This window comes from Sipha flava, unplaced genomic scaffold (genome assembly GCF_003268045.1).
Source record: "Sipha flava isolate LNK unplaced genomic scaffold, YSA_version1 43_pilon_pilon, whole genome shotgun sequence".
Classification (NCBI taxonomy): domain Eukaryota; kingdom Metazoa; phylum Arthropoda; class Insecta; order Hemiptera; family Aphididae; genus Sipha; species Sipha flava.
The window spans coordinates 2,579,721-2,723,899 of NW_020273171.1; the positions used below are offsets into that span (position 1 = coordinate 2,579,721).

The following is a 144,179-nucleotide window of genomic DNA, read 5'->3' on the forward strand; positions in this document are numbered from 1 at the left end:
TAACACACCATTTTTTATGGGAAATCCATTTTTATCGTCAGAAATTTATAAACTTGTAAATAATTAACCGTACTAGTTTTTATATTCGATTTTTATGAACCAACATTTTCAAGAAAACATTTTTCTCCGAAGTAAAATATTATAAATGTACATTTCTGTTTAAAAAGTGTAATACTTGGAAGAATAAAAATAAATAGATAATTTATATGTAAAAAAATGTTATGGCAGTACGCGGTACATGTAATACGGCTTGAGTTTTAATGAAAAATAATTAATTTTAAAAACGTATAAATTAACCGATAAAATGAACGCTTGACGTTAGGAAAAAAAAGTAAATAATCACTCCGTGAACGAACTGTTGCTTCCCCGCAGCCTCCCCTAAATGATATATTTGAATATTTTATTTTGCTTTATCTCCTATTATTTTTATCGTATGACATGTACGTTTACAATATTCTTCCATTACATATACATTACGTTTCGGCCCCCGTCGGTACGTTCTTCCAGTGAAGCAGCATTATGTAATATTTAGGTAGTTATCGAAGAAACGCGTCTGCGCCGCCGCGGCCACCATTGCCACCATCACAGTTGTTATAATACAAGCGCAATAACGCATACCTACCTAGACTTACCAGTGCATTATTCGTTTGAAATCAGATCGCATTGATCCTTTATAATCTTTATCGACTCAAATATAAATACGCAACTATTCCTTACTTTAGTTTATGAAAGTCCTTGAGCAGCAGGATTTAGTGGCTTACATAAATTTAGTTAATTCTGTTTTACTTAGAGCTTGTTTCTCACAATATTCTGTTGACTCGCATCCGCTGAAACAAAAAATGATTGGGTTTCGATACTTTTCGACCACGTTTTATTAAACTCAAATACATTCCTCGCTTCACTCAGAATCAAAAATATTAAGAAGAGTATATACGTGGTTAAATTATTAATTAAGCAGTTACTAACCGTAGCTGATCTAAAAATTTATCATGGCGGGAGAGGATGTTGTATCATACACCAAAGTTAGTCTTGTTCAATAGAGTAGTAACTAACAAAACTTTTTATCCTAACCGTTTTTGATCGACTCTTATAAATGTACATCAATGTTTGTACTTAAAAAAAAACTTAATTTTATAAACTTATAGAGCAAAAATAAATAAAAATAATTAGTATACACATGTAAAATGTAATCAATAATAAAATTATAACTTTAGAAGGTCAGCCGTATTTACATTTTACTCAATAGTAGTTAATAGTAGTTATACATGTCAATAAAAATATAATAAAAAATTAATTTTAAATTTAAAGCGTTAACCAGTCATTTGTACACATTTAATTCATTACACGATTGCTAAATTAAGAGCCGCGCTCATACTTTATTTTTTAAAGCATTACTAATTACTCGATTAACTTCAGAAATAGAATCTTACATAGGATTTTTTATATTTTTATCCTTTACTAAAATGTATGATTCACGTTTTATAGATTATTAAAAATGTATTAAATTAAAAACCACTATCCTGTTCCAAAAAAATAAAAATTAATTTATATAAAATTATATATGTATATATTATAATAATAATATTAAATTAATATTTATATTCATATAAGTTAATACAAATTCATTTAAAACATAATACGAGTATAAAAGTATATCTAGTCATCATGAAATTTATCATCTTTGATCTGTTAACTTTTTAAAATATTTGTATCGCTTTTATCATTATGGCAGGATATGCATTTGCACATGTTGTGCTCCTCATATATTGGGACGGTACATAATACGCTCTTAGTCTACGAAGTTATTTCATATAAACGATGATTAATGACACCTTTATCGTATTATTATTATATTTATTCTAGAACGAGAAGATTGCGGAGTATTTGATTTATGTGTAGGTAATTATTTTTAGGGGTAGGTTTAGAAGCGTTAAAATTAGGTTCAATTTCACGTAAATCGACAGGATCTTGACTAGGGTCAACATCGGTATCGTCGGAATCTTCTAAAAAATGTTCTTCTATCTTCTCTAATCACGAAATAACTTTATTAGTATTATTTATTATATTATTTATATAAATTTATTAACTTTATTATTTATTTACATAAAAAAAATGGGAAACACGAGTACCTACGTAATTGATTGCAACGGTGATAAAAATATCGTCTGGTTAGTAGGTAGAACCTACAATGTTAGCGTGAAACTCACTTAATCGGTATTCTCGATTTTTTCGAACAATAAATATTTGGGAATAAAAAATAGGGTTATAATTTATTTTTGTAAATATTTATAGACATTGCTATTTGAAGGTAGTCATAGTATTAAATTAATTCAATAATATTTATACGAACAACGCTCAAAATGTTATCGCGGCGCGTTCACACGTGTACCGCCGATGACGAGTTAAGTCTAGCCTTTTATTTTAACTATTTGCAAAATAGTATTTTCAAAATGATCAAAATTACTCTTGTTCAGGCGCAGTTTTTACATCATTATGAATATTTAGCAAAGCTAAAACTAAATTTCCTTTTTTTGAATCCGCCACTGATTGATACAAAATATAAGTACGTACTACGAATTCAAATATTTAATATTGACTATTCCAATGAAGTCTTCTAAGCTCTAATCACATTAAATCAAATGTTAAAATAATAAAAATTTGTAACTTATTGGACAGACATAGAAAGACAATTATTTTTTTTATCAAGACAATTCGTACGACTTGTACAGTTTTAAAATGTAATGTCATAAAAACTAAAATAATTGTATAACCTACGAAGTTAAATTATATTATTTTTTTGTTTCTTTATTGTATACATATCATAATATCGTACCTTATACTACCCACATATAACTTTATTATATTGTATAAAAAAGGATACTTATGCATTGCCTCATTGATATTTTAATATACTATCTTATGTACTGTATATATGTTTGAGTATTTTCGCAAACGGAGTTAGTTTTAAGATGTAATCATTATTTGTAAATACGTACTGTGAAAATGTGATTGTAATTCTTTACCACAAGCATATGTGGTATATATTTAAAATGTTATTTATATTTGTTTATATAATAGTTTTAATTCTACATTATTCGTGTTAATCATGTGCTCGACAAATAAGTAGAATGTATAACTTGTGTCCTTCAGTCCTTATATGATTAATTAAAATTAAATTAATGGATAAATAATATCTATTAACAATTACAAATATTGATAATGATTTGTGAAAAAACTCTTAATTGACGTTTCATTCGTACAACTATATTGTATATAGTAGTTACAATATATAATTTGGTAGTTTTATTATAAATATTACATACGGTTTGGTTTTTGGTACAATAACGCTTCACATGATTAGTTTTAAGTATTTAAATTTATTTAGATTAAAAAAACTCATTAAGATACTAGTTTTGAATTTGGTGTAGAATTAAATATTTGAATCATTCGAAAATGAAAGAAGTAAAATAAATGTTCTCTGAGGAACAGAAAGTTTTAATAAGTAATTCGTGTGACAAAATCGATAAAAGAGGAGGATAAACGTACAATTATGATGTTGCGTGATGCTCAAAAACATACTAGGCATTACGAAAATTAATAAAACAATACAATTAAACGTTATTTCTTATTGAACAAATTACAAAATCGATTAATGTCATAATAACGATTTCCATGGAAAAATACAAAACATACTAATTCCACAACAGACTTTATCAAAATATACTGTTGCTCATTTAGTGTGTAAAAACTAAAGCAGAGTAGAACAATTTTGTTTAAAATGCATCATCCCAAATTGGTCGATTTTAAATTTTAATATTTTGAAATAAAAAATATTTACCTTTTTTTAATTTGGTAAAAATATAATTTATATGAGTTTTTAATACTTAGATTAATTGGAAATTTAACGAATAGTGCTAAATATCACTTAGTGCACACATTTTTTGAATATATATTACTATCTAAATATATCTAATTATTATTTATGTTGAAAATTTAAATTCATAAAATATTAGAAATTTAACACATCTAATGCTTTAATTTTTCATGCTAATACTCATATATGTCATATTTTATATAAAAAACTTTTCAAAACGATTTAATTTACGATCCAGAAAAAACAATTCATATTATTTTAATAATGAGAAATTATCATTATACGAGATCGCTAATTTTTATACTTTTATTCAAGTATATTGTATCACGCGCATAACTGTTCATGTACCTACCAAACATTATGATATATGTATCTACCTCCGACAATAAAAGCTTAAGAATAGACCAACAAATAGGATTTTACATAGCCTAGTTTCGATAAGACTTCATTATTAATATCTATATAATATAAATAATACTCGATCGACGGCCGAATTTTGGACAACTCACAGGTGCTCGTGTACCAGCAGCGTATAAGAGAATACACCTATGGCATAGCCCTATTGTCTCTTACACGTCGTCAATTTCAACAATAAAAACATAGACAAAAAAAAAAAGATTTGGAAATGACCCGAATTCGTGCGAGTTTATAATTAACAAAACAATTATGTAGAGGAACTTGTGGTTAATTAGACTCCATAGGCTGCTCGTGCGTCCTCATTCTGATGATAATAGCAACGTTAACTTTTTATTTTTATTGAATACAAATATTTATTAAAAAAAAAATTTAATGTACTAAAAAAACAAATTTTTGATATTTTTCAATAGTTGCTATCTGACATTAAAATATTGGATACACAAATAAATATAATGGAAATTAAAACTAAATAAATAATGTAATTCTCAATAAGATCCACATGTAAGGCGCTGCATATGGTCTGCTTTGTACTTGGACTTACGTATGTATCCTAAATGCTGCAATTCATTTATAGCTCGTATAAATCGAGCTCTAGTACATTAAATGTTTAAGGAACATTTATATTTTATAAATAAATAATGAATTATCATCAATATTCATACATAGTTGAATATAAAACTTGCCTAATATTTTTCAAACCACTAAATATCAATAATATTAAAAACATTTCACCAAGAGAAAATAAATAATACTTAATGTTCATTAATTTTGAAATTATTTGAAGATTAATCTTTTTACATATAACTAGTTATTGGTTAAATAATAAAGAATATAAAAATAAAAATAAATATAAACAACAGATATTGCACAATTTGGAATCTTTTAAAAAAAAAAATATAGATCCTCTTACCTGCTGATCACTACACCTATATTACATAAACAATTGAGGCAAGTGAAACTTTAATTTGATATTATACAGAGAGCTGGTTTGGAAAATAATATTAATATTATTATTACCTAATTTTGAAATAATTCTGAAAATATATTTTAACACTAAAAATCTATTAGTGAACAATATTTAAAAGGATACTGTAGTGCTGGATCTACATCATTGTCATTGTCAAGTTCATTTTGATCAGAACCAACAACTGAAATAAATTTCTAAAATAAAAAAATAATTAGAAATTAACATTCATTCGGATCATTAGGACTAAATTGTATCTATATTAATGAGGCTGTAAATAAAAATAATAATTCAGTCGATTACATCTAACTCTTAATTAATTGTTAATAAAATTATAATAAATATCAAAAATATTAACTGCTAATCATACAGTATTGATATTGTTTATTAAATATATACTTTGATTATCACATATGAACATAATTATTATTAGAACTGAATAATATCCAAGCATTTTCATACTAAAACATTCATACCTTTCAAATATATTGGAATAATTATTCAGTATAACTTTAAAAAACTAATAGTAGTATGCATAAGATTTACTTACAATTTTACTACCTTAAACATATTTAAAATGTTAATTAAATTAAAAAAATGTAGTTAAAAACCAACGTATCAATTCAAATTTAACAACTAGATCTAGATGACTAATAGTCTTCAAAATGGGAATTTAGTTATATTATGTTATACAAGACACTGCACATATACATTTAAAATATTGCCTATACTGTACTCCTAACTGTATCAGTATAAAATTGTTTTTAAAGTAACCATTAATAATAAGTAACCATTTAATAATGAATATGTAAAAAATGTGTTGATAAATTATTAAATACATAAACAAAATATAATTATATTTTAATTAAAGGGAAATATGATACAAAAACTGTTGATTTGTTGAAGTTGAATGAATATTAGAAAATTGAATTTAAAACTATATAATGTGAGACATAAGATTACTATTTACCTGCAACCAATCATAAATATTAATTTGATCAAATCTGGACTCCAAGTGTAATTTGTACACAATACAAATATCTGGCATGGTTTTTAATATTTGTTCGGTATATTCTAATTCACAGCAGTCACACTATTGACATAATTTTTTTTCTTCAAATGTTTATACACAATTAACTAAATAATATAAACAAATTAAAATGTCTTACATCAATATAATGTTGAGGGTTGACAAATGCTGTATATTGAGCAGCTCTGTCCTCCCCAATTATTTTGCGTTTAATCGATGGTAAATCATCAAATATTAACAATTCATGTAAAGGCATGGTAGTGGGAGGTGTAAGAAACTGTCTTAATATAACATCAGTTAAATCATCTAAAGTTTTTGAACGTGCTTTTTCAAATTCAGTCATTGGTCGGATATCTTCGTGTTTGACATTGTCAATAAGTTTCTATTACAAAATTAAAATAGTATTAAAATAACATACATACACAATAACATACAAAAAATGATTACTTTTTTGAACTGTGATCTAGAGACAACTTTCAAATTCTCTAGGGGTTTTAAATCTACTTGAGTTTTTGCTTCTACAATAACATTACTTAATTGGGCTTCTTCAATACTTATTGCATAACTTTGAACTAATTTTAATGCATATTTTGCTCTTTTATTTTTTTTGGAATTTTTTAAAATATGACATATCTAAATACAATATAAAAATATAAATAATAATACTAAATACAATGGATAAAATATAACAAATAAAATATTACCTTATCAAATTTTGTAAGTAAATCACCTTTAGATAAAAATTTTAATAATTGCAAACATGTTTTAAATGATGGATCATCAATTATATGTTTCTTCATTCCAATGGAATACATTTCTCTGAGCTAAATAATTGTATTATTAATACTAAAGAAATAAAATAAAAATTATCAATAAATTTAAATACTTGAGTGCCTAATGGCGAATTTGGTAAGTCTGCCACTAAAATTTGCAAAATTCTTAAACCAATATTAAAATCTTCAATACAAGTTTTCAATTCTTTGATTAATTTTAAAAAAGTTTCCTAGAACATAATAATAATAATAATAATAATATTATAATAATTATTAAGAAAATATTTTTAAGTATACTTTTAAATTGTAGTCAAGTTTTAGTTTATAGTTAGTTGAGCGTAATTTAGTTAATTCTTTAAGAGTTTCTTCATCTAATGAATCAAATAAATCTCCTTGTGCTGATTCATGAGCAACACATATACAGTTGAGAGGTTTAAGATATAAATGCTCCATGAGACAAAACTGTAAACAATAATACTTTTAGTTTAAGATTAATAGCCTTATTAATACTAAAATAATTTTACCTTAAGACTTTCTACAAACTGTTTAATAGAAAAATTGTAGTATAAAAATACTTCAGTTACATATTCCAAAATACGACCACCCAAATAAAATGAACAATCTGGTTTTAAAAATACCTAGACATTCATAATCAATAATTATTGGTTCCTTAATAATAGGATTATCAAACTAAAATACAATATAAATTAATTTTACAAAGTATTTCTAAAATGTAATTATCTAATTGTAAATTTTTTTGAGTCAACATCAATTGTAAGTTTACAAAATACTACCATAGACTCAAAATTATATGAAAATTAAATATGAATTATTCTTTAAATTAATTATTTTTTAAATTTAATATTAGTTTATAAAAAATAAACTGTAAGTAAAAATACCAATTTTTAACAAAAATATTTATGAAAAATAAAGATTTATCAAAAATCTAAATTTTTAGTTTGAAGTATAAATAAAAATTTATTTTATTTATAATTTAATAAATAAACAAAAGTTATCTAAAATAATGTTATAATTTTCTCTATCTTAAAATAATTATAACAGAAAATTAATTTTGCCATCTTATAATACACTGATAAAAAATTAATTTATTTGTAAAATTACAAGTCAGTTTCAATTTCACTTACAGATTTTTTATTGATATATACTTTTTTTTTTAAAAAAAGAACAAGATATTAAGAAAACTTATTAAAATAATATAATTAGAAGAAAAACAATGTATATAAACTATATATTTTCCGATTATGACAATATTGTTTTAAATTATAAGTTTGAATTTAATATTTAGACATTAAACAGAATAAAATGTATTGATTATTTAAACTATACTACATAATTTAAATTTTAAATTAATTAACTACAATAATTTGAATTTAAAAACTAAATTATCAATTATACCTTGTCCATAATATTGTTTAAAAATACCACAGATGCTTCACTAACAAACATTTTTACTTTTAACTTAGTTACCACGTGATGAGGCAAAGCATTATGTAAATTTGAAATAGAAGTGGCGATACCGATAGCCAAAACAAATGGGATCATATCTATATAACAACTATAAGAATTGATTGTCAAAAATAAAATACAATATGATAAATAAGTTTTAAAATAACCTTAATAGTAAGATGAAATTTTGTAGGACAGTCTGTTGACACATTTCAAAATCTTTTACAAGAATTGCTACACGAGTACCAATTGGTTGGTCATTGTACCAATCAATTAGGGTTGATATTGAACATTCTGATCGTTTTATGAAAGACTTTTGGTTTAAACTTTCATCTATTTCTTCGTCAGACTATAACAAAAACATTTTTATTTTTAATATAGAATAACAATTAAATAATATCTTACATCAGAGTAATCATCTTTTGAATTTATCAATTGTGACACCATATTTACAACTGCACTTTTTACACTAGTAAAATGTTCAGAAAACAGTATTGCAACAGCTACAGGGGGCTTGGATTTTTCTAAACTAGAAGCTAATAATCCAAATAATGATTCATGATCAGGCAAATTTACTCCTGTTCCGTATAAAGACATTAGGTTAAATACATGAATATTATTTTTATATTTTTTGATCTTTCATAAACAGTAATCATTTAACCTGTAAGTAAACATGCTGTTGGAATATTTTTATGACTTGCAGTATTGTTTGTTGTAGTCATAAAATCTACAGACTCAGAAATAAATTTTGAATATATTGATTCATTTAAATCCTATAATATGATATTAATATTAGTAATAACTCATTTAAATTGAACCATTGATACTCAAGCTACTTACATCAAGTTTGGACTTAACATCAGTCCAAATATCAATAAACGTAGAATGCCATAATTCAGTTTTAAGCTCATTGCTTTTCAGTTGTTTTTTCCCTTTACTTTTTCTTTTTTTATTCTTTTCGGAGTTCTGTTTTTTAAAAACAAAACAACCCTAAATAATAAACATATATATTAAAAATATATCATTAATACATTTTCTAACACAACTATTATCTGATACATTTTATTTTTCTAAAAATAATATAAGCATGATTGTGTTCTAAATATTTAGAATAAAAATAGGTTATGACTTTAAATGGTCCAGAAACAGAAGTCCTTTTATTCATTGTTTACAGCTATTGGATGCTAGTGCACATAGCTTATCAATAAGATTTCTAAGCAATTGCCTATTTCATGAACAAGCTACAGAAAATGTAAACACAGTTGATGAATCCATTAGGCTAAATATGATATAAATATAGTTTATATCAGCGGTTCTCAACCTTTTTCAGTTAACGACCCCCTATAATGTCACCAAGATATCTAACGACCCTTTTGTAATGTAAGCATTGAACAATTTTAGAAACTGTTATTATTGTATTTATTTGTGTCTACATTTTACAAAAAAAGTTATATTATAAAAGCAAATTGGCGTTAAATAATAAAATAACTAAAATAAAAATTTTGTAAATTAGAATATTTTTTTAATTTGATGACTCTTTTGCTGTTGTTGATTTGAAATTTTTTTTTCATATGATGCGACCCTAAAAAAAATGTTGATGACCCTCGGTTGAGAATCGCTAGTTTATATAAGTTCCTTTAGCAATGGTAATTGATTTTCAAATAAATTTATCCTAATTTCACATGATTAAAAAAAACACAGAGGTGTTAAAAAAAAAGTTACCAAAAAGCTAACATTGGAAATTACTATTAGTCTATTATTTGGGTATATGTGCACGAGGTCATCGACAACAATAACCGGTGGACATGGATAGAAATGAGATATATATCAGTCGAGTGGCTGGACCTGTTGACTGTTCGTAATCAGGTTCAAAGGGTTAAATTGACGTGAGCTGAGTGCAATAACAATGTCTCAACGACCACTCGGCATACCTTTGACGCTGACACGGTGGAGTCCATAGTAACGGTTCGACGGATTTGTAGCGTGTAAATAAACACCTAGCAATTGCGCTACACGGTGTGGGAAGAATCGTTGAGGTATTATCAATTCCTGTACGCAGTAGATGACAAGTGTGCAAGTAGAACCAACGCCGTTGACTTTACGATCGCATTCCGCGTTCTCGCTTCGTATACTCTTCCCTCATAAGTAAACCGCGACTGACGAACACAGGCATCGGGTGTTACATCATGGATCGTTCGGCATTGGTAAAAATGCGCGGGAAGCCGTACGATAAGAATTCGCTACCATATACCTGGTAAACGGCTGGTAGATAACACGCGACGAAATCCAATGCCATTCCACCACAGACATTTTAGAATATTATGCATTTCATATCCGTTTTTATCTTCAATCATTAGTTTTTCAGCGTCCAATGTTTTACTGTTGACTCGCGCACGTCGATTACCGACCGATCAAAACATTCCCTCATGGGTGCCCTCGATTACTGTTGTTCTTGTCTACCCGACTTTCGTAAGTGCCGTCTGATTGAGCAGTGCATGCTCTGATTTGCTTTCAGGAGCCGTGTTCAAGTATTCTGGCATCTCGAACGCGCACGCCGTCATGTGGCACGAAGCTAGAAAACAGGAGAAAAAAATTCGCGGCCTCTTGGTCGATTATCAGAGACGAGCGCAGCGGCGGAAGGATTATTATGAAAAAATTGTGAGTACTTTTTGCACGGGTGTTCCTAACGAGATTTCATTTTTTCCCATGGGGTTTCAGAAAGCTGATCCCACGCAGTTCTTACAGCTCCATGGCAGACAATGTAAAATACACATCGATCCTGGCATCGCTATAGCTGCTAATAGCCCTGCGACCATGTGCGTTTTTATTACTATTTTTATTATTATTATTATTTTATCTTGATGCCCTATTCTGAATATGGTTCTCTAATGTTAGGATGCCGTGGCAAGGAAATGAAGAAATAATGATCGATCGATTTGACGCCCGAGCTCATTTAGATTTCATTAGAGAACCAAAGAATGATGACGAAGAAGATGAATTGTCGTATGAAGAACGTCAATTAAACTATGAACGTTATCGTATTCTTGTTCAAAATGAGTTTTTAGCAAGTATGTTGTAATCACCTGCTCTTATTTAGTTTTGATTGTTTATTTTATAATTTTCAGTTTCCGAAAATAAATTTTTACATCAGCTCTATTTGGAAGAAAAATTTGGTCCTGTAGGAAAATCGGATGCTGATGATGCTAAAAAAAAATCTACTGCTACTGCTGCTATTCCCTATAAATATAGTGATGAAGACACCATACAAACTGATGAGTCCAAGAAATATTTAGATATAAAACCTAAAACTGATGGTTCTGATGAATCTGATGAGGAGAGTGAGGTTGATTTTGGTAAATATTTATTGTTATTATATATTTGTATTTATTGATAAAATGTAATTCTTTATTCTGTATTATAGATTTATCTATAGATGTTAGTAAAATTGGTACTGACCAAGCAAATGAATTGAATTCAACTGCTCATGGTTTTGGCATGACAACTAATGACTTCTATAGCTTTCTTAATAATGATTTGGAAGAAGCTGAAAATATTCAATTAGCTCGTTTAGCTGAAGAAGAAAAGGCCATGTTTGCTGTAAGATATTTTATTCAAATTTACAACCATTATAATTAATTGCCATAAATTAGGGATACAATTTTCCTTTTTTAATAAAAAAAACATATTTGATAACTTTAAATCTTAAAATATAACATTTCATTATTATGCTTAAAATTTAATAAAATCAATTCATAGATTTTAGTATTTGTTATTTAATTAATACATGTACTATATATGATCTATTCTAGATAAATCAGTTATTTACCTACATTATAAGTGTAATACATAAAATATTTTTAGGGACGACGATCCAGAAGAGAGCGCCGAGCCTTTCGATTAAAAGCTTTAGAAGGCAAAGCTTTAAGCCCTCTTAGGTATAAAGTAATTTAAATGATTACATTTAATTTTGGATCATTGGGTCATGAATTTAAAATTTTTACTTTTAGTTATGCGACTAGAAAAAGTCCTAGTTATACTGATTTTGATCAATTATCATCAATGATGACATCTCGATCGCCAACTCCTGAAAACTCTGGCCAAGTGACCTACATTACTAGTTTTGGTGATGAAGAGCCAATACAAATTGATAAATCAAAAATTAGTTCAAAGTTAGTTCTTAATTTAGTGTTAAAAACAATAAGATTAACAGTCTTTTATTTAAAATATGTAGTCATTAGAATTATTGATTGTGTATAACATGTGATTCCAATTTTTTTTGTTATTATTTCAAGATTTTCATATATTTACTTTAAATAGTTAATATTATTATTGATATTAGCAATAATATATTTAAGATTGTTAACATTAATAATAAAAAATATATTTTAAAATATTTAAAGATTATAATATTTTTGATTTATCTCATCTTATTTAGTATTTTTTTTTCAAATTGAATTTATAGAAATTATAATTATCTTGTTTAAAATTTAATTATTATATTTTTAGATCAAAGTCTTCTTCAAAAAATCAAACAAGAAAAAGACGAAGTTCTCGGTCCAAAACTCCTCGTAAAAAATCTAGATCACCATCTAAAAATCATAGTCGTCGATATAGGTCTCGAAGTTTAAATAAATCATTGACTCCAATTAGGTATTTTTTTATACATATTTAAATGTAAATTTTATTAAGTTAAGAATATATCATTTTGTATTTCATTACATTTTTTTAATATATATATATATATAGAAACAGTGCACAGTTGCCAGTTACTCAAAAACCACCTCCTATTCAAAGGTAATAGTATAAATAGTACATTTATAATTTTATGCGTCTTTAATTACATTTTTATTATATTATTTTTTAGATATTATGGTCGTAGAGGAAATGACTCATCATCAGAATTAAGTATTTCCGATGACGATGATGGTCAAGATAAAAATACTAATAACATTAAACCTCCGTAAGCTATTTTAGTTTTTTCACTGTGTATTATTTTTTAATTTGAATTAAAAAATTTTAGATTACCAGATCTCAGCCTTGCTTCTTCCGGCAAAAAAGTCAGTAATTTGTTAATTTAGCGCAAGAGTACATATTAGCATGTCACAAATAATATAATTTCAAAATTCTAGGAGATTATAAATGTTAACTAAATATTTATAATATTTTTTTATTATTACCTGAAGTTATTAGTTTAGATGTAATTGTTGAAAAATGTGTTTGCAGCAGGGCTCAAGTGACAGCAAACCAACTCCACAAGAATTAATGAAACGAAAAATGAAAGTTTTGCTAAACAAACAATGTCAGTAGTATTAATAATCCACTCTTTTTTTCAGAAGAAGTTGTTTTAAAGTCAACCAATTGTTTTCAACAATACTTAAAGAATTATTATCATTTGATAGAAATAATATGTAAAGAATGTATAATTGTGTGGTTTTTAGATAAAGCTGATAAAAAAGCCCAAAGAGAAAGAGAATTGAAAATGGAAAGAGAGCAAATTGAACGAGAAGAAGAAATCAAAGAGTTATCTTTAAAAATGAGAAGAAAGTATGTTTAATATTTTAGTACAACTAATTATATTTATTATTCTTAATAATATTTGTTGATTTTAGGCGACGGCAGTTACGTCACCCTGAAAATAGTTCATTATCTCGATCTAAATCCCGATCAAAATCTAGTAGTTCTAATAGCTCAAGTACAAGTTCTAGTTATTCCAGGTATATTATTCAATTATGTTTAAAAATATGTGTTATACATTTTCACTTATATTAATTTGTAATCATTCTTTAGGTATAGAAGTAGTAGGCGTAGATCGAGATCGAGAAGTGGTGGGCGTAGACGATCAAAAAGTGGTGATTGGCGTAGACGATCGAAAAGTAATGATCGACGTCGTCGGTCTAGGAGTGATGATAGGAGATGGTCAAAAAGGAGCGAAGAACGAGAAAGATACAGAAGAGATGATAGGCGTGATTATGATCGTAGAGATGATTATCGTTCTCGTCGTAGCCCTGAAAGAAGAGATAGAAGGATAGACAGAAGAGATAGTTCACCTAGGAAAGAAATGAAACATAGGGAAAGTCCAATTAGAAAAGAAATTAAATCAAGGGAAAGTCCAGTTAGGAAGGAAACTAGACAAAGGGAAATTCCTGATCGTAGTAGATGTGAGAACTATAATTATCGTCCTGCTGCTAAAATAACTTATGAAGCAAGTCCAAAACGTTATTTGCCAAGTACTAAAGTACACTCCGATATAAAGTAAATATTATATTTACCATTATTTTAATGAAATGTATAAAAAAAAATGAAGATATGGATTAAAAATATTTGAATGTGATCAATTTTTAATAAATTCACTAAAGTAAATAATTTAAAATTAAACAAAATAATATTTATATAAAAATTAAAAATTGTATGTATATATTGTTTTTAATAAATTATGTTAGTTAATATTAAATTCATAATATTACATTTTTTAAATAATCAAATTAATAAAATGAGTTCTTATGAGAGCTATTTATAAATATTTAACAAATTTCTTAAGACTGTTAAAAGCATGAATTGATTAAAATATTTATACAAACATTTTTAATAGGAAAAATATTAAAACGTAACTAGTGGAAAAAATGTGTAATTTTTTATGATTATGATTAAAAATACTTCTGTTGGATTGAATTATAATTAGATTTTTTCCATACAAAAATCCATTACTAATTTAAACTTTTATGTGCATATTATCATATATGTACTCTTATTTGTTAAAATTATATTAAATATTAATTTATTGTTTTGTGTTCATAAATATAATTTAAATTTGTTTAAGGTTGTATAGATAATTTATATTTCTAATTAAAAAATAAAAACAATAAGTGTTACATTATATATAATCTAATAATTAATACTAGTTATATTTCATCTGCATGTAAACTTCTGCTATCCATTTTGAACTTGTTCAATTTTCTAATTAACAATAATTGTTTTTATTTATTTTTCAGACCACTTGTTGATTATGAATGAGTTCTAAAAGCTAATATTTAATAGCTCATTTATTAGAACTACAAATAAATCAAGTTATTTATATTATTCTACTTATAAGTTGATGTAATGTATTTTTTTAAGCAAGAACAACAACACTTGATATTATAAGTAACTTTTTATGTATTTAAACATTTAATATGTATTTAATTTTATAATATTACTTTTGGAATAAAACCTTTTCAGTTTAAACTTGGTTTTGCATTTGTTATTTTTTCAATTATGTTGATGTATAACTATGCATATAATAAAAAATAAGTTGAAGAATAAATTGTGTAATGCTTTTAGTATTTAATCTAACAACAGTTGATTATTTTTCAATTAAGATTAATAGACACAAAGTAATAAAAAATTATTGAAAAATAAGAGCATTATAACATTTAATATAACTAAATTGAAAACTAAAACATTTTCATAAATTCGATGGATATTTTTAGGAAAATTAATAAATTAAATAATTATTTTTAAAAATGATATAAATAATAATAGAAACATTTTAACAAAAAATTATATGAAATTTAGATGTAATTTGAATTAATATTAAATATGATAAGTTCTGAGGAATAAAGTGGTTAACCTTAAGTAATAGGTATTAGTGTAAAAAATAAATCAATTTATGAATATTATTTGTTATAAAATCACTGAAAAAATAACTAAATTATGCTTAAGAATCTACAAATTAATCTAAAGATTTCTAAATTTAAAATAAACATGTTATACTAAAACTTGTCAACTGTTATTTGGACATAAACTAAAACAATGGTCAGTTATTGAAGAATTAAGGAAACAAAAATGGTGATCACCAATGCGAATTCAAGCAATAAATTAAAATACTGTAAGTATATGAGTAAATATTTTTCTATTCACCCCAAATGTATAATAATAATACATTGATATACAATAATTTATGGTGTACTTAGAAACTAAAACAATGATAATAATTTAATTCATACAAAATATAACCCAAATCAAATAAAAATAAACCTTTATGGTAAACATGTCGAAATAGAAATATTGTAATTAGCATGTCATCCTCCTAACTGTGTCCAACTGTACGATGTTGGCTGATACATAATATGATCATTGTCTTGACCACCGTTGTAAATGGGTACACATTTCTTATGACTAACTTGAGGCTTAGCAAAATAACAAGCTGTGCATTGACATCTGGTCATCATTTCTCTTTGTCCTCCATACTGAGATAACCAATCATCCGTGGCCATATAATAGTTTTCATTGAAATTCGTTGAATTATCTATGTGAAAAAAAAAACAATAATGTTATTGTGCATAAAATAATTGATCGAGTTCTTGTTGCTTAGGAGTATTGAGTATTTCTTACCATATCCAAGTGGAGCCACCTGATAAACTTCTTGGTGTTCTCTTTTTTCATTTTCCTCGGTCTTGACTTTAGTGTCTTTGAACGCCTTGGCAAATGGATTATATTTGATTTTCAGTTTAGTCACCTGTAGAATGTTATTGTTACTTCATTTAATTTAAAAACCTAAAGACTATTAAATAGTACAGTATACTTATCATATACATGCATATACATTTTTTTATTTATTTATTTTTATTCAAAATATATTATACTATTGACATAGACATAAACCGTGAACAGAAGAGTTACAAATACTACTTGGATAAAAACAAAAAAATTAAAACTGATCAGCGATTTATAATTGGGTCACACTTATCTGACACTTGATAGATATATTAGACATTATAGGATTATTATTAACTTTATTGCAAAAACAATTCTGGAATTTTAGTTTACCTAGAAAAATATTTTCTCGAAAATATTAAAGAAATATGAACTACTGCTTCCTTCTTTAAAATACTTACAACTTACCTATGTAATATAAATTTGTTATCAATATGCATATAATACATATTTTACAAAATATTTTTAGAATATTTCCCAAGACTCAAAAAAGAAGAAAGAAAAATTGCAAATACCGAACTAATAGTTATTAAATTAGCGTCGAACTATTTGCAATAAATCGTTTTATATTCTGTAGATTCATAGTAGTTTTTTTTTAAAACTTATTACATTTTTTGGTTCGCTAAATCATATGTTCTTTCAAACGTGCAGTGCCGGATGATCGAGGAAATTTGATGCCCGGGACTAATAAAAATGCAGCATCCTTATAGAGGTGGAGGAAGTACGGAGTATGTTCATGATTTTTTTTTAATTTTTCATAAACTTAAGAGTGCCCTTATACTAACATTACCTGGAGCAAGCAAACCCATTTTCCCCCTCCCTTGATCCGGCACTGCAAACGTACGAAATTAGGAATAAATAAAATACTTCCGATTACATTAAAATATAAATTCATAACACAATGATTTTAATGATTTATATACGTTAAAGTTTGAAACAAACTGTGTTATTGTTTTTTTTTATTTTTTTATGAAAAATAAATAATATAATATACATTTTTAATAAGATATAATTCTTCGTAATATGAAAACAATATAAATATATATTAATATATTTTTTTTACTATGAAAAATATTCTTCATAATATATTATCATGATTAATTGATATATAAATAAATAAATAAAAGCTTAACCTGGAATATTGAAAGTATTATGTTTGTAAAGTACGACCGGGTTTGAATTAAAAATGCATCGTCAGGTATACGAGGTCAATAAAATCACGAATATTAACAAGTATTTAAAGGTTGATTAATTTGAAATTTTGTTAAATAAATGGGCAATTTCGTATGCTTACTCGTTACCGATAGTTTTTCTTTAGTACCTACCTAGGTAATAATATTTGTTGGGTTCGATAGAATCTAGCGAACCCAACAAAAAATCTATCAGCTAGATAATAAATATCGTTTAATTGTCGAATGTTACGTTTGGTATTTTATACAGTTTTCTAAGGCCCCCACATGAGTCTTTTCGGTGTGGCCCAGTATTCATATGTGCATGGAATTCAATTAAACACATAAACAATCGGTAGAGTAGTCAATTACCTCTTCGTTTTGATAAGCTGTGACTGCCATGAACCTGGTCTGTGGCATCGGGAAAATTTGAACGTCCTCCGGATCGCCGACTTTGACTATGTGAAGTTTCGTTTCGTATTGGTGCAACGAATTCAAGTGAGTCTGTGGAACACAGAATAGCATTATAAATAAAATAAATACGAGTTTTTCATTCGGACGATGAATTATGGCTATACACGTGACCAGATGCGTACACAAAATATATTTTGGCGAAGGTTTTTGATCGTAAATGTTCATACTTATATGATCTATATACCACTTTTACTCTATAAAAATATGTTCAATAATTTTACTGAATTTCAGGGTAGGTATAGACCCCTTAACCACTCGTCTACCCTTGTCTACGTGTCCGCATGTGACCGACTGTATAGCGGCGAAACATTCGAGAACGTGTAGGTCACAAGCTACGTCACAATAAGAGGAGTCCGCGGTGTGCATTACGTGACAATGTGACAATACCATCCGTTTTATCATGTCATATTTAAAATTTTAATGTATACTCACGACCGTTCGCACTCGCATGGTTAATATATTTTTAACAAATGCTGGAAAAAACTTGCATCATTAACGAAATCGTTGATAACATAAGTATCTCAATCGAAAAGTAAATTATTTATTATTTAGGTTTTCCTTGAACTTTTACACGTTTGACGGTTACATTTTTATTTTTATTTATATTTTCTTATATATGATTAATTTAATTAACAGTTAACAATTAACCCGCGCAAAACAATATCGGACTGCGTTCCGATCGTTTTCGTTTTCTCACCTGTCCAACGTTGTCCGGTCTGTTGGTGAGTTTGATTTTGGCGAACGATATCGGCTGTTCCATCCAGTGTTTGCCGAAGTTCGGCGACTCCGGGTGCTTGTAGAACGGATTTTTCGTGGCCGGGTCCGACGTGGTGGTCGGCGACCACTCGCTGTTTATGTACTTCCACCGTTGCCCGACCACTTGCACAAACTCCAGGAACACGGTGTACATGTCCCCCGGGCTCAATCCTGTCACTTGCGTCTTAATCACCGGAAACATTCTCCTGAAAAATCGTTTTCAGTACTCTTCTCGACACACATACATGCGTACAAGCACGGAATACATTTACCTACGCATTTTACATATTACATGTTTTAAACGTTTGCAACGTACAAATGCGTTAAGAAAATCGCGACTTACACACCATAGTACCTATCGGGTGCGTTTGAAAATGTACACATTTCGTACGATTTGAAAATCCCTCCAGGGACGGTGAAGGAAAGGAGGGAAACAGGGGGTTCGTTATTTACCTCGAATTTTTTTTTTTTAATTTTTAATTTCATGTTTATAATATCTCGCATGATTCAAATAGAAAAAAAAAATTATAAAATGTACAATGAGAATTAAGTACCTATAGACAGTTTTAATCGCCATAGATTGTAATCGATTTCTACCAAAACCAAATATCGTTCATCGACGATTATCGATTTTAAATGTAATACTGTAACACCTACATTAGAATAAGAGAGTACTGTGTGCATAGAGTATTTCGGAAGTAAAATCAACCCTTTTTCTATTCATCAATACACACCGTACCAGTAGCGTATACATAACTTTTGTAGGGGGGGGATCAGTTGCAAACAAATTATTATGCAAGGAAAATTCCTAAACCTAAGTATCTGTAATTTTAAATAATAAATAATAAAATATATATATATATATTGAATGTGTCAAAATAATAATTACAATAAATCCTTGCAATATTTTTTTGTTTCTTTATAATTTCCTTACATTAAGAATTCTATTTTATACAATTTTAAAAAGACCTATGGGAGGAAACTGACCCCCACCCCCACTTTTATACGCCCCTGCACCGTACACTAATCTAATCGTCATTGAAAAATACTACTGTTTCATCATATCTATTACATTATTATATCTATCATATTATTTATAGTTAGGTAAATTAAGTATTTTGTAGAAAATTATATTTTATATAAGTTTAAGACGCTCTTCTACTCTTAAACACAACCCTGGGTTTAATGCCCCGATCAAGAGTTGTTGTATCGATATACACATCGATAGAAATTACTTAATTATTATTCATTATATACCTACGTCAAAAAAAGTAAATAAATATTACATTATTATTATTATTTTTATTGCAATAACATCTATTCCCTTAAGATAACTTTTACTATTAAAATTTATTCTATCGTTAATTTATGAAATATTAACGTATCGAAATATAATTAATAATAAATAATCCGCGCACAATAATTGTACTTAATATCTAAGATTTCAGCAGGCTACGACAGTATTACTGTAATTATTACTTATAGGTATCTATCAGCTAATGCGTATAATTTAATAGAACTTAGAGTCGGGCAAGTGTTTGGCGTGCTTAATTATAATTACTAGTGAAACAATTACGGTTTTACAGGAAATACTGTTTAATTAGGCCATTTATCGATAGTTTCAAGTTTTTTCGTATCATTAAATATTCATCAAAATAATTTCAATAGTTATCGATGTTGTTTCACATTTTATAACGACATTTTATAATATAACTAAACGGCATAATGGCGGTTAAGATATTTATTATTATTCAAATACAGTGTTTAATTCATATTAAATTTTCTAATATCGACGTATTCGAATATTCAACAAGAATATTGAATTTTTCGAAACATATAATGCAAATTTTCGGGGGATAAAAGATAATTTTATAGTGGTAATTTATATAAAATAAATAAAGATCAAAATGCATAGTGGTTACACAGATAGTAGTCCATATTTTTTACAGCTTCAAATTGACCTAATTATATAGAACCATATGACTATCACCAGAGATGGAACTAGGAATTTTTACGCCCGGGTAAAATGTTAAAATTACGCCCTATCTATAGACTAATAAACAAATACTCAAATAAATTGTGTTCTTATAATCAATATACAATCGTACTTATTGAGTTTTAACCTAATATCAGTATTTAACGAAGTTAAAAATATCAAATTAGTTGTTAATAATTACGAAAATTACACCCTCTAAAATGTTACGCCCGGGGATAAATCCCCGACTTCCCCCCCTAGATCCGGCCCTGACTATCACAAAAGATCAATGGACCAATACAATTTATAAAAATGATTACAAAGGGTCATTTTTTCTAATATACCTGTATTAATATAGCTACTAACTAACCTTCCAGTTTTTGTGACGATCATTTCATTATTGATGGCTAAAAATTCGGACCAAAGTTGAGCATCCAATAATCTTGCTCGTACGGGCTGCCCTTTGACCCAAGTCAAGTTTTGTAATTCGGAAGTAGTCATTTCGCTTGTATTATTATTCGTTGGTTTTTTTTCCTTTGGATACAAACACAATTGGACTGAAAAAATTATTCAATACACGAAAACACAATTAACATGTAGCGCACATTTTTGTTTCTCACATTGGTGTTGTCTCGTTCACACCTGAGTGCCCAGTGACTGGGCAGGTAAAATTTTAGAAATTTTCGAACGGTCCCACCGAAAGAACTTACTTGGTGGTCAGTAGGTGGAGACTTCTCTTATTTTATTGCACCCATTACTACAGCTAATACCAACATTATACCAATTGTTTGTTGTAAACGCGTATGTTTTATTGTTGTGTGAAAAGAGATACCTAGGTATATAATCCCCGTCATCAATGGGCGCCGCTCGAAAATATATCCTTTGGGCTCTTGATCAATTTACACCTTATATACACGCTACATTGCTTAGAATCGTGATGTTTAAATTAACACGAACGTTATAATTTTTATATTACGGTTTAATAAAAACAATTTATTCTTTAATACATAACTGCAATTATACATGTACCTATATGCAAACAAATACATTACTCATACACACATACATACCTACATAAATATTAGGTACAACTTGTACCCATACCTACTTAATATACAAAATAAAATAAAATATAAGATTGCGAGATAATATTCATGTCTTCATGAAAAAAATTATGGCATTAAAACAAATCAGATTTTATAATAATATGATGATTTTAATCTTATTACGATTAAATTTATTATTTGTCTTATTTGTATTGTTTAATTCTTATAATTAAATTTAAATAGCGAATAAAATATACGTAAAACAATCGTTCATGGTATTAATATTAACTTTGTAGGACCTAACCAAATGTTAATCCTTCTTGGAAAATAGTCACAAATCTAAATTAATTCGTAGAAAGCCATAAGCTAAAACTGTTTAATACTTAAACAAACAAATAAATTTTTTTCTATTTCATATTATAACATCATTTTTGTTGTGTCACTTTAAGTAACGTAACACATACACATGGATCTTGTAACATCATTTACTTAGTATTGCAATTTTATTATGTTTGTCTTTGAATTCTATTATTGTTTCTGAACATATACAATAAAATGTTATAATATTATTCATAATGACCACATATACTGTATAGGTACTTTTTCAATATTTAGTTTAATAGGTACCTAAATACCAGTGTATTACTATTTGTCAGATTTTACATAATTCAAGAAAAAATATTTCTTTAAATATAATACTATAGAATATTGTAATATAACATGAATATTGTTAATATATTTTCTCAATATGAGATGTTGTCTGTTAATAATCTAAAGCAGTGGTGTCGATCCCTATATTGAGGTCAGGTCTTGGCATGCTATCTTTTGAAAAGTTAGCATGGGGCCGCTTCATATTGGGCTAAAGTCGGGCTGCCTTTTTGAAAGCTTCATTATAAAAAGGTTAAGCCTAACTTAACCTGCTCTTCTAACAAAATTTTTGTTCAACTACTATGTTAACTAAATGATTAACACACAGGTAGACATTGCTGATATCAATGATTATATACTATTCAAGAGTTTTATCAAATATTTAGATCTTAATTTATCGACGAAATTGCCAAATTACATGATGATTATGAAGAATATAAAAACGGTTCGAATTAAAATAATACAGAAGATGAAGAAGAATGGTAAGGTTTAAATAATTTTGGAAGTTTCAGAAATATTTTTGGACTAATTAATATTATGAATATTAAATCAGAATTTCAGCATTTATATATAATAATTAAAATAAGTTTAACATTGCCTAAATCTAATTTTACTGTTGAACGAAGTTTTTCTAAAATAAAAATCATAAAATCAAGACTGCGTTCCACTATGGATTAAAACAGATTAAAAAAATATAATGATTATTTCTTGCGAACAAGATATAAACATAGATGTGTCAAAGATAAATATAAAACGAAACCTGTATATTTCATCATTCAATTATTAAGTATAACTATTTATAACATTATTAAAAAATTATAATATAGATTATTTTATTTGTTTTAGGTAATAGTTATATTTGCGAGAAAGTCAACAGTAGTAACTAAGTTATTAACATTTTAATATTAAAATTTGTGTCCCATGATTCTTAGTTATAATTTTTTTTTATCTTGATATTTTGCTTTTTAATTTTTATTTAAATAATTTCAAAGTATTCACGTAGAATATATAAGTATATAAAAACGTTGATATTTTATAATTGTCAGAAGCAATAGCAAATAATTCATAAAATGCATCAGAAATTTCAGTGGAAGGTAAAAAAGCCAACCCAAAAAATTACTTTCACCAATATCAAATTTCTGTATCATTTTCGTTGTATTAATATAGTACAATAATACTAAACTTAAACAACTAAACTGGATAAAATGCATAGCACAATTAATGAAATATTGTTTTAAGTAATACAGTTCATTGTTACGCTTTTATTCCATTAAAAAAGGAACAAAAGTGCAAATTTGTTTAGCACTTTTGGGTCATTGAAAAAAAGGTCGATTTGCGCTTTCGGGTTTCACCGCTCTTGGCAGTTCTGGTTGTTAAGTATTACAAAAAATGTATAATTAAAATATTTTAATAAATATATAAATAAATACATTTTTCTAATTTTTCACATATTTTTTAATTTTTTTTTAAAAAAAATATATACGCAAATTGTTTGGGTTAAAATCATTTACGACCCCACCGGTACGTCAATGGGCTGAAATTTAGATATTATAACCTCTTTAAATATTTTTTCGTCCGACTACATTTTTAGGAATTCGACTCCACTGACCATAATATGGTATAACATAGTATGTTTATTGTAATTTGTAATTATAATAAATAATAGTTATTAAGTAACAGCTAATGAATTAATTCAATGTACTTAACATAAAGTATATTTATACAGAATTCATATGATGAAATTGAAGTGTGAAAAAATGTGAGTAAAGTTTTTTAAAAAAGTAAATACCTAGTTATTCGCATTTGAAATGTTTTAGCTCATAATATAATATTTTTAAAATATATTTTAGTCAATTTTCTACATTTATATTCTGTAATACATTTTGTTTCCATCAAATTATGATTTTTATGGGCTACGTATAATATATCATATAAATATCATTGCAGACGACTGACATTAATTTGGAAACATAAAATATATTTTTGTAGCTTATAGATTCTCAAGTAAATTAATTTAAAAATGTAAAACTGCTTATAAAGAATGCTTATAAAAAACTACTTAAGCATGTTAATTAACAAAGTATATTTATTTTACCATTTCACTTATTTGATGGTACAATTTACTATTTATTGGAGACTTATAATATAAAGACATACATGAAAAAAATTGTATATTAATTAATAAATATTAAAAATAATTAAAACAATATAATTCATATTATAATATACCTTAAACCTACATTCCCACCATAGGATTTTAAAGGGGTTTATTAGAAAACCAATATTTATGTTTATAATATATATATACGAATGGTAAGTGTTAGCGGTGTTCACAAGATATAAGATGTATATTATACAATGAACGGTCGTTGTAGTTATAGTGTATAGGAGTTACTATATCGACCTGACCTTTTAGTTACATTCATTGTAATTTTCAGATACGTGTGGTCCAATCGTTTATCCTTTTTTAGGATTATACACATAATAAACGTTCCGACTATGGCCTAAAACGTTATAAAATGATTAAACAAAAGATTTGTTCCTTTTGTCGGCAGGTACATCTATGTATACGAAATGATTCATATACTTCGGTACACGTGAACGTGATCATAAAACCATAAACAGCGTGAAGATACAACTAAAAACTGTACGGCTACTACCTACATGTAGACACAAAGCAAAGTATAAATAATATTCACTTCCTGTAATTTAAGGTTCGAAATATACGTTTATTCATTAAATCGTATAAGAACCACTATGGTGCCATAGGGAAAAAGCTAAGCTGACGAAGTATACGTTGCTGTGTTATTTTCAACCCCCAAATGATATTACCTTACCCACAGTGGTCAAAGTGGTAAAAATGTCGAGGGAGGACTATAATCATCAAAAATGGAAACGTTCTCTTACCAAAGTCTAAATCCTATTAAACTTTTTTAAGTAGTCCATAGGACAAGATCTCTATCATTTTTTTCCATTATCCAACTTGAAAAATAATATTTATTTTTATTAAAATATATTATAAAAAATAAAATATTTTAAATCCGGCGAACCACAAACATCCATCAATCGGCATGCACAAATAAACGATTTTCAAGTTTATACAATTCTTAAAAAATTAGAGTACCAGTCGTTGATCCAGTGGCGGATTTAGAGGCCTTTATAGGTCATAACCTAGGGCGGCTTTTTTTTAGAATTAAGAGTTATTAGGCAAATTTATTTCATTATATTATTTTTATATTTATAATATAAACTTTATATTATTAATATACCAAATTAATATAAATATATTATAAACACAAATAAAAATAATTTTAAAATATTATAATATGTACGATGTACCTAGTAAGAATATTACAATTATTATAAAAATTTGAAAATACTTCATAATTAAATATATTCACTGTTAGTTTTATACCATTTTACCTGCGTAGTTTTATCTAAATCACTCCAACGCTGCCTATGATTATCATCGTGTTTTAATTACTAATAATAATATTATGTTCAAAAATGGCAATAAAATAAATCTTTTATTTTTGAAATTTAAATGTTTTTGAATGTTGGCACTGAACGAATGATGACGAGAATAACCTGCAGCTTACTAAGTGGGTACGCTTTTGAAAATAGTACAATTTTGTACTTGTAGATTTTTTTCTTCTTTTGTTGAAATTTAAATTTAAATTTCATTACATACATTATACAAGCTTAGTGGTGTAGTATTTTAGATAGTTACTAAGTCACTAACACGCATCATTCCTTATTTTTTAATTTTTTTGTTGATGAAAAAGTGTATACAATTTGAAGAGGAGAGTTCAGATCAAATATTCTTGGTTCCTTAGTAGTTTAACGAGGGCGGAGGAGGGCGCTAGAGCCATTAAGCTTTTGTGTGCCAAAACGCTAAATCTGCACACTGAGTTGTTTCATGTTATGTTTTTTGTTTAAATTTTGCTTAACTACTAAACCAAATTTATTTTCTTAGTCATTGTTTAAATGTTAAGCTGAAAAAACAGATAATTATCGTACTGAAAGTATACTATTCCATCTAGAGATGAAAAAAAAGTTAGCGAAGTATATCGTCCTCGGAAAGTATATCAAAATAATTTAAAAACGGAAAACTCTTATTAAACAAACGTATTATCATATAAACATTCAAATGACTAAAATGACACCATCTATGTGGAGTCCCACATTGTGGACAACAGTTTTGCAAGTTGCTTCGTCAATTTGGCTTTGCCAATAATCATGTCAAATAGCATTCAGCGGCATATTGTGGACACACCTTAAGAAACGATTTTCAATTTTATTCTTGTCGATCCATTCAGTATTAGTGGTGGGAGAGGAGGGGTAGTGGCAATGTGCGCATGTTCGAGAGCTCTATTTTTCAAACATATCTGATATGGAACGATTTGCCGCCAAAACTCGTTATCAGCCTTAACCTAGAAATTCCATGTTAGACAACAATGAACATACCGTGTGTGCATGCGGCTGCTGGAATTTGAGAATTTTCCGTTATATTCTATATACCTATGCTTTCAGTATTTTCAATTTTCAAATTAGCCGTAGATGTTCTCATGTTTGTTTGAATGTCGTTTTTATTCCATCAGAATCGAATACTCGAGTTTGTGATTGTTCATATTTATTACAAATTCAACAGTTAAACCACAGAATATATAATTATTTTACAATAATATTGTCGAACGATGGCCACCAAACAGCAGAGCCAAAACGCCATCACTCTTAAGGGATCGGCAAAGTTAGTTATGGACTATTTAAGTGAGTCTTTGTCGTATATGATTGTTATTATTTCTCAATTTCGTATGTTTCTGTGTTTTGTCTTTGTTTTGATACTTATCCTTCATACTAGATTTTGGTATCAACAGTATTCTTTTTCAACGTGGAATATACCCACCCGAATCGTTCAAAACCGAAGAACATTTTGGTCTTTCAATTCTTGTATCAACTGATGAAAAAATTCAACAGTTCCTAACTCCAGTTCTTAGTCAAATGAAAGGTATATATTACAATAGAGATTATTTATTACAGCATGTAAATAAATTGGTTAAAAATTTGTTATTTTAATTGGTACTAGATTTTTTAAAAATGTATTTAATTTTATTTCTATTTTTTTTAAATTTATGCCAAGACTTGAGATTTCAGTCAAGCTGATTAATTTTTCATGTTTATCAATATAATAATTTTATTGGGAATCATAATACATGATATCTCATAATTTATATCAATTTTTGTTTACCTTAAATAATCATTCCAAATGTTAAATGTAATCAATTTAAATTAAAGAGTTTGAATAGTTTGGTGATATGGAAAGATTCTCAAGTGGAATTCTTATACATTTTATATAAAAAGTATTATATTATTAACTTGAGAAGTTATTCATTATTTATTATTAGGTTTTATAATAATAATAATATTATATTACATCTAAATTAAACATTAAAAAAAATTGTCGAATTCTTTTTATTCGATAATGAGTTTTTTGTATTTTCAACTGATTTTTATTTTTTCAGATTGGTTATTGGAACAAAAAATTCAAAAATTGTCAATGGTTGTATCAAATGTTACTAATAAAGAAGTCATGGAACGTTGGGATTTCAAAGTGCAGTATGAAGGATCTAATGATTCCAATCCAGATTCAATTGGCAATAAAGAATTATCAACAATACAAAAAGAAATAAGAGATGTTCTTAGGCAAATCTGTTCCACCGTTAGTTTTTTGCCCTTACTAGATTGTCCATGTGCATTTGATTTGCAAATATACACTAAACCTGATGTAGAAGTTCCACAAGAATGGGCTGAAACTGCACCTAGTTATATTGCTAATTCTCAAGAATTGCAGTTACGTTCATTTTCAACTTCATTACATCGAATGGATACTGTTGTAAGTTACAAAGCAGACTTCTAAAAATAATATGTGATGAAAAATGTAATAAGTAATTTTTTTTTATACATAAGTCTAATATAAGGTAATCTATTGCTTATACTATGAATCTTGTACAAGTAAGGCTTTATTGTTTGGAAAGTCATGATTTTTATTTATTTTTTACTGTTATTTTAGCTCATAAAACAATGGTTGATTTGTTTAATCTATTAAAATAATTTTTTAAATCACTAATATGTAAATTATTTATAACTGGATTTGCTTACTCTGTCCTATTTCTTAATTAAATTTTGTTTACATTTTTATTTTAGATTGTATTTTTACTCTTAAAGCATAATTGCATTTTATAATTCATTGATGATATTCCTAGGTTTTGAAAATGATTATTTGTTTTAATTTTAAAGTGTATAGCATTGAAAAATAGTTAAATATCATGATTATATTCTCTGATGAAAATACCATGTATAGATTATTTAATCTTATACTTTTTACTCAATGCATCTTCAATAAAAATTTTAAATATTTACATCAGGCTTTTAAGTAATTTACTTTTTTGACTATAACCTAAAGTTCCTCATTTTTTTCACTATTATTCAGTATAATCTAGAAAAATGTTTATAACCTATTACGTTTTATCTTAATTTGTGATACTAGATATATTTATAGTGAATATAAAAATAGACGCCTTAATTTTTTTTCTTTGCATACCATAAATATATAAGTAACTTGGAAGAAGAAAAACATACATCAGAAAGAAAATAAATCAATTAATTAAAAAATAGCGTAATAACTCAGAAAAGATATTAAAATATTAGAAGAAAATACAAAAAAAGCCAAGAAAAATTAAGTTTCTCAGAAAAATGTTGCTGTAAAAAATAATTGAAGCTTGTGTAAGATTCAAGAATGCTATATAGAAAAAAAAAAAGAGTTCAATGAAATACACATAGCAAAGGTAATATTAGAAGGACCTCATAATCTTCACAAAGAATATATCAAGGAAGAAATTTCTGCTACGGTATAAAAAAAAAATTGATAAAAGAAACCGATGAAAGAATAATAATGATCATCAAAGATTGATGAAAGAAGCCGTGAAAAAAAAACAATGTAAAAATTAAAGACCATCTATTTTATAACTAAATATTGTTTAAAAAAGTTTTTAGTTTTCACTTTTTTAGTATATTATTAATTCTAATTTTTTTGTTCTATTATTTAATTAATATTATTATACTATTTACTGTTTGCTGTTAAAACAAAAAAAGTATTTTATTTATGTTATCGATAGTATTTTTACATCATTTAGACTTGCTATTATCTAATTATCTAATAATTGTTGACAGAATTATTTATTATTTTATACTTATTAATAAAATATAACTCACTTTTACTCACTATGTTAAAATAATAAACTTACTATTTTCACTATTTTTAAATACAGTAGCTGTTAGAAAGCCTGATGTTCATATATATATAGTTAGCTTTCAGAAAAAAAAAATGTAAAACCTTATTGTTTAATCAAAATTATTATTTGTATTTGTAAGTATGATTGGAATTAAAAGATAACATTTTAAAATGTGATTAATTTATCTGTTTATCATGCATTTTAGGTAAAGTTTGATAACTAATTAAGTGAAAACCTTAAGTTATTCTAAATTTATAACCTGATAATTGAAATGGTTCTTTTAATATAATTATGACATTATAATTTAAGAGTTATTTATAACAATACGGAATTTTTCTAAATTATTGAATTGTGAAACTATCAGAACTTATATTAAAATAAAACCATTCTCTTTTTGTGTAGTATGTGTTTATTAAAATTGTTTGAACTAACTGAATATTAATATTTTTTTATTGTTAAATAAAATACATGTTAATATTATTTGTTCACATTATTATTAAAATTAATTTTATTAATATCTAAAATATGGCAGTTCTACAATCAAATCAAAATACTATTATTCTTAAAACATCAGCTTCGTTTTCAGTAGAATATATGTGTAAGTACACAATTTAATTCACATTCTTTAACTGTGCAATATTACAAATTTAATTTATACTATGTACATAATTGTATTTTATTAGATTATGCAATGAATACAATTTTATTTATTCGAGGATTTTCTACACTTAACAATTTTACTATTAAATATTATTTTGGTGTTGCAATATGGATTTTAAGTGATGAAAAATTATCATATTACTTTAAGCCACAGCTTAAAAGTTTAAGAGGTAAGAATAAATATTTATTTTTTGTATTCTGTCCGTTAGAAGTTAGTCATTAAAGATATCTTATTTTAAAAAATAATTAAATATAAGAAGTATAAGTCATTTTTAGTTTTAATGTTTATTACACTTACCTTGAAAGATATTAAAATAAATTTATATTTTATTATTTTTAACTTTAAAAAAGTATCCTTAAAAATAGTATAACTAACATCAAAAAAAATTTTATGAATAATTGTTAGTCTCTATACCTAGGTATTTTTGTAATTTTTTTATGTTGGTTTATTGTTAATTAATTACTGTATATGTATGATATAATACTCTGTGGTATGCAATTTATACAAAATAACTATATACTAAATATTTTATTAAATAATTATTTATATGTAAAGAACTGCTGATAAATCGTTTTGTTCGTAAAATTTTTCTTCACTTGAAAAATTCAACTACCAACGAAGTTTTGGAACAATGGAATTTTGTAGTTGAGTGTAAAGAACATAATAATGGTGAGTTAAATAAATATAATGATTTATCTATTGTTCAAAAAGAAATTAGATATCTGTTACAACAAATATGTTCAATGAAAAGTTATTTACCTCTATCAACCCAGGAATGGAATTATTCCATAACTGTAAAGCTAGAAGATCCAATTATGTCCAATTTAATGGTCTAAACACTTCTTTAACTTTAAAGAAATTTAAAATACTTTTGTGCTAGTATAAAATTATGTTAAAATACTTTTCTTACTACTGTTCAAAATAATAATTTCTTACCATTTTAAGATTGTATAACACGAGTAGTAATTATATTTATCATTTTTTCAGTGTCAACTTATGTGAATAAAAATAAAAAAATAGTATAATTTTTTCTTGTTATTATTTCTCTTTCTTTTCCATTTGAAATATTTAGATTTCTGACCAAAACAAAAAAGCTGTTGGTTGTATAATATTAAAAATTATGAGATGTAACGCAACAATTTTAGAGTAGAGTTCTAAAATGAACTTTAAAACTATTATATTCGATATAATAAATTGATGTAGATATAAAAATTTATTACATAATATAGTTTATTATATCATGTAAAAAACTATTATATTGATTTATGATAATAATTCTATAAATAATTTATTTAATGTCCCAAATGTATAAATATACAGATAATGTAATACAATATAAACATTTTTTCAAAGAAATTTGGATTAAAGTATATAATTTTTTTGCTTGATTTCCAATAAAATAATAAATAAAATGAGATAAGTTAATTAATTTCTTCATAATTTCCAAATTCCTATAAAGGAAATAGTACTTTTAAGGTAATTGAAGAAATACATTTTAATTAAATCAAAATTATTTAATTTCAATTTTCATAGTATTGTTGTTATACTTTATGTAAGTATAACTATTTGTTTGTTGTAAAAATAAATAATGAAAACATTTTAAGTACCTAATATATGTGGCTTATATGTTATAGCTCCACGTTTTGAAATTCATCAAGATTTTCTTCTTGTAGTTGGGATGTTAATTCGGAACGTAATTTACTGTAATTATTCTCTTCAACTAATTTCTCTTCATAATAAAATGAATGGACAATCAGTAGCTGGAACACTAGAATAGCTAAAAAAAAAAAAATTCGTTCTGCATTGTAACAATAATTAAGATTTTATTCATTGGATAAAATATGATTTTAGATGTACTATTTATAAATATAATATAATAATAATTATTATTATTATATTATAACATTATTGATAAGTAAAACTATATAATTTTTACCATCAATTAATATAAAGCATATTATCAGTTTAATTGTGTCTAGGATAACCATATTGTATCTGAAGGTCATAACAATCTCAATTGTAAGGATTGTACCAAGTTGAACGTAGCTAACCAAAAGCCAAAGATAGATCTTATGTGTTTCATTCTATAAGAAAAAAATGTTTATAGTTTAATATTTAAATACAATTAATTTGAATTACATACTTTTATTGTTGCTTGTTTTAAGCCAAAATTTGCAAATAACAAAATAAATCCAGAAAGCATAAATAATAATGTGATATAATTAAAAAACAATTCTAGAACAAAAATTCATATATTACATTAGGTTAAAATATTAATATAAAGTCTTGAAATGTATTTACTAAAAGCATAAATTATTATTATAAATTTAGTCATAAAATAAATGTCATTATTAATTCTAATAAATAAAAATAATTATTTAAATTATTTATATTACTTTATTTACAAATATATAATAATTACATATTAACGGATGCAAGCATATCTAAAAGCACACATTATATTAGATATAATGATAAAACTAGTTCATTGTAACGCAGGGTTAATAATAATAATAATCGTATTAGTGTCAATTGTAAACCTGTTTTTATTAATAAATTGACAATAGTTACCTATGCTCGATTTTGATTTAGATTTTTTTTTTTAAAGTAGAAAAAATCAACTTAATTCATTTTTATTAAAAAGGTTCTTAAACTTTTGTCAAACATTTGAACTTCTATAGATGATTTAAGTACGTTAATTAATTATATAATTTTCTTTAAAATATTATTTAAATGTATCACATTCATCTATATTTATAACTAATATATAATTATATAAAAAGGTACTATAATTAAGTGTTAGTATTAAACTGTAATGTGCATACCATCTAAAAACATAGTTTGATTTCTGTAATGTAGCTCCGAATATCCAAAACTTCTGTTGAATTCCCAGACATTAAAAATAATATAAAAAATTGAAGTAATCTAAAAACAAAATATTTTATTAATGTCAGATAATTAAAGTCTATATATATATATATATATATATATGTATGTATATTGATCTTAACAATGACTTAATAAGAATACAGATGGTAAAGTAGGTAATTTAGCATTTGCATTTTGTAAGTGCAACAATTGTTTTATATTATATAACTAGTTGTTAGTCATTGTATTTTAATATATATATATATTATTTTAATCCATTTTTTACATATACCTATATAATATATTATTTTTGAAAGGTTAATTTGTGAGTTCCATTCAAACTCATATTTATATGATTAATTCTTTAATAACGAATAATTTTGAACTTATAATTATTAATTATACATAACTTCTAGAAACATTGTTAGTTCATTTGAAATTTAAAATGTAATTGGACTGCATGAGTACTATAGGTGCCATAATTATGATGTAAACATATCGTTTGACAAAGTACCATAATTTAATTTAATGGTACCTAATTCAGATTGGTAGGTACCTACCTACCTCATGTTTTGAATTTACAAATAATTTTAAAAACCATCCTAACTATAAAATGTGATATCTTACTAATCGTTTTTTTTAGCTGATATTTAAACTTTAAGAAATTGCATGTTTTAAATAAGTTCATTTATATATTGCTATTTATATATTTACTTTTGTAATGTTGAAAACCAAGCTTTGATAAGTATAATTTTTTTAATACGATTTCAAAGTTCCGAAACATCAGTCTATTTAGTTGGTTGACAATACTATAAGTATTTAGTTGTGTTAGTTTGGTCAATTATTTATCAAAATTAATTTTTTACTTCAGAGGATCAAATATATATAAAAATAAAAAAATAAAAAATAAAATAAATTTCTACAAAACATAGAAAATAGGTGACTGAAATCAAATGTTTTTTCAAAATTAATATTGGATTATTATACACATTTGTTTATATTCTCCCACTCATAAACCTATAATAATCACTTAACCTAATTTAATTTAATCACTTAGGATCCCCTTAATAATAAACCTAATCTGATTGTCTTCAAGAAATATTTTTCATGTTTATGTAACAACATTAAAAATTAATTTTTATGAAAAAAATTTAGAGATCCATAAAAATATTTTGGTTTTATCGAGTATATGATTTTATAAACTGCATCGATTTTTATAGTTGGCTAAAATATTTTGGTTAAAAATATATAACAGATTTGGTTTCTACAGTACCTAGGTATTATAATTATCAAAGTATGAGTAGGTATACAAGTATTTATTATCTCAACAAAAATTTAACTCTGGTTAAGACTTCTCTAATTCAGGATACAGATATCCATCCTTGTATGTAGGTAGTATAGTCGTCTAGATATCTGTGGTCCAAAGTTATTTCCGTTCACGGCCGATTATCTTATGACGGCTAAACACAAATGTATTTTGTAGTCTTGCCAAATATTGAGAATCTAATTACAAGTGCAATGCATAATTTGTAGGATATTCAAGAACGTTTAAAATCATAAATAACTAGTAAGTATTAACTTAAACACCTCAACTTTCAATCCCTAGACTAACTATCATTTACATAGTATTCAATGGTATGAATTCATTTGAAAGATAATTAATTTTTTTTCTCGCACTGTTTTCGAGAATTTAAATTTTTAACAAAAAAGAAACATCTTGAGAGTGGGACAATTTGAAAGAAAATAATTATAATCTTCTAATATGTCACATTGAATATATTTTATAGCCATACCTATATTAAATTTTTTTATAATAAAACAATTTATAATAATTATTAAGATGGGTTGCACCTATTGGAAAATAAATAAAAAATGAAAATGATTTTACTTATTGTTATTACTATAATTAATGTTATTAATATTTATTTTCACATAGTGTTTAAAGCTTAAAATAATACAGACATTTTAACTTACTGAATTAACAATTGCTATAATATTCGTTCCCGTTCGCAGTGACAAACCAAAACACGACGTAAGCATATTTACTTTTAAATCCTTGGATTTGATGCACAGTAAAGCGATTTTAAGATCAACTGATCTACAGTAAATTAAGTATTAACTTGAGTTGCATAAAAATACCATTTAAATTAGTAAGTTACTATCAGAGTGTAAACTATTAATAACTAACATTAAGCATAATAGAACTGTAATATTATGACCTTTGGTCTTTGCTGTTGTGCTGATGAAAGATAGAAGCTACCGATGTAAAATATATTATTTTATTGATTACTATTAGTTAAAGGCTTTGTACTGATTAGATATAGAATTGGAATTTTAACAACATAACACTATGTTAAACGCATGAAACTAATTTAAATAATATTATGAACAGATATAGCTTAAAAAATCAATAATAGTTTACAGTCCATAATATTATTAAAAGTTATATTTGAATATTTATAAAATTTAACTACCTGATTGTACTTATTTGATTTTAAACGAATCAACTGAATCATGCTTAGGATGAGATATTAGGATATTAGATTATACTATTTAGATACTACTTACTAAGTGAAGCAAAGGGCCGGGGCGTCATTTCAACTTTTGAAAGGGTAGGGCAACTGATTAAATTTGCCGACTTCATAATATTTAAAAAATTATGGTTACCTATATATTTAAATATTTAATATTTATGGACGATAGACTATCAATAAAATATTTTTTCGGAATAAAACATGTAAGGATTAGTAATGAATAATGATATCATGATGATAAACAAAGAACATGAAACGTTTCAATTTACTCAATTAAATAATAACATTAATAGGTTAAGCACCAAGACAAAAAATTCAGTTTTGAATATAGTGCTACGTAGAGTTTTGAAGCCCGTCATGCAATACTTGTTTTTGTCGCCACGTAGGGTCTCCAAAACCTTCACTTTACATGTTTTCTTAAGGAATTAAAACAGAGCGTATCCCGTAGAACAATTTTGTAAAATGGTTCATTGAAATACCATGGCGTTTTAATTATACAGCCAAGTTATAATATAGTTCATATCAAGAAAATTATTATATTAAGTAAATATTCGTTAATACTTACAAATTGAATACAATATTATCATTTTTACTCTGTACCTACTCATATCTGTTCAAACGTTTATGCGTATATCGAATACGTATGGAACATTGAACATGGATAAACATAGTGCAAAAATACATAAATTGTTTAGAGATTATAGTGAAAAAAAACTTTTCCATGTTTTTTCACAGTGTTTTTCTCTTGATAGAATCGTATGCCTGTCTAAAATCTATAAATAGTAGGTGCAATGGCTTATTGTACTCGTAATGTTTTTCTATTAGCTCTCTTCGCCTAAACATATGGTCGACTGTAGATTTTCCTGGTTTAAAGCCGCACTGGTATTCACCTACTATTTCTTTCGCGTATGGTTTAAATTTATTCAGGGGCGTCATTTAGGGTGGGGCAGAGTGTGCAACAGCACCTCTAACTTAAAAATTGTTGACAATTGGCTCGCCATTGATACTCCTATGAGCCGTTACAACAAACTTATGCATTAAGTTTTCATATATACCTATATAATAGTACCTATATATTTTTTTAAGTTTTTTTTTTTTAATTTTTGGTTTATCAGCTTTCTTATCAAATATGTACGACCCGTGGAGTTGATTTAAGCGTCTTGGTAAGGTACACTACACTTGTCGGTTCCTCCATAGATCAATCATCTATTGTGAATCTATGGTGCCTCCACGCGCTCATCAACGACGCGTTGTGGAATTAATTAATTTGTGCGAATTACTGCGATTTCTTCTCTCAACTGTTGTAACTTGTAACGTGTGTATTCGTATATCGTTTCGTGTGCGAAACTTTTTTGTATAACTACAATAACATCTTAGAAATGGACCAAGAAAAAAAAAATGGCGGTACTTCGTTTACGAGAAAGCAAAAAAAAAAAATTGACTACTTGTAGCCGATTCTTCTTCTCATAATTTAGTCAGCATTTTTAAGAAAGCCGAAATTAAATCAAATGGAAATAACTGTAAGTTTTAATTTAATGATTACAATTTTTAATGTTTTTTACAAATATTGGAATGTAATCAGACTCGTCTTGTGGTAGATCACATCTCATCGTTGTTATTGTTGTTGTGTTGGCTGATTTGTTAAACTTCATTTTAGGTTCCGGAAGATATTTCCATTTTAAAGCAACATAATTGTCTACAGCAGCCAATTTCTGTTGATTGTAATATGATTGGACAACGTATGATTCAACTCCAATAACTATAATATGGAAGAACTCCTGAAATAAATAATTATAAATAAAGGTATTTAATATGTATTATGTGTATAATATGTTTATGGTGGATCAATAATAATGTTAAAACTATAAAATAAATTATAAATAATATTACTTTTCTTTAAAATGTTCGCCAAATTAAAAAAATTAAAATCACGGCATTTACTATTCATATTATGGGATTCATTATGAAAAACAGTAATGGTTTTAATTGTTAGTAAAAAATAAGTAAATTATGTATTAAACATTTTTTTTTCTGATCGAAGTTTAATCTTTTTTAACATTAATTCAACTTTATATAGAAAATAGATAATTTATAAACTTTATATATATATTGTATTGTATGTGTAATTGGGAAGGGGTAAAAATTCGGACCTCCACTTATAAATACGTCACTGTATATACGAGTATGATACTCAAATTGCAATACGTTCTACAAACCGAACACTTAAAAAAATCCATCGAAAACGAAGGCCTCCCGATTTCCATACATTGAACAATTATTGCTTCACCCAAATTGAAGTAGTAAATTACTAACCAAGCATAAATCCGTTGAGGTGAAACCTATTGAAAATAAACCAATGAGTATTTTTTTATTTGGGACACCAATAAATTTATAACTTATCAGTAAGCAATAAATAAATATATATTTATAAATTATAAGAAAAAATGAAATTTAAAGACGTTATATACGTTATTATTAAATGCGTATCAAATCTTAGTTTCGAGCGAAGAACATGTGCCTTTCTGGGCAGTGACACCCGGAGGGAGGAGGCAGTAGAAGTCATTGCATCCTTGAGATTTTTCAAGTTAGTTACGTAAGTAAACGAGAAGTTTTTTTATATAAAGCCGGTCCCGACTCATATTAGATACTCAACAACTTTTCGCTTCACCTGACCACCGTTAAGATACATATCTGCGGGAATCTCTGGATCAGGGGCTTTTAATTTACGGTATTGTACTTGCACTTGTACACACAGTTATTTTTTAAATACTATTTACGTTTGTATGTCAGTCAAGTGTAATGATTACATTTTGACATTGTTTGATTGTTGTTTGTAATTGAAATACAAATGGGACACTTAATAGTCTGAACTATTTGATGATTTAGAATAAATAACTTTTCTATTGGTATCGTGTGTTTTAGATAACTCAATGTTTGTAAATAATTTTGTACAGTATAAAAGAAATTCTTGTAAAGCAATGTAACGACACGTAATAATTATTTAAACGATGTAGCACGTTCTTCGTTAGCTTGAGATGGTTGCGAGAAAGGTATGTATTTAAAATAATCAGACACTTGAGTTTTAAGACTTACTGCTGCTAAGAAAGAAAAATTTTAGACTGGGTTAAGATTATGTACTTAATATATAATTGTATATATAATTATGTAATTAAATTTAGTTCTGTACCATAAGAACACGCATAAAACAAATTTTTCCTCTAGCGCGGTCAGTATTTATCATTAAGGTACTAAATTTGTTCATAATGAGTATAGTGTAAATGGCAACAAGATTATGAAAATACAAGCTCACTTTACCGAAATTTGTGATTAATAACACATTATGTACACTGTGATATGTATAATTTTATAATGTTTTTTTCGCTGCACTATTGGGGACGATATCATGCACAGAGGAGGATTTTGGCTTAAACCTAGAGCGGAAAATTTGGGCTTGATAAATAACAATAAATAATAAGATTAACATCAAAGAAATGATTCCACTTTTATACGTAATTATTCACTGAAGACTTTTAGATATAATGTTTGGTTTGTTTTCGACTATTTTTTAGAGACATTAATTTTTTCTGGAAAATGATTTATTGTCGATGAGATGGTAAGTACTATATTAATAATATTTATAACAAGACTCTCGATGTGTTGAGTCTGACACTGCTATCTTATTTTCTTTTACATTGCAAATAGTATTAAATTTGGTTTTGGTGTAAACTAAGCATCTGTAATTTAGTAAATAGAAATATTTTATGAAATATTTGTCTGTTAAACAATTGACGACTGACGGGTAAAAATTGACATTAAAGTAGATTTTTGTGAAAGATTTAAGGTAATATTTGATTTATAATATTATATGAATAAATTTAACACGTTCAATGCCACGGTCGACACGTAGTCGACAACTGTCACACGGTCTCAGGGACCGCTGTCGACGTGTAGTCGACAAATGTTATGTATATCTTTATGGGTGTATTATTTGATCGGTTATAGACGCAATGTTTCAATATTTTTATGTGGTTATTCAGTAGGATGTCGTGATTTCAATGGTATATTTGGATTTTGCGTAGCTATTTTTAGCGAGTTTTAATTAATTTTTCCCGAATGATGACGACGGCGACGGCAATACCGATTACGCGGCTGTGCTATTTCCGATAATATATTGATATCATATTATTTTCGTTGTTAATAATATTCTGACGAAATAGTATTAGTTTATTTTAATAATCTACAGAGTGTATCTTGTTCGGATGTATAATAACAATAAATGTACCTATATTTATGTTCGCATACTATGGTACACTCTACATTCATATTTTTACATAATTATAATTAATTTAATATTATGTTAATGATTCGTTTTATTTTCCAAAAATTAAAAATCTGTTTATTTTTTAACAGCTAATATTATACGTAAATAATTTTGTTTTTCATGTAAATTTTGTATTTATTACATTTTATTGATTGTTTTTTTTAAAATTTTAAAATTAATTAGTGTGGCAATAAATTATTGATTACTTTTTAAAAAAATAACCTTGATAATATAGTATATATTCGTACAGAAAATAATTTTTTTTATAATATTTAAATAACAATTTTACGGTGCACGGCGCGCGGAACCGGTGTCGACACGTAGTCGACCGACGGCGTCGCGGCTCAGTTTTGGCGCGGAAACTTACTATATGCGCATCATAAATACACTGGCACTCAACGTGTTAACTTGAATTATTTTGGGTAAAAATATACGTATAATATATATATATATATATAATAATAAGATAAACACGCATTCTTAGAATGCCCCACTTATCAGAACTCCCGAACAAAATCAAATATAAATAATATATCTTACCGAAAGTAGCGTTCGGCCCCGGAAAAGAAAACAATTAGAGACTTCAAAAATAGCTGAACTCACAGCGAACATATAAGATAAGAGATAAGTAATAAGGTGTAGTGCACTTAGAAAAAAAAAAATGTTCATAAATAAAATTTGACAATGTAACTCCAAATGTACAAGCCACTGTGGGCTATTAAACTATGTATTTGAAGCCTTAAAAAAAAAATAAAAAATATATAGTAATACAACCAGTTAATGTATACATTGACCATACGATATGTAATTGATACATTTTCAGAAGAAAAAAATTTAATTCTAAGTATAATTAGTTAATTGTAAATTAAAAAAAAAAAGACAAAATGAATAGTTTAATATTTAAATCATGTTTAATTTTTTTGTAGATGTTAACTAGGCTTAGGGACTTCAAGCATTCGCATACTTTTTTTAATTATTGTTAAATATAGTAAAGTACGAAATAAAATCGTTTCTCGGTCCCATGATATCAGGTATACAATTTGAATGTGCATATTCTTGTATATTTTGACAAATGTTTCAAATTTTGTTATTATTATTATAATTAAAAACTATAGATACATATAACATATTTACATATTTCAACCGATCGAAAAAAAATGTACTAAAAAGACTTAATACTTCCAGTACGGTCTAGGACAAGTGGACGTCGCCAACTGGGTACAGCCAACTCGACACGGGAACAAGTAGGCGCGAGAGTTGTGTTATGTGTAATGTGTATTATTTATTTTGCATCACAATTTTTACAGCTATTTGTGCAAGCATATTGGCAAGCAGTGCATTTTTTATGTAATTTTCACTGGGTGACAAAAAAAAAAATGTGAAAACTCAAAGCAGTCAACGTATAATACCACAGTATGATGAATCATCATTGATGATAGTACGATATATATGATGAATTATTGATGATATCTTACGTCCGCTTCGCATAATTTTGCCCAATCTTTCAAAATACTATCGACAGAATATAATCACTGGGCATTTGTGTCGCCTAGTCAACTTATTAAAAATTGCACTGCTGTCGAGTTACAATATGTTATCCGTTGACAACTGATCGGTTACTACGTATTATAGGTTTTATTAAGATAAGATAAAATATTACTGAAGAGTATAAGATTAGTAAGAGTATTATCAAATAACACCACAGACCCAACACGTGCTTATTTTTAGCAATCAAATAAATTGGGAACCAACTCGTGTTTTCTCTGTGTTATGTGCGAGTAGGTCAGCCGGTGACAGATATAGACCACTGCTCATATCTCGCTGTATGGTGAGGTATGCGTGCGAGGGTAATTCAATAAAATACTATTACATCTAATATCTATAAAAGGTAATAGTATAATATGATATATCTATAGCTAACAACGCGGTGCGAACTAATACGATAACAAAACAATAAAAATAATATGGGGATAATGATTGTGCTTACAGGTAGATCATATTTAGTTTTCGAAGCAGTAGTTTACAGTCCATACAACGTTCAACATGGAAAACATCACGTCACAGCGAAATCATGAAAAGTTTTATGTAAACGAATTTTTGTACATATTTAACTGTTTGCAGACCAAAAAACTGAAATTTGGAGATGCGAACAAAAACGGCATTGTAAAACGCGCGTGCATATAGTTAATCACAAAATCGTAGAATCTATAAATTTGCATAACCACGAACCATCTGCAACTGAAGTGACAACAAACAAAATCGTTAAAAAATTAAGATAAGGGCTCTAGAAACACAAGAATCGACGTGCCAAGTAATCAACGAATATACCCAAAATACTGATGTCGTTTGTCAAGGAGCTCTTCCCAACCAACAAGCTTTAAAGAAGTTAATCAGTAGGAAACGCAATGAAATTAATTAAGCTCCGTAAAATCCTACAACTCTGGCTGATCTTGAAATTCATGAATGTTATAAAATATATTAATCGGAACCTGGAAACTTTGAAAACTTTCTGCTTGCTGATAGTTGTCCGGGTACTGAAATAATCCTAACTTTCTGCCGTCAACGGAACCTAGAAATAGCAAGCACCTGTGATGATTTTTTATAGATGGGACATTTAAAATTGCACCAAATTTATTTAAACAAATTTATGCTACTCTAGCAAAACAATTTGGAGGCGTTCACCCTGTTTTCCACGTACTTTTGCCAAATAAATGTAGAGATACTTACGACAAATTGTTTGGCATGATTAAAGTATTACTGCCATCAAACTTCGATTCAAAGTCTATCACTTGTGACTCTGAAATGGCTGCTTTCAAACATGTTTCAGAAATATTTCCTACTGCAGAAATTCATGGTTGTTTTTTTCATTTGGCAAAAAATATGAAAAAAAATTGGGTGAATTAGGCCTAATAAATCGATATAACAATGAACTCAACTTTTCGTTGTATGCAAAAATGGATATAGCATTGGCGTTTATTCCAATTGAAGACATAGATAATGCTTTATTATCATTATCTGATTACCTATCAAATTATGTGCAACCAATTTTAGACTGGTTTGAAGACAACTACGTCGAAAGAATAAACAGGAGAGGTAATAGACGAAGACAGCCTTTGTTTCCTCGCGAAATGTAGAATGTCTATAACAGAACGTTAAACCAACAGGACAAAACTAATAACCACGCTGAAGCAGCTCATCGCTGCCTTCAGACGGAATTAGGTATGGATCATCCTACAATCTAGAAGCTTATAGACGGTTTACGAAAAGTGCAAACCAATCGTGACTTCCACTATGAGCATCTTATTGCTGGACACAACCCCCCAGTGAAATTGAAAAAGTACAGTGATGCCGATCAACGTATTTTAACAGTTGTTCGCGATTATAATAACAGAAGCACTGTCGAATATTTAAGAGGCATTGCGTATAATTACCAAATTAATTTATAAAATACCAGTAGAAAATAAATGTAAGAGAGTATTAATTATTTAGCGCCCAGATGTCCTGGCGTCCACTTGACTCGCGCCCAAATGTCCCATTCCGGTCCAGTATTATGCTATCTGCAAACTACCTCTCATTTTTCGTTAAAATTTTTGTGCAAGTATAAATAATACTATAAACCTGTATCGACCGTAAACCTGTTGGATATCGACCGGATGTCGATAAAGATAATAGTCGATTAGAATAATAGATTATTTGTTTGAGTTCAGTGGATTATTATTTGTCGTTATTGCGTCTCGCATTCACACAGCGTCGAATCATACGTAAAACATTGTACACGTATATTTTGTAACATTGTGTAAAGCCGAAAGTTCAGTAGTCTGCAAGTAGCTGACTACAAAGTTTTATTTCGGAGTTTAAAGATACATTTACATCCGATGGACACGTTTTATTTTGTGTACTATGTGGTCATTTTTTTTTTTTTTTTTTTTAATGCATATAAATCCATATTATAATGCATATATTGCATATATAAGCATAATTGCATGCATATCTGTGTATTTTTTAGAACTATAAGTCCCTAAGTCTAATGATAGCAAAATAAATTTGCCATTTATATTATCAAATTGTGCGAAAATTATGTATTACTCGTAGGGTAACGCATAATTTATTGTAATGTTACAATATATAATAAATAATAATAGAAGTTGTCGTGGGCCGGGATGTCTTCAGCACGACGTACAATAATCATATAATAAAAATAACACTAATAAAAAGATCAGTGGAGCTGAAGGTAGTATGCGTAGTAGTAGAAGGTAGTAATTATAATAGGCCTCTTCCTAGGATTAATTTTTGTTGTACGTCTTATTTATAAGTATCAATTTTTTAGGTTTTAAAACACGTTTCACATCAGTTAGTGTATGATATATGTACATATGTATATCAAATTAAATATCTACGACTGTTGTATATTATACTTCACTACATATTTATGTAGTAAATTTAATTAAGTAAATTAGGTTGGTATGTTGTATGTCTACTCAAATACTCAATGGACTCATTGTTAAATAAATATTAAATTACTCTAAAATATTATAACATCCTTACCTGAATTTTAAAAAAAGTTTCTTTTTATTATAAAATAATAATGTAATATTATTAAATAATTATGTGTTGGTAAAGTGTAGTTTATTTTAGGCTGGGACTAGGGCCCCCCAAATGTATGTAAGCCTTGGGGCCCGTGTGCGCGGCACACTGCACACCCGGTTTTTGCGGCACTGCGCAGAGGTGTTCTCGTACGCGGTTGGGAAAGAACAGGCCATAACGGACCGGTTCGATAATGTTGCTGTGCGGACGTCGCGACCGTTTGCGTCCCCTGTCAATTGATGGACGGGAGGGACAGACGTTTCGATGACGGCTGCCGCACGGGTCCGCGTCTAAGTGATTATTTAATCAAAAACTGTATTCGGTTTTTATTTTCGTGAAAATCGTTTTATTGTCAAGGAGAATGTAGTAGCTATTATATTGTATTAAGATAAACTAGATTGAAAAAGTGTTAGGAATATATATATTTGCTGCAAATTATCTTTTTAGTAATTAATTTGAATAACTTGGAACCAATGCTTGTGTACTCACTGTGTATGATGATTGTTTCAAGCTCACGTTTAAGTAGAATTCCATTACATGAAATGCCGTTCTTACTATGAGTATGTAGTCCAGGAACAAATCTGTTACATCATTCAATATTAATGTATAATTAAAATAAATAAATAATAAAATTATGTCGTCAGTCATGCGATCGATTGATTATCATTGAATAACTTACATAGTAAAGGTCAATTAAATCAAATCATTATAACCTGTTTACCGTGAAATATTTTTAGAACAAACATAAAATACTTAACACTCATTAATAGCGTTGGTTCACCAAGCAAATCTAAAATATCGGTCGTAGAATTTAGATTCGTCAGTTGAACAGTTTCATTAGAATCTTGTTGGTCATTGAACGTTTGCGGCGTTTGCTCTATTCTTATTTCATGGTGGAATTCATTGAGTGTTGAACGGACTATGAAATTGATCATCATCGCTATTGTGATCCACAACTATATAAAAATTTATAATATTATTATTAATTTTCAAAATGTAATCATAACTACTATTTAGTGTGGATGTGGATAAGATGTCTATATTTTTTGAGGCATCAATCGGTATCCGGGTCGTCCGTATTTATACATTCTATCAAATAGATTTCCATTTACTTACATAATTACGCGAAGTCTTGGATAAATAATTTGACAATAAATTTTATAATATTTATATACTCGTTTCAGACAGTTCAATATTATGAAATATATAAATCATCGACAGACCAATCATTTTTTCTAGTTTCTTAATTTCTAAATTTCTAGATTTTTTTCTTAAAATACAAAAATTGAAAATGAAATTAGTCACGGTTATAAGAAAATATAAATTATTCAAGTTCTCATCTCCCGTGTAGAATCGTATTATGATTACAATATCATATTGTCCATTGATTATGGACAATTTGACATGTTTTGTTGTAAATTTAAAATTTATAACACAATTTATCATATATCAATCTATAATCAGTGCTCGAAGTGGGGGGGGGATACGGAGGGATGGCATCCCTCTACTTTTTTGTATTTACAGTTTTCATCCCTCTACTTGTTTTGTCTAGAATAACGTGTTCCTCCTAAGACTTGTATTTTAAAATGATATACTTATCATTTTTATATTTATATATAAGACATTTTTTTTTTCAGTGAAAATAATTGTTTTTAATATTCAAGCCCGGGCATCCGGTTTATCGTGTTGTTTAGTATAAGCCGTTTCTCAACTCGTATTATACCCGTATTTAGAGCCACGGACTAAGATAATATACTTTATGTGAACTATAAAAAAAGTAAAAAAAATATTATAGGTAGATAAGGTGTGAAGAATATTATGATGATATCAGAAAATCTGAATTATAAGGCATCCCTCCACTTATCTTGAGCCATTTCGACCACTGTCTATAATTATTCATATTTATTCGATGACTATTTAATTACCAATTACGATTATTTGTTTAAATTATATTAATGTCATCACACCATCATCCAATCACTAACGTTATAAATTAATTTCTACTATAATGATTGGTAAAAAAGCTAAATCGGGTATCACGAAAAGGGTTCAAGAAACGTAAGTACTATAAAATACTATTATTTTATTATGTAATTTGACTTTAGAATCAAAATAAATTTAACTTTGGAACATTAATATGTGTGTATTTGTTATTATAAATAAATAAAAAAGGAAACTCCTGAGTCAGATGAGAAATAAGGATGAATGATGTTACTGCATTAGTGTTTTGAACTTGAAATAAATTTACTGTTACTCATAAAAAAACAAATCTGAATAAAATAGGTGAATCAGTTTATATATCTAAAGATCATAGGTGGTTCTACGGGTGCAGCCTTTGCAACCTGTGCTGCACATCTGACATTTTAGCCGCCACATTTTTTTTATTGTACATCATTACATAACACACAGTGGAATAAAGGTAATGCTCATGATATTTTTCAAACGTATGTAATGATTATAATGAAGATATTTTAAATCGATTATCCTTAAAACAGCGTCAAATGTTACCCATGGTACTACTGTCACTTGGAATTGGCATATAGTCCTTGAGTGCATAGAATACGTTGTTTGTTATCAGTTAGGAATTTTGTATTAATTTTATATTGTATCAACGATTTTACTTACGGATTAAACATTAAAATATACTATAGTACGCCTGTTTACGAATTGTTTTTCGTACAAGTGACTTACAGTGTATTGCCTTATCAGAGAATATTCATTTTACCAGATTGACGTGACTAACTTCAGGTGGGTACTCGATTTGTTGTAAATAAACTGTTATTAATTTATTACTTGCTGTATAGCTGGGTTCACACTACACCGTGACGTGTATTTTACCAGACAGTGTGCTTTGAAAATGTGTGATACCATTATATATCTTACGGTGATGGTATCAAATTTTGGTTACATATTTTCGCAATTTTTTATTAAATATGAAATATTTTCATAAGGTTTAATAAATAATAACTGATGAATATTAAATGATATAATAGACAGTATGTATTATATTATTATTAGGGCTCGAAACTTAATGTACTTAAAAAGTACTAAATATTCATGCACTTATGCGCTTAAAAAAGTACAAATATGCTTCAAAAATATGCACTAATTTTTTTTTTTAATGCAAAAATGTTCATAAAGATGAAATGAAAGTGATAGTATTATGCAATTGAATTCTTATACATATTTCACGAATACCATATGGTGATTGAATAAATAGAACAATACTCACTTATAAAATAGGTAGTTTTAATTTTAGATTTATGACTTATATGGTTATAATAATTTATGACTTACCATGTTGAAAAAAGTAATGTAATTAATTCCGGTACGAATGGAACAACATCCAAAACATGAATATAACATGATAACTCTAAACGCTAATGTAGGTAATACATGGAAAATTTGAGACAACAATGAAGAATTAATATAGACTACATAACTTCACATTGTTAATTATTCGAAAAAAAAAAAATTGACTGGCTGTTCCGAGAAAAAGTGTTTTCTTGTAAACGGTTATAACATAATTTATATTTACTGAACACTGATTGTTCAATTATACGGTTACAATATTTTTCCAACTCAAATACGTATTTAATTATATCCATTGACAACACTATAATATTAAATACCTACATGCAATATATATGAACGTATATAAATATGAAGTTTGTACCTAATACTTTGGATGTATTAATAGATAAGAACACCGATATAATAATAAAAATCATTAATCCTATTAGTAAGTAATGTAGTTATTAGTTGTAAATTATTATATAATATATTTAATTTTAACTTTTTCTTTTTCAACTCTTTAGCTTTTCTTCCAACTAATTCCCAACTAATCCCAACTATTTAAGATAGGCTACCCTTGTCCTAAACTTCCACTCGTCTCTATTTTCTACATCCCCTACGGAAATACTTTATACACTATATTTTAACTGACAGTATAATAATCAAAACAGATTACTATCATTTACTATTCTGTTTTTATTATTGAATTTTAGTAGTGTTCGTTTTCAAAAAAGGGCTAGATTATTGAAGGTACCCATTTTTTCTGTACTGAAGATACAATATATAATGATATGTAATGAACATACTGGCACAATAAGTGTACTTATTAGTAAGAACTAAAATGTAAAAACAAAAATACTTAATAAGTAATATAATATAGGGTTTTTATTATTCGAAAGATAACTTAAATAAAAAATTAACAAATTTACGAATAATAAACTGTGCCAGTCAAATAGACAATCTGTGAGTATACTCGTAATTTATACTATTGAGTATCAATTGAACTATTAATTAATTAATGCTATTTATTTTCAAAATAAAGTACGATTACATTATATTTGAATAACAAATAGGCCTAATTAGTATAAGTATATTACTCAATTAAAATATATACATTGATAAAATATAAATTAACATTTAATCAGTTCTGTATACATAAATATATATTGCTGATGTTTGAAAAATAACAAAATGTTTATAGTATATTGAATTCAGAGATCAGATCAGTTTTAATTTATTATAATTTTTTATTTCAGTGGTTTCATGAAATTATTATTGATGTATTTTTATACTGTATATTATATTTAATTGAGTTATATTTTCAATTAAGTTAATCCTGTAGAACATTGGTTATGTACGGTGGTAATTTAGATCTTTCTTGAGTTTGACGTGATGTTGAAGTCATGAAAGCTGATGTATGAGCAATATCAACACCTTGAGACTCAATTTTTCCTTTGGATATGTATTTCCATTTGAGTTGTACATGCGTATTTAACCTTTCATTATGTTCTGTGATGTAGTATGAGTAGATAATAGTAATTTCAAACAAAATAATTATTATGTACATTAATTTCTGAAACAATATTCATAAAAATCACTAAATTTAATTTAATACGATTATTTTTATAATATACATAAAAAAGTAATGATAATTTTTTAAATATGATCATTATTTATGTATATAACTGATATTATTGGTACTTTACTATAATTTAGTATCTATTTTATTAGAAAATCGATCATGTCTGATGAAAACAATAAATAATAATTATTAATGTATTCAGTTATGTGGTTATGCTTATGCTTATTTGTTAAAAAACGGTATTTTGTTTTTTACCAATTTGATGTCATGAACTTTAATGCAAATAATTACTAATAAATATGTTATTCAAGTATTTTAATATAAGTATAAAAAATACTGTATATAAATTTAGTCAATATTAGTAGTTTTTTGAATATTGTTAAATAGTTTTTAATTAAAACTATAAAAAAAATGAATACAAATTTTCTAAATAATATCATAGACCTGGTTTTTTGAGTTACAATTTGGTAATTAGCACAAATATAAGGGGTTTGGGAGGGCTTAGATTCCTCAAATGAATGCCAAGTCCCCCAGATTATGTATTAAGCCTGCTATAAGAAATGTTATATTATGAATTTTTAATCAATTTAATAGAGGTCCTTGACTTGAGTTCGTCCAAATAATTTGGGTTATTTGCGCTTACGAATTTGATATACTATTTAAATAATTCAATACCTATTTTCCTCAAATATTAGCTTCATTTTGTTTTGAATGTAAAGGAATATTATTGCATTAAAATTTACACAAGTAATATGACTTGAAAAAAATTAAATTTAAGTAACAACAGTTCACATAGCATTTTATTTATTTTATTTTAAATACTATGAATACATTTTATAACATGTGCAGAGTTAAAAAATTAAAAATACTTTTAGGTAATTAATGCTTTTAAGAATAAGGGATATGAATAAATATTGCATATAATTAATTTTCCCTGTTTTATATTTAATATTTTCTCAGATAATTGAATTTTTTGTGATTGATTTTATTGTTGATACATACTTGATAAAAATTTCCAAAGTCATCGCCCATTATGTCTATGTTATTCAACCGAATTGAATGCTTTATTATTATTGACATATAATAAGCTAAATGGATTAACATAAATAACAGATTTGCAGAATAAACTGTTAACCAAACATAGATTTTGTGTGGCGCTTGCTATAATGAGTAAAATGATATGAAACAAAAATTAAGTATCATTAACACATTATTTCACATTTGTCACAAATTATTTTTTGAAGACATTAATTGAAAATTACTTTGAAGGTCGACTGTTTAAGAGCAATATTTGATATTAATTCCAATGCGATCCAGCTAGCAGCGAATATGAATATATAGTCCATGAATATATCTGTTAGCCAATTCGACAATAATAATGTTAATTCCCTTGAGTATAGTACATTTACACAATGAGTGTAATTATAACTTATATATTTAAAATTTTCAGTTATTTTTATATAATTAGATATTAATTTACCAGTTAAAGCAGATATTTTTTGCCATTGTGTACTTTGAAAAGAGTCTTTTTTATCATCATCATATAATGTCGTGTTCCTTTCTTCGAAGTCTATTTTTGAGTATTGATTAGTACGATGTTTAACATGTAATAACAGCATTAGGATATTCCAAATCTAAGTACAAACATTTTTAAGATAAATAATCATCTGTAGTTGAATTTAACACTTCTCCATATTTCATTATCATAGTTAATTTTTTGAATTTAATTTTCTATTTAAGAAATATTAACTATTAAAAAACGATTTAAAACAGATATACATAATTGTTACTTACCATTTTTTGAATAAAATTGTTTTATAATAATAATAATAATAATAATAATAATAATAATAATAATAACAACAACAACAACAAAAATAATAATAATAATAATAATTATAATATTGAATACCTTAACACTATAATATATGTTAATTGGAAATTATAAATAAAATACTCATGCGTACATCATGGGTTATATAAAAAAAAATAATTATTTCATACAATCTAGACTTTTTCTCATTTTAATTATATTAAAAATGTTTAAACGACTTACTATATTTACAATAGCAATTACGCTAACGCCATTGCGCAGGGGGCAACACCCAAAACAAGTTTTTAACATATTAACAGAATCTAACTTAAAATTGTATGTTAATTTTTTTAGAGTAAATATACAATAAATAACTTAATTAAATGTGTATAGCATGTAATTTATTCGAAACAACACTAACGGAAAACAACAAGGTATTCATTTAGTGATGAACAATTTAATCGAGATAAAAGCTGTTAGTCCGAACAGTACAAACTGTCCATATGAGATAGTAAAATTGTATACACTGTGTTAATTGCTGTTAGTCACTGTTTATTGGGCTGCTCATTGGACTCACTTTAGATTGAGAGATTTTGAGTCCATTAATAGAATTTCAATAAGACAAAAGATCAATAATAATAAATAATAATTGTTATAAAAATGTATTAGGTTATAAATTATTTAATTAGCTTGTGATAGAATACAATTTTAAGACATGCGATATTAAATATTTAATTAACAAATAAATATTTTATCAAAAAATATTAAACTTAGGAACGATTACTTTGTGTATAACTCTGAGAAAAATGGCTTACTAATTACTACTTATTTTAATAAAATAAATATAAATATTTGCTAGATGAAGTGTAACATTATTTTTATTCATTTGTCGGATAATAATTATTTTTTTATGTGTATTTCAAGAACTATCAGCTTACTTTGTTGTCTAGATTCAAGTGCTTCTTCAACTTTTTTGTCATGGGGCCCCCTAAATTTAATTTTAAACTGTCAAAGCCTTTAATCAAAATCATTAATTAATTATTTTTTTTAAATTATATACTATCATATCATGTACTATTTAATACAGATAAATTATTAATATGTATTGTAAATTAATGGTTTTTAATATACTTTTGAAAACATTTTTTAAAAGTATTACATTTTAAACATGTATAAATACGAATAAATTAAGGTCTAAAAAAAATCGTACCGTATTACTATAATTTCATATTCGAGTATCTCTGGCTTAGAACATAAATAAATTGAGCTTTAAATTTAAATTTTTTTTAAATTACTTTAAAGCTAGAACAATATTAAAAAAATAATAATACTGTACAACCAATTAATTTATTTCTTTGTTTAGAATCTAAAATAAAAGTATAATCGATAATATACACCCAATCTTGATAATATTATCAATGTTCGCATAACTTTTGTTTTAAATGTTATTAATAATAAAATACACGGGAGCACACTTACAAAAAAATTTAATTTTAGTTAAAAATGTATTTATGTTTCCCTACTTTGTAGTATGTTTCGATGAATTAACATTTAACAGCATAAGATTTCTCAGATTATAACAAGTTAATATGCCTTGATATACTGTAATTTCTTGTGCTGTAATTGTAAGTTTACATTTTCAGGTTAGTTAAAACTGATTTGTAACTAAAATTATTTGATTGAATAATATCCTTGGAATTGTTTTGTTTTTAGCGCCTTAAATCTATTAAAGTGGAGATGAAAAATGTTTTAATGTATATAAAGTGGCTCGATGATTCCTTATATATAAAACAAATATAAAAATCGGATTCCTAGTTATTCCAGAGGAGAGGATGAAAATGTCATAAGTTTAGTTTAAATTAAAATTTGACTATGAAAGGTTTATTAAATTTACTTTTGGTTTTTGATCTAAATGCATGAACAATATTACGTACTCCGACCGACCCCCTTAAATAATAATCATTTTTTAAGTTCATTTTGTTATTATTCAAAAAAACTTAATCGTGTGTGGATTTTTTTGAATATCTTAGTCGATAAGTTCAGAATACCAAATCTTACCGTTCATAGATTGATAAAATCTTAAACATGCTCAAACTCTGTTGGAAAACGTAAAACGTACAAAGGACTAGGTACTTCGATACGTGGAAATATCGTACTTCTTAAAGACCGTCCGGTGGCTAAACTTCTGTATTTCAAATGGGAACGTCGTTTTTTCCCGCGCAAGAAATTGTTCGGTCATACGGCCTTTCTGGAAATATTGATGCGATATAATCGACGTTCGTACAAAAGGGTCTGTTCTGTACGATTCTGCACCGTTCAAGCGACTTTTCCGTGCGGGGCAAAGCTCGTGTTTCCTGCCGCATGACATTACTGTACCGTATCCGCGTGAACCCCAAAACCGACCCACTCTACACTACCTACCCCGTCACTGGTGCCGACCTCCGGCGTGAATTAAAATATGCCACCCTTAAGAAAATTATAATTCAAAATTATATACACAACACTATTAATTACAGTCAGTAGTAGTGTATTAACGGATATAAGTGTACTATGCAAGAGCAATACATTTACAAATTACTAATATCTCGTATGTTATGTATATTTTAAATATCACATTATTACTTATATTTAAATTTTATAATTATTCATTATACCTCACTTATAATTTAAAAAAATTACCAAATGTGATAAAATATAATCATTCTTTACTTTTATATCATATACTACTTTTATTTTTTATTAATTGTTTCCTTGATTTGATGGTCGCAAACTGGTGGATAATTTCTGACTAATCAGTCTGTTTTAAAAAATAATCTCCTATGCTTAGAATATTGAAAGCGATGACATACAATCATACATGAAAAATTATAATTATATATTAACTATTTTATGTTGATCCTCAAAAATTTGCCGCCCGGGGGAAATAAATGTCAAATAAATAATGAACGCTTAATTGTGTGCGATTGCAATAGGCATATTTTAATTTGCATCCCATTATTTCAAACAATTTTTCTTTTAAATTAATAACTCGTATCTTCCGACTACACAAAAGTAATCATATAAAATAAGCTTTTGATAGTTTTACTTACATTTTTTTGGTTTAATAAAAATACCCTTAAGCTCCAGTTGCCCATGGACCCCTGCATAATCTAAGACAGCCTTGATTATATTATAAATAATTTATATAATATTATAATAGTAATAGTTATCACGTGATGTTCGGCGCCCGGGAGCGACGATGCGTTCGTGAACGACCGTGACCAAACGAAAGCCTGGAGTCCGGCCGGCGGTTGACGTACCCGGTCGTGTGTCGTCCGAGAGCGTCATAACTCGGACGTTGCTCAGGCGTCCGCCCTTTGATCTCCTTCTCCCTCCCTAATTTCAGTTTTTCCCAGAGTAAAGCAGCCGGCGGCGTGTTCTTATATTTTCGACGCGGCAGCTCATTTTATCGAAGTGCCGATTAACGTGTATGGGAGTGTGTGTGGGTAGAGGGCAGTGGCGTGCCCAGGAATTTCTTATGGGAAGGATGTTATCTGGTGGTGGAGTGGGACTTAGTTAGACTAAATCTACTAAATAAATTAAATCTGGTTCAACCTGGTAAATTTTAATAAGAACAAAGAAATGGTTTTCTCAAAACGCCACTTTTCTAATTTTTTCTTATCATTATCCTAATAATGTAACTGCAACTTAAAAGTACATTTTGATTTGTTACAAATTACTATTTTATTCATTTAATATGATTATATTAAACCACCAAAAGCTAAAATAGTACCTAGAGTAGCAAGAGTATAGCTACTTATTTAAAGGTACCCAATCAAACATTTTATTGATTAAATTATTTTATTAATTTTTAATTAAAGTTCAAAACAATTGATAAAAAATAAAAAATAAAAATTAAACATTAAATTATTCTAGACGGAAATTTAAACGACTAGATTTTTCACTCAGTTCATTTGGACCATCATAAGTCTTCAACTGTATATTTCGGTGGATATTCATCAGGGCTAATCCATTCAACTTACTATTTGATCAATTTTAGTTTTTTTTTAAAAACACGATTCAATTGTTCCGTCGCGTTTTGACATTATAAAAAACTTTAATTGAATAAACAAATGTAAAACATTCAAATATGTGGTAGGTAATAGATACCAATAATTTCAGCAGACCACAATTTATAGAATTAACTTACCCAAACGACACTGTTGTCCGCCGGGGTAGCTTACGGGAGTGCGGCACGTCTGTTAATTCGATATCGAACTGTACTGCCCTCGGAGGACCGGTTGCCCGGGAATGTACGTTATATTGTTTCTCAGGTACACCATGCCATGGTTTCTAAAGGGGGGGGGTACTTGCTGGAGGTACGTGAAAAGATATGAGAGGGTATTCGGGAGGAGGGAATAATAACGGAAAACGTAAGAGTTGATGTATTTGAATTAATAAATTATTTATGAAATATTTGATAACGAGCACTGTTTTTGGAAAGGGCTTTATCGTCATACACGTTCATTAAAAACAACTATGGTAAAAAAAAAAAAAAAACTATGACTTTTTGTGAGTTCACACTTACTAGTTTACTCATTATCTGTAGAAGCAAATTTCAAAAATGAAGTATTTCAATATTTTATAATCTTCTATCAAACCTATTTGAAAATAGACAGATTGACAGTTGGGGTACGTAAAGCAATGGCAAGAAATCAAGGGGTACGCGAATGAAAAAAAGGATAAGCCATGCTGCCCTACACACTCGGCCTGACTGTTTAGCCGTTCAACTTGGGTGGTCGGATTCGGTGCGACTCGTTGGTTTCGGTCTGGACAAGCCGGTCGTTGCCGGATGTGTCCTGGCTGGCGTCCGCGACTTCGTTCCGTTACGACTAGTCGGCTGGTTAAGACCGACATGTTTTAACATTGATACGTATCATTGTTTTTATTGATGTAACAACACAATTATTGTGTACGAAAAAGAAAAACATTTTTAATGTCTAAAGAAAGTTTATTAATTTTGAATTATCTGTATAAGACGATTGCTATAAGCTGTTACGACAATGACTATTTTCCAGGATCGCATGGTTCGGTTATTGTGAATATGGCAATAACTTAATAAAACATTCATATGATAATTTGAAGTAATACGATGGAATTTATCATATTAGTATAAACAAACATTTTTGTACAATAAGTTAATTAATTATCACTAAAATTTTTTTTACTTTTTATCACTTTTTATTTTTTCAGTTGCACAATTCATGTAAAATATCATTTTAAATAACATAACAAAAAAAAGTTCAATATTTAATTGATTATTGTTTAAAGCGCTTTTCATTTACAATATATAAAAATAATTTAAAAAATTAAAATTACCATAATCTACATTTTTCTCGGTCAGGATTCATTCTAGTACCCTTTTTACACTGCCATACTTGACTAAATTCTTCAGAGTTCATTAGAGTTCCAGTCACTCTCACTTTGTTTGGACAATGTTCGTCCATATAGCAATTTAAAAATGAATCATCTGTTGCTGCTTCGCACCAAAGCTAAAATATCCACGTGATAATATGATGTATTTAAAAAAAATTAACAAAACTATTTTGATGCATATATTTAATCATATAATTAACTCACATTTGAAAATGCCAAAAAATAGATTTGTTCATGGCTTAAATGTTCTAATCCTGGTAGTTTATCTTCTTCGCCGTGTTTAGCCACAAAATTCCTATAACCCCAGAATGCTTCTCTTATTCCTCCGTTATCAGCGATATTTTCATTTAATGTTAATGTACCATTAATCTGTGCATTTTTTAAAAAACTTTTTTCGTCAAAAATTTAAACAAATAAACAAGGCCGGATTAAGCAACTATTGGGCCCCAGGGCTGAAATTTTATATGGGCCCTTTTGACAAAACATGTTTTAAAAAGCTGCTCGCTACGCTTGCAGAACGACATATTTTTTTAACTATTTCATAAATTGTCAATTGCATTATAAAATAATAAAATTAATAGGTATATACAATTTATGTCCATAAAACTTCTAATTTTAGTATGGTAAAAAATATGTATCAGTTTAAAATTGTTTGGGCCCTTTCACTTGGGTACTCGAGAGGGGCCCAGAGCTACTACCCTGGCTAGACCCCCCCCCCTTAATCTGGCCTTGCAAATAAACAATTTAAATGTAGTGGTCATTTGTCAGTTAATGACTATTCAGTAGAACCCTATCGTGATTTGATCAGGACCATTAAGATTTTGAGGATCTTTGCTGTTTTCGTGCATTATTATGTGTGCTATTACATTGTTTATTAATTTAAGTTTGTAATTGTTTAACTTATTCTATTGGATATATCACAATGTTGTTTAATTATTTTTTTGTAAATTGCATTTTATATGTTAATTTTGTGTCTAGAAGTGTGTTGATCGGTGCATCGAGATTGAGATAATATTAAACTAAACTAAATACATATAATATAAATATTAGTATTTTTAATCAAAAATAGTATTTTAATTAAAATAATTTATTAATTTGTGACATGTTATAGGAATTTGTGTTGCCTGTACATTTTTAAACAGAAAAGCAATAGTGGCACCAGGGAGGGCCAAGTAGGAATTGGTGGGTCCATTTTCCTCAAAAAAAAATAATTGGATTCCTTTACTTCAAAACTTTTTTTGGACTAAAATTATGTAAAAAAAAAATAAAATTAAAATTAAAATTAAATTATTTACCTCTAAATATTCAAATATTTAGCCAGTATCAGTGTTGTATTTTTGTATACCGTATTATAAAGTAAAAGAAGAAAATTAAAAGGAATTTATGATTTAAAAGCGATAAAAAAAACATACTTAAATGACTTGAACCAAATTCCGCCAAATATTAAAATGTTCATGTTACTAAAATTCATAATATCCAGAAAAATATTTACCTATGCCGCCCATTAATCTTTGCTACCGCTTATACTGGAAAATATTTAAGAGGAACATTTGGAAACTAATAATATGGACATTAAAACTAATTCCGAAAGAAACAATAAAAATATTTTAATATTTTCTTGTTTTAATATCTAAAATTTGTACATGATTTTGAAAATATTTATTGTTATGGAACTTTAATTTACAATACCAAACATTTTACCCAAATGGTTACAACACACGTATAGGCTAAAGTAATGGACATTATACGCCAGTTGTATTTTGTATTCTAACCAATATATCCATTGATGTATGTTAATAAATTTAACCATATGATCAGTGTTGTTCTAACTGCCAATAACGCCCTAGGGCAACAACATTTAACACCCCTTCCACTCCCCCAATTTTTTTTCGTAAAATTTATTTCACATTTTTTGCGTATAATTTACCTTATTCCTTATACATGTTTAATATTTAAAAATTAAGATACCTAATTATTTATTATTTTTATTATTATTATTACATATATTGTAGTTACATTTTTTTTTATTTTGATGTTATTTCAAAATTAATATTTCATTATCTTGGTTTAATAATAGAAAAATTACTTTTTTTCACAAAATCATGAATAAAAATCATAAAAAATGTTTGTATTCATAAATTAGAAATAATTATGAGTTATATATAATTATTAATTGATATAGGATACAGATAAAAATAGCAAAGTGAGATATAAATTTATTTTATGCATTAGGGACTTTAAAAATGAAATTTTATTTTGATATGTTTTCGAGTATTTTGGAATTTTAGTATCATTTTAGAAATGTTGGTGCTACTATTGACCAATATACATAATAATATAATGCTTTATTAAGATATTAACATAAATGATTTTAAATTGACTGAAAAATAGTATTAATTTATGTATAATAAGAAAAATTCCCACATTCTTGTTTTTTGTCTCATTTTTTTTAATTTAAAAACAGAAGATCATTTAAATTTTTTTTATAAATATATTAATTCAAAAGATTATGTTATAAATAATAATTCAAAAAATAAAATAAACGGTCAGTTGAAGATAATAAATTTAATTAAATTTTGATTTATTATTTTTTATATATATATATATATATTTTGCATTAAACATTGGCAATAATTGGCCATTAATTTTTTAACTACAATAGTATTTTTACATTAAGTTTTTTAGTTATTAATTTATAAATTATATAATCTTAGATTTGATTAAATATATTTTTTTCTTTATATTTTTAGGGCATATTTTAAGGTGCTTTTGGTCAAATTATAGTGCGTATTTCATTACTTTTCAAATGATAGAAAATCCAAATCCTAGTAATTATGATTCACAGATCATATTCGTCATAATATAAAGTCAAGTCCATGTATTATGGTACTGGGTACCTACTACCCAATGTTTAAACTATAAAAAATCATAAAACAATATTTGAAACAGGGACGGTGATACATTTTTACTTAATTAGTTCTGAGTGATGGTAGGATATTTGGTTGAAAATTGGTATTAACCGTTATAAACGACGCTAATTAACACTAGTAATGATTTTAAAAGAATCGAAACAGAACCAAATTTTTCTCAAATTAGAATAATACAAAACTTAAAACTAATTTTTCATTTTTTTAGAACCGAAAAGAAACCGAAACCTACATTTTTGTTATTTTAATAATCGAAACCGAATTTTAGTTTTTTTTTTTTTAAACCAAAAAGAAACCGAAACCCAAATTTTAGTTATTTTAGAATCGTCATCAAAACCGGAATCAATTTTTTTTTTCTAGGAACCGAATCGGAACTGGAACTGGAACTGTACAATTCATCAAGGTTTCGGTCCCTGATTTAAACATTGCATTAAAATTGACACTAATTAAATTAATAACAAATATATATTTTCATATAGTCTGTGGTTCACAGAGGGAAGTGAGAATTTCTATGAAGTGCAATTAAGATAAAATGGACCGATATTCGATAATATCGATAATGATATAATGAGAAAACTAAAAATAAATAAAATTATGTGCAACTTTAATAAGCTCAAATTAATTCAAACTTATTATCGATCCGCAATTGGCCAAAACAAGTTTACACATTTAAGCTCGATTCACACTAGCGGTCTCGGTTCGGTCCGGTCACGGTCCGATCACGGTCAAGTCAACATAGATAGTACGTAATCCAACGGCATCGTACATGCTATCGATCACGGTCAAGTCACGGTCAGGTCCGGTCAAGTCTCGACCGGTTGATGTACGATCCAGACCGCCGCGGTCACGAGCTTTTTGATCGAGACTACCTAGTGTGAATAGTCAACCGGTCATATCATAATCTCGGTCATATCCATTGGTTTTATTGTTTTTTGAACACTATCGTACACTTTGTGGCAACGTGCAGATAGAACTTGACTGATTGTGACCGGTAGTGAGAACTGTACATCATAATCTTTGACCGTAACTTGATCGTGATCGGACCATCTCGAGACCGCTAGTGTGAATCGAGCTTTACTCATATTGTTATTATCAATCGAAAAAGAAACCGTGAAGACAAATGACTTTATTTTAGTGATTAAAATGACTTTGACGTGATAAAATAAAGAAAATTCAAGTTTTAAGTGTTTTAAATGTTTGTACTTACATATTTTCTAAACAAATTAAAATTAATTATTATACTGTACATATTTATAGTTTTGAAAATTTGGGCACATTTGATTATGCTTCCCGGGTGTAGAATTCCTTAGAGCCTACCAGTGGCGTAACTGGAAAAAAACCTAGGGGGGGCAATATAATATATTTATTATTACCAAACCCTGACATCCCTCCCCCTCACCAGTAAAAACATATTTTTATTGAATGTATTTTATACACTATTTATAATTGTTTAATTTTACATGTCTTTTAACTCATTTTATGGTTTAGATAAATATAAATTGTAGATAGCATGTACTAGGTACCAATATTGTTAAATAATATCCATAAGAGTTCATTAATAAAAGGTGCTATTTGTACTGTTAGATTATCTAGGGGGGGGGGCAAAGTTATACCTTTATCTCTCAAAAGATTGTTAGAGGGGGCACTGGCCCCTCCACAATTACGCCACTGGAGCCTACTATGGTTATGACGTTCGATACATCTATTAAAGCTCGATTCACACTAGCGGTCTTGGTTCGATCCGGTCACGGTCACGGTTAAGGATTATGATATACAGTTCTCACTACCGATCACAATCAGTCAAGTTCTATCTGCACGTTGCCACAAAGTATACCAAAGTGTTCAAAAAACAATCAAAACAATGGATATGACCGAGATAAGCGCGGCGGTTGACTATTCATACTAGGCGGTCACGATCAAAAAGCTCGTGAACGCGGGGGTCTGGATCGTGCATCGACCGGTCGAGACTTGACCGTGATCGATAGTGTGTACGATACCATTGAATTACGTACTTTCCATGTTCACTTGACCGTGACCGGACTGAACCAAGACCGCTAGTGTGAATCCAGCTTTTAGTTAATATGGATGTAAGTTAAATGAAAATAAAAATAACTTACAGTTCATTTCTGAGCTATTAATAGAACTGTTGGAAATTATTTTGATATTATACCCATAATTTTTAATTCACAAATATTTAAAGCTATTAAAGATTAATACTATTTAAAAAAATAATACAATATTAAAAAAAAAATAAATACCATATCATCAGTTCCGGGCATTAAATACGAGCCATAGTGTGCAATAAAACAATGGGTACGTGAAATAAAATTATCTGAGGATTTTTTTGTCAACCAATCATTGAGGTGTCCATCTGCATCAAACTGTCGGCCTTTATTGTCAAAACCATGGGTTATTTCGTGTCCCAATACAAATCCAAGATAACCGTAGTTGAGCACCCTAACATTAATTATAAATAGTAAACTATATTTATAATTACATTTTTTTCTTACTGTAAATTATGGCCAAAGAAAGGGTATTGTAATATTCCCATGGGAATGACTAGAAACACAAATTAAATATGTAACATTTATTCTTTAGATATAAATTTATTATGAAGTAATAATAAATTTAAATTTATTACCTATTCTATTGCATGATAATGTATTAAATGCATTTACTTCGTAAGGTGTAAAAGTCAATCTGATAAAATAAAACGAGAACATTAAATTATATTAAAAATTAAGTTTTGTGTTAATTTATTTACATTTCATTTTCTTTGCTATCAGTTACTCCATATACTGACAAATCGTGTATTAATTGTTGTTGATTAAAACGTAATATATTGCCAAGGAATTCGTCATCTTTCATATGAAGCTGAAAAAAATAAAAAATAAATCATTAAAATAATTAAAACTTGTAATAAAATATAGTATGAAATACATCAGAGTAGTAGTCATCGAGATCATCGGGGTTCATTATAAAATCTGGAGTACTTAAGAATTCTTTCGCTCTCCTTAATTTGTACAGTGCTTTGATTTTAGATATTTCATCCATCCATTCTGTTTCTTTGATTATTTTTCTAAATGCATCACCTATGTTTTCCGTCATTTCAGCCAACTACACAAATCACAATTATTTGTACTTTGATATTCGTACAGTTTTTTAAATTTTTTTTAAAATTTAATACCATTTTTTTTTTTTGCTTAATACAATCTTTTTTATTTAACACATGGGCAACAGCCATTGGCATCATCGTGTTTACTTTGTCTGCACAATATAGTGATCTTGTATTAAATGGCTGCCAATTGGGGATGAATGACTCTATAATACTCCGCATAGAATTTGTTGTAAACGTTGCAAAATTTGATATTATGTGCCACATAGCATGTTCTCCTAAAATAACGCGTGAGTAAAATAATTAATTAAGTGGTCTTGTAAAAGTGTAAAATATTTTTTTTTGATTTTTGATTTTTTACCAATTATATTTAGTGGAACGCTTGCAAGAAATCCCATTATATTTTTAAAATAGTCAATGTTATTTATTAGGATTAAATCATTATCAAAATTGAGAGGTTGAACATTTTTTACTCCCAAAAACTGAGTCAAAATATATTCACTCCAGTCGAACTGTTAATTTTAAATAAAATAAATATTAATCGTTTACTTTTTATTCCACATTATTGATTAGATATATTTGTGTGTGTAGGAATGGGGAGGATTTATTATGATAATCTAATGAAATGTAGCAAATGTATGCTGAAAATTCAGTTTGAATTGACTGGTTGGTAGATCAAGTAAACAACAGAAATAGTTTTCAGTATGAATTGTCTGTTTACTATGCTAGAGTAAAAAATTATGTAAATTTATTTTATTCATTACTATGTTAAAAATATGATCGTACTTTTTCAGCTAAAAATTTAAGATGTTCATCATAAAAATTTTATATTAATTCTATCGAATAGGGACAAATGGACGTCAAAAAAAAAAAATATATATATATATAAGTTATAAAACCATTGATATTTTATGTTCATAATATAACTTATGGTATTGTATCATAATATCAAACCTTATTGAATTTTATCGTTTTGGCAATAGGTACCATTTATATCAATATATATAACTTATTGGTTTTTACAACTTGTAATAATTATCACACTTTATCGTAACACGGTGATACACATCTATAACCGTATTAGTCGTGTATAGTTATGGGCGGTAATGAATAATTTGTACTATCGATTATTATTCGATTATTCATATATACTATCGAATAATTATTCGAATAATATTATGCATGGCTGAATAATTAAAACTATCGAATAATTATTCGAAACTTTATTATTCGACTAATCTATATTATTGAATAATCAAAAATATTGAATAATCGATACTATTGAATAACTCGAATAATCTGTAGCCTGTACTCTGTACTATCGATAATTATTCGTATATGCTTGCCGGCGGTCGTACTTTATTTATACACCAAGTGTATTTTTTTAAATTATTCACCAGTTTTCTCTTGTTTAAATTAATATATTGGGCTAAAAATATAAATTATACGTTTTCTTCAAAAATAATCACGCAAATAATAGTGCAAAAAATATATAAATTTAAAATATTTTATTAAAATTAGCTTAGATTTTTAAATAATAATATTTTTAAAAGTTAACAGCTATATATTTTTGTGTAAAAAACTAAGAGTATCTAAATTATAGTATATATCAGCGTTTCTCAAACTGTGGGTCGCGACCCCCTAGAGGGTCGCGAGTTAATTTTTTGGGGGCCGCGAGAAGTTTTTTTTAATTATACAGATAGTAAGAAACAAACACATTCATCACATACGCCTAATTATTAATTAAGTATTATATTATTATTATTATTATTATTATTATTATTATTATTATTATAAAGTAGTAAATAAGAAATAAAATAGAATAAATTTGTTTTTAGAAATTATTTGTATTGATTCTGTAAATGTAAAACTATGGGGTCTCGATAGATTTTTGGAAAAAAATTTGGGTCACGGTCCTAAAAAGATTGAGAACCGCTGGTATATATTATTATAAGTATATAATTATACCGGGTATTTACTATTCATACCCACCATGTTATCCAATGAATATCAATAGTGCTGCTGTTGTGTAGTCGCGCACTGTAATAATGCGGCTTTTTATTCCAAGGTTTGATAAAATACGATAAAATCACTGTACATTTAATAATAATATTAAATAACAAAATTATACTAAATTAAAAATTAAATAATTATTCAAATAATCGTTATCGATTATTCGAATAAATAACTTGGCAAGACTATCGAATAATTCGATAGTTATTATTCAATAACGCCCATCACTAGTCGTGTACAAATTGCATTCAAGTGTACATGTAAGATGTCATTAATTTATTCAAATCATGATGGTGAAGTGTTTTTGAATGAATATTTTTGACATTAAAATTTACATATTATAATAAATATAAATAATTTATTTATTTTATTTACTGATTTTTATATATATATATATTTTTTTTTTTTGACGTTCATTTGTCTGTCCCCACGTCCAAACGGCTACGTCCATTTGTCCTGGATCGTAATTTTCTATGTAGGTAGCTATAAATAATAGGTAATACATCTCACATGGGTGTTATAATATTCTTAACTCTGTGCAATTGATGTCATTATATGTTTAGCGTGTCAACCATCATGATGTTGTGCGGGTAGTGAAGCCAACGGTCTAACTTACCCCTCAACTGTTTTAAAAAAAGACCAATAGGCCCGGGTAATCTGTATAAAAAGCGTCACAGTGTGTAAAACGAAATCTCTAATTTGCAAAACTTTATTATCTATATTGAAACGTTATCACTGATGGTGCACTTTTTAATTTGAATTGAATGACTTTAAGTTGATATTTTTATAGAATACCGTGAATATTATACATAAATAAAAACGTAATATTATATATTATACGTACAGTTCTTTTATATAACGAACCACTTGTAATATTATCTGTTATGGATTGTAATTCGTATACAGTATATAATCGTTCTTGTTGTGTTGTGTCCATTTCATATATCTATAATAAATTAAATTTTTATTAATACCAATTAAACACTGATCCAATATTTATGTGTTTAATGATTACTTTTTGAAGTTCACTTTCCATTGATTTTACATTCATCAATTTTATTTTTAGCCTTTCTAAATAATTACGATTCATATAACTTGGTTCAAAACCATAAATTTCATTCCAAATAGCCATGAACAAACGTTCTTTTATACGTAAGGATTCATCTTCAAAGTAGTCTTCTTCTTCGAGTTCTTTTTTTGGTTTATTTCTTGTTATTTCATCACATTTTAATTGTAAAATTTATTAATTATTAAAAATCGATCATTTATATAAAAAAAAAAAAAAATAGGTGAAAATGTAATAATTTCTTACGCTGTAAGATAGATATAGTCATTTGATGGCGTATCTAAAGCAATTCGAGCGATTGTATTTTTATCCGGCATGATTTTTATTGAAAATAAATAATTCAAGTTAGTATACTTATTGATATTAGTTATAGCTGACCAGATTTCTGAATCTTTAATAAGCGGTAAATACATTGTAGACAAAAGTGAATTCAACGGTTCCAACCCCAGAGCATCCATTTGGTCTAAATATCATACGTAAAATATATTTAATTATGCATATCGCACTCATTAAAATAGTAATGTAAATATATACCAGTTGCTGTACAAGACTGATACAAATTTCTTAATTTTTTTATGGAATCAGGTTCATCGTCACTACCATCTTTTTCCAATATATCTGTATAAAATATTAGTTACTATAAGAACAATGCAATAGCTTATATGCATAGCTCAGCTTATATATGTATTACCTACGATATGCATATGTATAGCTTCATCTACCATCGTGAAAATACTTGTTGTATGTGTTTTTTTATTGATTTTATTGACGTTTTTATAATTTCCACAAGCGAAATTATAAAAGTCTTCACATGGATCTGCAGATTTGTTCATTGACTCAACTATCAACTTAGCTTTCCAACATAATACATTAATTGTTATACATTATAGATACTTAATAAAAAAATATTAAATGTGATTTATTTAGTTAACTAACCCGTTTTTATACAGTCTTCTGTCTCACATATATTTGAATTTTCCTTTGTTTGATCTATTAAAATATTAACAACGGTTTTTAGTAGTCACAAGCACAAATATATTGTGCTTTTTCTTTAAAGTATATTATTTTACAAATATGCTTATAAACTTACAAGCAAATGTAAATCCAAAAGCAGTTCCTTTCAGTATTGCTATTACGAATAAAAATGTTAACACGTACGATGATTTATGACCTCTCGTTTTCTTCATCGATCTATTTAGAGCATTAAGTACGTATTGTATATAAACAATTGATGAAACGTTTTTTTAAAATAAAAATCAACGTTACACCATATGAAAAAAATATTTATACTTATATTGATTGCCAACAGTAGTTGGAGTATATTTTACAATAGGATAAGACAGCGTTCTTATAAATGCAGAAAATATTATCATGCCTTAAGATTTTTTCGATTGTATGGTTTATTTAGTTTGTTGATTTCAATGAATCACATGTTACATGTGAAGCATTAAAAGTATTATTGACTGAGCCGACAGAGACTAGAAATATTGGCGCTTCGAGCGAAACCATGTTTTGGCGTCTTTAATCCCTCCCCTCCAACACATTTAGTTTGAGTAGAATTAAATTAAGTTTTTTAGTGAGTTTAAATAAAATCAATAATTATTTAGTGTTATAACTTGGTATTATATTAGTGCATTTTTTGGACATGTTTTTTTTCATTGCGAGAATATTTTTAAAATAAGATTTTTTACTTTTTGAAAGTTTTTTTGGGGGAATATATTATTTCACGCCACTAATTCCTATAAAATAGGAATACTGTGTTTCACTAACTACTTATTCATTATGACAATCAGAGAACGGAATTCATTGTAAAAAACTAGTAAGAAACCAAAAATATTAGGGATGGGCGAAACACATCGATGTTTCAACATCAATGATTTGTTTTTGATTAATCGAATAAACATCAATGTTTTTTTTTTTTGTTATTATTTTAGTATGCAGTATACAAAAATCGTTATACAATATACACTATACAGTTATAATCAGGATCCTATGTTCATGCACTAAAAAACGCATAAATAAGCATGCAATAATGCACTAACATTTGATCAAATAGGTTTGCATTAATAATCCTTAACTATTCACGAAAAAAAAACGTTTAAGGATTTTTTAAAATAATAAGAATTATTCATTTATATTTTTAAAAGTTATATTTTTTCTTCGGTTACATTTTATTTAAGTTATAATTAATGAACACACGTTGTGACAAAAATAGATAGATTGCAATGGACACGTCAATAGGAAGAGAGTGGTAGCATAATAACATTGTTTTCGTGATACTGCTTTTAACCTATACAATTTAAAGTCATTAAAAAATAAAAATATTGATAAAATACTAAGATTTGATAAACAAGTTCGGAAAAGTAAATAAGAATGAATTCAAACATTTATTAATCGATTTTTTTTTTGACTTCCACAAAAAACGATTTCGCTGAATTTACATAAAATAATATGCGATATTGACTCAAAAAAAAATTATATATATGCCAAACATGCCAATACATACAAAACATGCAAAAACATGCTTTATTCAACTTTAGATTTTTATTACCATTGTTATGAAACCGATTTTTATCTTAATTAACATATTTTCCGATGTAGCAAATAAAACATGAAAATGCATAAACTTACGAGCCATGATTGTAAATATTTAATATGTTTTTAAAAAATATATAGTATTTTAACTTTTAAATTTATTATTTAATTAAGAAAATAGTACACTGTACAGATAATAAGGTGTGCAACAAATGGCAGCTCTAGAGGGAAAAAAAATTTTTTCGATGTGTTTAAACTTTGATGTTGTTAAACATTGATGGTTTTTCACCAATACATCTAACACATCGATATTTTAAAAATCGATATATCGATACATCGAATATCGATGTTTAAACAATTTTGCGTAAACCTAGTACAAATTAACTAAATCAAAAAGTGGGTGTTAAGTTTTATACTGTATAATAATTTTTAGGAAGAATTATTATTATTAATCATTGATAAATGCGAATGACAAATAATAATAATAATATGTTATTACATTGTTTAACGCAGAACTCTCTGGTGATTAAGAGTTCAGTTTATTATTAGTTTAACTCAGGAATTATTCTAAGGATTTTTATCAATTACGCATATTGTTTGAATAAGCTTATTAAAATAGAATCATGGTCTCAAAATATACTGTCATATTATAGTTAAAAATGATAAAATTTGTAGCTTTTAGGTGAAGTAATTTAAAATGTAACTTATTTAAAGGATATAAAACAATTTACATTCATGTTATTAAACGCAAAGTTTATTACCAAGTGCGCATCTTGCTTTTCCGAATACGCAAAATAAGCCCAACTGCGCTTTAGAATAAGCCCTGGTATAACCATATTATTATAACACTCGGAATTTTCAATTTTTATTTGTATTATGGTATTATTTTTTTGAGTGTTAAATTAATTGTATACAATATTTTTACAGCAGTAAATACACTGACACATAATTTTGTTTATTGGACATACACCCGTATGGCTTTATTATTATTTATAACTATTAGATTTATTTAGATAATTTGGTATTAATACTTTTAAATAATATATTTGCCACTACCAATAATTTTTTTAATTGTTCCATAGTCCATTTCTCTTTTTAGTTTTGTATACGTAAAAATTAATAGTTTTATTCTATTAAAACTTCCAATGTTTAAATATGTTAACTAATATAGACAAATTAAACAATTTTAACGCTGTTGTTATGTATGTAATTATTTTTATGATGGCTAAAATGATTCAATAGATTTGTAAAGGTTGGCATATTCGTTTACCGAGTACTCTGTGTGTACATAACATATGCTACGGGAATATACGATATATACTATATTTAATTATTTACTTACAATTGAAAATCACTAGATTTAGTAATAACCACTTTTTGTTTTTGATTATTCATAGCAAAATCATTATCGTCATTATCATCACCTGTTGGATAAGAAATATGGAGTTTTTACAATTTTGCCGTGTATACGAACTAAAATTAGTAAACAATAAAAATTATAAATAAATGTTTAACACTAATCTTTAAGTACACATGAAATTATCAGTTTCTAACTAAAATATTTTGTATTTAATTAATAATGAAATAACTAATTATTATAATTATTTTGATTTTTGTTGATTTATACTTTTGATTTTAACTTTGAAGTCATATTTCGAAGTAGGAACTTGAAAAGTTTAATACTTGACTTAATAAAATTAGAATAATTGCTTAAGTAAATTATTGAAACGATATTTAATGCAAATAATATAGCAAGATTAGCAAAGTTACTATTTTCATTAAATCTTAATTTCTTTTTTCATATTAATTTTAGATTAAGCATAAAATGAAGAATGTATTAGTTTTACTACAATATGTTTCATTTGTGTAGGTACACGATTCAGATCAGAATAATTGCTCCAATTAACATAATCATAAATTATTTTCGGCATAAAATTATGTCTTGTTAGTATTTTGAAAAGGTTATTTCACAAAATTCCCAAAACTTAATATTTGCAAAAAACTAACGAAAAGTTATAAAAAAAATGGTAAAATGTACGGCACACAAATTTTCAACAAAATTGAATATTTGCTTTCATCATAAATTAAAAAATAATTATGGTATGATGTGAAATTTTCACTAAATGTTTTTTTCACTATTTGCTATAAATAGCAAATTTTTAAAAGACTTTTTTGAGCATTTTTTAGAAAATTAAAATATTCATGTTTTCTTATTTATTTTTTTTTCGAAAATGTCCTTTAATATTTTTGGTTTGAAAAAAAATCCTAATATTGAATACGAAATTTCTCAAAAATATCAGTTACTGATTAGAGAAAATAAAATTTACCAGTCTTTGAATATTAAATTTTAATAAAAAACGATAAAAATTTAGAAAATCCGTAATATTTTTGTAGTAAAAAAATTAATGAAATTTAAGGCTTGAAAATTGGATGTAAGATTTTTCTTAAGATTTCAATGAAGTATAATTAAATCGATCAAATATTGAGCTGAAGAAATATTATATTTAATTTATAATTTCTAAATAAATACAAATACATCGATCACATAGCATTTAGAAAGTTATGTTCAAATAGTAATATAAATGTATGGAAGTACTTACTCATTGTAGAAGCTAAACAAATTTTGTGTAACAGATTATCACTCAAAGTTTTAACGAATAAGAGTTAGAAGCAAATGAATGCGAACAAATGAATGTTATTCGATGCCAGTGAATTGTTAATCTTATATAAAAATACAACAATTATTGATTTGAATTATAATGGTCGTGAATTATAAAGCATGTTAATTATGATAATATTATGAACATTTGCTTTAGAAATTGGTAAATAAGATAATTATTACTATGTTATATAAGTCAAAATGTCAACATCAAAATATTATACTTAGTTTTAGTACAGTAAAATATTAAGAAATATTTTAATAACATTTATAGTTTAAGCTTTTAATGTTTGAAGTGTTAATGCAAATTTAATTTAGCTAAATTTAAAATAATAAGTAATGAATTAAAATTGCTTATAATTCAAGATATAGTTTTAAGACCTCAATATGTTATTTTTCTAAAATTTGAGTATTTTATCTATAAATACAAAACATCAATATTTATGTAATTAATTACCCACTTAGCTTCAATTCCTATTTACTGGAGTTTGAAATTATTTTTTTTGTTTCTTATTTACTACCGTGACGATAAAAAAATAAATATTATTTATAATAATTTAACAATTATTATTAAAAATAATTTGGTTCAATTTCCATGTCTAAAGACATAAGTAGATTAAGGCAACACATTAATTATTTATTAGATTGTATAATTATATAGTTTTCATACTCTTTATATTCTAGATGTTTCTCTTGTATAAAAATCAAAATAGAAATAAAAACACATGAATAATTTTGCTTTTCTGAACTTGATTAATAAGTATAATTTGGAAATTTATTTTTAAACAGTATATTTATACAATCTTACAGTATTAATTTATATATATTGTAGTCAAAATTAAAAATGAAATGAGATAGTTGAGTAGGTATTTACTTTTTATACAAATATTGAAATACGTTATATAAAGATAATATTAATAAAAATATATATAAAGATAATACATATACAATATTCGAATAAATTATTATTACAGTCATTTATGATTAGGTGTATAAGATAAATTATTAATTAAAATAATTTTCATAAACATTACTAAACTTAATTGTTATACATTATATTATTTTCATATAATCATGTCTTATGTAATTATTTGTGTCTACATTTAATTAGTAAAAATAAAAATAAGAATATATAATTACATTATTTTAGTAAGAATGTTAGTAGCAGTAGATTATAATATGTCCCTTTAATAATTTAGTAACTTACTGAATTTGAAGAAGTTTTATTTTATAGTATAATACTTATATTGATTATACTAATAATGTTTTTCACAAGCTCTTGTTGATCATGTAAATAAAAGTTTAATTGAACACTCATAAATTATTTATGCTGAAACCTAGATGTTTATTATATATTACAATAATTTAACAAACTTAGTAGTATATGTTAAGTTTATTTATTAATCGAAAATTTTTTTTATATTAAATTTCGATTTTTTTTTTTTTTAAACTATAAATTTAGCGTTGTTTTAATTAGCTATGAGTTACTAGTACGAGCAACTAGACTCGTGGAAAATTCAATACATTTTTTTTATTACATTTAGTTTTATTTAATACATTGAATATTTAACTAATACAGGACAATCCATACACAATATAATTGTGAACAAAATCAATTTGAAAAAAAAAGTTCTTAATCTATTATTAGACTGTAAAAGTATACACTTTGTACAAAATTATATTCTATAACAATACTGTGATTGGAGATTACAATTCATAACAAAGTTTTTATGATCATAGAGAATCATTAAAGTTGTTTGATTTTATGGCACTAGTATTTATTTTAGTGAACACGAATTAATTAACTATGCTTGTAATATTTCAAATATTTTCTTACGACCAAATAATATGTGGTCTTAAAACCCTGTAAGTTATCACAATATCGATTTATATATATGTTAGTACAATTATTTTTCATAATCGTGTTTTAAGACTAAGCAGTGGTTGAATTGGGGGGGGGGACGCAGAGGGTCTGAGCTACTCTTCATTTTTCTTCATATTATAGCGTACCCCTTAATTTAATTCATCAAGGAACGCAGGGGACGCAGCGTCCTTCAACAATTATATGAATATGAATTTGTTTCTAAGAAAAATTAAATAAATATGAAAAAAATTGGAAACGATTAATATTTTATTTAATTTTTGGTATTAGTTCGTAATCTGTTCATTATTATTAGCACATATGTATATTAGGAACGCAATAATAAAATATATAATAATGCTATATAATTTATGTAACACGTTTCAAGTGTTTCCACTGCGTATTAATTCGTGGTACAAACTGCTAAATTGCTAAAAATATAACTATTACGAAAACTTCCCTGGGTGTACCGACGATAACGATCTTTAGTAAACCATTGACAATAATAATATATTGACTCCGTATTTTGAGAATCCGTCCGTTGTTTTAGTTATCGACGATTAACAAATGTTGATCGTTTTCAAGGAAAATTAAATATTATTTATATTTTATTTGGAAACGAGGTGCGCCACGAATGAGTAATCAGTATTATGTTAGCTTGTCGCGTACTCGCGTATGTAATTTATAAATTGTAATTTTGTTGAAAATAGTAAACTAGTAAACACCTCAACCGCACTCCTACAGTCCTACATGACACGTCAGCAATAAACAAATAAACATGAATAAACGTCAAAAATTGTCCATATCGGACTTTTTCAATAAAAAGAAAAACAATAACCAAGGTAATTAAAACACTTTAATTTAATAATAAATCATAGGCATGCGCAGATTCCTGTTACCGGTGTACTTTTATTTTTTTTTGATAATCCACCCTCATAAATCCCACCTTAAAAAAAAAAAAAATAGATATACAAAACATAAGTAAGTAGAAATAAAATTTATTAGAAAAACTGATGTACAATCTGATTATCAATGAACGTCAGTCCCGGCAATTTTTATTTTTTTGTAATTTGATAAAATTTATAAAAAAAACTTGATTTTCCGAAAAAAGTTATTAGCCCTTTTTACTTAAGTACCTAGTACCTACCTAAAAAAAAAGTTAATAAATACAGTTAAAAGTGCCTTAAATTTTTTTTGGTCATACATTTTAAAGCAATACATATATATAACTATGATAAAAATAATTATTATTTAACTCTCAGCAAATCTTATTCCTAAAAATAATGTGACGGGATGAAATAAATTATTTGACTAATATTAAACTTCAAATATTAAAATTAATATTGACAAAAAAAAATTAATATACTAATAAAAGAGTAACATTTATAATCTATAAATTTAATATTTACTTTTTGTAGGCAACAGTAAAATACATGAATTATTTTAAATTGAAAGTTAATTGATTAATTATTTTTATCATGTGGCTATATATTTACATTTTAGATTTTAAATTTGCTAGACGTGTTGCTGTGTTGATAGAATTAATACAAATAAATACCTATTAGTATTGTTTATTATTTGTTATAGATATCTGTGTTAATCATTAGATATATTTAATTATTTATATTGTAGATGCATTTAGGTGGTGGGGGGGACAAAGTCCCTCACGGTTTTTTTTAGATTAATTTGCTTTGGAACGCTAATTGTTCAGCTACATTTAGAGTCCACCTTTATTTTTTTTTCCAATTCAACCACTGAGACTAAGTATTGTATATTTAATGTTAACATTTTTAATGGCAACAATTATTAATAATAACATATCCCTGAGATGGCATGAATTTATTTATGTATCACATAATTTGGTAAAAAATGCGTCCTAAAGACATTTATATAACGTATAATATTTAAATAATATGGATTAATTATACATAACCCGCAGTCGATTGGCGCGATATTAAGATATTAATGTTATATTGGATTTAATAAACAATATTATCGTACTTATAGCTTTACAATAATAATATTTTGATGTACGTAGTACTACCATATTTTACACTTTTCATTTATTGGATTCATTCTTGTACCTTTTTCACACTTCCAAACTTCGCTAAATTCTTCAGAATTTGTTAATCCTGCGTTTACTCGTATATAATTTGGACTGTGTTCATCTAGTAAACTATTCGATATCGATTCATTTGTTGCTGATTCGCACCAATTCTAAAAATATCCATGTGATAATATGTTATGTATAAAAAAATTAATAAAATCATTTTGATACATATTTTTAATAATACGACTAACTTACATTTGCAAATGCCAAAAAATAGATTTGTTCGTGGCTAAAATCTTCTAATCCTGGTAGTTTTTTTTCTTCACCATTTCCAGCCACAAATGTCCTATAAGCCCACAACGCTTCTCTTATTCCGCCGTTGTCAGCTATATTTTCATCTAATGTCAGTTTACCGTTAATCTAAATTATACAAATATTTTTATACATCATACAATATTCTATTTTAAATTATTAGTTAAACCCAGATCAGGGATAGAACCGAAGCTAACGGAATCTCATTTCAATAATACTTTGATATATTCTATATTGATCATTGTATATGTTCAATAAATTTGTTTTAACAGAAATGTATTATAGTTTTTCAAGGTATAAAAAAAAATACTATAAAAATATTCGAAAATCTATCAAATGTTTTTCCTTCTCTTGGAATATTTATAAGGGGAAGAGCGTACCAGTATTAGAGCTTCTAATCCCTACTTTACGTCATTTTATAATTGGTGTCTTTACGTAGATGTTTTAATAGTTATTATATTATGACATACGTAAAGTTATAAGGTTTTGATAAAATTTCAAGTCCAATCTAGAACAAATACTGTAAGTTTTTCAAAGGAAAATTTTTTTTTTAAAATAATCATTTATTCGAGAATTCAGACATTAAACATAAACTGATTTAGATAAATATTCATATTTTCTATACATTTTTAATTGAAACAATGTTAGTTTTTAAACCAAATAACACTAAATTACTAAATTATAATTCTGATTGAAATAATTATTGTACGAAAGACGAAATATTTTATTTTTAATACCTTCTCTTCAATTCCAGGTACTGTATAAGACTCATAATGCTGTATAAAACAACTAGTACGTTTTTCATATTCGTTTGTAGTTTGATTTGTCCACCACATGTTTTCATTTCCATCTTGATCAAATTTTCGGCCGGTATTGTCAAAGCTATGGGTCAGCTCATGCCCCAATATAGAGCCAAGGTAACCATAATTAAGCACCCTTAAATAGTATATTATAAATAAATAGATTAATTATCATAAATAAATCTTGTACTTACTGCAAATCATGACCAAAGAAAGGGAATTGCAAAATTCCAGCTGGAATAGCTAAAAATAGAAACATTGTGTTATGTATGTTCGTGAATTTTAATTGTATTTGTTACTTATTGCATTAGCTTGGATCCAGTTGAAAGCATTAACTTCTAAAGGATCTGATGCCCATCTAAGAAAATCACCATTGGTATTATTTTTCTGTTAGAATGATGTTCAATGTTTTTATTTACTTACGAGTTTATGTCATAATTGTTAATTTCTCTGAGTGATATCAGAGAATTATTCAAATTACGTTGTATATAACGTATGACGTTTCCAAAGTAGTCATTTTCCACAACTTCCAACTAAATAAAACAAGTTAATAAAATCAGCAATAAAATAATGTGTAAATATGCACGATATAATAATATAGTCTGAAATACATCAGCATAGTAGTTATCGAGTTCCATTTGGTCTTTTATAAATTCTGGAAAGCCAACAAATGTTTTCATTAGTCGTGCCTTATTCAGTGTTCTGTTTTTAGTAATATCGTCCATCCACTTTAGTTCGTTGACTATTTTTTCAAATGCCTCATGAATGTTTTTCATCATTTCAACCATCTACATAAAATACAATTATTTATACTTCAATAAATGTTTTTATTTTTTAAATGTTATACCATTTGTTTATTGTGCTCTAAGTATTCCAAATCTATTAACAAATTAGAAACAGCCATTCCCATCATAGTGTTCACAGCGTTTGCACAATAAAGTGAACGCGAAGGATTGTTTTCTAACCCAGTCGTTTCGTAGTAAAATGTATCTTGAATGAATCGCATCTGATTTGTAGTGAATGGTAAAAGAGTGGTTACGACTTCCCACCATAAATTGAGTACTGAAATTATGAACAATTATAATAAAATCAACCAATTTAATTTTAATTAAAAGACAAATATTACTTTTTATTTTATTACTTACCATGCTGATTTTTTCCCTTTTCACCTATTATTCTGAATAAAGCTTCAAAGTATTCAATGTTATTTACTTGGATTAAATCAGTTTCAAAATCCAAAGTAATATTTTTTACATCCGCAAACAGAATTGAAAAATATTCCTTCCAGTTGATCTATATAATTAAAAACTATAAGTTAACATCAAATTAATATTATGGTTAATAGTTGATAATTATTAATTAATAGCTATGTGCTATACTATATGTACATGCCTAGCTGTACCGTTTACTGAATTTAAAGGAATAGTAATATCATTACAACAATATTAAATTTATTTTGGATCATTGTGTATTTTTATAAGTTTTATCGAGAAAAGTCTGACAGTTAAAGTTATCGGTTGAATGTTTTTTTATTGAAGTGCATTGGTTTCTTTTGTTGTGCAATACTTTTTGATTTTCCTTCTGATATGTACATGTTTGAACAGGCCACATACAGTTGTCCATATGAGAAGCATTGGTTTTCTATACTCAGTTCCAAACAATTGTAGCAATTTTCCTTGTGCTTTGTTGATCATCACTTCAAAGACGAGTCGCACCGTGGACTGCAAACTTTTGAATTTGAATAATATATTTGTTAGAACCATTGAGAAAGGTGGTAACAGTACATCTTCGCCTATACATTTTCCATTTTAAACTATTGCGTTGATAATGTTGTTCATCAACTTTTTCACTGAAAGCCTGCTACCATTGCACAGTCATGAAGGATTAATATTTCGTAGATGAATGACGGGTACGCCAATTTACTTAGCGAATCATATGAATTTAAGAATTCAATAGGAATATTGACAACTTCGTCATGATTCGTTACAGTAAAGAAGTTGTCGTGTCGTCAGAAATTCCGTTTTGAACGCCGAAACTGATTGTATTGATATTGTTGTTTTCGGCTACTAATATAACCCGTGCACTGAGCCACTGATGATTTTTGTAATTTTGTAATGTACTTGGGAAAATTTCCAAAGTCAATTAATTCATCGGAGGTTGCTGTAGTTTTACAGAAATTTGTTGGCAATATGAATCAATGAGCAATTCATCGATCACAGTTTTCCTATTCCCAATGTTTAACAATTGTTTTAAGAAATTATCAGCGGACGTATCATTTTGTAGTTATACACGTTATATATTGGTCTTCAAGTTCAATTTATGTACGTGTTGTCATAAAAATGATTATTCGAGACATGCGTAAAGCTCATCAATTGGTGTTGAACGTGCTTTAATTGTTAGAGTTTGTCGAAAATCACCAGACAATAAAATTAGTGTGCCATCAAAGAATTTTTGATTTCCTCTAAAATCTTTTAGTGTACGATCAACGTTTCCAATGCTTTTTTGTATGCCATAGTACGTTCGTCCCATATAATGAGTAAACATATTTGAATTCATCCATATCCGAATTTTTGGTGATAATGCATGTTGGACTTACATTAATTTTCATATTGAACGGTAATTTTAGTGATAAATATTCGACCATCATCCAGAAGAGTTTCTACAATTTCTGATGGTACTAGTAGTACATTTCATGATCGTATGGTTGACAAAATAATTGGAATGAGAAAAGTTTCACTTATGCTTCCTGTGATATTATTTTCAGTAAAATAGGCACGTTCACAATTTTCTAGATTCACTCTGAGGTATATGAAAGTGAGGTTCTTTTCAGTTCCTTTTATTTTTTATAGCAACAACAAAATAACAGCTGCTCATTCGGGCCTTATCAGTTGAACTCATATTTCCCAGTCCTTTTTTCACCAATCTATATCCTTCTCCGAGGTCTAATCTATCTTTGCACCAAATTTCATAAAAATTAATTAAGTAGTTTTTTAGGAATGCATACAAATAAAAATTAATTTATATATATAGATTAATTTAAAAAAAGAGAAACTAGCACTTAATATGCAGTGCGAAGAAGCTTAAATTTAGACATAATAATAATTTTAGTTAAAGGTTGTAATACATCAATGTCTTTTAAAATTGTTCTTATATGTTTAAACTCAATTCAATGATTTTTTCTCTGTTTTCACATTGTTTTGACCAGGAAAATCGTTCCGGTTTTTTTTTTTTATTAATATCTCTACAGTTTTCCAAATAATCAAGAAAACCCAATAAAATTAACAAAAAAAAACCACAAAAGTTGTGAAAAATGTTTAAAGAAAATGAAATTTATTCATACAAACAACGTACTATGTATCGAATACAATTAGTTGCCCAATAAGTATGACCATACTCGTATTATTTTGAAAACGTATTAAATAAATATTATTTTTTGTGTATAATAATTATATCTAATATCATGATTATTATTAATAAATTCATACGTAATGATCGTGTGATTCAGTAGCCCCAAGTGTAATATTGTCCATGAATAATTGTAAATCGTCTACCGACATAATTGATGGAAGTTGTCCGTCTGTGTCGTATACTTCATCTTTTATCTACAATTATTATTAATTATTAATTTTATTTGCAAAATTTATAAAAAAAATTAAAAAATTATAATTTGGTACGTTACTTCTGCCAGTTCATTATTGAACAATAATATTTGAGCTGCTAGAGATTCCAATTTTATATCGGAAGGATTGGAACTATTTAGTTGAGACTTATAAATTTCTAACCAAACTTTTTTAAAATATTTTCCAAAAGATTTTAAATAATAAACCCCTTCATCAGTATCTTCTTCATTTTTGTCTACTTTTTCTTCTGAAAATTCTGTTTCTCGACCTTTTCTGGAACTCATAATTCTCATATTTTCTGTTGTTTTATGGCTGAAAGATGAATATTATAAGCTAAACATTTATAACACAAATGGACGATGAAGTATATTATATTAATCAATTTTTACATAGGAAACACAGTTGATCCTCTTGGTTTACCAATAGCAATCTGATTGATTGAGCGGTTTTTTGGATCAGTTTCGATATCGGTTGTAAATAAATAATCTAAACTGATATGTTTTTTGGCACTAGCTAAAATAGATGATAAATTTATATTTTTTTTTTTAGCCGGGAGTCCTAAATGTGGCAAGCCAATTTTATCCAAAATTTCAACTAATTGATTAAGTCCGGCTGCGTCCATTTCATCTAAATATATATATATTGGATATATTGGATTAAACATATTATATCATAAAATAGTATTATGAATTTATGACGTACACTGATTTACCTGTTGCTATGCAGGAGCGGTATAACCGTCGTGATTGCCATACGGCTTCAGGATCAAGATTACTATCTTCTTTTTCCATATAATCTTAAAATAAATTATAATATATTTTAAAAACTACCAATTTATATCACCTTATTGGACATTATATATATATATACCCCTGATGAATGTTAGCATAAGAGCATGTAATTCGGAAAATCTATCAGTTGAATGCGCTGATTTTGGTATTCGATGCATTATACCATAATGCCCACAAGCAAATTCATAAAAGTCATCACACGGATCGACCGAAGTATTCATTGATTCCACTAGTGCTGTAGCTTTTTATAACATATACAAATTATTAATAATGACATATGCTCATTAGACTTCCAACGGGTTTTCGTGAAATACACTAACCAGATCTTAAACAGTCTTCTGTTGTGCATAGTTTACTATTTTGATTTGCCTTCGCGAGGTCTATTAAGAAAAAAAAACATGTAGTTTTTATGTAGTAGTTTAAAATAAAAACTTATTTTTCTTTTCACTTTACACTATTTGAAGTAAATAATTTATTACTTACAGGCATATGATAATCCGAAAACAGCTGCAATGAGCACTGCAAACATGAATATTAGTAATGTTAAAACTATGTAGTATCTTCGGCTTCTGATTTTGTTTTTGAACCTGTTTTGGCGTATCAAATTAATTTAGGATAAAATATTCTCGAAAATTTTTTTTTATTTTCGATGGAGATATAAAGAGGCATTTTTCTATTTCCTTGACACAAATATCAATTTTATCAAATATCAAGGTTCTATGCATGTAATATACTTCCTATTCATTATATTTTAAGTCACTTTGTTTCGGTCTATCGAAGTAAAAAAGTAGTCAGTTTCTTTAATATAATAAAATGAATTAAATAATGAAATTATTGGTTTAATTAAAGCATTTAATAAATTATTATAATTAAATTACATAGAGGCTATAATACTTGTATTTATTTTATTTATATATATTTGATTTTTTTCAAATAGAAAATAACGTTACTTTTATTTGTTAGCGTTTTTCCTTTTAATTTTAATAAAATTAATAAAAATATTATAGAAGTACAGTACTGTATATTTTTTTTAAAGAAAAAATTTTAATAATTAACAAGGGCCTTGGAAATTTTATTATTTCAATTATTTTATGGGTTACAATTAACTATCGTTAACAAAGAAAATTATTAGTAATTTCTTTAATTTTGTTTTAACGGACATTAAAAAATTATACGTTTCCGTTAAAAATTGTGTATTATTGTAAATGAATTATATATATTTTTAGAAAGCCATTTACAGAAATTAAAAGTTCAATATAAAGTTAAACAATATTTTGTTTATTCAATAAGATTTTTTTAAAGTAGACATGTTACATTCAGTGCCGGATTACCCATTAGGAGGAGTAGGCTTCCACCGTAAAGCCTCAATCATTTAAGGGGCCCTGTGAAAACGGAAAACAATATTTTTTTTTATTTAATAATACCTTTATTTTATTTACGAATTTACGGGAAAAAAGTATCAAAAAATATAGTATATATTAAGTTGTAGGTGTTGTATGCAGTAATAATAATAAAATTATTTAAAACAAAATAGAAACAATATAATAATTAATTAATTTTTCTTGCATATAAAAAAAATGTAATAAATATAGTTTTATTTATTAATAATAGTTGGTTATTATTAAAGCTGTTTATTTTAATTATTGGATAGTAATGTTAAAGATGTATGTAAAAAATGATGAAAAATTTTGTAGAGTCCAAAATTTTAATTGCCTAAGGGTCCACAAACGTTTAATCCGGCACTAGTTACATTACAGAGTTTCGCTTACATTTTAGAATAACCAGGTTCGGGATCATTGATGGGTTCACAATCTTTTAATCTGGTCGTCGGTAAGTCTTCATCATCACCTGTTGATTGGAAATAAAAAAATAACTAACGTGAATTTTGTATAATTGGCGATTAATTCGATTAAATATTAAAACACAGTATAAAATACTTTTTGAAAGTCATTGTAGTTAAATCAGTTGATAAATAAATTACCAATTTAAATTTTTAAATCTATTTTAGTTATAAAAAAAATTATTTTCTGAGATAAATTTCGATTGAACCTTCACAGCTTAACTATAAGTGATGATTGTCAATGTTTATTTTACTGAAAACAGTGTTATTCCAATCACGTTAGCAGAACCTTGAAATAAATAGTACCACATTACATCATTACGTTACATCACTGTACGAGGAAGTTTGAAAATATTCATTACGATAGAAAAATACAATATTAATTATATTTGTTTACAGATCAAACGGTTAGATTATATATGTTTTCGAAACAAGTCGGAGCAATAATTCAAGAGTGAATTTAAGAGCATACGTTGTTATTAACTAAATAAATTCCAAATGGTTTATTATTATTCGTATAACATATTACATTACTCATAATAATGAGTCATAAGAATTGGTAATAATGTATTGAAACAAAATTAAAAAAGTAAAATATCATATTGAGAAAGTATATTTATCGAACAAAATATTTAAAAATGCTAGAAGGACAGTGAAGGATAGATTTTACTAGATCTAACTTAACAAGTGTACTCTTGAAAATAGCATGAATATTTTAAATTGATAAAATGTATAATAAAATCAATGGTGAGATACATACAAAGATTATATGGTAGACTGTTAGTTGAATCTTGTTTTATTATATTTTAAGTATTGACCAATCAATAATTGTATCATTTGACGTCAAAAATCAATTTTCCAAGTACAAAAGTATACTTCGAGATAATCATTGAAGTTTACAGTTTAAAAGTTAAAAAAAAAAATTACCTACTACATTATGCTGGTTCTCGTGATATATTTATTTAATAAAATTGATATAATAATTTCAAACGCAATGTAGTAAAAATAATGTTTACCTGAGTTTTTAATAAACTTGTTTTTACATTTATTTAGGTAGCTTATAATTTTTATTTTATATCAATGGTGGACGCAGGGAGGGGTTTTGGGGGTTCAACCCCCTCCCCCACGAAATGAATGGATGATTAATTTCAAATGTAGTTATCCTACCTTATATACTTTAAAAAAATGAACTGTTCAAAACACGATTAAAATATGCTAGAAAAAAAATGTTTTGTTAAGAAAAGTGAATTTTTAATAATTTCTAATTTTCCAAACGTTCTAAAAGGTACCTATTAGTACTTAAAACTCAAATTTTTTAAATTTCATGATGGCAATATTTCGTAAAAATAATACGTGTTTGTAAGTCGCTTATTAGTAGTAAGTAAAAATAAGTAAATATACGTAATCGATATAATATTATTTACAATGGTACATTATGATTGACGGTTTCCCTAAATTTTATGTTGTATGGTCATGTGATAATGATCGACAATAGTCAATCTATAGTTAATAGTAAATTATTTCAAAATAACGATAATCAGGCCCGTATTTAGAGGGGGCACGGCTAGGCACATGTCTGGGGGCGTCAAGTCTCAGGGGCGGCAAAATATTTTAGCAAAATTAATTTTAAAAATAATGTACCTAATGAAAAAAAAAATAAAACAATAAAAAAAAGGAAATAGTATGTTTTATTATATTATAATTTGTTTAATTTGTTAATTAAAAAAAGTATTAAACGATTTTCATTTTTAAGTTATATTTTAATATTAAAAAATCTCGATTATGAATGAAATAATAAATGTTATATTATTATTATTTATTTATTTTTTTTTAGGGGGGGGGAGTCATAAATAATATGCCGGGAGCGCCAAATTTTTAAATACGGATCTGTCGGTAATTATTCTTATTTTTTCAAAACCCCCTGAAATTTTTTTCTGGGTCCTCCCCTGCTTTAGATCGTACACTGAATTAGTTGGTAATAAACAATTTTATTTTGTTATTTTTATTTGCATATTTATGATATAAATTTGCATATTTTATGGTTTTTGTCTACATATAATCCGGGTTCTTATCTATGACGCAAGAGGTTTGTGATCAATGCACTCTACAGTATAAATAAAATAAATTTTTGTTAACATAAACATTTGTTTATTTTTGAAATTTTAATTTATTTTTACATACCTACCGTTATTAAATTATTGTATTTTTTATATATAGATTACACTGTGTAGGTTAAATATGTAATAGTTGTTTCTTTGGAATATTTTTGTAGTTAACAATGGGTCATAGTTCATGAATTTAAAGTTTTAAAAAACGGAAATATAAATTATAATTAATTTTCACATTTTAAGGAGTAAAAAAAAACTTAAAAGGTATGAAAGATTAAGAAAATTTGTAATTTGATAATTTTCTTATAAAAATTCCAATAGTTAAACTAACACTTGACATCCTATACAATTTAAATCATAAGTATGTATTAAGATATGCCTAAAAGATATCGTTGTGCATTTTATTAAATTCATTAACAATCAAGTTGTAGATGTTTATTAAAAAGAAAAATATTGAATTACGTTGATATTAAATAATAGTTTTATGAAAAAATTTTTTAAATAAGATACAAATACACATAAGCTAATATTTTTAGTTTCAGAAATATTTGTATGTAAATACATTCTTTGCTTAGTTCGTAGTCTAAAAATAAATGCTATTGTCGTATCTAATAAGTACCGACTCCATTACAATCTTGAAATATATGCTTTAAACGCATATTAATATTTAAAAAATTGATAATTATTTTATGCTACCTAAAATAGTTTAGTTTTTGTAGTTTATTTTATATCTTAGAAATGAAATAACTATAAATAAAACTCGTTAGTTAATTTATCAATATATAAAATTGTATTTAAAATATTAAAAATATTTTTAAATATTTTTCCACGTTTTGTCAAAACTAAAATAAATAAATATTTTTTATATATATATAAATAAATAAAAGTTTAGCTTGGAGTATTATTATATTTGTAATGTATGACTATTTAAAAATGCATCATCAGGTATACAAAAATACAATAACACTCCAGGCTAAGCATTTATTTATTTATATTTATATACTAATTTATAAAGTATTTTTATTAGTATTTTATCAATACCATCAATAATTTTAAATTTAAATTTCAAAAATAATTTGGCTGTATATTTTAGTAATTTTTTGGTATATTTTGGATGATTATTAATTCTTATATTATTATACTATTCTGATATTAAATTATTTAGGAATTTGAATTTTGAAGCCCTTAACAAAATAATTAAATAATTGTAAAAATAAATATGAAACTAAATAACGTATCCATATTTCACTTTTGAAGCAATACAAAAAAATAAATCAATAATATATGATACATATTAAAATAAACATAGAAGTTTAATTTATGTAAAAATTCAGGACAGTCAACAATGTTATTTAATATATAATGTAAGAAATTTAAATATAATTTCTTTTATGCAACGTGATTGTTGAAGGTTAATTTGCTATCAAATATTATACCAAAATATTTGACAATATGAACTTATTCATGGTGTACGGCTTCGATATTATAAACATAAGCAATAGAAAAACGAGATCGAGTGTAGGACATGCATTTACATTTGTAAGAGTTAAAAAATAATTTATTAAATTTTCCCCAATTGGAAAGCAAGTAAAGATCATTCTGTAAGACAGCGATTCTCAACTTTGGGAGGTGCACCTCACTAAGAAAATTTATAAAATACAACAAGTAATTAAAACGTTACTTTTGATTATTTATATTTAATCAAGATATTACTAAGTCAAAATTCATTGGAACTAAGTAGTGCCAACCCTCTCATTAATTTGTATCAGATACTAGTAGATTCTACTTAATAATACTAAATTTAAATTTGAATATTTAAGAAAGTATAGAATATAATTTCTTTTAATAGTTTTAAATAATAATTTTTTTTTCTAACAAATAAATTTATTACATTTTCAAAACAACTTCATTAATTTTCATATTTTCGTATTTATTTGACCAACAATGATTTGCAGCATGATCAGCATGATTTATATTGCTAAAAATTAGACCGAATCTGTAAAATTAATATTCAAGTGGGAAATCGGCTACTTGAAAAAGTGGAATATTTTAAATACATAGACAGCTCAATTAAATAAGGTGGCTGAATTATGGAAATAAGATCCAGAATCATAGGCAAAATCAGCATTCATGAGTCAAAAAAAAAAAATGTTATGCTCCAATAGTATAAGTATTCAGGCGAAGAAATGCTTCATACAATTATTTGTATGAAATATGGAGCTATACAGTTGCAAAACCTAGATACTAAATAAGGCACAAAAAAAAAAAAAAAATCAAATCCAACAATGAATCCTTGAAAGCTATGGAAAGTGGTGTTGGAGAAGAGTGCTATGAGTGAGTTGGATAGAACTAATGAAAGCATAATAAAGTTAAATAAATGAAGGCAAAGAATACTCAATACCATCAAAGACGATGGAACAAGATTGGTCACATATTGAGGACTAAAAACGAACTAGTTTATAGAATAACAGAAGGGAAAATTGAAGGTCAGAGAAACCGAGGACATTCGAGGACTGTCAAACTACATGGAACTAAAGAGGTTAACTAGAAACAGGGAAGAATAGAGAGCGCGTGCGAAACCAACCACAGGGTTGAATATAAGAAGAAAAGATATATATATATTAAATATAATTAAATCTTATTATGGTAAGGTGGAGGAGTGACAGTATAAAATAGTATTAAAGGGGGCATTACCTTAAAAGGTTGAAAACCCTTGCTAGATGAGATGAGATTGCTTTTATAATATATTTTAAATATTAATACATAATAATAATAATACATTTTTAGATAATCGGCGAACAAAAGTAATTTTGAGTGAGGTAGAGAAATATCGTTTATATATAATAAAAATAGAATATGAGCCAAATAAAACCGTTGTTGGACACCAGAAGAAACTTTAAATATCTTATTAATATACTCGAACATTCTACTTTGGTATCATTATTTTAGATTCTGAGTGAAAGGATGAATGTATTTTTAATTAAATTGTATTTATTAAAAAAAAATATTATAGCACAACGATTTGATTGTATAGGTTATTAATAACAGCTATTAGTTTTATTATCCCAGCTGTTTTAATATTTAAATTAGCTCTGTTATTTTTGACAATAGATAACCTGTTTATGAAATTTTACTTTAGATGAGCATTATACTAATTATTCAGTATTACTAGTAACTTACAGTTATTATAATTCTATAATATTTATTATTTTATGTTCTATAAAAGATATTTGTATTATATTATCACATAATGGTTTAAGAATCAACGAGTATAAAACATATTCACACATTTTGGTTATATATCTAATATACTGTACTATATCTTATATTATATAAATATTTATTTATTATTAATGGATTTTTTATTTTTTGAAACGAAGATCTCAGCTCATTGTTTACATCTGCGTTATGTTTACTGGTGTTTTATTATACCCATTGATGATATGTACAATAAAATAAGGAATATGCATGTTTGTGGGTAGTGCAACGGTTCTAAAAGTCCACATGTAAAGAATTTAAAAATGAAACGAAGTGATTTTAAAGAAAAAGAAAAACTATTTAATACATTCTTTCACAAGCTTTATTGTGATAATGACGTGTACCGGGGATTATGTTATTTTTTTCAGCGTATTTTACATGGCATTATTGTCTCCAAGTAATAAGATAAGATATTTTTAATACACTAAGAATATAAAAATAAATAATTATGTATAAATATTAAAATACAGAAATACTTATTTATCAAAATGTATATTCACGAATACAATTTAAATAATGTTCATATTTTTATACTAATTAGCAAACATGTTGTAATTAAAATTTTATAGGTGAAAAAATGTATATATAATTATATTGTACCTACATATATTTTTTTAGTTAATGGATGTTTTATGGTTAGATTAGCATAATAATCATAATTTTACAATTGTTTTTCATAATTCGAGGTTACAAATTTCCAGGTCTATGAAATAATTATAAAAATTAATTCTATATTTTAAGTCTTTGGGAATTTTATTTTTTGAATTAGAACATAACAACATATTTTTTATACATTATTATAAGATTTTTCATGTATTAATTATACTTTAATTTCTCTAACTATAAGGTACAGCGATAGATAACTTGTTAAAATTAATTGGGGGTAGCGATTTTCAAATTAAAAATTTGTACCACAACTTTTTAAGAGTAATTCCATTATTAAGTTAAATTGATGTATACTAAAAGTTGGAGAAGAAAAAACGTTCATTATTGTAAGGTTACCACAATTTTGATGCTTTGCTTTTTTATCTAAAAACATGACCATTGTTTAAAAATCTCGATTCTATCTCGAATCGTTTTTTGTATGATATTATTTAAGATGAATTCTTCAACTATACAATTATAACTATGAGCTACTATTTTGCATTTAATCGAATTTATCAAAAAATTGCGCTACATTGGAGTTATTGTTCTTTTTTTAAAAAAATACTTAATTAATAACTTCTACCAATAATAAATATATTTTCATTCAAATAGGTGGTTTACATTGGTAATTTTATTTAATGCATTATATATATTAATATGATCATGTAGTAGTAGTAGTACGTATTTAATCTATATAATTTTATGAGATGACATAGTAAATTATATTCATAATAATTATTAATGATGTACAAAGTATTACAGTTTTCAGAATTGTAACAATTTTGTTATTATGTAATATTATAATGTTTGCATCCAATAACAGTTGAAATTTAAAAATAAGCAATATGATTTCAATTAGTACCTATACATAACTCAAATAACTCAAAGTTAGTCTTATAAGATAGTGCAAGTGAATGGGACAAATTTTGATACGCAAGAAGTTCGAAAAAATTTTATTTTCTCCAAAAAAAATTCTTATGAGTTCCAAACAGAATTATAATTTGTGATATGATTGCTCATCTATGACTATTTTTTGTTACACAAAGATCCACTTGTGTAGGTTTGATGTATAAAATATTTTTTAATCTATCATATGTAAAGGATATTATTGCACAACTATCACGAGTCTACAATGGATAATATGAATAATGATAACTCAACGTATTTCTTAATTGGCTCGTATATTTGCACTGCAAACACTTCATTTTATTGTATTTATACCATATGTAATTAGTAAAATATCCTACAGCGTGGCGCATTTCAGCTGTGACGTTTGTGTTGTACAATATTCATTCTAAATCTATAAACATATAATAATAAAAATGCTGATTACATTATTTAGCCAAATGATAGAGTGCATTGTATCAATATCACAATCTCATTTTTAATTATTATTTTTTTTTTCATACCACATAAAATAATACTATAAAACATACATTTTTATAGCTTTATTTATTATACAATTAACAAGAATTATATCTTTCAATCACCTAATTCATCGGTTCCTAAACTGTGCTCCGCAGAGCCCTTAGGGTTCCGCAATTGTTCCTCAAGAGCTCCGTTCGTTTTACCATAGAAAATTGAATAACGTAATAATTATTGATCGTGATTTAAAATATATATTTTTACAAGACTCCATCGACTCAATTATAATTCACCAATATGTATACAAACAATATTAAAATCGCAATAGGATAGTCTAATTTTTTAATTTTATAAAATACGCATTCGCATTTCAGTTATTTCCCAGTCAGATACGAGTACCTATATTATACATATATAAATATAATAATAAATGTACACTATCTCGTTTTGAGTTTTCTCCTGTAAAAATGCATATCGTCCGTAAAAGTGGCGGAGCGAACTTTTTTTTTAGCGTAGCACTGGTGATCAATTTTAACCATCCACCCATCAATTATTACTCGCACACTTCTAAATAATTATTTTGAGAAAACGCATGATTCTAAAGTTATTATATTTAAACTTACACGACGGGCAACGACCACCCAACGAAATCACCATCGCGCCGCCACTAACGTGTAATATGCTTCGTAGAACAAAGACAAATAAAACTTAACAATGAATATTTCTCGGGGCTCCGCGAGAAAATGGTGTTTAAAAAAAAAGGCTCCGTGGCCGAAAGGGTTCGGGAACCGCTGACCTAATCCGTTGAAAACTTTGGTAATGCATATCGTCTCGAATACATCGAAACAGGTGAAGTTGATAGACATGAATGCACGAATGCAAGTCGCGTAGATGTACACACTTTGGTTTCACACAATCGCGAATCGAAAATTAACGCTAACGCCGGGTTTAAACGATAAAATCGGACGATGAACATTTCGGTGTAAACGAAAGAGAAACGAAATATTGTTATTGTTACGGTTATTATTATTCGTAACGCATTAAAGTCGTCGCGCGAATACGGCCGGACGAATGGAACGACATGCCAAGACGGAACATCGTCGAGCGGCGTTACCGAGCATTACCGTTTGGGTAACTGCAGGTACCACTTGTTGAACTCGACGTGCGCGTTCGCCGTTCGGTTATTCGTGTTTTTAAACAATATTCGACAAATGGACTTACTCATGTTGGCGTGTGATTTTTTCTACTTGGCCTTCTACCGCGACCCTCCCCTCCACGCGCGCGCACACGATTATCGACTGTCCGGAACCAGCGAGCCGCGTCAACGTGCCGTGTGGTCCCCGTGGCCCGGTATTCGCGTGCTGACTATTCGTCGGCCTTCGTCCAACTGAAACGCCCGACCGCATAAGCTTAGAATTTGTTTTATTATTACCGTTTTTTTTTTTTTTTTTTTTTTATTTACGCCGGCTTCACGTGTGTATTTACGTTCGGCTTTCACGTGTTGACAGTTCTGCCAACGAACGTGTGGCGCGCTCAAGCGCCACGATTCCGGGAACACAGGAGAACGCGTACAACAATATTTTTAAATTTTTCTTAGCATTACCTCCCCCCACCCCTTTACCCCCCGGACACGTTTCGTTCGGAACCGCGGTCCACTGGTTCTCGGTGGGACGCGCCCGCGCGCGCCACTGGATCACTTATAACACGTTTATGATTACCGTTGTTACCACTCCGTGTAACACGTTCGTACGCGCACGTGCGGGGAAGTGTTTCTCGCTTTCGTTTAACCATTAATTTAACTCGATGACCGACCAGGCTTTCGGCAGCGTTCCTGTACCCATCCTTTCCGTGGTCCGGCGTTCGAATTCGCGTACGAAACGTACTTAGAATTCAATCGCAAATATCGCGGACGCGTTTGTCCGGCACGCGTTCAAAACGGTGGTTTACGTAAAATGTGCTATTCGTAAACGGTTTTGTAAAACGTAGGTAACTTTCGGTCACCGGTGTTCGTTTGAAGTTAGCGTTAACGCTGTTACATATCAGGAGTTATGACTCAGTGGTTCGTGAATCACTGCAGTGATTCATCGTTGGTTTTAGACGTAAACAATTTAAATTTGTATTTTTAAACAGATTTGTTCAATAAATGTTCATTATTATACCCAACTTTATTGAGTAGGTTAGGTATTTCGTGATTTGCAAAAAACAGGTGTCGTCGCATTAAAAGAGATAACGTACACCGTCATAGCAATTATTTATTATAATACCAGTCCCATTATCGAGTCTTAAACAATAAAATAGGTAACCACTGTACGTGATTTGTATGTAAAATTTTACCAATGCAAAAAGCTATGTTTTTGATACTTGACGTAATTATAATTCCTGATATATTATCGAAAATATTATAACGAAACGCGAGCGTAGTATAAAATATTGAAAATAAAGCTATGTTTTGTGTACAGGGTTTAATGATTTCCTTGATAATGCATAAGGAAAAATAATTACTTTTTGTATGAATATATGTATTAATATAATCTTCGATACCTAATGATATTTTATACTATTTTTTTGTCTACATGTATTAAGTTTTTACGGGCTAAAAAGTATACATATACGTCTCATGTCTGATCATACTATTTATATCATACGTTAATGGTTTTTATAATAATTTATTACACAATATAATCGAGATTCAATATTTGTTGAAGGACAAAAGGTAAAAAATTAGATTATTATTCATAGTATCATATCTTTTTTGTATTTAATTTAATTTAATGTACGAGTATGTACCGAGTAGTTATTTACGTTAACGGTATTTTATATCAATTATCAATCGAACAGTCATTAAAACATTATAATATTTTTTAGTTTGCCATTTAAGTTAAAATTGAATTTTATAAATGATTTATAATTTAAATAAACTTACAAAAAGTATGAAAAAATATATACATGCGATTCCTTGGCCTTTGGGTGGTCAATGAATCTTATAAGATTGGCTTAATTAATTTTGGATTATAATACACTGTTGTATTATAGTTTTTATTTTGTCGTACGAGCAGAAGATCCGATTTGTGAGGTCCTTTTTTTATACATGCGTGGTAAGTGCAATATTTACACTATTAATAAAGCATATAGGATGATGAGTAACTGATGTGACACTTATAATTAATATACCCACATAACTCTGGGTCCGTTAATTATTATTCAATGTTATTTAGAAGTATTTTCTGATGAGTTTCAGAAAGTAATTATTATACTGTTAACTGTATCGATTAAAGTGAAAATTTTAAAATGTTTTTATTCTTGTGCATTACTTTATTGTCATAAGTAAAAAATATGACCAATAATACATAAGTAACCTTGTCATTAGATTTCGGCTTATGAACAGTCTATTATATTTTTCTATATGTAATCGTGTCATTGCTTTATGATTTAATATGTTTAGGAATAAAAAAATACTACAATGAGGGCGAACTAGAACGTGGCAAAATTGTCTAGCAGGTCTTTAGTTTTACAAAGATCAACCCATGCAAAAGATTAATAAATAATTAATTTAATATATTAAAAATATATTGTATACTTCTATAATTATGCATATGGTAAATTTTTAATAAACATCAAATGTAATTCATTTTTTTTTGGTTTAAATAATATTAACGAGGTAATAACACAAAATTTAAAATATTTAATTTATATTAAAGTAATGTCAGTTTTAAGATAATTTTTCTTTTTTGCTTGTGTTTAAGCAAACTTATCGATTAAATCTTTGATGTTAACCTGTCGAGCTGTTTCTTGTTCGATTGAAAGTAATGTCGGGCCACTTAAAGATCCTATATATAAATTGAGTAATCAACAGTCGCCAATAAGATTTCCTAGATTATATTGTATTAAATGTAGAGTGCATTTCCTTGTTATTTTTCTTCCAAAATTATTATTATATTTATATATACTAATATTGTAGACGCCATGCATCGACCGGCGAACATTGCATATAAAATAATATATAAGCGTGTAACTGTCATTTTTTTAATGGTAAATTAGTTTTACAAAAAGCATAGTTTTTTCTATAGAACATGGTATTTTAAAATTTTATTTCCAACGCCCAGTCTAAGACCAAATCTTATGCGGAAACTACCAAAAATCAAAACTCACAATCAATATCAAAATCATAGAACACAAAATTGCTGATACTCTTTCAAGTTTTATATCTAATTTAAAATCACTGATTAGTCCCTTTACTCTCTTCTGTCAACAATCTTAAAAGCTCTTACAATTAACAGCACTATTTAAATTAAGAATAACTTAATTATATCCATTATCAATATCAATTATAAAATCAAATATCAATACTACAAATGTTATAAATAAATATAATACAAATAAACATAGCAGTAAACATGTAGACATCATTATATAATTATAATTATTTAATATTATAAGACACTCAAACTTTTAGTAGCACTCAGTGTGCTGAAACATTTTAATTTACAGTAAATATAAAAAGTTTTATAATAATGGTTATCTATTTTTTTTTTGGATTCTTAACATTCATCGATTTTCCTTCTAGAGTCATGGGCCCATGACTCATTGCCTGTCATGCCATCCTATCGGTACGCTACTGACTACAATATTAATAGTTTTTTTTTAAGATTTAAGCTTAAATGATTTTACCGGCTATAATTTCTTCAGTGTCAACAATCTATACGGAAACAATACTGTTGATAGCACGAATCAAGGTAACACACAACACGTTTTATCTTATATAATGACCTAATAACCTAATAACCTAAGAGCCAATAGACGATACGACCTTAGAAAATATAACAATGGAAGTCGAAGCTTGATTTTACCATATATATATATATATATATATATATATATATATATATATATATATGGAAATACACATTTAAGATGTAACCTATAACGTCTAACTTCGTCACGGAACATAAGATAATCGATATGTTATGTACTTACTTATTTTTATGCAATCAATTTTTGAAATACTTGAAATAGACTTAATGATTAAAAAATGTTAAATATCTATAAATAAGCAATGTTATTATATTTTCATATTTATGAAAATAAAACCAATTGATAAACAATAGTGTAGTTATAACCTATTTCATAAGAAAATTATTATTGATATGACAATATACACTTACAGAATAATGTGTAGATAATAAATTATCACATTTTTAATCTAATAGAGACATTAATTTTAGAAAGTAAAAACATATTTTGTCGTATTTTATGCGTTTTGGCAAAGATGTGTAGTAGCTAAAATTAGTAACCTCTATTAGAAGGCCATTTGAATATATTACAGTTGCTACAACTTAAAAATTAAGGCATTATTGTTAATTATGGTCCATACGAGTTTAAATGTCCAAAATAGTTTTATACGTATCAAATTTTGGATTTTTAACGACCTTATACGACATTAATTTAATTTAAAAATAATATCTAAGTATCATATAATAAATGAATTGTCTGAACAGAAAGACATGTATGTATATTTCTACAGTTTGAAAGAAACAACCACCTATTTAGTGAATATCGAGAATGTTAGATATTCTAGAAGTGTTCATTTGAACGCTAGTCGAATGATATCTATATTATTATATGTATAAAATATATATAATATATATTTTAATTTAAACCATGTATTGTTTAGCTGTATTGTTAAAAATACCAATTATATTCCAATTAATATTTTTGGGTAAAAATTTCGAAAATTCTGGCATAAACTTTTGTAAAAAAAATCGGGTGCGTGTGGAACGTGAAAACGCATCTAACAAAATATATATTATATTATATCATGTTAATAAATATTAATTCATCTTATGTTAGCCAAAGATTTTGAGATGAACTTCAGTGTGATGAGTGTACCTATATTTGCTGTATTTGATGTTAAATATATAAATATTACTTTTTACATATTTTATATTTTTAACTAACAATACTTTAACAGTACATATGTTTAGCCTCGCGAGATAAATTAATGATATTATTATCGCGTGTTTTGCGATGACTTTAATTGGAAAATAATAATATCCAAGGTGAACACTGAACCGTATCTTGATTATATTGACTGAAGACTATTGTAGAACCATTTTACGAATTATGATGATATAAACAATACACGCAATATATGTGTCCAATATCTCATTCTTTTAGTGACAATTTTAGTGACAAATTTTTGTCCAGGTTGTTCAGCTTCCATCTGTAATCTTATATTTTTCAACTACATTTTAAATGCTTTCCAAAACCAATCACATGTAGATTTAATATCTAATGACTTCAGTAAAGCTTTTGACTCAGTGGATCGTATGACCCTTATTCTAGTTCTCAAATAATATGGTTTTGGTGAACCACTACTATCCTGGATTAGATCCTATCTCAGTGACCGATATCAATGGGTTAAGGTATTCGGCATCAAATCTAATATATTTTTAGCTTCTTCTGGTGTCCGTTAGGGAGGTCACTTTTATTATTATAGGTCAATTTTATTTTCTATATTTATAAACTATGATTATAAAGTTTTGAACCATTGTCGTTTTCTGTATTTTTCTGATGACAACAAACTATTTATGCATGTATACTCTAATGACGACTGTCTAAAACTGCAATATGACATCAATAGGTTTTCCAAATAGTCTAATAAATCACTTAACATATTCAAGTGCAAAGTCTTCATATATCATAGAATAAAACTGCCTATTGAGTTCAATTATAGAATTAATGAAATAAATATATCGCGTGAGTTCAACTCTATCTTGGCTTTAAATTTAGTAATAATCTTGATCCTAAGTTGCATATAGATTATGTTTGCTGCCAATCGTTTGAAACACTAAGTTTTATTATGCATTTGGCTAAAGATTTCAAGCAAGGAGTGTCTCTTAAAGTTTTATTCTGTAATATTATTAGACCTATTCTGGAATATGGTTGTATAGTATAGGATTGGATCCTTATACTACCAGTAACTCACTTCAGCTTGAACGAGTTCAGCGAAAGTTTCTACGCTTTGTCAGTTACTCACTCAATAAACACTGCTTGACCTATCCTCACTAGCTGAGTGTAGGCGCAATGCTGAAATTAAATTCTTAAATGTTCTATTGAACGGCAACATCAATTCACTTGTCTGAATGTCTCTTATATGTTTCAAAGTACTTAAGCGGACAACTATAAATAATACTCCTATCTTTATTCCCTATTACCTAACTAACTACACAAAAATTAGCCACTTAGGTGCCTTATGGCCAATGCCAATGTTGATTCCAATTTTGCGCTTAATAATTGATTTATATGTATTTTATTGTTAAATAGTTCATTTAATGTTACATTACTTTACTATGTTCAAATATTATTTGTGAAAAGGGCTTCTGCCCGTATAATTATAAAAATAAAATAAAATACATTTTCCTGCGATACGATAATTGTGTCTGCCGTTAAATCTATATAAGTACGTATATTATTTATATAAAAATATGTGATGAATTTTTCGGTATATATGTTAGGGATGAAGTACAAATTACGGATAATGTTTATATTTCTCGGGTAATGTAAACACTACTTGTACATATGGACGAAGAAAAAATATTTATAAAACATGTCCTGAAAAATATTGTAATCAGATAAATACTTTTTTATCTAGATAAAGATGAAGATAATACGAAAAAAATTTATTTAGATAAAAATAAAATGTATTTATTGTACATTTTTAAGTCTAATTTTATGAAAATACATCTAATATATTAGTATACTACTCAGTACTGCAATATTATTGAAACATAAACTATATTTTAAAATTAATGTAGGTGGTAATCGTTATTATTAGTCAATACTCAATAAATATAAATTAAAAATTTTAAAAATTAAGGATAAATGTTAAGAAAAAATATTTTACATATGTAACATATTATAGTAAATTATGATTGTCGTAAAAACTTAACACTTGTAGAATGTATTTAAATTTATATTAGTAGTAGTAAAATATTTGCTATTTTGTGTATATTATAGATACAATAAGTAAAATAACATTTTATTTGATATTAAAAATAATAATTTAAGTTGCAATTAAATAAGTTAGATTTGATTTTTCTCACCAGTTATTGTTACTAATAAATAATTGTAATCAATTTTCCACAGCGCATTGAATAATATATAAATTGATTAGATGATGTACGTATTTGAGGTGAATAATGTATACGTTTTAGTATAACGCTAATACTATTCATATGGATAATGTGTATATTATCCGGTTAATATGGGCTCTACACGTTTTCGGATATTACCCGTAATATTTAAAATGTTTATTATACATGTATAGTATACATTGGAGTAATTCTTCTAGGATTACTTCGATTATCACCAAATAAAAAGTAAAATGTAGGAAATTGGTTTTAGTTGGTTTACTGAAGGAGGTAATTTTACGATTTTACCTACTTTAATAAGAAATTCGGTTCTTTTACTATATTAACTATCATTAGAAATATGAACTTATACAATCGATCTTTATGATTGAGAATCATTTTTTCGCAAGCAATAGTACATTAGTTTCAAGTTTAAAATACCAATACGAAAATCATCTATTTACCCATTGCTATATCTCACCTTATCGTAGAGGCTCATAAGACCAAGAAGTTTCGCCTTCTTTATTATTATTATTAGCAGTTAAATATTGATAAATACGTGTAACATTAAAGTAATATGAACCAAAGTCCATAGTTTTAATACCAACCATTAGCAAAGTTTTCTTACTGTGAGTTGGTATCAATATGCAACGAAAATAAAAATTCAATGTTCAATGTTAAAGTTCAATGTTAAAATTTAAAAATAAAAAACAAATTAAATTATAAAAAGGCAAAGAAATAAAGAGTTATAACAATTAAGAAGTAATAACACGTTACATCCAAATCAAAGAGTGAAACATTTTTTTTTATGAACTCATGCACTATATTTACAATGGATGCATTCTGTCCAAAATGTTGAAAAACTATTTGATTAAAAAAATAAATTAACAAATATATATTTAACTTTAAAGAATAATAATATAATAATAATTATAAATAGTTGATATTTATAAATTTAAAAGAAAAGTAATATAAACCTTGCACAAATTACCATATTTGGCATCTTTCTTTGTTTGGGTTCATCGGGGAACCCAGTGGACAAGACCATGCTTTTGCGAACTCTGGAAAAAGTGATACGACTACTCGTACTCGAACCTCATTTGGACTATGTCGGCCAGCTTGCCAACCAACCATGTCATAATGACAGTATTGCTAAATATAGATAATAATTTTTATAGACAAATCAATTAATTAAGAATTTTACTATTCTCATCCTAGTTATAACGTACTAAATAATATAAAAAATATTCGATATAATTATGTTATTTGCCATTTAAATACATATATTGTATTTGATACTTATTAATTTATTGGGAGTCCTACAAATATCACTAAAATAAATGAACTAATATTCAATAGTTATAATTTAGAAATACAAAAAATATATATGTTTTTATTATTATCTGCTGATATAAAATGACTTTTGTATAGCTTTTTATTTTTTTTTTATTGCTAGTTCATGTAGTTTTTTTGTAAAATTCTTCAAAACTATGCTTAATAGAGTGTCGTTTTAATGTCCTTTCATTTATTTTTTTAAATTAAAATGATTAATTCTAAATAGTATAGTTAATGATTAATAATAGTTAGAATAAAATAAGTTGAAATCTGTTTGATGATTAGATGTTGAATTTAGGAGTTAATGAGAAGCAGCTTTAAATAACCAACAATATTATAGATCACGTAATGATAAAAAGTTAATAAATTATCATAGTACAAATATTTTAAGTTTGCTTACGCTAATGGATGTAAAAATTGTTTAAATCGACCAAGTACTGACGGTATAATGTTCACTCGAACGCAGTGGCGCCGAAACCTATATTTATGCGTATTGCGAGTCACCTAATCACCTACTCACCCATTAACCCACCAACAGAGAATTTATAAATGTTCTACTAAATATAAATAATTTATCCTTATTTACTGATTATACTTATCAGATATTAGAAGGATACCAATTATAACTTGTTTCCTTAACCTAATATTTAATATTTTCTTAAAGAATATTCTTTCAAAGGTTTCAACTATACTTAATGTCCCGGTCCCGGGGTACCTACCCCCAAAAGAAAATGGTTTATGTATGGCGATTGCCGTACATGAGCATGGACTTTGGCATCACTGCTCGAACGTGTATATAGCATTGAAAATACCTATTTTTATCGTTTAACCTAACCTGGACATGCGTTTAAATTGAATAGTTAAACGATTATGTTTTCACGTCACAGGGTATGTGTTTACTTGTATTGTACTCACATTTGCATATCCTAAGAAAAAAATTTGCTCTTGATTGTATTGTTCCAAACCCGGTAATCTAGGCTCTTGTCCGTGAATATCTAAAAAACGCTGATAAGCAAAATATGCTTCTTTCAGTCCGGTTATGTCGGCTATGTTCTCGTCCAACGTTACATTACCATTAAACTGCCAACATAACATGTAGAATTGAATAACACTGTTCATACACACGCACACACACACACACACACACACACACACACACACACACACACACACGCGCGCGCGCGCGCGCGATTTCACAGCTATTATAACGTACTACAATGGTGTTATTGCGATTATTGACAATCTTAACGTCGTTGTAACGATCCACCAGGCACCGGGTTCTTTTCGTGTACTCTTCGTGGCTCTTGTTGGTCCACCATGGGACTACGTTGCCGAGTTCGTTGTACAGCCTACCAGTGTCGTCGTAGCTATGCGACAGTTCGTGCCCTATCGTACTACCAACGGATCCGTAATTCAGTGATCTGTTAAACAGTACGAGGTCGATCGCGTGTGAGTGTTTTTCCCTATTCTTCCAATAGAATTCTGGTGAACACATTACGATGCACGCGTGTAGTACGCGTGTGTATACTCACTGTATGCCGTTGAAGTAAAACGGTGCCTGTAAGGATGCCGCTGGTATGACTAAATTCGGACAGTCACAAGGTACACTCGAATTAATCGATTGAACTGGTTTCGAAAACCGTAGTATATAGAGTACTATATTCCAACTTACAAATAGCGTTCATCGAATTGTCGTTGTATGCGTTTACTTCGTTCGGAGCCATACCCCACCTTCAATTGCGGTTGAAATTAATCGATTACCGGTAAAATTTGATTTTTTTTATTTGGATAAAATACTTACTCTATGTTTTTCCAATCTCTTTTGTTTACCAGACTGTTCCACTTGTTCTTCGCGTTAAAGTTGGAAATCGATATCAAGTTCTCTAAATGATTATCTGTAATATTTAACTGAAACGTAATATTGAATAATAGAAGTATAGATAGTAATACTATAAATCTGGTGCGTCATAGTATTTGTTCCATTGAGAAGCAAATATTTTATACATGACGTAAATTTCCCCTTTGTCATTGTAAATTTTAATTTTTTCTATGCGTATTTTATCCAAAATTAGGTTATATATAGGATTAAAGACATTTGTGTATTATTTACCCAAATCAACAACTGAAAAACTAAAAATTTAACCAGTTGGCCACATGACGTCTACAGGTCATCTATATATCAACTATAGTGTTATATATACATCGGTGAAATTGAGTTATTTAATATGATTCTATTAGAAAATTAAATATCATGAACTTAATTCAAATTTCGTAAAAGCCCCTCCTGAAAATAAATTGTTTAAATGATTTTCAAACATCGTTTAAATGTTCTTACATTTTGATATAAATTATTTAATATGTTAGGATAGTCGTCTGGATATCCCAAGTAAGTTTTTGTTGTGGCTAATTTTCGTAATGTAGCTATTTTTGATTCATCATCCAACCAACTCGCTTCATTAATAATTTTACGCATAGCCCATTGTATATTATCATTCATTTCGATTAACTAAAATAAATTTAATAACAATATTGAATTAGTTTATAGTTTCAATTATAAATGTGAGTATACTTGCTGCTGCTTTAGAAGAGTTGTCTAATGTATGTATCATGGAATATCCGGTTACCATTCCAAAAAATTCAGTAGTAAGAGAAAAACAACTTCTATAAAAATAGAAATTATTAGTAAGATTTAAAATATGCTTGATTATATTCTTAAAACGTAGGCAAGCAAGACATTACAACTTACTCAGAATCTGGATACTCCGGAAAACGTTTTTCCAAAATTCCTATTACATAGGTTAGTATTGACATTTCTAAATATATATCATGTTAGTTTTATAAGTATTTTATATTATGTATATTAAACAAATATTTACTTATTATTATAGTTTGAGTTTGAGATAATAACGTAAACACTGTTTCCAAATATTTTTCGTCCATTATTAAAATTTCATAATCATTATGATTTTTTGACATCAACTGTTCATATACTTTAGGTTCGGTGTCATGAAATAACTCTCTCAGATATAATGTCCAATTAAACTAAATATTTTTGTTATTAAGTTTATTTTATCATCAAGCATAGAAAAGATTGATATTTAATTAGTTGGGGAGTACTTACTTTAAGTGATTCTCCAGCTGAATCCGTAAAATTTTGAAGTTCTCCCAGTGTTATTATTTTAGGAATTTGATACGGAGAGAGATTCATGTTTGCAATAATCTAAAAAAAAAAAAAAACAATAAATTGAATGATAAGCATGCATAATAATAACGCACGGTTTATTTATAAATATTTATAAGTAATTTATGGTTATGTGAATCTATATGGGTATGAATATGCAAAATTCATATTCAAATATTATTTTAATTTACTTTGACTGTATTTCACAGTATTGAACGTGCTTCATCACATTTTTAATGTTTAAAATTCATTAGCAAATTAAAAATTAAAATTAATTTTTGGTGGTGTATCCAATTATTGTTTATAGACTATACGCAGGACGGCACGTGGCAGGGGGCAATAGGGGCAGTAGCCCAGGGCCTCGCGCCTTAAATTATAATTAAGGTACCGCGGTTCTTATTTAACTTAACTTGAAATATTTTATTAATAGAAATTATAAAACCAAACATTTATTTTGCCCAGGGCCTCGCAAACTCTAGCACCGTCACTGACTATACACGAGTTCCGTCCCATACTCACAGGGTATTGCTTAAAAAATCCTTATATTTAACTACATTATTTGATTCAAAGTTATCTTTTATTTTTTTTTTAGGTAGTTAATATAATTGTCTAAATACAAAATTAAATGAGAATTTTTTATTTAAATAATAAGAAAGCTTTAAGGTACATAATATTTAAATACTACTGTTTAATACATAACTTTAATAATTTTATTTAAATTATTTATTGTTATCGGTTTGGTTATATTGATGATAAAAAAAAAAAAAATCTAATACGCTGATATTCTATAGAAATTAGTTTTACGTCAAAAGACCAAATGAAAAAGAGTGAATGCATATGAACGAAAATATAAGGATTTTACAAATTATTGCTGATGAAATGTGTATAACATTTATATCTCATATTTTCCTCGTAATAATTTTATCTGTTTAAATTGTTCCCAAGTAATTTTATTAGAGGTAATTTTATTATATAGACTCCAAATTCTCATAATAATTAAAAAAAAAACAAAAATTCAGCTGAAAAATTAAAAAAATATTGTTCATGATTATGATAAAATTCTAATTCTTAATTATTTAAGAAGTATTTCGTATAATTTGTCATTAAAAGTGTGATCATAATATACGATAATAAACAAATTTTTACAAATAATAAATAATAGCTACAAATTAAAAATAATATATTCCATGTCATAATTTTAATTAGTTTATTAATTATTAGTAATAATAAAATAATTTCGCTCAGTTTATTGGTTATTATTATTCGCGTTTTTGTCGAGATACCATAGAAAGTGTGTATAAACCTATATGTAGTTTAAAATTTGAAATTTGATACTTGGGTAGTCAAGAATTATTAATTAAAATTAGGCATTGTATGATACATCTAAGAACTCTATCGATCGCTATATATTATTCAATATACTGTCGATTTGTGTTTATTATAATTATTTAGTAAAAGAACAAATTTTTACTTAAATAGGTATTTTGATTAATTATGTACCTACACGTGTAGTTTTAACACCATATAGAAACATTAGCAATTCGTTCTTGGACATGAGATTTTGTTTGGATATTATGGTTAAGAAAATTGCTTGGATTATTATTATAATAACCAGGGCCGGTAAGAACTTTTGAGGGCCACAGGACTTATCGGTTACAGGCCCTCTTTACTTATACTTGTTTGGCTAATATATAATACTACTCTAAATACTTGTACATACGTAAGTAGGTACAATAAAAATATTTAAATTTGCATATTATGCTACGGCGAATGAGATTATAAAATGATTTTATAAAAAAGAGCTGAGCGACGGCCCCTCTCAGAGGTACGGGCTCCGGAGCTTTAGCTCTCCCTGCCCTACCCTCTCGTCGACCCTGATAATGACTGCCATTTCACTTATTTGAATACGAAAATCGTTTATTTTTAACAGTTCGTTTATGAACAAATCTTGACTATGTTAAAATATCGAGATCTAGGATTCAAGAATACATAAAACCATAAATATTTAATGCCTATATTGGTCAAGATATTATTTTAAACTAAAGACCCAGAACAAAATATAGGAAGGGCACTGTAGACAATTACCAACTTAGTATCGTTAAGTTTGTTATTAATAAATTTAATTGAAACATGTCTTTAAGTAAGTACTTTTAACTATTCTATAGTTATTACAAGGCTAATAAGTTGTATAAATATTATTATATAATTTAGGTTTGATTCCTAAAAGATGTTAAAAAATAAAAATATATTTTCCTTAATTAGGTTTGTTGAAAATATATGTGAACTGATTATTGTACTACAAATGAAAAGTTATAAATCTTATAAGGAACTGTAAAAATTACTTTTTTAAACTCGTTCTCAAAATCAGCTAGTTCTTTAGTTGTATTTATAAGATCTTTAATAGAAATCTTTGTGGAATATTTTTGATCACGATTTAATAATTCGTCCACCAGTGACTTGAAAGTATCACTAAATATATGCGCATCTTCATTATCAATAACGTTATTAGTTTCTTTATTCATTCTAAATTAAATTATATTATATGTTATTTTTATTGTAATTTCTAATAAAATGTATAAGATTTTGAAATACCTTTTATGGAAGTCGATTGATTCTTCATTTTTACTAATGATTAAAAGTGAATAAGATGAAGAATTTCTTGGATCATCATCAACATCAAGATCAAAAAATATATTCATATTTAAGTGTTTTTGTATTTTTGCTAAAACGGTTTCGATATCAAGTGGAACTGAATCGTTTAGATAATTTATATCTAGATTAATTTTTTTCCATACGTCCCTCAGTAAATCATATTTCGTAAAATCTCGATCTGTTACATTTATATAAATTATTGAAGTTCTTAATATTAAATTATTTTACTATTTTTTACATACCAATATGTTGTAAACAAGTTTCATAAAACATTCTAGTCTTATGAATTGCTACTGGTTCATAATCTTCATTTGGTTGATTGAGAAATTCTAATAAAATCGTTAAGAAATGAGTTTTCAACGTGCCAAGTACTGAAATACTCATACATTTTACTTACTTTTAACTATGGAGTTTACTTTTAATGATATTATTGATGTCCAGCTATTTTCATCTGTATTAGGATAGGTCGGGTAGTTAGTTTCAAACATACCACATGCAAACTCATAAAAATCTTCACAGGGATCAATGGTTTCATTAATACAATTCATTAATACCAAAGCTACAAAAAAAATAAAATAAAAATATCAAATACACGTTTAATACGGAATGTAGTCTTTCGAATAAATATAAATTATAATCCTTAAATAGGAATATTCAAGCATTAGTTACAACATTCTTAACTCGTTTGGTAATAAATTATTATAATTATTACTTATCCGTTACAACTTACATGATTGTACACATGATCTAGTATTGCAAACGGTTATTTTTTCTTCAATATCTAAAACATCATATTTATCAATTTTAAATGCAAAACTACTAAACAATACAATATGATATAAGGAGTAAATATTTGGTATCTTGACATAAATAATTCTATAAAAATAGTCATTCATATCATGTACGCTTGCGTAGAACATGTGCGTGTAAAGAATTATTAATTTCAGATTATTTACAAATGCTTAAAGGTTTTTTGCAGACCAAATATTTAACTACTGTTTATATTTACATGACTTACATAAGTAATTATATACGTAAATTCCTGTGAAAGACAAAGCAATCACTGTTAATATACCAATGGATATTTTTTTCTTGCTACCAATATTTTTTGAAATTGCACTAAACAAAAACAATTATTTTAACTATATATAAAATCTAACACTTAACATTCATTAAAATGATCTATAATATTTAAATAGTAAAATAATTCTTTCTGTTTTTTGTACGCTCTTTTATATAGCGTTTGAGATGTAAATCGAATTTTTAAAATGATCCAAAACTATAAGGTATTGCTGATATCAGCAACGTTAAAAAGATAGATTTTATCAATTTATGACATAAAATATTAGTCATATCATTATTTAGTTAAAAATGTTGAAAGATATCATGATGTATGCGTATTTACTCATAAATAAATCGATGATATTAGGCTAAACACGTTTGATTCCTCCAGTATCAGTCGATATGGAATGTAAATGAATCGTTTTAATTTTGTTTTGTATAAAAAGTTTAGTTTATAGAATGTGATTAATTAATAGATAAAAAAATATTTTTGTGAAATGACAAAGCGGAACAGAAAAATTATTAAATTAGAGTAAGGATAATCGAATATTTAACTTAAGGAATTAGTAAATATTTGTAAAATAAATTTATTCTATTTTATTATAAAATTGATATAAAATAACTCAATATTATCTTTTTACACTTAATTTTGTTAATGTTAATTAATTTAATAAAATTTATGTTTGCACGTGCTCCCTTGCCCGTAATTTTATGAACATAACTTAATATTATTATAAAATAATTGGTAGTAAACTAATAAATAATAAAAATACCTAATAGTTTTACTTACTTTCCATTTTGAGAAATTGTAAACGATGAAATTCCTTTTCTTTCGCCGTATTCTTCATTCCCTAAATGTATATTTTAATTTTGGTTTATTAATCATACTTGGAAAATATTTTTTTTTTTTTGTGAACTTCACAAGTAAAAATTAAAAATTTCCAAACTATGTTAAAGTTATTTCTACAGCTTATGTATTTTATTAGAGATAAAAAAATTTTGATTTTTATTAAATGTACCAAAATAAATAATATTAATTCTACTTAATTATTAACTAAAAATTATATAATTCATACCGTTAAATTAAGACATTAGTTTTAATTTTTAATTACATTTTAGGCCCCATACAAATTCAGGATTATCTAGAAAAAATCAAAACATTGATGTTTTTTTTTTTAAATTATTAGATAACGTATTTGTCGTACCATCGAGCATTGTGTCAACTAACGTGGTTAGTTGAGAAAAAAAAACCTATTATTGATATACTACCGTAGTTAACCGATCGAATCGACTAATACGCAACTGTTTTAATGTTATATTTATGTATATATTAATCTAATATTCAAAATTTATATTCAACAAAATAAATAATTTGTAATTAACTATATATGGACTAGTGTTGCGTAAGGCGTATGCATAAAAGCATATAAAAAGCTACCCGTTTACATTTAGCATATTAATAAAAGCGCGTGATATATCGATGAAATTATTTGTTTAGTTTCTAGTTCTTTTTGTACTTTATATGTTGCAGTAAGTAAACGGATAAAAACAATATTATTGATCGTGTACAGGCGTGTATACAAAAACGAATATGCCTATTGAAAGATTGAGATTTTCTAGAAGGGTCCACATTTTGTTGCTTTTTTTACTGACTGAATACATTTTTAGTTTATGGTTCTTGTATTGACTTATTAACGGTTAATATGGCCAATGGTAACGAAAAAAATAATTTTAAAAATTGGACATAATAATAAATATACAATTAAAATTAAACACAAATTAATTATGCTCGATGTATAAAAAAATAAACAAACAGTTTATGTATAGAAATAAATAAATAGAATAATAAAAGCTTAGCCTGAATTATTATTATATTTTTAAAGTACAACCGGTTTTGAATTAAAAAATCATCATCATCATCATACAAATATAATAATACTCCAGGCTAATCATATTTTTAGTTATTTATTTCTATATGTACACTATTCATTTACTAAAATTAACAATTTAATAATTATTTATTTTTATTATTTTATTAACTATACTTAATTTTTATTTTATAATATAATATTCAATTATTAATATTTCGTATCCAATATCTAGTGTATTAAGAAGGTTTATTGTTATCTGCAATAGGATAGGGAACTTTATAATCATGTCATATACTAATTTGGGTATTTATTATTTAATACATTGACACCCAAAGAATTAAGGGTTTAAAGAATATTATAATACATGCATACATTTGTTTAATTTGGTACTTGTGTAGTAACAATGATAAGATTTTCAAAGTATTGAAATCTTTACTAAAGTATTATGAATTTAATTTTAAATTGAATTATTACTTACCCATAATTGAAGCCAAATAAAAAAATTCAGCAATAGGTTATTTTTCTAAGCTATAATTATTAAGTGTTTAGATCGAATGAATGTGGACGACTGAATACGACTCATTGCAACTGAGAGTCATTGTGTTGTAGAGCCCTTGAATAAATCCAAGGTTGATTAGAAATTTGAATGCTCGTAAATTAAATGAAATTCTACAAAAATAATATGTTGACACGTAATTCTAATAACATTTTTAAGAAGTTTCAAATTGTTATCGTTTATTTACTTATTTATATTTTTTTATTTTATTTACTAAATCACAAATATTTAGTTACAGACGAGACATTTTCAAGTTTTGACAATTTCAACATGACTACTGAACTTTAAATAAAACTTGATAAGATATTTATTTATTTCTTATTTTTTACTATACTAATCGAACAACTATATTCTGTTTGGACAATTAGTAAATTTGAATTATTCAATTTTACTAAATTTACGTATTATTACTATCTATAATTTAAAACTATTCTCATTGCAGAGATAACAATGATGTAAGAAAACAATAAGCCTAATAGTATTAACTGTCCAAAAGGATGTAGAATATCTTCGACATTTTAAACATTTTTGAAAAAATAAAACACGTGTTTCATATCTTAGATGAACAAGTTATATCGTATTTCTTTATTATTGATTTATCTCCTATAATGCTACAGGTTTTGTTATAAAGCGAAAACCAATTTTTCAGTTTATATACAATGCATTTATTTAGTTGTCTTAGTTAAAATGTTTTTTTTTAAATTCCATGTGACATGAATACATAACTACAGTATAATATAATTTTTATTCTAAACAAAATACTTATAGTTTCAATGATTTATATTAGTGTTTAATTTAAGAATTTTTTTATTAAAAATAAGTAGTACGATCAGTGCCGGAGCAAAGTTTTGCGGGCCCCAAGGCAAATAAAAAATGTGGGACCCTCATTCGTATTTTATACATTACATCGCCATTCTAAATTAATTATAGATTTAATTCAAAATATAATTTTGTCCATCGATTTTTAAACTAACAACTACTGCACAATAGTTAGGTATTATATTATTTGCATAAAAAATAAACTGATTATTTTAACCATTATTGTAAAAACTCAAAATACAAATATTATTAATAATTACTTCTAATAAATAAATGTATAATGACTAATACGAAAATAATAACTTTAATTTAAAAAAAAAGTTTAAAAAAAAAATGTGTACTAAACAATTTATAATATTTTAAACACAGAATACATTGTTAAAATAAAATATTGTCAATTATGAATTATAATTCTTTAATTTTTCTAGCTTTTTAGGATGGAAAGTCACTTATAATATCTTCATAATTTAGTTTTTCTGAAAATTCTTTTTCTATGCAAATTGTAGCAAGTCTAGTAAGTTTTCTGTTGTGACATGGTACTTCGTAAATATGTTTTAATAAATTTTAATTTAGATTATGTTATCTTTGCTCCAGAAGACGTAATAGGAATTGTTAATATAATTCGAAATGCAATATTCAAGTTGGGAAATGTATTCATTTTTTTTTATTTCAGATAGTACTTGAAGTGTTGTAGTATTTTTATCAATTAAATGGCAGAAAATTAATATTTCTTCTTATAAATCATAACCATTTATATATTTTTTATCATTCTCTGACAAACGTATTTCCAAATCTTTGCAAAAATTTAAAATTTCTAAATTAGGGACACGACAAAGTTTTTCAACATCATACAAAAATCCAAAAACTTTATTAAATGTATTTATTTGATCGAATCGAATTTATTTATATATTTTGTAGAAAGTAGCAAAGTATTAGTATTAATACTATATATACATATTAGTGGCTACATAAAATACGAATATGCAATAAACCGATAATGAAGATAAAAACGTTGAACATTTTAGTTTTAACAAACATTTTATTTTCAACGTATCTAACGAAAATAATCTGGTAGAAATTAAGTAAAATTTCTTGTGATACTTGAGTATTTTGGATAATATGTTGTGAGTATGTTTTGGGTAAATTTTTTTTTTTTTTTGGTTTCATTCAGGTGGGAGCACTATGAATAACGGGGAACCAAAATCGCGGGGCCCGGGGCACATGCCCATTCACCCCGACGCTTGCTCTGGCACTGAGTACGATAGTAACATATATGGTACTGCAGGAAATTTGTAAGGTAAGTAAATTTGTATACAAACTTGTAGAAAATATGTTATTATGTATTCTAGTACGATTAATAGTTGAGTACAAAATAATGAATGTTAATAAATATTTATTTGTTGATTGTATCATCAAAAATTTAAGTCAATAATTATAAATCACAAGATGAAAAATTATCAATAAATCTATAATTTTCTCAATATTTATTATTAATAATATTAATAATTAAATCTAATATCTATTATTAATCGAAATTAGTAATTCCTTTCCAGATTTCGATTGCTATGATGAGCTACGTAATGATTAGTAATTTATTGTATGATAATATATATATATACTCGTAGTACATTAATATTATTGATCAGACTTAGTTAATATTCAATCGTAGTATTTCAAATGTTAAAATAGCATACTCTCTTTTATTATATAAGCATATAAAATAAATTAAATTTCTTGATGAAACATTTTACTTTTTTAAATTTTTAAATTTTCTGTCTTTCAAACCAAGTTAAGCAGAATAAAGTTAAAGTTTATCAGAAGAATGAGATCTATCGCGAACTAACACAAATGCAATGGGTATCGTTACGCGATGACTACAGTGAAATATTTTGCAGAAGTATCTTAATATGTGTATAGTTTATTTTTCAATTTTATTTCATTGTTAAATTTTTATATTATTAAACATTTTATAAAAAAAGATGTTCTTGTTAAATTTTACTGTCACCCGACAAGACGAGATATGAATTTCTGAAACATTTAAACGACTATTAATTTACGATTATATTGATAATAATGCGGTAAAACCGTACCGTTCTTCTAAATAATTTATGAACTTTTAACTTTATTAATATTACTATACATCTAGAATTACTTCTATCAACAAATATTTTTAATGTCATTTTATCACAAATTTAATATTTATCATGAACGTAAAATGAACATTCGATCATTTTATGTTTACGTACTTATGTTTATTCATATGTATATTTTCGAGTCAACACATACATTTAATTCAATATTTAGAAATATTTTAAATATTTATGTATTAGAATAAAATTATGCATATTAATATAAGATTGTTAACTCTTATAGTTTGGTCAAGGATTATAATTATGGTATCTATTTAGATTGTATTCAAATTTATTTTTTATGGACTTGACTAATAGCTACCGTTATCATATCAGTTCTTATTATTATACCACTACAACACATATTGATGCATGTTTTACAATTATAAAACGCTTAGAGTTAATAGGTATTTTAAGTATCTCATTTATATACAGATAATTTTTTGTAAAATTCAAAAAACCCAGAACGTCCTAAAATTTCTGATAAAATAAAATTATATCTAATAGAGAAAAAGTATTTCACAAAATGATATTACTTGAATGTTGATAAAATATGTTACTCATTATTTCATTAAAATATTTTACTATAGAATATTGTTTATTTAACAATGGTGTTCATATTTCCGTTGGTTTTTTTATTTTAACCACTCACAGATATTTTAAGCTTTACAAAAATTACCGACTGAAATCTTTATAGGTATGGTAAATTGATTTTAATATTATTAAAATATTGGTTTATAAACAAAATTAAAATATTTAGGTGTAACTTCAAAGCCCCGTCGACTATCAATGACTAATGCTTAATAATTTAAACGTCAAGCTACTTCAATACAAATAACAACATAAACCTTTATTACCTATGTATTTTTGGTCTCATTGCCACAGTGATCAGGTTTATTATCTATGGAGTATGTTAATACAATGCTTAATAGCAAATGCTATCAAATTGTACAAAAATACAGTAGGTTGCATATTATTACATGAACAATCTATTGATAAAAATATAGAACATATATTTGTTTTTAACTATTAAACTTATTTGAAATTCTTAGACTGGATACATTGCCTAATTATTCGAACAATGGTTTGAAGTTTAGAAAAATTTTAAATGTCTCAACTTGAATTTGAAATATGAAATTACTTATGATTTAAAAAAATGTTTATTAAAAATAAATTTTAATTACAGTTAAATAAAATAAAATCTAATTGAAGATTCTAGGCCACTACTATACCAGTAAAATGGAAACTTAAATTATTATTTTGCTGGATGTTTTCGTACAGTACGTCAGTGTATACACACCCATATAAATAACCTAAAACAACGGTCTTCATTAGAATCCTAGAAAATACCAAATAATAACTTTAAAAATGACTTACAAGGGCCGCATATATTTTTAACGGTAATGATTAAAAATCTTTAAAACTTATAAAATAAGAAATTAACAATCAAAAAAGGTTAAAATGTGTGTCGATTGAATTAGTCACATCAATGTTAAAATATTCCATTAAGGTTCTAATATTGTACAATATGAAGGTTTTGACACTCGTGTTTTCATTTTTCAGAATTTTTTTCCTTTACGAATGTCAAATTGTCATAAAGTAACGATTTAAGGTTAAATTAACAAAAAGAAAAATAGGGTCATTGATATAAACCACATAAATTTTAATTATTATATCTATTCGTGAAAACCACAAGTTTCATTGAATAATGAAAATGTAGTTAATTACTTATATTGGCAATACAAAGAAGAAAATCGCCCAACGCCAATAAATACTCAAAAAAAAAAAAAACTGCAAGTAATAATTTATAGCAAATAAATGTATTACAACTTTAAAATTGATCTATAAATTAGTTTCCTCAGCACTTGAAAATCTTATATCAAACTACTTTAATTTTTATAATAAAATGTTGATAAAATGCATGATAAATAACGTGAGATAATTTATTGTCTTATTAAAAATAATTATATATGTGCAGTGTTTTTTGTTGTTTTATGTTTATTTCACATTATTATGAATTATTGAAGTCTCAACACGTTAAATAACTATATTTCACAGAAACTATTAAAAAATTATTTTTAGTCTATTTTATGATTGTTCTGTCATAGACATGTAATATATTTATTACATCTTAAATCAAAGTACAAAAATTCATTCAGCCTCCACTTGTATTTATATTTTGTGCATTTATATAAAATAATATTGTTTTCACAACACACATATATTCTTATTCTTGAACTTTGTATTATACAAAAAATTGACATTATTAACATGTGTATTGTTATAGTAAAACTAAATGCTTTAATTGATAAGAAGTTGAATCAATAATGTTTATAAATTTCATTCAAATTCAATTATGCGTGGGAAAAAATTGTAAAATAGTTTCCTAACTTTTTTATAAGAAGAAAAAAAATATCGAATAATTAAAATTCTTATCTAAATTCTAAATGTTCGCCCAAGGCTTAAACACCAACGAATGAAATGAATTGATTATGTAGTAAAATAACTATATTACATGATTTTAAAAGAAATTTGCATATAATATTTTAATTAATAATCAATATGTTAAAAAATTGAATAGTTGCATGAGTTGACCGAGATACCGGTTTTTTTTTTTTTTTAGAACGTTTCGTTGTTCTAAATGCACAGCCTTATAATTAAACATAATATCATTGACGGACAAATACAAATTTATGTTTCTTGCATATTTTATTATTTAACATGTACAAAATAATAATAATAATAATAATAATTTTAATAATAATTATTTATTTAAAAGTGTAATCGTATTATGAAAAACGCGCTAAATCACTATTACACGATATGTCCCATATTATAAATAGGGACGCATAATATTATACATGACGTGAGAACAAGTATATTATGATATAAAGATGTATAAAATGCTATCAGCCAAGAATGAGTGACGACACTGCTTTCAGAAGAAAAAAAAAGCAGTCGGTAATAAAGAAAGAAAGAGGGGGTGGGAAAATGGAGAGTGACAAAACAGTTATGGAAAAAAACAGACGTTCGAAGTGTGTTTAGTCAGACAAAATATAAACATCGATAAACGTTAAGACTTACAGTGGGGAGGGGGGGGGGGGGGGGGGGGGGGGGGAGGAGGAGGTGGAAATTGGTCACTGTCGACGGCGGCGACTTAAAATTATAATCTACCGTGTCGGTGATGCAACGGTGTACGTGAACCGAGGTGAGCTCGAGCCGTGGATGTATCGCATTCGAAATGTCGACGGCCGGTGGTTAGGTCGGCGTCGTCGTCAGTTCTATTGTTTGTCGTCGGTGTAATCGTAAGCCAAGGCCGCGGCCTGTAGCTGGTGATGGCCGTACTCGGGCACCGTGGCCTGTTGCACGTACTTGTACGACGGCACCGCGATGTACTTGTACTGCACGGCCGGCTGTTCGTACTCCTGCTGCTGCTGCTGCTGTTGCTGTTGCTGCTGTTCCTGTTTGAACGAGTTCTGTTCGAACTTGAGCGCGTACTTGAGCGAGTTGGTCGGCTCCTCGGCAGCCTCCGGTTCGGTGGTCACCGCGGGCGGCTGCACGTACTTGTACGTGGGCGACGCGGCCAGGTACTTGTAACCCGTGGTGGACGGCTCTTCGAACTTACCGGACTGCTGCAGGGCCACGGCGGACGGCAACGATATGTACTTGTACGTCATCTGCGGCTGCGTCAGATATTCGTACTGCGAAAAACAAAGGCCCACGGGACCAAATGTCAGTACATTTGGGTTGTGCGCAACCAAAAATATTTCGTGACACTGTATAAAACCCCATTGCAACATGTCGCGCCGCCGCGGTAAATCACGCTCGCACGGTTTTTTAATATTTTAATCCAGTGGCGTATTTATGGGGGAGGGGGTTTCACCTCCTTCCCAAACAAAAAAAATTGACAACGTCAAATATATCAGTAATATAATAATTTTAATTTATTTATTCAATAAAGTATTAAAGTATAATGAATATATATATATATACAAATATTAATATCGCTAATAATTAAATTGTAATCGGATAATAATAATAACAATCGACCGCACGGCACTCATACACACATGGTATATAAATAATCTGATGTGGGGAAATTATTGGTCGATAAGAATATTTTAGACCGTGACTGTCACGTCTTGTCAGTTGTCAGCATGCATTATGCATCTATGCGCAACATAAACTAATATAAAATACGATTAATACGATCAGTGGCGTGGCGATATGGGTAATTGAGAGGCAGTTTCCTATCAGTTTTTTGGGGGGTGGTTGGGCAAGGCCGTATCTAAAAATTTTCTTCGGAAGGGGTCCAAAACATGTATATTGTAATTTTATTGAATTAAGGTTTTAACTTTTGATGTTTGGTTAAAAATAAGACAGAAAAAGATTTAATCTTCTTTTATTAAAATTATTTTCATATGATAATATGATATAAAATGTAGAGCAGTCAATAATTAATTGGAGCTTAAGTCATTTTTGACTGAAAATATTTATGTTGGTATTAAAAATAAATTAGTATTTTAAACATTCGTAAAATATTGAAAAAATTTCGGGGAGTCCAGACACCCCGGAACCCTTCCCAGGATACGGCCTTGTGGGTGGGTGTCGACAAATTGTACTTGCCTCTGAAAATTGTTATGTTCGCCACGCCATTGAATACAATTATACGTTTAATTTAGTTATTATTAATATTATTATTTAGTTTTTAAACAATAAGTTGATAAAGAACATTTTATAATCATTTATAAAATGATTTCACTTTTAGGTATGACACGCTCCCCCCCCCCTAAATAAGTTTCTAAATACGCCACTGTTTTAATCGGTGATTGCGATCGGAACGCGTCCCCCTTAAGCACCCACGAAAAAATGTTAACATTTTCCGATGATGTCACTGTTCAAAACCCGCACCTTTTTTTTTTTTTTTTAATTTGCCTTTGTTCGCACATTACAGCAAAACCCGCACCTTTACGATGACGATTCGTTTAACGTACTGCGATATTGGTTTTCTAACCGATAGGTTTCCGCTACATTTTTCCGTTGTTAGATTAGATATATTTCGATAAAACAGACCATTTGAGTACTAAATACAAAAGCAGTCATATTTTCAATCGTTACGTGGACGCGAACGATACACCGTAAATCCAATTCGTATACATGATGCATTTGGTTTTTACGAGTGATTATTTTCATTAGAAACAAACGTACACGCACTTCAAGTCGGGGTTCGTTTTTTTCCGTGCGTTTGATTTATTATCATGGAAAGCACGTTGTCGTGGACGTTATCGACTCGCCACGTGAACCGAACCGAGAACGAAAAGCAAACAATAAGCGTACGGCGAGCTTAACAATTATTCACGTATTCGTTTGAATTCTGCGAGTAGAAGGAAATTATACACCGCAGGAAAACCGTTACGGGCAACGTGTTCGCCGCGGACGCGACTTTTACCGCAAAACCGAAAGTTCCGTTCCGATCCTCACGTTAGCGATCGCGGTTGCGGATCTGAAAACTGATCTCGACGATATCGTTTTTACGTAACACGTGAAACACGTGTACGACGTTCGGATAACGGCCGCGCGTGTGCGTATTCAACAGTATGAAAACGATCGAAGGAAAAAGATCGAGAACAGCAAAACGGATCCGGATTTCCGGTGACAAAGGTGAACAAAGAAAAAAAAACCCAATCGGATAACGTCGACCGATACGGTTTTGCTGCGGGCAGTGATAAAATCCGAGGCGCCCACGTGTCGCGGGTGACACCCGGATCGGTGGTGATCACGAGATAACCGTACGAATCATCGTAACGAGATGCCGGCGCGAAGGAGAGTTCCCCGGTTACCGAACCGCCGCGTACATAACACCGAATAATATGTGTGTAATAAGAACATGCGACTGCTCGTGCAGGAGAACCGGGGCGGGCATCCAAAATTGGAAAGTGAACACACACGTTAAGAGATAATAATAATAAGAAAAAAAAAAAAAAAAAAAACGTAACACAACGGCGGGTTTAACGATTCGACGGTACCCCGCGCGGACTTACGCAACGCGTCGCGCAGGAGAAAGGCGTCGCGTTCCCTAGCCGTACACACCGTGCACGCGCTACGCGAACACTCCATTTGTGTTACATTATTATTACTTCCTAATGGGCCAACTCCCTCGGGCCCGTTTACTTCGTCTTAGCGTGCACGCGTCTGACCCGCGGTATCCGTACGACGGTGCGTTTACCGTTGCGAACGCATAACGACCACGTGCCTACGACAATAGTATTGTGTGTGTGTGTGTGTGTGTGTGTGTGTGATGCACTAACTTTGTACGGGGTCGCGTACTTGGTGGGCGCCGCCGGCGGGTGCTGCACGTTGACGTGTGTCGTGGATATGGTGGCGTAAGACGTGGCCGGCGGTAGACCGTGGTGGTGCTCGTGAAGTCCTTCGTAGTGTTCCTCCTGGTACACGGGCCAGGCGATCGACTGTCGCCCGTACAGCAACACCGCGGCTAAAAATACCTGTTGATCGTTAAAGTTAATTATGGTTATTTGCCCAGTTTTAATAAAAAAAAACAATGTAACAAGTGCATGGATCTGAACCGAACCAACGTTGATGTACTCGAGTGTTTAAAATTTAACACTAAAAATGATCGGTTCTACAAAATTAAAAAATCACGTCATATTTCATTATTATGCCATATTTCGTGCTGTTCATAACTGCAGATTATAATTTATGATCTGAATTGCTCAGCTCAGCTTACTACGAAAAATAAAAAAGACCACATCATTTTTGAATGAGAAATTTATTTTAGTTAAAAATTGTAAGACGTGAATCAGAAGACCTTATTTATAATAATACTACCTTATATACTTGTAAAATATCACTAATATATTAAAAATATTTTTATTTGATACTCAAGGTATTGAACTACATAAGTATACACTGTTGATTTATTTACTTATTTGTTCAGTGGGTAAGTATTACAGGTATACGGGTAAGCGTCGAATAAGCACGAAAACATACGTTCCGAGAACGATAATTGAATAATTCATTCGCGCTCGAAACGTAAATGCTAATCTCTGGTGTCGCATGGCGGTTGTTTTCGAAACCGTTGTCGACGTCACCGCTCATAAAGCGTGATCTTCGCGCCTCGTGACCCGAGCGATCCTTTTGAGAAAAGTTACATGCGTCTTGGCACTTATTCCAAAGTAGTTCCGAAGCGTGTTTGGAGAAATAAAAATACAAACCAATTATAGTGACGCAAAAGAAATACTCGTCCACGGGTATGTTGAATTGTTCGTTTCAAACAAAATCGATACTTCGGATCGGTACAGTTTTCGCCAGCCGCATCAGATAACTATCCTCATACAATGAATACCTCGTGAAAGTGATTTTACGTGCATTCACGTAACTACGCGTTTCCGCGGGGTAGTAATGGCGTCTAGTACCCCCAGCGTCCGAAACGACGTGCGAAACTTGCACTAGGGCGAGGATACGGATGATCGAAATATTTTAGAAACGACCGGGTTACGTCCGAGAAGGGTACGAAGAGACTTGACGATAACCGAGAATATCGAAACGATACATTTCGAACGATCACAGATTTTGGGTGGGCAAACACATGAAACTCATCTTCGCGGGGGATTTTTCTCTTCTACCCTGATCCGGTTTCGGTCTATCGACGTGTACAATGCACAAACACAGTACCGGAGGCTGACGGCCGGTCACACGAGAGACGAAAATGTTCGGTAAACCTAAGACCATATATATTTTTCTGGGCAAAGCGGGACAAAATAAAAGAATCTTCATCATCTTGATTATAAAAATCTTTTCTTTTTTTTTTTTTTGTTCAATAATTATTAACAAAACTACTAAGTACTACCATTACGGTTGTAAGGAATGAAAAAATTTGATTAGTTAAATACACTTATTAATAAGTAACTCTTTATATTATAAATAATTTTTTATGCAAACACGCTAATTAAGTTTAATAGAAACAATAATTCATCGACGAATCAGAATTTACTATCGTTATTTTCCATCGAAAACGGGTAACCCGAAGATTGCCCGAGAGACAACGGGACAAACGCACGAAAACCGGAGTTGTCCCGTTCGAAACGGGACGTACGGCCTAACCTCAGGCGAACCCCGCGGGCTGCATCGTCTGGATTGAAGGTCGTGCACTCGCGCGGCATACTCACCAACTGTTTCGGACCGTTCATCGTGACGGCTGATCGGACGGACACGGTGCTGAAGTCGTGTCGAGCGGTTGAGACGAGGACTGCGCGCGCGTAAGAACGGTGCTCGGCGATCTGTTACGGTGAGATGCTGTTCCCAGGTCGTGTGCGTGTGCCGGAGAAAGGTGAAGCTTTGACGTGGCCACGGCGTCCGCCCGCGGTTTTTATACACCCGACCGGGGGCCGTCGCCGTCGATTCCCCCTCGTGCGCGCGCTCGTTACATAACTCGTTGTCGGACGCTGCGCCACCGCACACCGGCACGTATCTGGAACCGTAGGTCTCCGGAGGTGGAGCGGTCCATTTTTTTTTTTTTTTTCCAGTCGAGAAACCCAATTCTCCGCTATACGCCCTCGTGCGCTTTCGCGATCGAGAAAAACCATTTTTTTCGCGATTAATTCTAACCAAACTTCGGAATCGTGTTTTTCCCGCAAAATCGGATCGTCTACGTTCCGTTTCGCCGAACCCGTCGAATCGTATCCCGGACGGCGATCTCCGTCAATGTTCAGTAAAGTTGTTTGTGCAGCGCAAAAAGCTTAGTCGTACGAGCGGAGACGGTCGTGCGCAGAACGGTGACGTAACTATCGAAAGCGTACTGTTAAAATGTGCAGTGTGTACTATTCCGCGTCTGCCGCACCGCGATCAAACCGATGTTCGAAACGGTGCGGATTACGTTACGATTACATTACGTGTTTCAGTAGGCTTAGGCGGAGGCGGTCACTAAGGGTACGTTCGCGGTCGGAACGGTTCGTCCGGCCACGGGGTTTTCGGTGTCCGAGAGACGAACGCGCCCCGGGGTGCGCACACGGTTAGGCAACCGCGTGACACGTGAACTTGACGCACGCTCCACGTCTACGTGCGGGGTGTGTGCTACGCGAACGATTACAGTCATTACGGTATCATAATAATCAGCGGTGTAGTAACGGATTGGGGGGGGGGGGGGGGGTGTAAGGAGATTTTTTTTTTTTTAACGATTGTTTATTAATATTTACATAACATAGTAAAATTATATTTTCATTTTACTACGATTAGGTAAATAATAAGATTTGAGTAATAAAATAATTTTCATTAAATACGGGACATAATAGCAATACCATTTTAAATGTAATATTATTGTTAAGGACCTCGTATTAAGATGTACTAAGAATAGTATAAATTGACTCGTAAACACCCTCCCCCTCCAGAAAAAAATAGTATCCACGCCATTGATAATAATAATATTTTAGGTCGGCCGCTGCCGCCGTTGACCTAGAAATGCTTTCTGACGCAACGGTGTCCGTCGTGTACGCGATTTTCGCAGACGTAGAAAACCGCAGTTGTTACCGCAGTACCGTATCATGGGCGTTTTAAAACATTTATTTATTATTATTATTTTATTTTTTTTCGTTCGGTCACACGTGCAGGTCGTCGTGTCGGTCGTGTACGCGCGGGCGGACGCACATCGTCGGGCGCAGGGGCGTCATTTGGGGGAAGGGCAGACTATGGCAAACGCCTCATTCTAAGAAATTTTAAAAAGTCGGCAATTCTTTATCCGATGATCAAATGCTAAAATCAGTAAATAGTAAATTTTTATTTACTATTTTGTACTCAGAAATCGGATAATATTCTCTTTTAAATACACGTTCACGGTTTATTAAAAGTTGGGAAACACTGGCTCCTCCCCGGCTTAGGACAATCATTATTACACAGACCTTATAGACTTTATTTTTAGTAAATTATATATTTCTATATATGTGATCTTTATAAAATAGTTTTCGTGATATCAATACCATAAAAATTGAGCTCATAATCTATAAAAACCCGTTAAAATCGTTTCTATTCACCTCAAACTACGGTACATTATATTTGAGATACAATTTTATGTTTTTATAAATAAGTTCTGGAAAGTATTAAATTTACAAATAATAAAATTATAAGTATTTATTGAATTAGATTTAAATTATTATTCCATTAAACCTATTGATAGGCAATTTACAGCCTATAAGGATAAAAGTAAATAAATTAATGTTTTACTATCTTCAATGTTATTATTTAATTGGGTAAATTGAAACGTTTCATGTTCTTTGTTTATCATCATTATTCATTACTAATCCATACATGTTTTGTTCCGAAAAAATATTTTATTGATAGTCTATGGTCCATAAATACTAAATATTTAAATATATAGGTAACCATAATGTTTTAAATATTATGAAGTTCGGCAACAGTTGCCCCACCCTTTTAAAAGTGGAAATGACGTCCCTGGTTGGGCGGGAAAAGGACGTTCGTGTTGTTGCGTTGCCGCGAGTTTCGCGGACGGTCTTCGTCGGGCGGGGTCAGGTCAAACGCGACGACGTTTTCCGCAAAGGTCATCCGCGTCCGACGCAACCGGCCGTTGTCCAACACGCGCGTCACACGACGTTTACCCGTTGCGACCACGTGCTCCGGTTGCCCACGATGACGATTGCGCACGGATCCGCGGACACCATTGCCGCGCGAACACGATCGACATTATTACGACCGCGGCAACGATGGACGTTTATACCGTTTCCGTCGGCTCAGATATCTTCTGCGTTCACTACGCGACGGCTCCCGTTTTCGCGTGATTGTATTCGTAGGGGAAAAATGACGGGATACAAAACCGTAGAAAATCGATTTACCCGATTTCGATAAAACATAAATAAATATACTATTACTTATGTACTCGAATACGTCGATAGCGTTTTTAAAAACTGTTTAATATAATAATAAGTTGTTTCTGGTAATGTTTGGAAATATGTTTTGCATACTTGAACATGAAAACGTTTCAATTATTTAGTTATGTTGATAAATTATCGACAATTTTTTTTTTTTTAGCTCTATTCCTACGAACAGTAATAGGCGGAATCGATAGCCGGCGGAGTTAATACAATATTTTTATAAACAATAGCCGACGATAGATCGATAGTTTTTTTTTTTTTTTTAAATCGGTAGTTTCGGTGGAATCAATAAATCCCTGAAAATATTTTCGAATTATTTTTAAGGATGTGTAACAGCTCTGCAGAGCGCCCGGAGTTGTAAGAAGTGTCAGTTGAAAAACTCGTTGATGAACATTTACGATAGCGTTATTGGACGGAATAACGTTTTCGAAATCGAGCACCGCGGGAAGTGCGGCAATATTTCAAGAATGTTTGAATCGTCTACGTGTTTTAGTGCACTCGCAATGCTCATCAGTCCATGACGACGCGGACCTTGATGAAATATAATGGAAACATCATTAAAACACCCAAGCGTGTTTCCGCCTATAGAGATGCGCGTTTAAAACACAGAACTAACCAAACAAATATGTGTTACGTACACATCTGGTTTTAACTGTCGAGTGCCAGTAGATAATACGAGCTGTTAATAATCGTAACTGTTCGTTTTGAATTCAGTGTCGGTGTGATAATCGTTTTAACGGAACAGGTCAGTATACAACTAATGAGTAATCGAATATTATTTAGTCTTGTTGCAATTTTACCTCGATTCAAAATAATACGCATTTATCACTAAACAACATACGAGAATAGTTTCATCTCGATTCAAACGATTTATATATGATATCGTAGTGTATTGATTATACTCTACTTGTTTTTCACTGTTTTTCGTACATTTTTCGCTTACGAAAATATTGCACGGCCATGTGTAATCTAACTCCCTCGAATGTTTTCGTAACATTTAACTTAAACTCGTGTATTGGCGTGTATTAGCGAGTTTTGGTTGAAGATCCTAAAGTAAAATATAAATAATTACACCGCGAGCTACACGAAACAACATTCAACAGTCGATCATTCCAATACGTTTATCGATTATGATTACTTCTATATACACGAGTCAACTAATCTTGTTGAAGAGTATTTCGAAAACAACGCGGTTTTATGATGCAGACTTATAGATCTCTGGCCATTGATTCGTCTGTAAAACCACATTTAATTTATATGAATAGTTCCTGTTGTATCCTTCAACCTACTTTCGAATTCAGTTCCATATTGTATAATACACAATAAAATAGTATACCGTCACTTCCCAATATAATATAAATGTTTTCCGAAGTTGTTCTTAATAATGTAATCTTATTATGGACGTTTTGATCTGGTATCTGGTTTATAGAAAAATAAACTAGTAATGTTGTAATCCTCTCCACTTAAATTATTCATTACGTTCATGAATATTACGAAAACCTAATTCATAGATTACTCTGTCAAAAAATAATACAAGCTATTTTTATTATTTTTTATTATAAAAACGATATTTCAGATAAATTACGTAATCACTTTTAAATATCGAATTTAATTAACATAAGGTTACAACAATAGATTACAATTATGTTAAGAAACTTTAGAAATGTACACTTAAAAATTTTTTAGTTTTGTCGTCCACTGTAATAAAAAACATGATTATGTATTGTTTACTCTGAAAACATCTGTTTCTTGAATATTAATATAATGTTATAGTTGGATTTTATCAATATATTAATTTACGAATAACGATTTGATGATAAAATGAAGTCAATAGTAAGAGAGTAGCTTTATGATAAAAATAAATCAATAAATGTTATTTATTTAATAGTTCACACTACGTTAAAGTATCAAAAAATAACTTTTTATGAATTTAAAAATGATTAACAATGATGTATAGAAAATACTATGGATACAAAATATAACATTATTTTTGTAAAAAATATCCTTATAATTAAATTTTCTTTCTTGTACAAGTTGTATACCTTTATTTTATTTTCATATATATACTCGGGTACTTGAAATCGCTTTTTTATTACCGTAACACGCGATTTTAAAATAGTTTTAATATTTTTTAACATACACTTTAAAATTTCAATAAAACTACTCAATTACACATTAATGCGATTATTAATAAGGATAACCATGGTATTTTATGCTATAATTTTAATAATAGCTCACTCGCGTGCAGTTAACCGTTGACATGATACTACACGAATGTACATACTTAAATTATTAAATTATTTGTACATACTGAATTTCTTTGGCTCATCGCCATGACAATATTAATTATTATTGGACTAGTCAACAGCAAGCAATTAAGTATGTACAAACTATAAACGATACAGTATATTTATATTTTTTTCCATTAATCATTTAAAAGTCATTACTTTTATGCAACATGAGACTTTTTATTCAGATTAACCATCTTAATAATTGATCATAGGAAATGAAAATATACAATAAAACCAGTACACTTCTAATTTTTCTCAAAACATAAAACATATCTAAATTTTTAACGAAATAGTAGAGTCGTTTTATCATTTCGGAAATAAATACCAATAAATTATTTTTTAAATTTTTCTGTTGGCAGAAATAAAACGATTTATGATACTGAGAATCTCAATCTGTGTTATTATGTTATACACAAAAGTACCAAAGCCATATTAATACGAATGAATTTATTCTTTTCTTCCGTAATATTTATGTTATATACACGTTAATGTTATGTGGTTTTATACAACATTAACAAAATTAAATTTTTATTTTATAAAAAAAAAAAACAATTTTACTAAATTAACTACAGAAATGAGACTAAAAACCGCTATCTATTCGATACTTTTTTTTTAAAATCTAATAAGAACGCTATGGTTGTTAATTATTGAAATGATAATTTCAAATAGTAATGCTATACAACGATAGGATTTAACAGTGTACATTTGTTTTGATGTAATATAATGCGATGAAAAATATAACTGTCTGGATAAGAATATTTTTGGAAAATAACCGTTTAACAATTCAGTTAACCATTGTAATAAAAATAATTAATTTGAATTTGTTATTACTATTAGTCTATTATTATATAGATTGTATACATTTGCGTGGTAACTATTCACGTCCAGATGTAGCGTTTCGAGTAACGACTCCAGCTTGTTCTACAACTGTTATTATATGGTGTTGCATAATTATGCATAACCGAAATATATAGATCAATGATTGTCTAAACTGCGAGTCATAATATTAGTGGATTCAACTATATTCGGGCAATGGTTCTATTTTTGTACACTCATACACAAACATGGCATAATGTTTAAATCGGTGGTAATCGTATCGAGCTGTTTACAAATTTAGTCTCAAGGTGGTCTGTAAGCGAATTCATAAATATTCTCACAATTCGCAATAACCGAAACATAAAAATTGATCCATTGTCCCTTTCGCTAGTCATAGTATTACATTCACAGTATAAAACACGTATTGGCAAACATCAAAATAACCATTTCACCGTGGTTTTTGTTGACGATTCCAAGTTTTCAGGTATATAACAATAATCTTCTGACCCGTAGACAACTGTTGGCAGAGCTTAAAGAACGCAATGATTTATTTGTCGTGCGCAGCAATGCTCAGTCACAATAACGGTGAATGTCACGTTTTGAACTCGTTCAGTTACCACACAGTTAGGTCAACATCATAGTGAAACAAAAACACGCAAATTTTGCCCTCAACCGTTAAACGATCACGAACGTCCATTTCCGATGTTGGAACTGTTGCGCAGACTTATTGTATAAAAAGTACGGAGCTCAGAAGACAGTTGTCGCCTTCATTTATATCCGAAAATAGTTTACGTTTTATGTAAAAAGTAGAAAAAAATGTTTAGTTAAATAAGTGGATCCATATTGTGTAAGTGACGTAATTCATAAGCTTCATCGTCATTAAATAACGATAAAAAAAATGAATAGATTAAGAACATGGTCTTAATCTTCTTTCCCCGAATATGGAATAATATTATAGTTTACATAAAAGCAGGTACCAAATAGCTAATAACAAAACGTCATCTAGAGTTATAGTATATCGTGTAGTAATAATGTTTCTTGATTCAATCACCTAATTTTGAATTTGAAATTATGAAAACCAGTTTGCGTTAAAAATACATTTCGTTTTTATTTTTAAAACGCTATAACGCATCTGTGAATATTTAAATTTAATAATATAATAATTTAAATATAATTTAAATTTAAAAACGATTGACGAACCATGTAACAATATCTATTTATCATGTTATAGATAAGATATTACACATATATATAATATGACCATGTCGAAATAATGTACAAAAATACCATAAAAATATTAAGCCAATGAAAAATTTAAAATATTAAAACAAATTGTTCGCATTATCATTACCCACTAGTTCATAATTTCGAACTTCTTAAGTATAATTTTAACTGTAATTGTTTAAATTAATTGTTTAAAATAATTATATTTAATATTATATATTTAATAAATTAATTATTAAAATCTGTAGTTTTCCAAAGTTTTCAGGTAATTTAATGGAAAATGAGAATATTTTTATCTAAATAATTAAAACATAAATCATTTTTCTTAAACGGAGTAAAAAATACAACTGAAATTTTTAGATAGATTTGTTTTTTAATTTCGTCATTGCAGTATTAACAAAAAAATCTAGGTTTAAAATAAATTGTTATTTAAATATTTTTTTTTATAAATGTATGTAGTTATTATTAGTTATAGTTAATATATATTTCAGTTCACAATTTAAATATTCACGACAGAGACAGATTTTCTCAGGAGGGGGACAATATAATTTGGTTTATGTATATATTTGTGTTAGTGTATATGTGTGTGTGTATGTGAAATCACCCATATACATGCTTCTGTGTATCATTTGTATACCCATTCTTATACACAGACTCCAAATATATATTATACATAACATTTCGCTTAACAAGCGTCATGTAAAATTTAAAAATTATTACATTAAAAATATAAATAAAGATGCATATACTTTCAAAGTTGATTATTTCTAGACAGAAAATCAAAGCTCAGTACGAATAAAATATATGTTCGTATAGGTTAAGTATACATTTAATACTGTTTTAACATGTCATAAAATTACATAAAAGACTATTGTATAACAAATAACCTAATTACCTCAATAGAAGGTTTGAGATAACCTCTAATAAGTTGAAAAATAGCTGGGAGGTGTGGGGCATGGTCCCTATGCCCCCACCCTCTAAAATATGCCTCTGATTCACGAGTTAATAAAAGGAATACGTAAGTTACCTAGCTGGTACTGTAATTATTTTCCATTAATTTTCCCATTTAAATATATTGACAATAGTAAGACAGCAAAATAGTATTTAAAGTCACTATTTTAAATATACCGGTTTTATATAAATAACAATTCAAATTTATTTTTCATGTAATTACTTCTATATTAATAAAATTAATTTTATACACGTAATATGTATTACATAATAAAATTTATTTATTTAGTTTTGTATCAAAATGCCTAATGACACTGTTGTAAAAAACAACTTAAGTTTTGTCTACAATTATTTATATTTGTTTTGGGCCAACTATATTTCATTATCAATGTTTATGTATATGATGTTTCCATTCGTTTTCTCCAATTTTTTTTTTAATAAATTTAATCGTACAGTAATTTTGTCATGGCAGCGGATTAATATTTGAAATTCAAGATAAAAAAAAAAAAAAAAAAACACAAATAATATAATTAGAAATTTATCTTGAATTTTTCAATACAGATGGATTATACTTCAAAAATATTAAGTCCAAATGTTCCTAGTACATAAAAAAATAAAATATATTTTTTTAATTTATTAACAATATATTATTTAATTATACTCACACTCGGTAATTAAGTCAAACATAAGTTACTAAAAAAAATTTCATAGCTTAAAAACTTTGGGTCCTGAAGAACAAAAGTAAACATACTCAATAATTTGTGGTGCGTGTACATATAACTGAATGTTGTTTGCTTTTTAATTAACACTGATTTATTCACATGATAATTTGATTACGAAGTCATGGCCAAATGTTAATTTCAAATTTCCCACGGACGAAATCGAGTAAATATACTAAATGTTTATCTATTCCTTTTACACTATGATAGGATTTTTCAATACTTAATAACTAAAATACATGTTTGTGTATAGTATAATGATTGCAAATAATTTCGAATAATTTACAGAAATGGTGAATTTATCATTTTATTTGCTGCAATGGATGATCTGGTTCTAGATATTATGGAACTAAACGAGTTGAAACACGAAAATTCAAAAATTGGAATTATACAAAACAAGACTGACCAGCTGAATTCGAAAGAGGATAATTAATAATGAATTAATAGTATTTACGCAACATTATGTTACCGAAGTCCTAAATACATACTTAAAAATAATGTATTTTGTAATGCATCCTCGCGAAAAGACAATTTCAATAACAGAGAATATGATTATATCCAATCTTGAATGGATCACAAATATATTGAATGAATACTTTTTAAACACTATTAAAGCACAAACATAGTCAAGTACTTTTACGAGTATAATGAACAGGAGTTAAAAAGACTGGCTTGAACCAACTTAACTCTTATAACAATATGTATATGACTGTAACTTTTCGTTGCGTTTCAGGTGTTTTAGTCCAATACAGAATAACTGTATTTTTATTTATGTACAATTAACAAAAATAAATAAGGAAATTTAAAATAGATAATTGAGTGAATTAGGAAAACAAATTCTAGTATTGGTTTTCACCTATGTAAATGTTTTAACTAATTAAATTAAGACGTAAAATTTATGACCTATTTGATTCGAGAGTAGTATAAGAGAAGTATATGCCCCAGGTCCAACACTAGTTCAGTATTACAATTTTAAATTTTATATAACTTTTTAGCATTAATGTGTAACCAGGATGTGTCATAATGTTTTGAACTCTTTAGACGAAAAACAAAGTAATTTTGGTATTGTGTGAAAATGAAACAAATTTTATACGGTCAATCAAAGATTTGAATCGCTAAATTCAAGATTTGAGAGTAAAGTTGGATAAATCAAAGGTAAAATGGAGAAAAGAACATAAGACATTAAAAAAGCTATAATGTGTTAATAAGGACTTATGGTACATCTATGTAATGTTATCATTACACGAGTTAAATGTTTACGACGAGGAAGTAATCGAATTTATGACAAATGTACATTTAGATGACGAAAAATCAACTAACAGAGCAAAGACTAATTTCCAAACACATGACCAAAGAGATTAAATTTCGGCAGAAAACAATGCGCATTTAGTACATTAACATATTTGACGTTAATCTAAAAGTAAATTGACTATAACACATTCATTAAAAAGTATAGATATTATATGCATTACATTCGCTATAGTTCAAGGATGAACTAAATTTAAATGTAAATTATTAGTAAGGTCATAGGCAATTATATTTCATATCTATTAATTAAAATATAACTATACAAGTTTCATTATTTTTATAATTTAAATATAAATTTACAAATAGAATCTATTAATGTTTATAAAGAATTTAAACCATCTAAAACGTGTGATTACAATGCAATGGTAAAAAAATTCAATCTACAATCAATTATCTCAAATTGAAATTGGGAATATAAAATTTTAATAATTGATCGTGTTTAATTACTAATAAAAAAACTGAATTATTTAGAAAAACCTCGATAAATCTCAAATAAAATTAGATAAACTCAAATTGACCCTAGAGTTAAAAAAAAACTAGAACTTCGCGATGAACGATGAAAATTTCATCATTCAAAACAAATAAATAGAAAAAAATAAAATAAAGCATTTATAATGGAAAAAGTATTTTATAGCATACAATTATTAATTATTACAGTAAAATTATTTTATTTTTACTTAATATTTAATGACTCGTACTACCAAATTAGTTGCACCTTCAAAATGTTTAGTTGATGGGTGGTTCCCCTTCCACAAACCGCCTAGCCACCTAGAAAACTAGGGACATCATAGAAAATAGAATTATACTACGTAAATATACTCTACAGTATAAAATCTGTTAATTACAGTTAAAAAATTTGGTAATAAATTTGTCCGCCGAAACATCAGTCTCCCGATGTACCATAGACAGTTTTTCGTCGGTCGACTACAATGCATTATTAGACAAGCTTGTTGGTTTCTTGAAATTTTCTTAAAGACTACATTAACAACAATTGGTGCTAACTATTAGCTACTTATATTTCAATGCTAGTAACATTATTAAGTCTACATACACTATGTACATCTACATAATTAATGAGTGTAAAAATTAACTTATTAATTAGGTACATTTAATTATACAAATCTCTTTACAAATGTATGCATATTTTATAAATTTTAATTTTTTCGTTATAGTGGAAATACTATAAGATAGACAATCTGCGGTGGAGGGTATACCTTGTGTATATTTTTGCTCCTCGCAAAATTGAGTTCAACATGTATAATATATATTTATATATGTGGATTTATAAATTAGGAGTTTATTTTTTAACGGAAGTTTGGATTTAAATATTGATCTCAAGAGATAAAGTCTCATATTTAATAATTTTCTTTTTACTTTGAAGAAGGTGTACCAAGTTCATCTTTTGGTTAAAACAATACCAAGATATCTTACTTTAGTTTGTAAGGGAATAGGAACGCCTTGATAATTTTTTTTTAATTTTTCAATGAAAATGGATTGAGCTTTTGTTCTTCATTCCGGATCCATTGGTATAAAACACAATATTTTTGGACACAATACGAAGTAAATAATATAAATAGTAACTAATAATAGAATTTACGTCATGACGCTAACGTGACACGCAAGCGAAAACATAAACCTTTAAAAATTAACTAAATCAACGACTATAAATAAGGATAGTTTAAAGTTAGCTGTTTTACAGGGGGGAAAAAAATATTTTATAACCTCAATTAAAAATGTAAAAAGAGGGCGAAATTAGTAAATGTCTAACTAGCTCAGGGAAAAAAGAACCTATTAATACATTTAGTTATTTATATTATAAAACATTTTGGCACACTTTTTTAATTTTTATTCATAGATGGGGAGGGACAATCTTTTTTTTGTCTTATACTTTTCTAATGACATTATTAAAACATTTTTCAATATTTAATCGCAGAATTAATCATTGAATTTAAGGATTAAAGTTAAGTTTAAATTAAGATTAAAGAATAATTTTTTAGGCGTTTAATGTTATTTACTATTAAAATTAAATTTGATTAAGAGATCCAAGTTTTTTATGTTACCAAAAAATTATTTCGATATTATTATTCTATGTAAAATTTATTTAAATGAATTAAGCTTGCCGAATTATGCGCACTTATTTCATATTGACAATGAACGCATACTTAAAAAATAATAATTTACTTTAAAGCAAAGCCGGGTAATTCTATTAGTTGTGTAAATATTATATTGAACTATTCGGCTTCCGAAATGTTTATACAAATATGTACTACGTTAAAATGTATCTTATACTATATGAAGTAATATAAATAGTATTTTTATACCGCGTTTAGTCGGCATTAATTTTTTTATGGATATTATTGCCATTTTGGTTATTTTCTTGTCACGGTTTTCTTGCACAATTTAAATAATTTAGTACAACAACAGCTGTATGCTGTTGATTCTCTCTCTCAATATAAATATACCTTTTTTATATGACTGAGTTCTCATATATAAATATTTTACATTTTTGTAATTTTTTTATTGTAGATTTAATTTTGAGGATTGGGTAGATGATCAGCTAAAATAATTAGCACAAAATGATCGAATAAATTGTCTTTCAATTCATTATAAATATTTTTTTTCATTATTTTCACCCGTATATTTTCATCGTACATATGAGTGTAGTAACAGTATAGTAACAGTATAGTTTATATAAATATATATATATATATATATATATATTCCCCATAAAGGGTTTCGTTCACTAGGAGATTTATATACCAATACTGATTTCCGGAGCTTAAACAAACAAAAACAATTATAAATTTTAACGTAGATTTGTAGATATTGTTTATCTCTGTAATATTTATTACGCCACATCTATACTAGAAAAGCTCGTATTTTTAGAAATTTTTACTTGTTTATTGTACAATTGTACTCTATGAAAATAGTCTTTTCAATGTCGGTTAAAAAAATCTAAAATTGGAATACAGCATATTTTATTTAAAATATGTTTACATAAATCCCTAATTTGTTTGTACAGTTGACGATTGTTATTGGGTATCTAAATTAAACCAAGTATTTTTGTATTAATAAAAAAATTAATGAACCATTGAATTTAAATAAAAATAGCGTAAATTTCATTCATAAATTACCAATACTTTTTTAAAAGAATGAATAAAATAATTTATTACAATTTATTTGAAATTTAAGAAATAGCTATTATACATTATTATACTATTTATATATTAAGTAAACATAGTGTTATATCAGTAGATGCGTATTTTAAAAATAAATAAAATTTAATATGAATTTATATGACTTGAAAGTATAAGTAATATTGTCCAAATCTTACAGTACGAATAGAACTGAGATTATAGTGCCAAGTCACTTGCGTTAGTTGACGAGTCAGATTTAAAGCTTTTAAATAGCTCAAATATCAGCTCAAAGAACTTGGCAGATGCTTAAGCTGTAGGAATATCTACTCTATTAATATAATATGTTTACAATTATTGAGTTATAAAGTGTCAGCATTTTTTAAGCTTATATACTATTTAGGAGTATTTTTAAAGCACGAAGTAAACTAAATAATTGTTATTTATATTTTTAAATATTTATGTAAAATACATAAATACACATATATACTTTAATATTTATTAACTTGAATTTCAAATGTATGATATGATGTGAAAATAAGAAAAATATTTTTCAAACAAAATTGTTGTCTACTAGATAAATTTAATATAGTACTTTCCATTGAAATGTTTAAACATGAATTGTACATACAAATTCGTATATTATTTTTTGGTTTTTTTATTGAACTTTTTATGTAGCAATAATTTAATTCTGTAATGAATTATCTTAGTACGTTATTGTACACAATAAATACTTATATCCGTTCTATGGAAAAAGTATGTGTAATATATTTACCTATAGATGACCTAAATATTTTATTCGTGTGAGTAAAGCAAGAGGTTATATTATAATTGTGTAATTTCTCAATATTTAATAACTCTTTTACGTAATAGTAGTTGATGCACTATAAATAAATTAATACTCTTCACAACAGTACACAATATAGACATTCCGTAGACAATTTACAATACTTGTACATTTTAATAAATTTGGACTAACCTTAATAAGATCGATTATAACTTAAGAATGACATAGATATGTATATTAGTGGAATATAAGAGGATCAATCAGGATTTGAACATAGTGTTACGGATACAATATGTTAATAACATCAACTCCATGAGTCATTTCCATTTCTGATTAAATCGTTGTAATTTTTAACGCATTGTCTGGGCATGATTATGATGCAATAGTATATTCGCAGCTGGTTCATGAATGTAGTAGATTTATGTAAGATCAACAATTAATTCGAATTCAGCAGCAAAATGAAAATGAGAAACGATATTAATTATACATTTTCGTCTACAGGAAATAGATTTACGTGTAATTACAAACTGGGTTATACGAATCACGTGTAAATTAAGGAAAACTATATTTTCGTCACTTACTCGAAATTCGTAGTAGCTAATGTTTGTCATACTCGTAAGTGTAATGCTGAAGTAAAACCAGTCAAAGTGACGCGAAAACCTGTCCGAAATATAAATGTTATTCTATCTTCACGCAAATCATACCTATTTGATACTGGAATAAACCGAATGATTTACTTGTTTGTGTCACAATACTTATTTGGTCTTACGTGATACCATCGTGGGACAGTTCTGACCGTGAATAATAATAATTATAAGGTTTTGGAAAAAAATGTAATAATTACATTACCTACGTACACGATCCACCATGTTTGTTTAGTTGTCTGTTTTTGTAACTATCGGGCGTTACATGTTCTTACAATTTTTTACAACAGATAGATACATTACATAATTGCATTATTTTTACACAAGAAATTATCTTGTTTTTATTGCTATTTATTTAATTGAATACAACTTTATCGAACGTAGCAAATTGATATATAATTTAACATAGGTCTGGTTATCTCATAGTTATATTTAATTATATATTTTTCAAACGATTACAGATGATTGAAAAAATGTTCCCATTATTTTATAATACCTATAAACACCAAAGCACCGAACAAGTGGCGCCATAGGTTCTCATATTCATTAATGTTTTATTTTACCATTATACATTTAATAAATTACCAAATGAAAAAAAACTCGTTTGTTACACATATGCTAAAATAATAAATTTAATTATCTTGATTTTTATACTCCTATTATTATAAATAAATTATGATACAATTTTTCTTATATTTTCGACATGGCAAATGAATGGCTACAGGCAGAAACGATAATCAACCAAAAAAAAAAAAAAAAACCGATGTTATATCATCTTTTAATTTTTATTAAATAGTAAATTTAATTTTTTTATTGATTTTATCAAAAATTCATTGATATACCACAGTAATTTTTTTTTTAAATTATTTCATCTTTATTTCTTAGCTTTTTGAGTATTAAACATTTTAAATTACAATACTAAACATTTTGGGAATATTGATTATTATAATTTTCCTCGTAACCCTTCAAATGTAAAAACAATGGCAATATTATATTCTAAATTAAATAATTCAATCTCAATTTTTAAATACATCTATTATTTTTTTTTTTTTTTTTTGTAAATCATTACATACAAAATTATGTATAATTATATTCTTAATTACCAGAAACAAAAATTTTAATCAAAAAATAGTGAAATAAGAAATTTTAGCAATTCAGATGTATAATACCACTAAATAATCAACTTTAAATAACTTTTGAAATGTATTTGTTTGAGTTGTTTATTTGAACACTGTACATATGTTGCTGATTGACATACTGTTTATATTTATTATTTCTTGCTTGTGATTATCACTCTTTTAGCTACTTCAAAAGCGTCGATTTAATGTACATTAAATTCCAACAGTAATAAACTTTTAACTAATAAATATTTTTTGAGTAGCTGCGAAACATTATTACGTACAAAGAATGAAACATTATTTTGAAATAACTACTCGTATGTCATCATTATATGTCATCATTTTGAATAGCAGTTATAATTATGTATTTGAATCGAGATATTTATTTATTAAACGATCACTCTTTACCGATTTCATGCTTATAAGTTAAAATTATAAACATTTTAATCGTCCAGGTTAAAAATTCGAGATTAAGATACCTATTAAAAGTTTATAATTACCTCTAAAATGAATGCAAAAAGATATATTATTTTTGAAAGAAATAATGAATTATCATACTGTTATTTCATATTTATTTTTCGATTACGTTTAATAATCCAACTAGGAAACGTAATAAATTATGATAATAAGTTTTTAGACTATTATGTATACTTCGTATTAAATCATCAGTATTCTAGGTGCAAAAATTGTAAACTATTTTTCCCATATAATCATAGGGTTATAATTTATTGGCTTTATTTCAAAAACGGTATAGTTTGAAATCAAAATATCGTGTGAACAACTCAAACTAAAAATGTTGAGCTACAAAATAAAGCAAAGGGTATGTTGCTCCTTTTTTTTAACCAATATAATAGAAAAAGTGGTAAATTAATCAAATTTTAATTTTAGTACACGTTATATGTATTATTGTCGAAGGATAAAAAGGATTAAAAATGAATAAGTATTTAGAAACGGTTTGAAAATCATATCAAATATTACTCAACTATTATCTTTTATTATTTGTAATAATTAGTATCATCAATATATTACATTGAATAAAAATTTAAGTATGCGTCCGTTTCATAGTAGAAAAAACGTATACATATGTTGGTGCATAATTGGTATAGCTCTATCAATATGATAATTAGTAATCAAAATTTATATCATATTATATTTGTAGGAATATTAATTGTTGAATTATTATTTTTATATGATACAAATGTATAAATGTGTTATAAATACCTAAGTATATTATCTAACAGACACAGATTATAATTTAACATATTATTTAATTGTTGTTTTTGTTTTATTCTTATTTTTTAATTTACCTCTATTTGTATAGTTATCGTTCCAAAATGATTTTACTTATTGTATTATCTAATAAAATCAAAAACAATAACTATACAGTATAATATTATAACTTTGTAAGGGTGATTGACAGTGTTTATAAGTATCTAGATAAATTGACATTGTCTAGAGAAAAAACTAAAAAAATAAAGGGAAATACTAAAAAGGAAAAAGGACATGGTTGGATGCGATTGAGAATGATACAAGGGCTGTTAGGTATTTATAGGAGATGTAGAAAATCGAGATGGATGGAGATTTAGGAGAAGGATGGCCGACCCCAAATAAGTGAAAAATATTCGAAGGAAAAGAAGAATTTAAATTAGACATTAGGTATCTGATTGTCATCTAAGATTAACTATATACCTATCTAGATAAATAAATAATTTCTAGTTTTGATTATTATTATTATTATTATTTGTTTTTCATTTCATAATTTTATCATATGAATTTCACAGATCAAACAAAATGTTATTAGTTATCATACGAATTAACTATTCCTGATAAATTATAATAAATGCTTATATTTTTATATTTGTCATAAAAATTAGTTTGAAATACATATTCAGATAACGTGTATATATACACGCATAGTATATATATATACGTGTATAGCATACTTGGTATAGGTATAGTATCTACAAAATATCACCGATACGAAAATATATTAATATATAAATAAATAAAAAAATAGTTTATACAAATAAATTAATAAAAGCTTAGCCTGGAGTATTTTTATATTTGTAATGTACGATTGGTTTCGAATTAAAAATTTATCGTCAGGTATGTACAAAGTCAATAAAACCGCGATTGAATATGGAGAAATAAAATCGGGGCTCTATCTAGTCGTATTCATAGTCTTATATTCGACAAAGAAAATATGTACCCAAGAAGTTATAGGACACGTTAACTTATGAAGTGGTTTCACTAGTGCGACCAACTATCGACCAATTTTGGCTTATGAATCATTCGTTTGAATATGTCTTATGTCATACTTATAATAATAAAATAATAATTATAACAATACTCTGAAAAGTATGTCCAAATTCCGTTGTCTGATTTTCTATTTAAATCAGTTGGCTAAAATGGTTTCATGACATTAAAGCGATTTGGCACATATAGCCAATATTTAATTACAAGTATATGTCGTATAAATAACATTCAAACAGCAAACAATAACATGAAAACATATATTGATATATTCTTTGCGAATACGATTTTTATTTACGTCTGAACGAATTATACATTTTCAATGTTTTGGACAAGGGCTGATTTAGATATTTCGAGGCCTTTAGGTAAAATAAAACATGTGAAATTTCACGTTTATTTTTTTTTTTTTTTTTAATATTATATTTTGCTTATATGTATTTAATGCCGAGAAAGCTGTATTAAAAAAAAAAAAAAAAAAATGTTCATAAAAATCCAAGGTCTCTAATAACGGAGATCATGGGAATTTGCCTATCTTGCCTGTTGGTTAATATGACCTTGGATTTGGGTACAAGTGATAATAGTATATATTACATATATAACAATTAAAAGAACTAAACATTTGTAAACCATAAGTAACAGATATTGAGGCGATTAAAAATGTGTTGCTAAAATGCATTTAAAATTTCATGTTTTCATCTTACCTAATAAATAGTAGACCATACACATATTGTAATTTCTAACTTCCATTGTGATAAATTACAATCGATTTATAGAGTCGGTAGAAGTATTCGGAAGTTTCTTGCGTTCTTAGTCTCACAAGTTCAAATGAACCGATGATCAAGTATTATAGAAGGATTGAAGAAAATCCGATCAACGGCAACGGTGACAGAGATACAATCAAAAGAGTACTTAAAAAAGTAAGAGATAGAATAGTTTTTATTTACTTTCGATAATACTCGTACCTGGTCGGTCCTCTTTCTTATATTTTGTGAGAAAGTTTCGACGGCCATCCTCTTTATTTCGATAGGGCGGCCGACCATCTCCGTCCAGTAGTCGAATAATCGAATATATTTAAATAACTACTCCATATTCAAGAAAAAACAAAAAACTTTATACACTAAAATTCATTTATTATCAATTTTTTTTTTATCATATAAAACATTTTAAAACGCATTTTTTTCGACCATTCCTTTCAGTAAAAATTCATGGTCGATTCTCTTATAACAACACTATAAATTATCGTAGGTACATGGTTTTAGAAAGTTTTCAATTCACATAGTTCATAAATGTTATACAATTATATATTTACTAGTAAAAATATATGTAAAACGTAGAAAAATGAAAATGAGAAATGAAAAAATGTTGTTATACAAACGCGTGAATAAGTCTAACGACAATGTTATTTCTAAACTCAATCGTTTGAAGAAGGTTAAGATGGAATAAAATAAGGATAAGATGAGCGAAAATTCGACATAAAATGCACAGTGGTCGTGTTATATTGAAAAAAATGTACTTAGTTCGTGTAAACAATAAATTAATGTAACAAATAAAAATAAAACATTACGGATAAGAAAAATTCTCTCAAACAATAATTATAATATATTATACAACAAAGTCGGTGGTTTGACATTTCAAAATAACGCTCGTCATAATAATATGTTTCTGTTTGTAATCCTGTGCAGTGTTCTTGAACATTATAATATTACATAGATTCGTGACAATATTTCGGTTAAAAAAAAAATTAAACAATACACTATTGCAAACACGTGTTTTAATATTTTTTTCCCTTTAGGTAACAGCATTCAGTTCCCTCGAGATGAAAATTTGCAAACGAAGAAGGAATAAGTAGTCGTCGTCGAATGGTCCCGTTCGGTTTTGACAGTCCGTAGAAGTTTGTGAGCCGTATTACATATTTCAATGTTAATGATTCGAAACTATTCGTATGGTCCGGTAGCGTGCGTGGCATAGTGGCCGTTTCTGCGACGTGTGTTTGACATTATATTTAAAACGCGTATCTGAAACGTATAAACAATTTAAATATGTTATTATAAATATTTCATAGCTGACGAAAATCGTGTACCCATAAAACGAACGGACCGTAAACCCCATATGTACGACGCGGGTATTATTATAATGTATTTCGTAAGCGCGTAACGAAGATGGGAATATGCGTTTGGAAAGAACGGAATGTACAACGCGTGCGTGTACATATTATTATGTACGAGATGCTAATAAATCAAAGCGTTTACGTGTGCGCTCGTCGAGGCGATTGGAAACACGCAAATAAATCAATCGGGCCGAACGAACATGCATCGAGTTTTATTATTGAAAACGTCGACGTGCGTACCGGCGAAATGTGTCGGAACGCTTATACGCGCTAATACGCAACGAGAATTCCGCAGCGAAACGATCGGACGGCGCATCGGAGTTCGTGTCCAAGTCGACACCATCGTTTGTGATCGTCGGCTCGCGTGCATCTGCGGGGACAAGGCCCTTAACAAGGACAGATTCAGCCCGTACTGTCAGGGCTGGATCGCGGTCACATTATCAAGGGGCTATTAATTTTAGTGAGGCCCTTTTAAAAAAAACCATTCCATTTTTTTTTTCCAGATTTAGTTGTTTGTAATAAATATTAATTAAAATTGGTTTATTTGTATACAAACGAAATGCTAGGTTTTGCTGACGATATAAATTTAGTAGGAGAAAACAAGGAAATGATTGTGCGAAATACCAAAACACTCATACAGGAAACAAAAAAGATTGGTCTAGAAATAAATGAGGAGAAAACCAAAGCAATGGAAAAGTTGCCTGAAATAGATGAGGAAGACAGTAGATAATTACGTATTCGAGAAAGCACATAGCTTTAAGTACCTAGGGTATAACAATCACTGATAACAACGACTGGAACACCGAAATAACCAGTCGCTTGCTCAAAGGGGAAAAAACTTTTTTCTCACTAATAAAATACTTCACATCGAAAATATTCTCTAGAGAAACAAAAGTACGACGGTACGTACATGAGTATTGTAAAAACAATACTAACCTATGGATGCGAAGTATGGCCAACAGCAGTGCAGATCGAACGAAAACTCAGAAGTTTTGAGAATAGAGTACTAAGAACAGTATGTAGACCAGTTTTTGATACCGAAATAAACAGGTGACATAGAAGAAAAATCAAAGAAATAGGAGAAATCACCAAAGTACCTCCCATAACGAGTTATGTAAAGGGACAAAGAATCCAATGGTTTGGACACATAATGAGACGTGAACAAACAAATGAAGAGCAGCAATTGAATACAAGCCAACAGGCAAAAGACCTAGATGCAGACCCAAGAAACGATGGATGGATGGAGTACAGCAAGATCTAGAGAAGCTAGAAGTAACAGATTGGGAGGAAAGGATACAGGATCGTGATTATTGGAGAGCAATGACGATGGCAACTAAAACTTTTACAGAGTTGTAAAAGCACATAAGAAGAAGAAAAAGAAGTTTATTTGTATATAGTTGAAAATTATAATGAGATTTATGTTTTTTTTAAATATTTATATGATGCCGTTTTATATGAAAAAAAAATTAATAGCTTATCGTGGCCCTTTTCAACTTGTGACTCGCGGCTATAGCCCCCCCCCCCTTGATCCGGCCCTGTGTATTATTGTTCATCGGTAATGTTTAACGAATTATTTCCGTTAAAAACGTTTTAGATCGTCGCAACACGAGTTGAGTATCGCAAACGAAATTTGAGCCGACGCACAAGCACAATCACGTGCTACGCCGAAGAATCCGGTATCCAGTCGTATCGGCCATCCACTCGGGTTCGAGTAAACCCGATCGGTTTCAAACCGGATGGGCGTGATGGGTTAGTTATTGCACGCTGCTACATTGTTTCGTACTCACATACAACGGTTGGCGTGAGGGCGGTGAGCGAAGGCCCGTTCACCACAGGTCGTGGTCGGAGTACAGAGGCCTGTGGAAGGGCAACGGCAGCGCGGGAAACGGTCGGTGGACCTCGACCGGGTACGGGTGCGGCACGGCGACGCCGACGTGCTTGACCACGGGCACGGGCACCGGGTACGGCCTGTCCACGTGCACAGGATACGGCTTCTCGACGGCCACCGGGTACGGTTTGGGTACGGCCACCGGGTACGGTCTGGGCACCTCGACCGGGTACGGGGCGGCTACCGGGTACGGTACGTGTTTCTCGACGGTCACCGGGTACGGCTGCGGCACCGGCACGCTCTTCGTGATGGTCGTGGCCGTGTGGATGTGCGTGGGGTAGTGGTTGTGCGCGGGATAGTGGCGCGGCGCGTAACTCGCCCCGATCGAGCTGCCCAGCCCGTATCCGCCCAGTGTACCGTAGCCCAGGCCCTCGTCGTAGCCGCCACCGCCGTATCCTAAGCCCCAGATTCCGCGCTTATGTTTGCCCTTCCCCGCCGCCTTATTTTCGTCCTCGGCCGCTGCGCTAACCAACACCGCCGTGACTCCTAACACCACGATCTGAAACGTAATAGTTATAATAAGTGCAAACTGCGCCCTCGGTCATATTTTACTATGGTCGATCCAGAAAAGGTCGACGTGGCTGATAACCATCCCCCCTCGCTTCAAATTAAAAAAAAAACTGATGAGTCGTATTTAAACGTACCGCCCACGGCCTGATATATGTATTACATGTGAATTAAACGTATAAAGCCGGGTTCACCTACACCGTGCCGTGTCGTGTCTTCTAAAATAATTATCTTTGATTGGCTGAACCATATCGTTACATCAAGGTATACCGTATAATAAATCACAAGTTACCTTACTAACCATAAGATACCGTAAAGTTGATTTTATCCAATTTTTGAGCGTGTGGTTACCGATTTTAATAGTAATAATTTAATATTCTATGATAACATTATTCATAACAACAAAGGGCTCGGAAAGTGTTACATTTGCATGATTTTATTTAATTATTCAATTTATTGCTATGTTGCCTTGAAATTATTTTCAGGACACTGAAAAACCTAATGGGAACATTTTGAAAGATAATTTCAAATTTCAAACTATTTATTTTATTTTATCTTATCTTATATATTTATACCTAGAAATTATGTTTAGCTTAGTATAATATACTAACTAAATTTATACTGTTATGTACGAGTATATTTAATAAAATATATTTATGAACATTTTTGCGTTAAAAAAAATTTAGTGCATATTTTTGAAGCGTATTTGTACTTTTTTAAGCGCATAAGTGCATGCATATTTAATGTTTTTTAAGCGCATTAATTTCCGAGCCCTAATAATAATATAATACATACTGTCTACTATATAATTTAATATTCATCAGTTATTATTTATTGAAACTTATGAAAATATTTCATATCTAATAAAAAAAACTGCGAAAATATGTAACCAAAATTTGATAGTATCACCATAAGATATATATTGGTATCACACATTTTCAAAGCACACGGTCTAGTTAAATACACGTCACGATGTAGTGTGAACCCGGCTTAATAGTTTAAATATTTATTTTAAGCCCCGGTACAACCGTCTAACGTGTTATCATATATGCGTGCTCTTTAAATTCTGAACAAATTCCCTCCTCCGTTATCTTGGTCTTGAGCCATTACTGATAATATATACACCGGTACACGTGTTGAGAAAACGTTGTTGATTGCGTGGTGTATACGCAACGAAGAAAGTGTGATGAATTTAAGAATGCGCCATGTGACACAGAATAACAATAGTTTGTTAAAATCATCATCAGACATGTTTTGCAGAAATTAATTAACAGAACCGTTGTTTCTGTTACTTGCATTATTTATTGAAATTAATTTATAGTAATATATATTACAGTCATTAATTAAAAACTCGAGTAAACTGAAAAATGTAAACTTTAAAAATAAATATGTACTTAAATTGCCTA

At 27.9% G+C, this 144,179-nt stretch overlaps 13 protein-coding genes across 22 annotated transcripts in view; 4 read left to right on the forward strand and 9 right to left on the reverse strand.

Moving 5' to 3' along the window:
- Positions 1 to 4,706: 4,706 nt before the first annotated feature.
- Positions 4,707 to 10,733, reverse strand: LOC112689299 (origin recognition complex subunit 3). The gene is made up of 15 exons (XM_025562944.1): positions 10,457 to 10,733; positions 9,366 to 9,515; positions 9,187 to 9,298; positions 8,931 to 9,103; positions 8,693 to 8,874; positions 8,475 to 8,634; positions 7,583 to 7,696; positions 7,356 to 7,520; positions 7,172 to 7,288; positions 6,990 to 7,109; positions 6,733 to 6,918; positions 6,425 to 6,667; positions 6,226 to 6,348; positions 5,382 to 5,452; positions 4,707 to 4,882 (listed from the first exon to the last, which is right to left on the reverse strand). Exons 1-15 carry the CDS (start codon positions 10,481 to 10,483, stop codon positions 4,777 to 4,779), a joined length of 2,049 nt encoding a protein of 682 aa, XP_025418729.1. The 5' UTR covers positions 10,484 to 10,733; the 3' UTR covers positions 4,707 to 4,776.
- Positions 10,734 to 10,817: 84 nt separating this feature from the next.
- On the forward strand, positions 10,818 to 15,746 carry LOC112689298 (CLK4-associating serine/arginine rich protein-like). 2 transcript variants are annotated; one of them, XM_025562941.1, is made up of 16 exons: positions 10,818 to 11,183; positions 11,244 to 11,341; positions 11,421 to 11,593; positions 11,651 to 11,878; positions 11,947 to 12,122; positions 12,387 to 12,460; positions 12,533 to 12,694; positions 13,032 to 13,175; positions 13,272 to 13,319; positions 13,390 to 13,485; positions 13,546 to 13,582; positions 13,749 to 13,824; positions 13,964 to 14,069; positions 14,135 to 14,239; positions 14,313 to 14,777; positions 15,515 to 15,746. In XM_025562941.1, the coding sequence occupies exons 1-16, from the start codon at positions 11,085 to 11,087 to the stop codon at positions 15,534 to 15,536; spliced, it is 2,109 nt and encodes a 702-aa protein (XP_025418726.1). In that variant the 5' UTR covers positions 10,818 to 11,084; the 3' UTR covers positions 15,537 to 15,746. The 2 variants fall into 2 exon arrangements, with proteins under 2 accessions (XP_025418726.1, XP_025418727.1); XM_025562942.1 differs by having other exon boundaries at positions 13,752 to 13,824.
- Positions 15,747 to 16,468: 722 nt separating this feature from the next.
- Positions 16,469 to 22,024, reverse strand: LOC112689300 (brachyury protein homolog A-like). Its single transcript, XM_025562945.1, has 5 exons — positions 21,742 to 22,024; positions 19,338 to 19,602; positions 18,539 to 18,670; positions 16,896 to 17,019; positions 16,469 to 16,809 (listed from the first exon to the last, which is right to left on the reverse strand). The coding sequence occupies exons 1-5, from the start codon at positions 21,870 to 21,872 to the stop codon at positions 16,583 to 16,585; spliced, it is 879 nt and encodes a 292-aa protein (XP_025418730.1). The 5' UTR covers positions 21,873 to 22,024; the 3' UTR covers positions 16,469 to 16,582.
- A 5,499-nt stretch (positions 22,025 to 27,523) lies between these two features.
- Positions 27,524 to 29,216, forward strand: LOC112689338 (mitotic spindle assembly checkpoint protein MAD2A-like). Its single transcript, XM_025563000.1, has 3 exons — positions 27,524 to 27,835; positions 27,927 to 28,073; positions 28,588 to 29,216. Exons 1-3 carry the CDS (start codon positions 27,763 to 27,765, stop codon positions 28,980 to 28,982), a joined length of 615 nt encoding a protein of 204 aa, XP_025418785.1. The 5' UTR covers positions 27,524 to 27,762; the 3' UTR covers positions 28,983 to 29,216.
- Positions 29,217 to 30,882: 1,666 nt separating this feature from the next.
- Positions 30,883 to 32,006, forward strand: LOC112689406 (spindle assembly checkpoint component MAD2-like). The gene is made up of 3 exons (XM_025563100.1): positions 30,883 to 30,955; positions 31,041 to 31,187; positions 31,574 to 32,006. The coding sequence occupies exons 1-3, from the start codon at positions 30,883 to 30,885 to the stop codon at positions 31,852 to 31,854; spliced, it is 501 nt and encodes a 166-aa protein (XP_025418885.1). The 3' UTR covers positions 31,855 to 32,006.
- Positions 32,007 to 32,511: 505 nt separating this feature from the next.
- On the reverse strand, positions 32,512 to 36,099 carry LOC112689347. The gene is made up of 5 exons (XM_025563013.1): positions 35,861 to 36,099; positions 33,844 to 33,943; positions 33,162 to 33,253; positions 32,955 to 33,102; positions 32,512 to 32,795 (listed from the first exon to the last, which is right to left on the reverse strand). Exons 1-5 carry the CDS (start codon positions 35,924 to 35,926, stop codon positions 32,647 to 32,649), a joined length of 555 nt encoding a protein of 184 aa, XP_025418798.1. The 5' UTR covers positions 35,927 to 36,099; the 3' UTR covers positions 32,512 to 32,646.
- A 1,825-nt stretch (positions 36,100 to 37,924) lies between these two features.
- Positions 37,925 to 52,649, reverse strand: LOC112689407. Its single transcript, XM_025563101.1, has 10 exons — positions 52,258 to 52,649; positions 51,682 to 51,835; positions 51,464 to 51,555; positions 51,204 to 51,362; positions 49,953 to 50,192; positions 48,623 to 48,769; positions 46,083 to 46,281; positions 45,815 to 45,906; positions 38,637 to 38,759; positions 37,925 to 38,198 (listed from the first exon to the last, which is right to left on the reverse strand). Exons 1-10 carry the CDS (start codon positions 52,324 to 52,326, stop codon positions 37,953 to 37,955), a joined length of 1,521 nt encoding a protein of 506 aa, XP_025418886.1. The 5' UTR covers positions 52,327 to 52,649; the 3' UTR covers positions 37,925 to 37,952.
- Positions 52,650 to 57,300: 4,651 nt separating this feature from the next.
- Positions 57,301 to 71,791, reverse strand: LOC112689430 (neprilysin-like). 2 transcript variants are annotated; one of them, XM_025563143.1, is made up of 18 exons: positions 71,686 to 71,791; positions 70,428 to 70,509; positions 67,641 to 67,741; positions 67,487 to 67,540; positions 67,242 to 67,403; positions 67,085 to 67,168; positions 66,797 to 67,013; positions 66,500 to 66,692; positions 66,329 to 66,430; positions 63,833 to 63,983; positions 63,544 to 63,749; positions 63,297 to 63,473; positions 63,121 to 63,230; positions 62,998 to 63,056; positions 62,867 to 62,915; positions 62,615 to 62,813; positions 57,634 to 57,798; positions 57,301 to 57,545 (listed from the first exon to the last, which is right to left on the reverse strand). In XM_025563143.1, exons 1-18 carry the CDS (start codon positions 71,687 to 71,689, stop codon positions 57,369 to 57,371), a joined length of 2,292 nt encoding a protein of 763 aa, XP_025418928.1. In that variant the 5' UTR covers positions 71,690 to 71,791; the 3' UTR covers positions 57,301 to 57,368. The 2 variants fall into 2 exon arrangements, with proteins under 2 accessions (XP_025418928.1, XP_025418929.1); XM_025563144.1 differs by having other exon boundaries at positions 70,428 to 70,558; positions 71,686 to 71,781.
- A 3,669-nt stretch (positions 71,792 to 75,460) lies between these two features.
- On the reverse strand, positions 75,461 to 91,797 carry LOC112689360 (endothelin-converting enzyme homolog). 7 transcript variants are annotated; one of them, XM_025563039.1, is made up of 18 exons: positions 91,107 to 91,541; positions 82,948 to 83,026; positions 81,662 to 81,765; positions 81,499 to 81,558; positions 81,258 to 81,419; positions 81,100 to 81,183; positions 80,777 to 81,014; positions 80,447 to 80,699; positions 80,253 to 80,369; positions 77,913 to 78,060; positions 77,615 to 77,829; positions 77,379 to 77,555; positions 77,191 to 77,300; positions 77,067 to 77,125; positions 76,962 to 77,010; positions 76,705 to 76,903; positions 75,911 to 76,075; positions 75,461 to 75,822 (listed from the first exon to the last, which is right to left on the reverse strand). In XM_025563039.1, the coding sequence occupies exons 1-18, from the start codon at positions 91,258 to 91,260 to the stop codon at positions 75,646 to 75,648; spliced, it is 2,550 nt and encodes an 849-aa protein (XP_025418824.1). In that variant the 5' UTR covers positions 91,261 to 91,541; the 3' UTR covers positions 75,461 to 75,645. The 7 variants fall into 7 exon arrangements, with proteins under 7 accessions (XP_025418824.1, XP_025418828.1, XP_025418826.1 ...); XM_025563043.1 differs by lacking the exon at positions 91,107 to 91,541 and adding an exon at positions 91,616 to 91,797 and having other exon boundaries at positions 75,646 to 75,822; positions 81,662 to 81,697; XM_025563041.1 differs by lacking the exon at positions 91,107 to 91,541 and adding an exon at positions 91,616 to 91,797 and having other exon boundaries at positions 75,646 to 75,822.
- Positions 91,798 to 99,268: 7,471 nt separating this feature from the next.
- On the reverse strand, positions 99,269 to 109,192 carry LOC112689420 (neprilysin-21-like). Of its 2 annotated transcripts, XM_025563125.1 has the most exons (19): positions 109,103 to 109,192; positions 107,544 to 107,604; positions 106,710 to 106,810; positions 106,422 to 106,472; positions 106,089 to 106,250; positions 105,934 to 106,020; positions 105,632 to 105,869; positions 105,382 to 105,562; positions 102,980 to 103,078; positions 102,735 to 102,900; positions 102,605 to 102,671; positions 102,432 to 102,519; positions 102,194 to 102,364; positions 101,660 to 101,766; positions 101,531 to 101,589; positions 101,391 to 101,439; positions 101,072 to 101,279; positions 100,774 to 100,938; positions 99,269 to 99,675 (listed from the first exon to the last, which is right to left on the reverse strand). In XM_025563125.1, the coding sequence occupies exons 1-19, from the start codon at positions 109,104 to 109,106 to the stop codon at positions 99,511 to 99,513; spliced, it is 2,229 nt and encodes a 742-aa protein (XP_025418910.1). In that variant the 5' UTR covers positions 109,107 to 109,192; the 3' UTR covers positions 99,269 to 99,510. The 2 variants fall into 2 exon arrangements, with proteins under 2 accessions (XP_025418910.1, XP_025418911.1); XM_025563126.1 differs by lacking the exons at positions 106,710 to 106,810; positions 109,103 to 109,192 and having other exon boundaries at positions 99,270 to 99,675.
- A 6,036-nt stretch (positions 109,193 to 115,228) lies between these two features.
- LOC112689367 (runt-related transcription factor 2-like) lies at positions 115,229 to 120,437 on the reverse strand. The gene is made up of 3 exons (XM_025563056.1): positions 120,315 to 120,437; positions 118,437 to 118,631; positions 115,229 to 115,829 (listed from the first exon to the last, which is right to left on the reverse strand). The coding sequence occupies exons 1-3, from the start codon at positions 120,333 to 120,335 to the stop codon at positions 115,410 to 115,412; spliced, it is 636 nt and encodes a 211-aa protein (XP_025418841.1). The 5' UTR covers positions 120,336 to 120,437; the 3' UTR covers positions 115,229 to 115,409.
- A 19,307-nt stretch (positions 120,438 to 139,744) lies between these two features.
- LOC112689363 (keratinocyte proline-rich protein-like) overlaps positions 139,745 to 144,179 on the reverse strand; it is a 9,137-nt gene continuing 4,702 nt past the window's right edge. The window contains exons 2-3 of the mRNA XM_025563050.1: positions 142,166 to 142,765; positions 139,745 to 140,286 (exon numbers count right to left, since the gene is read on the reverse strand). Of these exons, the coding sequence (XP_025418835.1) occupies positions 142,205 to 142,765 (561 nt within the window). The 3' untranslated portion in view covers positions 139,745 to 140,286; positions 142,166 to 142,204. The remainder of the gene's footprint in view (positions 140,287 to 142,165; positions 142,766 to 144,179) is intronic.
- Positions 140,938 to 141,734, forward strand: LOC112689408. Its single transcript, XM_025563102.1, has 3 exons — positions 140,938 to 141,100; positions 141,263 to 141,428; positions 141,554 to 141,734. The coding sequence occupies exons 1-3, from the start codon at positions 140,938 to 140,940 to the stop codon at positions 141,732 to 141,734; spliced, it is 510 nt and encodes a 169-aa protein (XP_025418887.1).

What these genes read in the sequence shown, in the direction of transcription:
- LOC112689338 (XM_025563000.1), top strand. Translation starts at nt 27,763, where the DNA reads ATGGCCACCAAACAGCAGAGCCAAAACGCCATCACTCTTAAGGGATCG. An exon ending in GTTAGTTATGGACTATTTAA is followed by an intron (nt 27,836 to 27,926) that starts GTGAGTCTTTGT and finishes CCTTCATACTAG; the next exon opens with ATTTTGGTATCAACAGTATT. An exon ending in AGTTCTTAGTCAAATGAAAG is followed by an intron (nt 28,074 to 28,587) that starts GTATATATTACA and finishes TTATTTTTTCAG; the next exon opens with ATTGGTTATTGGAACAAAAA.
- LOC112689408 (XM_025563102.1), top strand. Translation starts at nt 140,938, where the DNA reads ATGCTAGGTTTTGCTGACGATATAAATTTAGTAGGAGAAAACAAGGAA. An exon ending in TGAAATAGATGAGGAAGACA is followed by an intron (nt 141,101 to 141,262) that starts GTAGATAATTAC and finishes AATATTCTCTAG; the next exon opens with AGAAACAAAAGTACGACGGT. An exon ending in TTTGATACCGAAATAAACAG is followed by an intron (nt 141,429 to 141,553) that starts GTGACATAGAAG and finishes AAACAAATGAAG; the next exon opens with AGCAGCAATTGAATACAAGC.
- LOC112689298 (XM_025562941.1), top strand. Translation starts at nt 11,085, where the DNA reads ATGTGGCACGAAGCTAGAAAACAGGAGAAAAAAATTCGCGGCCTCTTG. An exon ending in TCAAAATGAGTTTTTAGCAA is followed by an intron (nt 11,594 to 11,650) that starts GTATGTTGTAAT and finishes TATAATTTTCAG; the next exon opens with TTTCCGAAAATAAATTTTTA. An exon ending in ACTAATAACATTAAACCTCC is followed by an intron (nt 13,486 to 13,545) that starts GTAAGCTATTTT and finishes AAAAAATTTTAG; the next exon opens with ATTACCAGATCTCAGCCTTG.
- LOC112689367 (XM_025563056.1), bottom strand. Translation starts at nt 120,335, where the DNA reads ATGAACGGTCCGAAACAGTTG. An exon ending in TGAACGGTCCGAAACAGTTG is followed by an intron (nt 118,632 to 120,314) that starts GTGAGTATGCCG and finishes AACGATCAACAG; the next exon opens with GTATTTTTAGCCGCGGTGTT. An exon ending in AGTACGCGACCCCGTACAAA is followed by an intron (nt 115,830 to 118,436) that starts GTTAGTGCATCA and finishes TGTTTTTCGCAG; the next exon opens with TACGAATATCTGACGCAGCC.
- LOC112689420 (XM_025563125.1), bottom strand. An exon ending in CAATTCGATGAACGCTATTT is followed by an intron (nt 101,440 to 101,530) that starts GTAAGTTGGAAT and finishes GTCCGAATTTAG; the next exon opens with TCATACCAGCGGCATCCTTA. An exon ending in ATCGCAATAACACCATTGTA is followed by an intron (nt 100,939 to 101,071) that starts GTACGTTATAAT and finishes TTATGTTGGCAG; the next exon opens with TTTAATGGTAATGTAACGTT.
- LOC112689360 (XM_025563039.1), bottom strand. Translation starts at nt 91,260, where the DNA reads ATGTCTATCAACTTCACCTGTTTCGATGTATTCGAGACGATATGCATT. An exon ending in GATCCAAGCTAATGCAATAA is followed by an intron (nt 77,011 to 77,066) that starts GTAACAAATACA and finishes TTCTATTTTTAG; the next exon opens with CTATTCCAGCTGGAATTTTG. An exon ending in ATTTTTTGGCATTTGCAAAT is followed by an intron (nt 75,823 to 75,910) that starts GTAAGTTAGTCG and finishes GGATATTTTTAG; the next exon opens with AATTGGTGCGAATCAGCAAC.
- LOC112689430 (XM_025563143.1), bottom strand. An exon ending in TTAAGCAAAAAAAAAAAATG is followed by an intron (nt 63,474 to 63,543) that starts GTATTAAATTTT and finishes TGATTTGTGTAG; the next exon opens with TTGGCTGAAATGACGGAAAA. An exon ending in ATTATCATGCAATAGAATAG is followed by an intron (nt 62,916 to 62,997) that starts GTAATAAATTTA and finishes TTGTGTTTCTAG; the next exon opens with TCATTCCCATGGGAATATTA.
- LOC112689407 (XM_025563101.1), bottom strand. Translation starts at nt 52,326, where the DNA reads ATGTTAAAAACTTGTTTTGGGTGTTGCCCCCTGCGCAATGGCGTTAGC. An exon ending in TAATTGCTATTGTAAATATA is followed by an intron (nt 51,836 to 52,257) that starts GTAAGTCGTTTA and finishes GTTTGTACTTAG; the next exon opens with ATTTGGAATATCCTAATGCT. An exon ending in ACCAACGCTATTAATGAGTG is followed by an intron (nt 45,907 to 46,082) that starts TTAAGTATTTTA and finishes ATGATGTAACAG; the next exon opens with ATTTGTTCCTGGACTACATA.
- LOC112689300 (XM_025562945.1), bottom strand. Translation starts at nt 21,872, where the DNA reads ATGACTACTTCCGAATTACAAAACTTGACTTGGGTCAAAGGGCAGCCC. An exon ending in CAGCTTATCAAAACGAAGAG is followed by an intron (nt 17,020 to 18,538) that starts GTAATTGACTAC and finishes AACATTCTACAG; the next exon opens with GTGACTAAACTGAAAATCAA. An exon ending in GGTGGCTCCACTTGGATATG is followed by an intron (nt 16,810 to 16,895) that starts GTAAGAAATACT and finishes TTTTTCACATAG; the next exon opens with ATAATTCAACGAATTTCAAT.
- LOC112689347 (XM_025563013.1), bottom strand. Translation starts at nt 35,926, where the DNA reads ATGCTTACGTCGTGTTTTGGTTTGTCACTGCGAACGGGAACGAATATT. An exon ending in TCAAACTATGTTTTTAGATG is followed by an intron (nt 33,254 to 33,843) that starts GTATGCACATTA and finishes TTTTTGTTCTAG; the next exon opens with AATTGTTTTTTAATTATATC. An exon ending in ATGCTTTATATTAATTGATG is followed by an intron (nt 32,796 to 32,954) that starts GTAAAAATTATA and finishes TTTTTTTTTTAG; the next exon opens with CTATTCTAGTGTTCCAGCTA.
- LOC112689406 (XM_025563100.1), top strand. Translation starts at nt 30,883, where the DNA reads ATGGCAGTTCTACAATCAAATCAAAATACTATTATTCTTAAAACATCA. An exon ending in GTTTTCAGTAGAATATATGT is followed by an intron (nt 30,956 to 31,040) that starts GTAAGTACACAA and finishes GTATTTTATTAG; the next exon opens with ATTATGCAATGAATACAATT. An exon ending in ACAGCTTAAAAGTTTAAGAG is followed by an intron (nt 31,188 to 31,573) that starts GTAAGAATAAAT and finishes TTATATGTAAAG; the next exon opens with AACTGCTGATAAATCGTTTT.
- LOC112689299 (XM_025562944.1), bottom strand. Translation starts at nt 10,483, where the DNA reads ATGGACTCCACCGTGTCAGCGTCAAAG. An exon ending in AACAGCATGTTTACTTACAG is followed by an intron (nt 9,104 to 9,186) that starts GTTAAATGATTA and finishes TATACGGAACAG; the next exon opens with GAGTAAATTTGCCTGATCAT. An exon ending in TAAACAATATTATGGACAAG is followed by an intron (nt 7,697 to 8,474) that starts GTATAATTGATA and finishes ATGAATGTCTAG; the next exon opens with GTATTTTTAAAACCAGATTG.